This window comes from Arachis ipaensis, chromosome B5, assembly GCF_059453495.1.
Source record: "Arachis ipaensis isolate K30076 ecotype BB chromosome B5, ASM5945349v1, whole genome shotgun sequence".
NCBI lineage: Eukaryota > Viridiplantae > Streptophyta > Magnoliopsida > Fabales > Fabaceae > Arachis > Arachis ipaensis.
In genome coordinates this window covers 26851369-26995547 of record NC_142440.1, presented here as the reverse complement: position 1 = coordinate 26995547, position 144179 = coordinate 26851369, and the positions used below count along the sequence as shown (strand labels likewise).

General features: G+C 35.1%; 3 protein-coding genes, 1 non-coding gene and 1 pseudogene across 7 annotated transcripts; 2 read left to right on the top strand and 3 right to left on the bottom strand.

Annotated features, from left to right (window-relative positions):
* Positions 1-3422: 3422 nt before the first annotated feature.
* Positions 3423-7191, top strand: LOC148563671 (uncharacterized; annotated as a pseudogene).
* Positions 7192-56547: 49356 nt separating this feature from the next.
* Positions 56548-58964, bottom strand: LOC107640404 (uncharacterized). Its single transcript, XM_088486896.1, has 7 exons — positions 58593-58964; positions 58149-58328; positions 57832-57913; positions 57524-57601; positions 57320-57477; positions 57007-57117; positions 56548-56865 (listed from the first exon to the last, which is right to left on the bottom strand). Exons 1-7 carry the CDS (start codon positions 58962-58964, stop codon positions 56548-56550), a joined length of 1299 nt encoding a protein of 432 aa, XP_088343022.1.
* Positions 58965-70673: 11709 nt separating this feature from the next.
* LOC107643383 (Serine/threonine-protein kinase WNK (With No Lysine)-like protein) lies at positions 70674-72800 on the top strand. 3 transcript variants are annotated; one of them, XM_088487909.1, is made up of 8 exons: positions 70674-70998; positions 71080-71130; positions 71232-71299; positions 71390-71447; positions 71529-71634; positions 71727-71768; positions 71866-71922; positions 72002-72800. In XM_088487909.1, exons 1-8 carry the CDS (start codon positions 70859-70861, stop codon positions 72602-72604), a joined length of 1125 nt encoding a protein of 374 aa, XP_088344035.1. In that variant the 5' UTR covers positions 70674-70858; the 3' UTR covers positions 72605-72800. The 3 variants fall into 3 exon arrangements, with proteins under 3 accessions (XP_088344035.1, XP_088344034.1, XP_016202499.1); XM_088487908.1 differs by having other exon boundaries at positions 71080-71140; positions 71232-71447; XM_016347013.3 differs by having other exon boundaries at positions 70675-70998; positions 71232-71447.
* Positions 72801-80133: 7333 nt separating this feature from the next.
* On the bottom strand, positions 80134-88113 carry LOC107643382 (Threonyl-tRNA synthetase). Of its 2 annotated transcripts, XM_088488669.1 has the most exons (20): positions 87609-88113; positions 87442-87501; positions 87017-87106; positions 86629-86703; positions 86355-86483; positions 86157-86246; positions 85759-85847; positions 85575-85671; positions 85410-85496; positions 85037-85121; positions 84689-84783; positions 84014-84046; positions 83844-83930; positions 83065-83157; positions 82706-82798; positions 82402-82623; positions 82009-82080; positions 81461-81532; positions 80255-80369; positions 80134-80192 (listed from the first exon to the last, which is right to left on the bottom strand). In XM_088488669.1, exons 1-19 carry the CDS (start codon positions 88080-88082, stop codon positions 80274-80276), a joined length of 2139 nt encoding a protein of 712 aa, XP_088344795.1. In that variant the 5' UTR covers positions 88083-88113; the 3' UTR covers positions 80134-80192; positions 80255-80273. The 2 variants fall into 2 exon arrangements, with proteins under 2 accessions (XP_088344795.1, XP_016202498.2); XM_016347012.3 differs by having other exon boundaries at positions 80134-80369.
* A 16384-nt stretch (positions 88114-104497) lies between these two features.
* On the bottom strand, positions 104498-104604 carry LOC148563670 (small nucleolar RNA R71). The gene has a single exon (XR_015885559.1). It is a non-coding gene; the product is annotated as a small nucleolar RNA R71 (small nucleolar RNA).
* Between the last annotated feature and the right edge of the window lie 39575 nt (positions 104605-144179).

Genomic DNA, 144179 nt, shown 5'->3' with positions numbered 1-144179 from the left:
AATGCTTGAACAGTGCATATGTCTTTTGAATTTGTTGTTTAAGACTGTTAAATATGTTGGCTCTTGAAAGAATGATGAACATGAGACATGTTATTGATAATCTGAAAAATAAAAAAAAAATGATTCTTGAAGCAAGAAAAAGCAGCAAAGAACAAAGCTTGCAGGAAAAAAAAAAAAGCAAGCAGAAAAAGCCAGTAACCCTTAAAACCAAAAGGCAAGGGCAAATAAAAGGGACCCCAAGGCTTTGAGCATCAGTGGATAGGAGGGCCTAAAGGAATAAAATCCTGGTCTAAGCGGCTAAACCAAGCTGTCCCTAACCATGTGCTTGTGGCGTGAAGGTGTCAAGTGAAAACTTGAGACTGAGCGGTTAAAGTCAAGGTCCAAAGCAAAAAGAAGAGTGTGCTTAAGAACTCTGGACACCTCTAATTAGGGACTTTAGCAAAGCTGAGTCACAATCTGAAAAGGTTCACCCAATTATGTGTCTGTGGCATTTATGTATCCGGTGGTAATACTAGAAAACAAAGTGCTTAGGGCCATGGCCAAGACTCATAAAGAAGCTGTGTTCAAGAATCATCACATTGAACTAAGAGAATCAATAACACTATCTGAATTCTGAGTTCCTATAGATGCCAATCACTCTGAGCTTCAATGGATAAAGTGAGATGCCCAAACTGTTCAGAAGTAAAAAGCTACTAGTCCCGCTCATCTAATTAGGATCTGAGCTTCAATCAAAAACTCTGAGATATTATTGCTTCTCAACCTATTAGTCTTCTATTTTATTTGTCTGGTTGCTTGAGGACAAGCAACAGTTTAAGTTTGGTGTTGTGATGAGCGGATATTTTATACGCTTTTTGGGGATAATTTCATATAGTTTTGAGTATGTTTTAGTTAGTTTTTAGTCTATTTTTATTAGTTTTTAGGAAAAATTCATATTTTTGGACTTTACTATGAGTTGTGTGTTTTTCTGTAATTTCAGGTATTTTTCTGGCTGAAATTGAAGGAGCTGAGCAAAAATCTGATTCAGGCTGAAAAAGGACTGCTGATGCTGTTGGATTCTGACCTCCCTGCACTCAAAGTGGATTTTCTAGAGCTACAGAACTTGAAATGGCGTGCTTCTAATTGCGTTGGAAAGTAGACATCCAGGGCTTTCCAGCAATATATAATAGTCCATATTTTGCACAAGAATAGATGACGTAAACTGGCGTTCAACGCCAGTCCTCTGCCCAATTCTGGCGTCCAGCGCCAGAAAAGGATCAAAAACTGGAGTTGAACGCCCAAACTGGCACAAAAACTGGCGTTCAACTCCACAAATGGCCTCTGCACGTGAATTGCTTAAGTCTCAATTCCCAGCACACACCAAGTGGGCCCCAGCACACAGAAGTGGGCCCCAGAAGTGAATTTCTGCATCATCCATCATAGTTTATCCAATTTTTGTAAACCTAGGCTACTAGTTTAGTATTTAAACAACTTTTAGAGACTTATTTTGTATCTCATGACATTTCAGATCTAAACTTTGTATTCTCTGACGGCATGAGTCTCTAAACCCCATTGTTGGGGGTGAGGAGCTCTGCTGTGTCTCGATGAATTAATGCAAGTATTTCTGTTTTCCATTCAAACACGCTTGTTCCTATCTAAGATGTTCATTCGCGCTTAACTAGGATGAAGGTGATGATCTGTGACATTCATCACCTTCTTCAAACCACGAACGTGTGCCTGACAACCACCTCCGTTCTATATCCGATTGAATAAGTATCTCTTAGATTCCTTAATCAGAATCTCCGTGGTATAAGCTAGAACTGATGGCGGCATTCATGAGAATCCGGAAAGTCTAAACCTTGTCTGTGGTATTCCGAGTAGGATTCAAGGATTGAATGACTGTGACGAGCTTCAAACTCCTGAAGGCTGGGCGTTAGTGACAGATGCAAAAGGATAGTAAATCCTATTCCAACCGGATCGAGAACCAACCGGTGATTAGCCGTGCTGTGACAGAGCGCGTGAGCGTAGTTTTCACTGGAATGATGGAAGGTAGCCATTGACAACGGTGATCCACCAACACACAGCTTGCCATAGGAGGACGTGCGTGCGTGAATCAGAAGACAGAGGAAAGCAGAGATTCAGAAGACAAAGCATCTCCAAAACTCCAACATATTCTCCATTACTGCACAACAAGTAACCTTTAATTTATGCTCTCTTGGTTATTCACAATTCAACTGATAAACATAATTGACTTCCTGACTAAGATTTACAAGATAACCATAGATTGCTTCAAACCAACAATCTCCGTGGGATTCGACCCTTACTCACGTGAGGTATTACTTGGACGACCCAGTGCACTTGCTGGTTAGTGGTACGCGTTGTGAAAAGTTTGATTCACAATTCGTGCACCAATGGTCCTTAATGTGTTTGGAGCTATTAAACACCCTAATGATTCTGAGAGGTGTATGAGAGTTGATGTTGTTAAACTACCGGTTCAAGAGGTGCTAGAAACTAAGTTACTTGATGATGGTCTGGATCCTCTCTCTGAGGATGATTTGCTTGAGATTGATGATTCACCACCTCAGAAGGACATGATGAGCACGCCTAATATGGAGGGAGAAGTCCTTAAGCTTGAACTAAAGCCCTTGCCTCCTTCTTTGAAATGTGTTCCTAGGTAAAAATCATTCATATCCAGTGATTATTAGCTCTTCCTTGAAGCCTGGGGAGGAAGAGGTGCTTCTCACAGTGCTCAAGAGTCATAAAATGGCTCTTGGATGGATCATTGGTGATTTAAAGGGGATTAGTCCAACCAAGTGTATGCACAAGATCCTTTTTAACGATGATGCTAAACCAGTTGTGCAACCACAAAGGAGGCTAAATCCAACCATGAAAGAGGTGGTCCAAAAAATGAGGGATGACAGCCCTTGGGTGAGTCCTGTGTAGGTAGTTCCCAAGAAAGGAGGGATGATAGTGATCAAGAATGAAAAGAATGAGCTAATTCCCACAAGAACTGTCACAGGATGGCAAATGTGTATAGATTACATAAGGCTCAACACTGCTACACAGAAGAATCACTTCTCCTTGCCTTTCATTGATCAGATGCTTGAGAGGTTAGCTGGTCATGCTTTTTATTGTTTTCTAGATGGATATTCTGGATATAACCAAATTGCAATGGACCCTCAAGATCAAGAAAAGATGGCATTCACATGTCCTTTTGGAGTATTTGCTTATCGGAGAATGCCATTTGGACTCTGTAATGCCCAGCAACTTTTCAGAGGTGTATGCTTTCAATTTTTTCTGATATGGTTGAAATGTTTATTGAGATATTTATGGATGATTTTTCTATTTTTGGTAATTCTTTTGAATCCTGCCTTAAGCATTTATCTCTGGTCTTGAAACGGTGCCAAGAATCAAACCTTGTTTTAAATTGGGAGAAATGTCATTTTATGGTTATAGAAGGTATTGTTCTTGGCCAGCGGATTTCAAGAAAGGGAATTGAGTTTGATAGAGCAAAGGTGGAGGTGATTGAAACATTGCCACCACCAACCAATGTTAAGGCAGTCAGGAGTTTCTTGGGTCATGCTGGATTTTACAGAAGATTCATAAAGGATTTTTCTAAAATTGCTAAACCTCTGAGCAACCTATTGGTTGCTGATGTTCCTTTTATCTTTGATACTGACTGTCTGCATGCCTTTGAAACTTTGAAAGCAAACTTTACCTCTACTCCCATCATAGCTCTTCCTGACTGGGATTTACCATTTGAATTAATGTGATGCTAGTGACTATGCTATAGGAGCTATTTTAGGATAGAGACAAGGCAAGTTTATGCACGTCATTTACTATGCTAGTTGCGTCTTAAATGATGCTTAAAAGAATTACACAACTACAGAAAAAGAATTATTAGTTGTTATGTATGCTGTTGATAAGTTTAGGTCCTATTTAATTGGTTCTAAGGTTATTGTTTATACTGATCATGCTGCTTTGAAGTACCTTCTAACCAAACAGGACACTAACCAAGATTAATCAGATGGGTGCTGCTCCTTCAGGAGTTTGATATTGAGATCAAGGACAGGAAGGGATCAGAAAATCAAGTGGTTGACTATCTTTCTAGAATTGAACCTGAAAAAGGAATGCAATCACCCACAGTTGTGACTATAACACTCCCGGATGAGCAAATTTTTTGTCATTCAGCAGGCTCCATGGTTTGCGGATATTACAAATTACAAAGCCATGAGGTTCATCCCCAAGGAGTATAGTAAACAACAAATTAAGAAGCTGCTGACTAATGCAAAGTACTACTTTTAGGAGGATCCTTATCTTTTTAAAAGATGCTCATATGGTATAATCTGGACGTGTGCCTTAGATGAGGAGACACAGCAGATTCGTTTGTATTGTCATGGCTCTGATTATGGAGGCCACTTTGATGGTGAAAGGGCAGCTACAAAAGTTCTTCAGAGCGATTTTTACTGGCTGACTCTCTTCCGGAACTCAAGAGTATTTGTGAAGAACTATGACAAATGTCTGAGAACTAAGAATCTTTCTGCCAACCATGAGATTCCACAGCAGGGAATTCTTGAGATTGAGTTATTTGATGTGTGGGGTATTGACTTCATGAGACCTTTCCCACCCTCATACTCCAACACTTATATCTTAGTGGCAGTTGATTATGTGTCCAAATGGGTGGAAGCTGTGGCTTTGCCCACCAATGATGCCAAGGTGGTGATGAGCTTTCTCCAGAGATATATTTTCAGCCGGTTTAGTGTCCCAAAGACACTCATTGGTGATGGAGGAAGTCACTTCTACAACCAACAGCTGGACTCACTTCTGCAGAGATATGGAGTCCGTCATAAAGTGGCAACCCCTTATCTCCCTCAGACAAGTGGACGGATTGAGGTCTCTAATAGAGAACTCAAGAGGATTCTAGAGAAGACCGTCAGTATCTCAAGAAAGGATTGGTCTAGGAAGCTTGATGACGCTCTCTGGGCATACCGGACAACATACAAGACTCCTATTGGCATATCCTCTTATCAGTTAGTCTATGGTAAAGCCTGTCACTTGCTAATTGAGTTGGAGCATAGATCATACTGGGAAATAAAGTTTCTGAACTTTGATGCCCAAGCTGCAGGAATAAGCGGATGCTTCAGCTAAATGAGCTTGATGAATTCAGATACTCTACCTATGAGAATGTCAAGCTCTATAAAGAGAGAACCAAGATATGGCATGACAAGAAGATTGCCATAAGAGTCTTTGAGCTAGGTCAGGGAGTGCTATTATTCAATTCAAGGCTCAAACTCTTTCTTGGGAAGCTGAAATCCCGGTGGTCAGGACCATTTGTGGTAACTAGAGCATCACCGTATGGTCATATGGAAATTCAGGAAGAGAGTTCTAACAGAAGGTTTATAGTGAATGGTCAGAGGTTGAAGCACTACCTTGGAAGCGAGATTGATCACCAAAGGTCAACTCATCTACTGAACTAGCAGAACTAACCGTCAAGCTAATGACGGTAAAGAAGCGCTTGTCGGGAGGCAACCCGATGTTTTCGTATCCTTAAGTTTGATTTTTACTTTGATTTTTTTTAATTATTTAGTTTTGTTTGAGTTTCTACTGTTTTTCCTTTGTTTTATGTGTATTTTGATCATGCAGAGTGATTAGAATAGAAACAGGTGCATTAAGACAGAGTTTCAGACACCCTAGAGGAAGTTGTTGCGGACAAGGTGGCGCCTAACTTCACTCCTTGAAGTTAGGCGCCAGTCATGCGTGCCATTTGGAGTTAGCTACTGGAGGCTTGGCGCCTAACTTCACCTCCTTGAAGTTAGGCGCCACACAAGGCGTTCTTGGAGGATTGGTTGCTGCCAGGTCTCCACCTAGGCGCCAAAAAAAAATTTTTTTTGAGGTTGCACTTAACTTGAGTTTTCTCAAGTTAGGCGCCAGGTGTAAATTACAAGCAACGTTAGGCACTGGAATCCTCAGGTTAGGTGCCAGAAAGGGTGTTCACACGAAGTTAGGCGCCAGCTTCACTTGTATTTTTTTTCTGTTCATTGTAATGGCACCAAAACCATTGAGTCCTCAAAGAAGCAGAAAGGCAAAGAGCCAGCCACCAGTTCTTATAATGCAGAGAGGTTCCGCTCCAAGCTCCATGAGGAACACTTTTATAAAAATACTTACAAGAAGACTGTAATTCCGGATGTGAAATTTGCACTGCAACCGGATGAATATCCAAAAATTCAATTTCAAATTCAGAGGAAAGGGTGGCAATTTCTGTGAAACCCACACACTGAGGTTGGACAATTAATGGTCCAAGAATTTTATGGAAATCTCTGGGTCACTTACAAGGATGTTGATGCGGTCAATGAAAAGAACTATCAGAGCTATGTGAGAGGAAAGGTTATTGATTTCAGTGAAAGAAACATCCGACGTGCCCTCCATCTGCTACCTCTTTATCATACATCTGCTTGTTACAGTGAGAGGATGCATAGAGATCAGCAACTGGACCAAGTACTTGAAGAAATATGCATTCTGAGTTCTCAGTGGAAAATAGGTGCAGAAGAGAAGCCAAACCAACTGAAGAGCACTGATCTTCTTCCTATAGCTAGGAGATGGTTAGACTTCATCCGAAGGTCTATCATGCCAACTTGTAACCGGTCCGAATGCACTGTGGACCGGGCGGTCATGATTCACTGTATCATGAAAGGAGATGTGGTCAAGGTAGATAACATTATTCCACAATAGATATATAACATTGCCTCTAATCCTCTTAAGAAGGCTAAACTTGGTTTTCCCTATCTGATTTACTGCCTATATTAAGCAGCAAAGGTAAAGGTGGATAATGACTTCCCTATTCCTGTTGAGAGGCCAATTACTAAGAAGACCATGGAGAGCCTTAGGGAACAGCATAGGGTCCCCAGAGAAGATCAAGTTGAGGAGGAAGCTCAATAGGACCATCCTCCATTACCTCAGCGACATTACTTCCCACTTCAGGAGTATTGGCAGCAGCTTACTTCCTCTATTGAGCATATGAGAATCACATAGGATAGCCACTGGCAGTAGTTCAATGCATCCATGGAGCAGATGAGGGTGACACAAGACAACCGCTGGGAATATCTCACCTCCACTCTTAATCAGATGAGGGCTGCTCAGGACTCTCAGCACCAGGAGATTTTCCAACTGAGATAGGACTTTGACCGTCTGAGAGGACCATATGGACCACAGCCATAGGAGAGAGATCCCCACCATGGAGACTGAGGTGGTTTAGTCTCTTTTTCACTTCCTATTTTATTCTGCTATTATTATGTTATGTTCCTGTTTTCTGCTATTTTGTCCTAGTGCCTGCATGATCTTTGGTTGTTTCAATTCCTAGGTTCTAGTTTAATTTTGCTATTCTGTTAATTCTGTTATTTGATTTTAGTTATAAAAAGTTGTCTCATGTACCGCTAACTGAGCTTGAATCCAAAAAAAAAAGAGAAGTGATGCATTGCATGGAAAATTGAGTTTATATTAAAGAGTAGTATTATTAACTTAAATATGGTGGTATTATCTGTGAGTATGAATACATGATATGAACAGTTCATATTCGAATTTGAATCAAAGGATGTTGATGCATAAGGAACAAGAATTTACAGAACTATTATAAATTCTCTAAAGTAAACAAAAGCTTAATCCTTGAAGCAAAAGAAACAGCAAAAGAAAAATAAAGAAAAGCAAGGTCCAAGGCTCTGAGCATCAATGACTATGAAGGTCAAATATGATTAAAATCTCAAAGACTTGTTTTCCTAGTTGATGAGCGGATAATTTTTACCCGTTTTGGTATTGTTTTTACATAGTTTTTAGTATGTTTTAGTTACTTTTTATTATGTTTTTATTAGTTTTTATGCAAAAATCACATTTCTGGACTTTACTATGAGTTTGTGTGTTTTTCTATGCTTTCAGGTATTTTCTGGCTAAAATTGAGGGACCTGAGCAAAATCTGATTCAGAGGCTGAGAAAGGACTGCAGATGCTGTTGGATTCTAACCCTCCTGCACTCAAAGTGGATTTTCTAGAGCTATAGTAGCCCAATTGGCGTGCTCTCAATTAGGGGTGTTCAAAACCGATCCAAACCAAACAAAACCGATCAACCGAGCCAAAAAAACCGAAAACCGAATAAACTGAAAACCGAAAAAACCGAAAAAAAAATTTTTGCTGTTTTTTGCGGTTCGGTTCGGTTTTCGGTTTTGTTAGTGAAAACCCTAACCAAACCGAACCGAACCAGTTTATCTAAAAACCCTAATATAAATAAGTGAAACCCTCTTCCCCTTAGATGACCTAGCCGCCATTCACCGTATAAAGCCCCTATTCCCTAACTCTCTCCACTCCCCATTCTCCACACTCTCTTCCCACCGTTCACAAAGTCGCCGTCCTCTCAGCCCCTGGAATCGCGGACAGCACCTTCGCGGCGGCCCTTCCTCGTCGCGGTTCCATCTTCTTGGTGCGGTCCTCCCTCAGTCCCTCCCTTCCTCGACGTGGCTCTTTTTCTCCCTCTGTTCGTCGTCTTCAATGCACTGCAGCCACCGTCTCCTCTACGCCGTGTCTCTCTAGCCTCCTTGCACCAGGAGCTTTTGTCTTCCTCCACGCACTGGAGCCACCGTCTCCTCCACACACAAGCAGGCGCCGTCGTCGTCCATGACATTGCCTCCAAGTTAGGTATTCAATTTCTGTTTTTATTATTCTGTTGGTAATTTTATTTTGTTGTGCTTCTGCCTTTGTTTTTCTATAATTCTGTGTTTACATTTTTTATTTTTAATTCTATTTTATGATTCTGTTAGTGATTTTGCTTTTTGTGCTTCTGCATCTATTTTTCTATGATTTTATTTTGATTGCTCCTTCTTTTGTTTTTCTATGATTTTGTTTTTACAGGTGATCTTTAATTCTGTTTTTGTGATTTTGTGAATTACGTAATTATGCAGTTTGTTGCTCACTTGCTCACTGCGTCTTGCTCAGTGCTCACAGCTTCACCACCACCTCTGCCTCTGGTCTGCCTATGTTCCGCCGTTGTCAATGATTTTAATACATGTTTTGATTTTTGATGGATGAAATTGCTATGGGTTGAATTCTGTTAATGTAAAATTAGGATTAAGTTTAGGGTTTGAATTCTGTAATTGATAAATTTGGATCGAGTTAGATTCTAGGGTTTGTGAAATTGAGGCTAGGGTTTGTGAAATTGGGACATTTGTATCTTATAATGAATTTAGGGTTTGCTCTCTGTTAAATGTAGTTTTTTCTTATTTTTTTGTTTATTTAAAATATTTTTGAATAATTAAAAAAACCGAATAAACCGAACCAAACCAAACCGATTTTAATTGGTTTGGTTTGGTTCGGTTCGGATGGTCTCAGTAAAAAAACCGAACCAAACCGAACTGCAGATTTAATAAACGATCGGATTGGATGGCTTTTTCCTAAATAACCGAACCAAACCGCACCACGAACACCCCTACTCTCAATTTCGTTGGAAAGTAGACATCTTGGGCTTTCCAAAAATGTATAATAATCCATACTTTGCTCGAGATTTGATGGCCCAAACTGGCGTCCAAACGCCAGCCAGAGACCCTTTTCTGGTGTAAAATGCCAGAACTGGCACCAGAACTGGAGTTAAACGCCCAAACTGGCATCCGAGCTGGCGTTTAACTCAAGAGAATGCCTATACACGTGTAAAGCTCAATGCTCAGCCCAAGCACACACCAAGTGGGCCCCGGAAGTGGATTTCTGCCCTATCTGCACTTAGTTACTTATTTTCTGTAATCCCTAGTAACTAGTTTAGTATAAATAGCACTTTTTACTATTGTATTCAGGGAATCAATTACTTTTGAGACCTATTATCATCTCTTTTCACTTTTATGTTACATTTGGGAGGCTGGCCACACGGCCATGCCTAGACCTTTTTCTCTTATGTATTTTCTACGGTGGAGTTTCTACAGCTCATAGATTAAGGTGCGGAGCTCTGCTGTTCTTCATGAATTAATGCAAGTACTATTGTTTCTCTTTCAATTCACGCTTACTTCTTCTCCAAGATATACTCTTGTACTTAATTCAATTAAGTCAGAATGAAGGGGTGACCCGTGACAATCACCCACTATCTTCGTTACTCGCTTAGCCAAGATCCGCGTGCCTGACAACCACAAGCGGTCTACGTGATGTTCAACGTAGTCATTGGACGACAGCCGGAGTATAATCTCTTGGGTCTCTAATCCATGGACCGAGTCCGTGAGATTAGAACCTTCGTGGTAGAGGCTAGAACCAATTGGCAGCATTCCTGAGATTCGGAAAGTCTAAACCTTGTCTGTGGTATTCTGAGTAGGATCTGGGAAAGGATGACTGTGACGAGCTTCAAACTCGCGAATGTTGGGTGCAGTGACAGTGTGCAAAAGGAAAGAGAGATCCTATTCCGACGCTAGTGAGAACCGACAGAAGATTAGCCATACAGTAGCTGTACCTGGTATTTTTCATCCGAGAGGATCATACAGCTTGCCATGCAAGGGAGCACGCATGACTGGAAGAAGACAATAGGAAAGCAGAGGTTCAGAAGCAACAAAGAATCTACAAACGCTTATCTGAAATTCCCACCAATGAATTACATAAGTATCTTTATTTTATTTTACGTTTTATTTATCATTCAATTATCAAAAACTCATAACCATTTAAATCCGCCTGGCTAAGATCTACATGATGACCATAGCTTGCTTCAAGCCGACAATCTCCGTGGGATCGACCCTTACTCACGTAAGGTTTTATTACTTGGACGACCCAGTGCACTTGCTGGTTAGTTGTATCGGAGTTGTGAAAAGTGTGATCACAATTCTGTGCACCAAGTTTTTGGCGCCGTTGCCGGGGATTGTTCGAGTTTGGACAACTGACGGTTCATCTTGTTGCTTAGATTGGGTAATTTTATTTTATGTTTAAGTTTTTTATTTTTATTTTCGAAAAACAAAAAAAATTTAGTTTTCAAAAAATTCATAAAAATTTTTAAGAATGAATTCTAGAGCTTCTTGAGATATGTTGAAGCCTGGTTGGCTGTTAAGCCATGTCTAATCTTTTGGACCGAGGCTTTAGACTTTCCATTGTAGAACGGACATGTCTGTATTTGTTATGCTAAAGCTTGGCTGGCCATTTGGCCATGTCTAATTCTTTTGGACCGAAACTTTAGACAAACATTGCACGAATCCTGGAATTCTTATTAAAAATTTTGAATTTCTTTATTTTCTTTTTCCAAAATAATTTTGAAAAATATACAAAAAAATTAATAAAATAATAAAAATCAAAAAAATTTTGTGTTTCTTGTTTAAGTCTTGTGTCAAATTTTAAGTATGGTATCAACTGCATGTTTTTAATTTTTCTTAGATTTTCAAAAATTCATCATGTGTTCTTTCTTGATCCTCAAGTTGTTCTTGATAATTTTCTTTGTTTAATCTTGTGATTTTCTTGTTTTGTGTTTTTTGTTATTTTTCATATGCATTTTCGAGTTCATAGTGTCTAAACATTAAAAAAATTTCTAAGTTTGGTGTCTTGCATGTGTTTCTTTTCTTAAAAAAAATTTCAGAAATATGTTCTTGATGTTCATCATGATCTTCAAAGTGTTCTTGGTGTTCATCTTGACATTCAAAGTGTTCTTGCATGCATTAGTTGTTTTGATCTTAAATTCTTATGTCTTGTGTCATTTTGTTATTTTTCTCTTTCTTCATTAATTCAAAAAAATTAAAAATAATATCTTTTCCTTATTCTTCTCATAAATTTCGAAATTTTGGGTTGACTTAGTCAAAAATTTTTAAAATTTAGTTGTTTCTTATTAGTCAAGTCAAAATTTCAATTTAAAAACTTTATCTTTTCAAATCATTTTCAAAAATCAAATCTTTTTCATTTTTCTTCTTAATATTTTCGAATTTCTTAAATAAATTTTCAAAATATTTTTCTTATTTTTATTTCACATTTTCGAAAATTTTACTAACAATTAATATTTTGATTCAAAAATTTCAAGTTGTTACTTTCCTATTAAGAAAGGTTCAATCTTTAAATTCTAGAATCATATCTTTTAGTTTCTTGTTAGTCAAGTCATCAACTTTAATTTTAAAAATCAAATCTTTTTAAATTTCTTTTTCAAATCTTTTTCAAAATAAATTTCAATCATATCTTTTTCAAAATTTAATTTTAAAATCTTTTTCTAACTTCTTATCTTCTCAAAATTTATTTTCAAATCTTTTTCAATTAACCACTTGACTTGTTTGTTTTAATTTTAAAAAGTTTACTATTTCTTATCTTTTTCAAAACCACCTAATTACTTTTCCACTTCTAATTTTTGAAAACAACTAACCACTTTTTCAAAAAAAAATTTAGTTAACTAATTATTTTAAATTCTACTTTTATTTTATTTCTTTTCTTAAATTTTGAATTCTAACTTAATTAATTAAATAAAAATAAAAATATTTTTCTTCTCCCTCTTTTTAAAATTCGAATACTCTCTCTCATCTCTTTCTATTTATTTAATTATTTACTAACACTTCTCTTCTACTCATAATTCGAACCCTCTCCCTCTCTCTGTGTTCGAATTCCTCTTATTCTCTCTCTACCTCATTCTTCTATTCTTCTATTCTTATACTCACATAAAGGAATCTCTATACTGTGACATAGAGGATTTCTCTTCTTTTCTGTTCTCTTTTTTTTTCATATGAGCAGAAATAGGGATAAAGTCATTCTTGTTGAAGCTGATCCTGAACCTGAAAGGACTCTGAAGAGGAAGCTAAGAGAAGCTAAAGCACAATACTCTGGAGAGAACCTTACAGAAATTTTTAAAAAAGAAGTAGATATGGCAGCCAAACCCAACAACAATGGTGGAGATGCAAGGAAGGTGCTTGGTGACTTTACTACACCAACTTCCGACTTCTATGGAAGAAGCATCTCAATTCCTGCAATTGGAGCAAACAACTTTGAGCTTAAGCCTCAATTAGTTTCTCTAATGTAACAGAATTGCAAGTTTCATGGACTTCCATTGGAAGATCCTCATCAGTTCTTAGCTGAATTCTTGCAAATCTGTGACACTGTTAAGACCAATGGGGTTAATCCCGAGGTCTACAGACTTATGCTTTTCCCCTTTGCTGTAAGAGACAGAGCTAAGATATGGTTGGACTCACAAACTAAAGAAAGCCTGAACTCTTGGAAAAAGTTGATCAATGCTTTCTTGGCAAAATTCTTTCCACCTCAAAAGTTGAGCAAGCTTAGAGTGGAAGTCCAAACCTTCAGACAGAAGGAAGGTGAATCCCTCTATGAAGCTTGAGAAAGATACAAGCAATTGATTAGAAGGTGTCCTTCTGAAATGCTTTCAGAATGGAGCATCTTATGTATATTCTATGATGGTCTGTCTGAATTGTCCAAGATGTCATTGGACCACTCTGCTGGTGGATCTCTTCATCTGAAGAAAACACCTTCAGAAGCCCAAGAACTCATTAAAATGGTTGCAAATAACCAGTTCATGTATACTTCTGAAAGAAATCCTGTGAATAATGGGATGACTCAGAAGAAAGGAGTTCTTGAGATTGATACTCTGAATGCCATATTAGCTCAGAATAAAATATTGACTCAGTAAGTCAATATGATTTCTCAGAATCTGACTAGAATGCAAGCTGCATCCGGTAGTACTAAAGAAGCTTCCTCTGAAGAAGAAGCTTATGACCCTGAGAATCCTGGAATGGAAGAAGTGAATTATATGGGAGAATCCTATGGAAACACTGATGAGAGAAACTTTTGCGTGGTCTAGAAATTTACGGATAAATCCTCGTTGCAAGTATAGTTTCTAAACCTTCAAAAGTCCTTTCATACAAACGTTTTGGTTGTCACAAGTAACAAACCCCTAAATAAATTGATAACCGAAGTATTCAAACCTCGGGTCGTCTTCTCAAGGAACTACAGGGAAGTATGTTCTTATTATTGGTTATGGAGATTGTAAATTGGGGTTTTGAGAATGAAGAGCGAATAGTCTAATTAGCAAATAAAGTAAATGAAGAACAAGTAATTTAAATGGCAAGTAAAATAAATAAATGACTGTAAATAAACTTTTGGCAAGGTATGAGAAATTAGAGGTCCTATCCTAGCTATCCTTATCAATGATGATGAGAATTGAATCTTAATTCCACTTTGTTAACCTTTACTAAGATAAAGGAAGGTCAAGGGATTAATTGGTTTGATCTTCGAATCCTATTTATTTCCTAAGAAAAGATTGAGATTATTGAAGTTCAGTTTAATTAACAAATATAATAATTATCATTCATGTTTGAGTTTGATAACTCCTGAGTTACTGATTTCTTAACCAAGACCAAAAGGAGAAAAGTAAATCTACTTGAATAAAAATGCCTTCAGATGGGAATAACAATAATGTAAATAAGAGAAAGCAATATTAAACTGAAATACCTCAAATAACATTAATTCAAAGATGTAATCTGTAACATGGAAGAATTCATAAGCCAAATAGGCAACATAACTAATATAAGCATTAAAGTATCTGAAAGTAAGAGATAAATATAAAGTAAAAGAACATTGAAACCTGGGATTGAGAGTCACTCCTAAAACTAAGAGAAATCCTAAATCCTAATCCTAAGAGAGAGGAGAGAATCTCCCTCTCAAAACTAAATCTAAATCATGAAAACTAACTAAAGTTGAGACTCTCCCTGAATGGGTGCATTTCCCCACTTCATAACCTCTGGTCTATGCCTTCCGGACTTGGATTTGGGCCAAAAAGGGCTTCAAAATTCGCTATGGGCGTTTTCTGCAATTTCTGGTGCGTGGCCTCTGTCACGCGTCCGTGTGGGTCACGCGGTCGCATCATTCAGAGTTTTCCTTGTCACGCGGTCGCATCAGTCATGCGACCGCCTCATATGTGTTCTGCTTAAGGCGCGCGGTCGCGTCAGTCATGCGGCCGCGTCGCTGCTTCTTCACGCTTGGCATGCGTCCGCGTCGCCCATGCGATCGCGTGGATGCCAGTTTCTTCACAAACTCCGTTTTATGCTTTCCTTCCATTTTTGTATGTTTCCTTTCCATCCTTTAAGTCATTCCTGCCTTAGAAGATCTGAAACTACTCAACACACTAATCACGGCATCGAATGGAAGTAAAGGTAATTAAAATAATTAATTTTAAAGCATAGGAAACATGTTTTTCACATACATCACATAATAAGGAAGGGAAAGTAAAACCATGCAAATAATATGAATAAGTGGGTGAAGGATTGAATAAATCACTCAGATTAAGTACAAAATATATCATAAAATATGGGTTTATCAAATACCTATAATCCTTCATGGAGAAATTATCCAAATTTCTCATGGAAGGATCAACAGAAGCCTCAACAAGGCTTTAATAATAATAATGGTGGGAGAAATAGGTTTGGCAATAGCAAGCCTTTTCCATCATCTTCTGAGCAACAGACAGAGAATTCTAAGCAGAGCCTCTCTGACTTAGCAACCATAGTCTCTGATCTATCTAAGACCACTCTCAGTTTCATGACAGAAACAAGGTCCTCCATCAGAAATTTGGAAGCACAAGTGGGTCAGCTGTGTAAAAGAGTTACTGAAATCCCTCCTAGTACTCTCCCAAGCAATACAGAAGAGAATCCAAAGAGAGAGTGCAAGGCCATCAATATAACCAAAGTGGCCGAACCTATAGAGGAGGAAGAGGCAGTGATTTCCAGTGAGGAAAACCTTGCTGGATGTCCACTAACCATTAAGGAGTTCCCTATTGAGGAACCAAAGGAATTTGAGGCTCATACAGAGACCATAGAGATTCGACTGAACTTACTGTTGCCATTTATGAGCTCTGATGAGTATTCTTCCTCTGAAGAAGATGAAGATATTGTTGAAGAGCAAGTTACTCAGTATCTAGGAGCAATCATGAAGCTGAATGCCAAGTTATTTGGTAATGAGACTTGGGAGGATGAACCTCCATTGCTCATCAATGAACTGAATGCCTTGGTTCAGCAGAAATTACCTCAGAAGAAATCGGATCCCGGAAAGTTCTTAATACCTTGTACCATAGGCACCATGACCTTTAAGAAGGCTTTGTGTGACCTGGGGTCAGGAATAAACCTCATGCCACTCTTTGTAATAGAGAAACTAGGGATCTTTGAGGTACTAGCTGTAAGAATCTCACTAGAGATGGCAGACAAATCAATGAAACAGGCTTATGGACTTGTAGAGGATGTCTTAGTGAAGGTTGAAGGCCTGTGCATCCCTGCTGACTTCATAATCCTAGACACTGGGAAGGATGAGGATGAATCCATTATCCTTGGAAGACCCTTCCTGGCCACAGCAAGGGCTGTGATTGATGTGGACAGAGGAGAGTTAGTCCTTCAATTGAATAAGGACTACCTTGTCTTTAAGGCTCAAGGATCTTCTTCTGTAACCATGGAGAGGAAGAATGAAAAAATTCTCTCAATACAGAGTAAAGCAGAGCCCCTACATTCAAACTCTAAGTTTGGTGTTGGGAGGCCACCATTAAGCTCTGAGTCTCTGTGAAGCTCTCTAAGAGCTCAATGTCAAGCTATTGACATTAAAGAAGCGCTTATTGGGAGGCAACCCAATGTTATTTAATTATATTTAATTATGGACATTTGTTTTCCATTGCCATGTTATGTTTTCTTTAGGTAGATGATCATGTGGAGTCACAAAAACAGCTGCAGAATTAAAGCGGAATCAAAAACAGCATCAAAAAATAGCACACCCTGGAGGACAGGCTTACTGGTGTTTAAACGCCAGTAAGGATAGCAGAATGGGCGTTTAACGCCCAGTCTGGCAGCATTCTGGGCGTTAAACACCAGAATTGGCAGACAGACTGGCATTTAATGCTAGAAAATGGTGTCTGGTGTCTGGCTGACGTTAAACGCCAAAATTGGCAGATAGAATGGCGTTTAACGCCAGAAAAGGGTGTCTGGTCGGCATTAAACGCCAGAAAGGGGCATTAGCCTGGTGTTTAACGCCAGAAAAGGTAGTAGAGATGGCGTTAAACGCCAGAAATGGCACACAGAGGGCGTTTAAACGCCAGAAAGGTGCAGGGACTAGAATTCCTTGACACCTCAGGATCTGTGGACCCCACAGGATCCTCACTACCCCAACTCACTCTCTCTCCTCTTCACACCTTTCCATAACACTCTTCCCCAAATACCCTTGACCAATCACATTAATACCTCTTCCCCATAATCTCTTCACCACTCACATCCATCCACTTTTCCCCAAAAACCCATCATAAAACCCCACCTACCTCACCATTCAAATTCAAAACATTTCCCTTCCAAACCCAACCCCTTCTTACATGAATTACCTCTCTCTCTTACCCTATAAATACCCCTCCTTACCACCTTCAATTTCACACATCATAAACACTTAAACCCCCATTGGCCGAATCCAAAACACCCTTCTATCCCCTCTATTTCTTCTTCTTCTCCTTCTTTCTTTCTTCTTTTGCTCGAGGACGAGCAAACCTTTTAAGTTTGGTGTGGGAAAAAGCTCTGCTTTTTTTTTCCATAACCATTAATGGCACCTAAGGCCGGAGAAATCTCTAGAAAGAGGAAAGGAAAGGCAATTGCTTCCACCTCCGAGTTATGGGAGATGGAAAGATTCATCTCAAAGGTCCATCAAGACCACTTCAATGAAGTTATGGCCAAGAAAAGGGTGATTTCCGAAGTCCCCTTCATGCTCAAAAAGAGTAAATATCCGAAAATTCGACGTGAGGTTCGAATAAGAGGTTGGGAAGCTCTCACCAACCCCATCCAACAAGTCAAAATCTTAATGGTTCAAGAGTTCTATGCTAATGCATGGATCACTAATAACCATGATCAAAGTGTGAACCCGAACCCAAAGAATTGGCTCACAATGGTTCGGGGGAAATACTTAGATTTCAGTCCGAAAACCATGAGGTTGGCATTCAACTTACCAATGATGCAAGGAGATCCTCATCCTTTCACCAGAAGGGTCAACTTTGATCAAAGGTTAGACCAAGTCCTCATGGACATCTGTGTGGAAAGAGCTTAATGGAAGAGAGACTCAAAAGGCAAGCCGGTTCAATTGAGAAGGCCTGACCTCAAACCCGTGGCTAGGGGATGGTTGGAGTTCATCCAACGCTCTATCATTCCTACTAGCAACCGGTCCGAAGTAACTGTGGGTCGGGCTATCATAATCCATAGTATCATGATTGGAGAGGAAGTAGAAGTTCATGAGATCATACCTCTAGAACTATACAAGGTGGCGGACAAGCCCTCCACTTTGGCAAGGTTAGCCTTTCCTCATCTCATCTGTAACCTATGCAATTCAGCTGGAATTGTCATAGAGGAAGACATCCTCATTGAAGAGGATAAGCCCATCACTAAAAAGAGGATAGAGCAAACAAGAGAGCCCACTCATGGACCTCAACAAGAGCATGAGGAAGTCCCTCATCAAGAAATCCCTGAGATGCCTCAAGGGATGCATTTCCCTCCACAAGGCTATTGGGAGCAACTCAACACCTCTTTAGGAGATTTGAGTTCTAACATGGAGCAACTAAGGATGGAGCACCAAAAGCACTCCATTATCCTCAATGAAATCAGAGAGGACCAAAAGGCCATGAGGGAGGAGCAACAAAGGCAAGGAAGAGATATTGAGGAGCTAAAGCACTCTATAGGATCTTCAAGAGGAAGAACTAGCCACCGTCACTAAGCTGGACCCGTTCTTTAATTTTCTTGTTCTTATTTTTCTATTTTTCGGTTTTTATGCTTTATGTTTTGTATATGTTTGTGTCTTTATTACATTATCATTAGTGTTTAGTGTCTATGTATTAAAGCTATGAATGTCCCATGAATCCTTCACCTTTCTTAAATGAAAAATGTTTTCTGAAAAAGAAAAATAAGTACATGAATTTCGAATTCTATCTTGAAAATAGTTTAATTATTTTGATGTGGTGGCAATACTTTTTGTTTTCTGAATGAATGCTTGAACAGTGCATATTTTTTATAGTGAAGTTTATGAATATTAAAATTGTTGGCTCTTGAAAGAATAATGAAAAAAGAGAAATGTTATTGATAATCTGAAAAATCATAAAATTGATTCTTGAAGCAAGAAAAAGCAGTGAAAAACACAAAGCTTGCGAAAAAAATGGCAAAAAAAAAAAGAAAAAAAAAAGAAAAAGCAAGCAGAAAAAGCCAATAACCCTTTAAACTAAAAGACAAGGGTAAAAAGGATCCAAGGCTTTGAGCATTAATGGATAGGAGGGCCCAAAGGAATAAAATCCTGGCCTAAGCGGCTAAATCAAGTTGTCCCTAACCATGTGCTTGTGGCGTGAAGGTGTCAAGTGAAGAGCTTGAGACTGAGCGGTTAAAGTCGTGGTCCAAAGCAAAAAGAGTGTGCTTAAGAACTCTGGGCACCTCTAACTGGGGACTCTAGCAAAGCTGAGTCACAATCTGAAAAGGTTCACCCAGTTATGTGTCTGTGGCATTTATGTATTCGGTGGTAATAGTGGAAAACAAAATGCTTAGGGTCACGGCCAAGACTCATAAAGTAGATGTGTTCAAGAATCAACATACTGAACTAAGAAAATCAATAACACTATCTGAATTCTGAGTTCGTATGGATACCAATCATTCTGAACTTCAAAGGATAAAGTGAGATGCCAAAACTGTTCAGAAGCAAAAAGCTACTAGCCCCGCTCATCTAATTGGAACTAATCTTCATTGATATTTCTCAAATTTATTGTATTTTCTCTTCTTTTTATCCTATTTTGTTTTTAGTTGCTTGGGGACAAGCAACAATTTAAGTTTGGTGTTGTGATGAGCGGATAATTTATACCCTTTTGGCATTGTTTTTACATAGTTTTTAGTATGTTTTAGTTACTTTTTATTATATTTTTATTAGTTTTTATGCAAAAATCACATTTCTGGACTTTACTATGAGTTTCTGTTTTTCTGTGATTTCAGGTATTTTCTGGCTAAAATTGAGGGACCTGAGCAAAAATCTGATTAAGAGGCTAAGAAAGGACTGCAGATGCTGTTGGATTTTGACCCTCCTACACTCGAAGTGAATTTTCTAGAGCTACAGAAGTCCAATTGGTGCGCTCTCAATTGCGTTAGAAAGTAGACATCTTGAGCTTTCCAAAAATGTATAATAGTTCATACTTTGCCTGAGATTTGATGGCCCAAACTTGCGTCCAAACGCCAGCCAGAGACCCTTTTCTGGCGTAAAACGGCAGAACTGGCACCAGAACTGGAGTTAAACGCCCAAACTGGCATCCAAGCTGGTGTTTAACTCAAGAGAAGGCTTACGAACGTGTAAAGCTCAATGCTCAGCCCAAGCACACACCAAGTGAGCCTCGGAAGTAGATTTCTGCACTATCTGTACTTAGTTACTTATTTTCTGTAATCCCTAGTAACTAGTTTAATATAAATAGCACTTTTTACTATTGTATTCAGGGAATCAATTACTTTTGAGACCTATTATCATCTCTTTTCACTTTTATGTTACATTTGGGAGGCTGACCACACGGCCATGCCTAGACCTTTTTCTCTTATGTATTTTCTACGGTGGAGTTTCTACACCTCAAAGATTAAGGTGCGGAGCTCTGCTGTTCTTCATGAATTAATGCAAGTACTATTGTTTCTCTTTCAATTCACGCTTACTTCTTCTCCAAGATATACTCTTGTACTTAATTCAGTTAAGTCAGAATGAAGGGGTGACCCGTGACAATCACCCACTATCTTCGTTACTCGCTTAGCCAAGATCCGCGTGCCTGACAACCACAAGCGGTCTACATGATGTTCAACGTAGTCTTTGGACGACAGCCGGAGTATAATCTCTTGGGTCTCTAATCCACGGACCGAGTTCGTGAGATTAGAACCTTCGTGGTAGAGACTAGAACCAATTGGCAGCATTCCTGAGATCCGGAAAGTCTAAACCTTGTCTGTGGTATTCCGAATAGGATCTGGGAAGGGATGATTGTGATGAGCTTCAAACTCGCAAATGTTGGGCGCAGTGACAGTGTGCAAAAGGATAGAGAGATCCTATTCCGACACTAGTGAGAACCGACAAATGATTAACCGTGCGGTAGCTGTACCTGGTCTTTTTCATCTGAGACGAGAAATCTGACAGTTGATTAGCCGCGAAGAAACTGTACCTGGTATTTTTCATCCGAGAGGATCATACAGCTTGCCATGGAAGGGATCACGCATGACTGGAAGAAGACAATAGGAAAGCAGAGGTTCAGAAGCAACAAAGTATCTCCAAACGCTTATCTGAAATTTCCACCAATGAATTACATAAGTATCTTTATTTTATTTTACGTTTTATTTATCTTTCAATTATGAAAAACTCATAACCATTTAAATCCGCCTGACTAAGATCTACAGGATGACCATAGCTTGCTTTAAGCCGACAATCTCCGTGGGATCGACCCTTACTCACGTAAGGTTTTATTACTTGGACGACCCAGTGCACTTGCTGATTAGTTGTATCGGAGTTGTGAAAAGTGTGATCACAATTCCGTGCACCACTAGTCATATGCTTGTGGTGTAAATGTGTCAAGTAATCCTTGAGACAGAGCACTAAGAGTTGAGATCAAGTACATTTAACAAAGTATGCCAAAGGTTTTGAGCACCACTGTCTGGGAGTAACTGAAAGAAAAATCAGAACTAAAAGAGAGTTCCCCAGTTAAGTGCATGTGGTATTTTTGTGTCAAGTGCAACTTGAGACAAAGAATTTAAAGTCACGGCTAGGCTCAAGGTGCAAAGCATTTAAGTGCTTGTGGTGTTTTTGGTGTTTTTGTGTTCTGCCCTTCTTACTTTTTACAATTCAAATTAAGAATTATTATGGATATTATATCCTGACTAAGAGTTACGAGATAACCATAGCTTTCTTCAAGCCAACAATCTCCGTGGGATCGACCCTTACTCACGTAAGGTATTACTTGGACGACCCAGTGCACTTGCTGGTTAGTTGTGTGAAGTTGTAAGAGAGTAATGTGAACATTAACATTACAATTTCGTGCACCACGTTTTTGGCGCCGTTGCCGGGGATTGTTCGAGTTTGGACAACTGACGGTTTATTTTGTTGCTTAGATTAGGAAAAATTTTTCTTCTTGGTTTAGAGTCTTTTATTATTGTTTTTGGGTTAAAATTTTAGAATCCTTATTTTCTCTTTCAAAAAAAAAATTTTTTTCGAAAATTATATTTTTATAATTGAGTTTTTCTGTTTGAGTTTAGTTTTATATTTTAAGTTTGGTGTCAATTGCATGTTTTTATATTTTTTCTTTTTTTTATTTTCGAAATTTGTGTTCTTTGTTCTTTCTTCATCTTCAAGTTGTTCTTGTTTATTTTTCTTGTTTGATCTTTAGTTTTTCTTGTTTTGTGATTTTTCTTGTTTTTCTTGTGCCTTTTCAAAACATTAGTTTTCAAAAAAAAAATATTTTTTTCATTCTTAGTTATTTAAAAATACTTCTTCAAAACAAGTGTTACATTCATAACTCAGTTGGCTAGAGCGTTAGTCTGTGTTCTTGGTAATTGGGTCAGAATCTTTTATATTCTTTTCAAAATCTTTTTTTTCAAAAATAATTTTTCTATTAAATCTTGCGCCAAACTTTAAGTTTGGTGTTTTCTTGTTGATTTTTCTTTGTTTTTCGAAAATTTTAGTTTGGTTTTCTAAAAATTTTAAGTTTGGTGTTCCTTCTTCATGTTCTTGTTGTTCTTGTGAGTCTTCAAGGCGTTCTTGAGTTTTCCTTGTGTCTTGATCTTAAAATTTTTAAGTTTGGTGTTCCTTGGTGTTTTTCCTCCAAAATTTTCGAAAACAAGGAGCATTAGATCTAAAAATTTTAGATCCTGTGTTATTTTATTATTTTTCTCTTTCCTCATTAAATTCAAAAATATCTTTTCTCTCTATTTTAAAGCAATTTTTCGAAATTCAATTTTAAAATTCAGATTTTTTTTATTTCAAAATTTAAAACCTTTTTCAAAAATCATCATATCCTTTTCAAAACTTCCTAACCATTTTCTCTCTCCTCATTTTTTTCGAAAATCCTCACCCATTTTTATTTATTTTATTTTAATTTATTTTATTTTCGAAATAAATAAATAAATAAAAATAAATTTTTTATTTTACATCATCTCCCTTTCTCCATCATGCATCTAAGTGGAAATGAACAGTCCAGAAGGACTCTGTGATCATATGCTAACCCCTCTACTGCTTCATATGGGAGTAGTATCTGCATACCCTCCATTGGAGTCAGTAGCTTTGAGTTGAATCCTCAGCTCATTATCATGGTGCAGCAAAGCAGTCAGTATTCCGGTCTTCCACAGGAAGAACCTACAGAGTTTCTGGCACAGTTTTTACAAATTGCTGACACAGTACATGATAAGAAAGTAGATTAGGATGTCTACAGATTATTACTGTTTCCATTTTCTGTAAAAGATCAAGCTAAGAGGTGGTTAAATAACCAACCTAAGGCTAGCATAAAGACATGAAAACAGCTGACAGAAAAATTCCTGAATCAATACTTTCCTCCAAAACGGATGACACAGCTAAGGCTGGACATCCAAGGCTTTAAACAAGGAGATAATGAATCTCTTTATGATTCCTGAGAGAGATACAGAGAGATGCTAAGAAAATGCCCCTCTGAAATATTTTCAGAGTGGGTTCAGTTAGACATCTTCTATTATGGGCTTACAGAAAGAGCTCAGATCTCTCTAGACTACTCAGCTGGTGGATCCATCCACATGAGAAAGACAATTGAAGAAGCTCAAGAGCTCATTGATACAGTTGCCAGAAATCAGCATCTGTACCTAAGCAATGACCCTTCCATGAAAGAAGAAGCTAAAACAGTAACTGCTGAACTCAGTCCTGTAGAACAAGCTACTAAATTTAATCAGCAATTGGATTTTCTAACAAAGCAGTTAGCCGAATTCAAGGATAAACTACAAGAGACAAGGATGGCTAATATAAATATGGAAGTACAATTAAAGCAAACAAAGCAGCAGCTGTCAAAATAAATAACAGAAGAATGCCAAGCAGTTCAATTAAGAAGTGGGAAAACATTAAATACCCCACCTCAAGGCAGCAGGAAGCCAAGAAATGAGCAAACCACCCAAAATCCATCTGAGGACAGTAAGAGCCCAGGGAAAAATAATTCTGCCGCTAAAATGCCAGAAATTGGGTGGAAGGCTGGCGCTGAACGCCCAGACCATGCTCAGGACTGGCGTTCAACGCCAGAAACAAGCAAGGAACTGGCGTTGAACGCCCAAAGGAAGCACAGTTCTGGCGTTCAGATGCCAGGAACAGATGAGGAGTTGGCGTCTAACGTCACTCCAGCTTCTAACTCTGGCACTCAATTGCCAGTGAGGGATCAGACACACACAAGTGCTGATAACAACCCCTCTAAAAAGGCTTCTCCAACCACCTCTGTAGGAAATAAACCTGCAGCAACTAAGGTTGAGGAATACAAAGCCAAAATACCTTATCCTCAAAAACTCCGCCAAGAGGAGCAGGATAAGCAATTTGCTCGCTTTGCAGATTATCTCAGGACTCTTGAAATAAAGATTCCATTTGCAGAGGCACTTGAGCAAATACCTTCCTATGCCAAGTTCATGAAAGAAATCTTGAGTCATAAGAAGGATTGGAGAGAAACTGAAAGAGTTTTCCTCACTGAAGAATGCAGTGCAGTCATTCTGAAAAGCTTTCCTGAAAAGCTTAAAGACCCTGGGAGCTTTCTGATACCATGCACATTAGAAGGTAATTGCACCAAGACAGCCTTATGTGATCTTGGGGCAAGCATCAACCTAATACCTGCATCCACCATCAGAAAGCTTGGTTTAACTGAAGAAGTTAAACCAACCCGGATATGTCTCCAACTTGCTGATGGCTCCATTAAATACCCATCAGGCGTGATTGAGGACATGATTGTCAGGGTTGAGCCATTTGCCTTTCCCACTGACTTTGTTGTGCTGGAAATGGAGGAGCACAAGAGTGCTACTCTCATTCTAGGAAGACCTTTCCTAGCAACTGGACAAACTCTCATTGATGTCCAACAGGGGGAAATAACCCTGAGAGTCAATGAGGATGAGTTTAAGTTGAATGCTGTCAATGCCATGCAGCATCTAGACACACCAAAAGATTGCATGAAAGTTGATCTCATTGACTCTCTGGTGGAGGAGATCAACATGGCTGAGAGTCTCGAATCAGAACTGGAAAACATTTTTAAAGATGTTCCGCCTGATCTAGAGGATTCAGAGGAATTGAAAGAGCCTCTGAAAATTCCTCAGGAAGAGGAAAAACCTCCTAAACCCGAGCTCAAACCATTACCACCATCCCTGAAATATGCATTTTTGGGAGAAGGTGATACTTTTTCAGTGATCATAAGCTCTGCTTTAAATCCACAGGAAGAGGAAGCACTAATTTAAGTGCTAAGGACACATAAGACAGCTCTTGGGTGGTCCATAGGTGACCTTAAGGGCATAAGCCCAGCTAGATGCATGCACAAGATCTTATTGGAGGACAATGCTAAGCCAGTGGTTCAACCACAGAGGCGGCTAAATCCAGCCATGAAGGAAGTGGTGCAGAAAGAGGTCACCAAATTACTGGAGGCTGGGATTATTTATCCTATTTCTGATAGCCCCTGGGTGAGCCCTGTTCAAGTAGTCCCTAAAAAGGGCGGCATGACAGTGGTTCATAATAAAAAAATGAACTGGTTCCTACAAGAACAGTTACAGGGTGGCGCATGTGTATTGATTACAGAAGGCTCAATACAGCCACCAGAAAGGATCACTTTCCTTTACCATTCATAGACCAGATGCTAGAGAGACTAGCAGGTCATGATTATTACTGCTTTTTGGATAGCTATTCAGGCTACAACCAAATTGCAGTAGATCCCCAGGATCAAGAGAAAACAGCATTCACATGTCCATCTGGAGTGTTTGCTTACAGAAGGATGCCATTTGGGCTGTGTAATGCGCCTGCAACCTTTCAGAGATGCATGCTCTCTATTTTCTCTGATATGGTGGAAAAATTTATGGAAGTCTTCATGGATGACTTGTCAGTATATGGAGACTCATTCAACTCCTGTCTTAATCACCTGACATTGGTTTTGAAAAGATGCCAAGAGACCAACCTGGTTTTAAACTGGGAAAAATGTCACTTTATGGTGACTGAAGGGATTGTTCTTGGGCATAAAATTTCAAACAAGGGAATAGAGGTGGATCAAGCTAAAATAGAGATAATTGAAAAATTACCACCACCTGCCAATGTTAAGGCAATCAGAAGCTTTCTGGGGCATGCAGGATTCTACAGGAGGTTTATAAAGGATTTTTCAAAAATTGCAAAACCTCTAAGCAACCTGCTAGCTGCTGACACGCCATTTGTGTTTGACACAGAGTACCTGCAGGCGTTTGAAACTCTGAAAGCTAAGCTGGTCACAGCACCAGTTATTTCTGCACCAGACTGGACATTACCATTCGAATTAATGTGTGATGCCAGTGATCACGCCATTGGTGCAGTACTGGGGCAGAGGCATGACAAGCTTCTGCATGTTATTTATTATGCTAGCCGTGTTTTAAATGACGCCTAGAAAAATTACACAACCACAGAAAAGGAATTGCTTGCAGTGGTTTATGCCATTGACAAGTTTAGATCATACTTGGTTGGATCCAAAGTGATTGTGTATACTGACCATGCTGCTCTTAAATATCTACTTACAAAGCAGGATTCAAAACCCAGACTTATAAGATGGGTATTGCTTCTGCAAGAGTTTGATATAGAAATAAGAGACAAAAAGGGGACAGAAAACCAAGTGGCTGATCATCTGTCCCGAATAGAACCAGTAGAAGGAGCGTCCTCTCCCTCTATTGAGATCTCTGAAACATTTCCGGATGAGCATTTGTTCGCCATTCAAGAAACACCATGGTTTGCAGACATTGCAAATTATAAAGCTGCAAGGTTCATACCCAAGGCGTACAGCAGGCAACAAAAGAAAAAATTAATTTCTGATGCAAAGTACTACTTATGGGATGAACCCTATCTCTTCAAGAGATGTGCAGACGGAATAATCCGTAGGTGTGTACCTAAAGAAGAAGTGCAGAGGATCTTATGGCACTGCCATGGATCACAATATGGAGGCCACTTCAGAGGTGAGTGAACAGCCACCAAGGTTCTCCAATGTGGCTTCTACCGGCCTACACTCTACAGAGATTCCCGAGAGTTTGTACGTAACTGTGACAGTTGCCAGAGAGCTGGTAATTTGCCTTACAGTTACGCCATGCCCCAACAAGGAATCTTGGAGATTGAGTTGTTTGATGTATGGGGTATTGATTTCATGGGACCTTTCCCACCATCATACTCAAACACTTATATTCTGGTGGCAGTCGACTATGTATCAAAATGGGTAGAGGCTATTGCCACACCCACCAATGATACTAAAACAGTGCTGAAATTCCTCCAGAAACATATCTTCAGCAGGTTTGGTGTCCCTAGAGTACTAATCAGTGATGGGGGCACTCACTTCTGCAACAAACAGCTCTACTCTGCCATGGTTCGGTATGGGATTCGCCACAAGGTGGCGACCCCATATCATCCACAGACAAATGGACAAGCTGAAGTTTCTAATAGAGAACTAAAAAGAATCCTGGAACGGACTGTAAGTACCCGTAGAAAGGATTGGACACGGAGCTTGGATGATGCTCTGTGGGCTTACGGAACAGCATTCAAGACCCCTATAGGGACCTCTCCATACCAACTTGTGTATGGTAAGGCATGTCACCTGCCCGTGGAACTGGAACATAAGGCCTACTGGACAATCAGATTCCTAAACTTTGATGCCAAATTAGCTGGAGAAAAAAGATTGCTCCAGCTGAATGAGCTAGAGGAATTCAGATTCACTGCTTTCGAAAATGCCAAGCTTTATAAAGAGAAATAAAAAAGGTGGCATGACAGAAAGCTGTCATCTAGAATCTTTGAACCAGGACAAAAGGTTCTGTTGTTTAACTCTAGGCTCAGGCTATTCCCCGGGAAACTAAAATCCCGGTGGAGGGGACCATATGTGATTACAAGTGTATCACCATATGGTTATGTGGAGCTTCAAGATATTGATTCTGATAAGAAATTCATTGCTAATGGACAGAGAATCAAGCACTATCTTGAAGGCAATGTTGAGCAAGAGTGCTCAAGGTTGAGGCTAGATTAAAAGCTCAGCAAGGTCCAGCTAAAGACAATAAAGAAGCGCTTGCTGGGAGGCAACCCAGCCATTGGCATCACTTTTTGTCATTTTTTATTTTATTTGTTTATATAAAGTTCACTGATACTAAGGTAAAGAATCAATTGTATAAGTTCACAGGGTTACAGAAGGATTTAGCACACAAAATAGAGAAAAAGAGCTCACTTGCAAGAAAACGCCAGTAAAATTCTGTTTTGGGCGTTCAACGCCCAAAAGAAGCATCCACTGGGCGTTGAACGCCAGTAAGGATAGCCATCTGGGCGTTAAACGCCAGAAAGAAGCATCTTCTGGGCATTGAACGCCAGAAAAAAGCTCCTTCTGGGCGTTTAACGCCAGAGTTACAGCGTCCTGGGCGTTCAGAAAAACGCCCAGTGACAAAGGAGTTCCTGGCGTTCAACGCCAGAAAGAAGCAGCAGCTGGGCGTTGAACGCCCAGGAGAAGCAGCAATTGGGCGTTGAACGCCCAAAACATGCAGCGTTTGGGCGTTCAAACGCCAGGATGGTGGGGAGGAGGTAATTTCGTTTTTACTTCATATTTTTCATTTTAATTTTAATTTTCATGTTTCAACTCATGATTTCTTGCATAAACATGTTACAAACCCTGATTTCTAAAATCCCTAATTTCTAAAAACCCCACTTTAAAAATATCAAATGTATCTTAATCCATAAGCACAAATCCTTTTTTTTTCAATCCAATTCAACTCTTTTTCAAATTTTCAAAACAAATCTATCTCTTTTCATTCTAAAATCTTTTCAACTAATCAATATCTTTTTTCAAATCTCCATTTTATCTTTTTCAAAATCCAAATTTATCTTTTTCAAATATCTTTCATATCTTTTTTAAATTATATCTTTTCTTATCATACTTATTTCATTTTAAAACATATCTTCTATCTTATCTTTCTCCTTATTTTCGAAAACCCACCCCCCTTCCCTTTTAAAAACACATTTGGCCTCCCTCCTCTCATCCACCATTCAACACTAGCTCTCCTTCTATCCCTCTCCTTTCTTTTCTTTTGCTTGAGGACAAGCAAACCTCTAAGTTTGGTGTGTTTATCCGTGATCACTAAACCATACCCACTAAGATCATGGCTCCTAAAGGAAAATAACCCACTCCAAGAGGCAAGAAAGAGAACGTTCCAAAACCACTTTGGAATCAAGGGAGGTTCTTAACCAAAGAACATTCAGACCATTACTACAAAATAATGGGTCTAAGATTAGTGATCCCGGAAGTCAAGTTCGATCTGAAAGAAGATGAATATCCGGAGATCCAAGAGCAGATTCGAAACAGGAATTGGGAAGTCCTAGCTAATCCTGAAACGAAAGTGGGAAGGAATATAGTTCAGGAATTCTATGCTAATCTGTGGCAAACAGACAGGCAAAGAATATCTGGAACTGCCCTCTATGACTATAGGACTGTGGTCAGAGGAAAGATTGTTCACATCCACCCTGACAAAATCAGGGAGATCTTTAAGCTACCTCAGCTGAAAGATGATCCAGACTCCTTCAATAGGAGAATGATGAGAACAAACAAGGGCCTGGATAAGATTCTAGAGGATATATGCATCCCTGGAGCCAAGTGGACCACCAGCACGAAGGGTGTCCCTAATCAACTCAAGAGAGAAGATCTCAAACCAGTCGCCAGAGGATGGCTGGACTTCATTGGGCGTTCTATATTGCCCACAAGCAACCGTTCTGAAGTTACTGTTAGAAGAGCAGTGATGATCCATTGCATTATGTTGGGAAAAGAAGTAGAAGTTCATCAACTAATCCCATCTGAATTTTACATACTTGCTAACAAGAACTCCAAGGATGCCAGGTTGGCTTATCCAAGCTTAATCTCTATGCTCTGCAAAGATGCTGGAGTAAAGATGGGAATAACAGAGTATATCTCAGTGGAGCAACCAATCACTAAAATCACAATGGAAAAACAACAAGTGCAGGATGATCCCATCAAGAGGAGGGCGCAAGAATTCCTACCAGAACTACCTCAATTTGAATACTGAGAACATCTTGAAGCATCTATTACTAAGTTGCAAGAAGCTATGGACCAAATAAGAGAAGAACAGCAAAATCAAAACAGCATGCTCTGCAAACTGCTCAGGGAACAAGAAGAGCAAGGGCGTGACTTTAAGGAACTGAAGCGTCAGAAGTTATCTCTCGAAGGACCAAGCACCCCACAGACTAAAGAGGCATCCACTTCCCAACTTCAAGGTTGTTCAGCTCTAATCTTAACCTTAACCCTGTGATAATTGTTCTTATTTAAGTTTTACCTTAGAAGTTATATAAATAGTAGTAATTAGTATTTATATTTTGATTTTATCTCCAATTAAGCTATAATTTATTTTTCTCATCATCATTAAACATGAATAAAATAGAATATTTTCTTTAGAATAAGAGGCAATATTTTTCGAGTTTTTAATAAGAAAAATTCTAATTATTTACATGTGGTGGCAATGCTTTCTGTCTTCTGAATGAATGCTTGAACAGTGCATATGTCTTTTGAATTTGATGTTTAAGACTGTTAAATATGTTGGCTCTTGAAAGAATGATGAACATGAGACATGTTATTGATAATCTGAAAAATCATAAAAATGATTCTTGAAGCAAGAAAAAGCAGTGAATACAAAAGCTTGCAGAAAAAAAATGGCGAAAAAAAATAGAGAAAGAAAAAGAAAAAGCAAGCAGAAAAAGCCAAAGCTCTTAAAACCAAAAGGCAAGAGCAAAAAGCCAATAGCCCTTAAAACCAAAAGGCAAGGGTAATAAAAAGGATCCAAGACTTTGAGCATCAGTGGATAGGAGGGCCTAAAGGAATAAAATCCTGGCCTAAGCGGCTAAACCAAGCTGTCCCTAACCATGTGCTTGTGGGGTGAAGGTGTCAAGTGAAAACTTGAGACTGAGCGGTTAAAGTCAAGGTCCAAAGCAAAAAGAAGAGTGTGCTTAAGAACTCTGGACACCTCTAATTGGGGACTTTAGCAAAGCTGAGTCACAATCTGAAAAGGTTCACCCATTTATGTGTCTGTGGCATTTATGTATCCGGTGGTAATACTGGAAAACAAAGTGCTTAGGGCCACGGCCAAGACTCATAAAGTAGCTGTGTTTAAGAATCATCATACTGAAATAGGAGAATCAATAACACTATCTGAATTCTAAGTTCCTATAGATGCCAATCACTCTGAGCTTCAATGGATAAAGTGAGGTGCCAAAACTGTTCGGAAGCAAAAAGCTACTAGTCCCGCTCATCTAATTAGAATCTGAGCCTCACTCAAAAACTCTGAGATATTATTGCTTCTTGACTTATTAGTAGTCTATTTTATTTATCTAGTTGCTTGGGGACAAGCAACAGTTTAAGTTTGGTGTTGTGATGAGCGGATATTTTATACGCTTTTTGGGGTTAATTTCATATAGTTTTTAGTATGTTTTAGTTAGTTTTTAGTTTATTTTCATTAGTTTCTAGGCAAAATTCATATTTCTGGACTTTACTATGAGTTTGTGTGTTTTTCTGTAATTTCAGGTATTTTCTGGCTGAAATTGAGGGAGCTGAGCAAAAATCTGATTCAGGCTGAAAAAGGACTGCTGATGCTGTTGGATCCTGACCTCTCTGCACTTGGAATGGAATTTCTGGAGCTACAAAAGTCCAATTGACGCGCTTCTAATTGCGTTGGAAAGTAGACATCCAGGGCTTTCCATCAATATATAATAGTCCATACTTTACTCAAGGATAGATGACGTAAACTGGCATTCAACGCCAGTTCCATGTTGCAGTCTGGCGTCCAGCGCTAGAAACACGTTACAAGTTGGAGTTCAACACCAGAAACAGGTTACAGCCTGGCGTTGAACGCCCAAAACAGCCCAGGCACGTGAGAAGCTTTAGTCTCAACCCCAGCACACACCAAGTGGGCCCCAGAAGTGGATGTTTGCACTATCTATCATACTTTACTCATTTTCTGTAAACCTAGGTTACTAGTTTAGTATTTAAACAACTTTTAGAGATTTATTTTGCATCTCATGACATTTTAGATCTAAACTTTGTACTCTTTGACCGCATGAGTCTCTAAACTCCATTGTTGGGGGTGAGGAGCTCTGCTGTGTCTCGATGAATTAATGCAAGTATTTCTGTTTTCTATTCAAACATGCGTGTTCCTATCTAAGATATCCATTCGCACTTCAACATGAATGTGATGAACGTGACAATCATCATCATTCCCCCACGAATGCGTGCCTGACAACCACTTCCGTTCACCGTAGAATGAATGAATATCTCTTGGATCTCTTAATCAGAATCTTCGTGGTATAAGCTAGATTGATGGTAGCATTCAAGAGAATCTGAAAAGTCTAAACCTTGTCTGTGGTATTCCGAGTAGGATTCAAGGATTGAATGACTGTGACGAGCTTCAAACTCGTGAGTGCTGGGCGTAGTGACAGACGCAAAAGGATAGTAAATCCCATTCCGGTACGATTGAGAACCTGCAGATGATTAGCCGTGCGGTGACAGCGCACCTGGACCCTTTTCACTAGAAGGATGGATGGTAGCCATTGACAACGGTGATCCACCAACACACAGCTTGCCATAGGAGGACGTGCGTGCGTGAATTAGGAAACAGAGGAAAGCAGAATTTCAGAAGACAAAGTATCTCCAAAACTCCAACATATTCTCCATTATTGCATACAAGTATAATTTGTGTTCTGCCCTTCTTACTTTTTACAATTCAAATTAAAATTATTATTGATATTATATCCTGACTAAGAGTTACGAGATAACCATAGCTTGCTTCAAGCCAACAATCTCCGTGGGATCGACCCTTACTCACGTAAGGTATTACTTGGATGACCCAGTGCACTTGCTGGTTAGTTGTGCGAAGTTGTAAGAGAGTAATGTGAACATTAACATTACAATTTCGTGCACCACAAACCCTTTTTCGTTTCCTCTTCCATTACCTTTTCTTCTTTGTCCTGGAAATCCTCAACCAGAACCACGATTGCAAGAATTAAATGTTTGAGTAAAGTTTGATGGGATAATATTTGAATTAGATTTTTGAAATTTATCTATCATATCTTGATGGCCAAGAAGGAAGGATTCCACTTCAACAAGAGAAATGAATTCAGATTTGGACATTACAAAGGATAGAAACAATGCATAATCTTCATTAAGGCCTTCAGCTATTCCTTCAATATGTTCATCCACCGAAAGAATATGGCCCAAATTAGGTGCATCCACTATCACTACAAGAAAAATGATGAGTACCATCAAATTTAGTATTGCAGAGTAGCAGTGAATTTACTGTCAGATTTACCGGTGGTAACCACGTCAAATTCGTAAAGTTTTTTAATTACCAACAGATTCTATTTTCTAACGGTAAATCCGCCGCTAATTTTTGGAGCAAAAATAAATTAAATTGGAGTGTCTTTTACTATCGAGTTTACTATCATTAATCCGACGGTAACTCAATTTAGTGAAACGATGAGTTTCGGTTACCCGCAATGGTTTACCATCGGAAAATTTTGACGGTAAATCCGACGGTAAAAGTGGTGTAAATTCAAATCACGAACCCATTCCTCCTCATTCGAACCCTCACTACCATCACCACCATCCTCCCTCTTTTTCTCGTGTTCCAGCTGCCGTCACTGTCCTCTACCGCTGCCGCTGAGACCACCGCCGTCGCCACCCCCTCTCCGTCGCCGTGAACCGCCACCGTCGATGCCTCCTTCTTCTCCTTCTTCCCATCCCTCTCAGTGCCATCGCGGTCCTTTCCTCCTTTTCCTTTCGCCCTTCTCAGCCCAGAGCCTCCAGCTCGCCCTCTCTTCTCTGAGCTAGGACCAAGCAGAACAAGGCAACTGTAGTCCAGCTCCCTACTCCGGCGGCTCACGACCGCCACCTCTAGCGCCGGCAACAACATAGTGTCGTCGCCTTCCTCCCTCCTTCTTCGTTGCTTTCTGCAGCCTGCATTGAAGGTTTTTCTACTGAACTCTGTTTTTTTTTTCATATCCTGTTAGTTTGTTTTCACTCATTAATTAGATTGGTTTTATTAGTTTAGTTAGTTTAATTTTTTGTTTTAGTAGATTTAGATGGTTAGGATAGTTTAGTTTAGATTTATAAGTTCTGAACTGTTGCTGAAAGTGTCTAAAACTATTCTGAGTTTACTGATTAAATTAATAGAAAAATTATTGCTAAGTTTATTTGGTTAATTATTTGATTGTGCTTATTCATTGTGTTAATTGCTGTTTTGTTGTTTTTCTATTTTGAATAAATTAGACTGTTGTCTAATAAATTTATGATCAATGCTGTTGACTTTTTTTTTTGGTGTCATTGATGTTGAATTTTATGAATTGGTGTTACACATATTACTTGTTGATGCTAAATTATGTTGTTTGTGACTTTGCATGCCAAATGTTTGTAAATATGCCTCAAAAACTTTTTATTGAAAATTTTGGTCAATCCCTTAAAAGCATTGATTGTTCTCCTCTTGTTTTGACTATTTGCATTGATTTGTTTTTCTATTGACCGACATTTTTGAATTTTGAATGTTTGAGGTTTCTTACCTAATATTGCAAGTTTGATACACTTTACCCTGTAGAATTTGATTTGTTTAATTTTAGTTTAATTTAGTTTAGGTTTGATTAGAATTACAATTTTAATTTTTAATCAGTTTCAAAGTTATTTCAGTTTAGTTTTCTAATCTTAATAGATTTAGGTTGATTAAGTTAGGTTAGATTCAATACACATTAGGTTTTGAATTTTTGAAGCGTTTGGAATTGTCTAATTGTGTTAATTGCTATGTTGTTGACTGTTTTGCTAAGAAATTGTTGCTGAGATTATTTGATAATTTGATATTTGCAGACACATCGACAGGTAGAGGTGCTGCGGATTAGGCTGCTGGTCGTGGTCGTAGTCATGGTCAGGGTAGAGGGAGGGTTTTTTCTGGTACCCCCGAGACTTCTGGCTCCTCTCCCTCTGCTCTGACCACCCCGGTGGCACCACAGGTTGCAGTTTGAGTGGACCAGTCATTCATCATAGTCCTTAACCCTAACTACATACCTCCGTCTATGGCGACACCGCCGCCTCCTACCGCTTAGCAGCCCGCATCCACGTTGATGCCATCTCCAGCAACGGATGCCGCGGCCCCGGAGTCCAGCCACGGCAATGAGGCAGCAATTGATTCCCCACCACCACCTCCCATCGTATGGTTGAAGATTTGGCCTGATGGTGGCACGGGGTAACTATCAAGTTGAGTCTCATATATTTCTTGTTTATGGTTATCGTTGAAAGTTCCTGAAAATTAATTCTAGTTTAACGGATTTAGGTTTGAATGCTGGTTAGTGTTTTTAAATTTCAATGATTATAATTAACTTTGTTATTGAAAGTTCCTAATAATTGATTCCTGTATAGTGGATTTAGGTTGATTTGGTTGCTTGTTTAGTGTTTCCTATTTCAATGATTATGGTCGTTGCTGAAAGTTCCTAAAAATCGATTCTTGTTTAGTGGATTTAGGTTGATTTGGTTTCCTGGTTAGTGTTTTTAAGTTTCAATAATTACGATTAACTTTGCTGCTAAAAGTTCCTGATAATTAATTCCTATCTAGTATATTTAGGTTGATTTGGTTGCCATTTTAGTGTTTCCTGTTTCAATAATTATTGTTGTTGCTGAAAGTTCCTGAAAATTGATTCCTATTTAGTGAATTTAGGTTGATTTGGTTGCCTAGTTAGTGTTTTAAAGTTTCAATAATTATGATTAACTTTGTTCCTGAAATTTCCTGATAATTGATTCCTGTTTAGTGAATTATGGTTGATTTGGTTGCCGGTTAGTGTTTTCTGTTTCAATGATTATGGTTGTTGTTAAAAGTTTCTGAAAATTAATTTCTATTTAGTAGATTTAGGTTGATTTGGTTTTCTAGTTAGTGTTTTTAAGTTTCAATGATTATCATTAACTTTGTTGCTGAAAGTTCCTGCTAATTGATTTCTGTCTAGTGGATTTAGGTTGATTTGGTTGCCGGTTTAGTGTTACTTGTTTCAATGATTATGGTTGTTGCTGAAAGTTCCTGAAAATTAATTTATGTTTAGTGTATTTAGGTTGATTTGGTTGCCTATGTAGTGTTTCCTGTTTCAATGATCATGGTTGTTGCTGAAAGTTCTTGAAAATTGATTCTCATCTAGTCAAAATCGTTGGATCGTAAGGCGATGTTGGTAGAGACATTCAAGCACACCCACATGTTGAAGGAGAACAAAGAGACATTTGTTGATCAGCGATTTCAGAACCATTATGTGAGTAAACATGCATCTGATTATCTTCTGCTATAAAATTATTAGAAATTAACTATATATCTGTCATATTAATCACAATAACTTGTATTAATTACACAGGAATCTTACACACAAAGACTAGAGGCCACGACTCAGCAGTATCAGTAAGGTGGGGAGGACGCCGCCGATGGCTTTGCAGCTTTAGTCGTCGATCCCGTGCGGTTTGACGCGAGACTGCCTTAGTGCCGTACAAAAACCGCGTCTACGGGATGGGGTTGTTTTCGCCAGCAGCCTCCGCACCTCTACGTTGAGGTTGTCGTCAGGCTCCGCCACCAGTCGAGCCATCGAGCCCGAGGAAGGCGTAAATTTGAGGCTGTAGGTGCAGGAGCTCCAACGCAGCCTTCAGTAGCAGGCTTAGGAGCTTAACGATTATGAAGAGAGGTATCAGGAGATCTTCAATTGCGTGACATCTACGGATGAGCCCAGGCTGGAGTGGAGGGAGTCGCTGGAGCGAATACAACGTATGGAGGCCCAGATGGAAGTGCACCAGGCCCAGATGCGCACCCTTAGCATCGACCTTGCTGCTGGTAGTACCACTACTAGTGACAGCGGTCCTGCTGGTGGCATACGAACATCACTGCCTTCTGCGCCGACGAATCAGGGCCATGAGATCGACGACGACTACTTGGATCTGTAGTTATCATTTTTTTTGTTTTACTGTTTTATTGTATTTATTTAATGTACTTGACTTTTAATTTATTTGAATGTTGTATTATTTATTTTAAATAAAAGTTTTATTATTTATGAATAGACCACTAATTGTGTGAAAAAAAATTAATTTTAAACTTAAAATTGACCATTTATTTTAAATTTAAAAAAATTAAAAATTTGACATTATCGTCGAAATTACCGTAAAAATAATTCGATGGTAATAGTGCACGAAACAACATTTTTTTGCGCCAATAATACTATTGGAAGAATCCACCGGTAACCAATTAGTTTTTCGAGCCAATAATCCGTCACAAAACATTCGACGGTAATTACTGTTGGACGAAAAATTTCAAAGGTAAATATTTATCGGCAATGTTTATACCATCCGATTGTTCCAACAGTAATTAAATTAGTGTTGAATTTTATTCGCTTTTTTAACGATAAATCCGACGGTATTCAATGTTTTTCTTGTTGTATATCTTTTGAATTTTCTTAAGATAATCTTCTGTAGATAGCCCTTCTTTCTTGATTGATTTCAATTAAGTCCTAAGTTGTTTAATCTGAATCTTTGAAGCTTTGCAATGTGTTATTGAATCCGATCCTGTACCTGGTATGCAAAAACACAGTCTAACATTTTGTTTTGAAAAGAAAGTTCCATGAATGTGAGCAACCATGTCATCAACGATTGGTATTTTAGCTTTCATTCTTTGAATTTCCCTAATTTTGTACCAGGTGCTCTCTCTGCTTCAGTTAAGAATTGTGGAAAAAAATTTTCTGGAATTTGATGATCTTGTAAACCGTTGGTCCCAATCGTGTGCAGTGTCAAGTTTTGCCATGTACGAAAATTATTTTTGTCAAGCTTGTCAAGAATTATTGGAGAAAAAAAGATTTTTTGTTGGTGGTGGTGCTGCTGGTCGAAATAGGAATGATATATGTCATGGATCCAGTCTTAACTCATGGTGCTACATTAAAATTCCAACAGCAAGAGTTCTTCAGAATTAAAAATGAGAGTGTGTATATTATTATCTAATATGTAATTCTCCTTTTTTTAATGAAAAAGTCTTGAGCTAGCAATGTATTTAGATAACCTCTCACACTCTCTCTCATAGCAATTAACTATAACAGAATGCTAAATGAGAAAAAATATCTAACTACTATTAGCAGAATCTGTTTTGCTATTTTTATTTATTTTTTCATTATTTTTCTCAAAAAAAAAAAAGACGATTATGTCTCTAAGATGTTTTAATTACGATGTACTAATAAACAAACAAATTAACACATGCAGGGTATTATTATTATATTCTGAGTCTCTAAATCGGTGCACACTTTTTCCCCTCCGAATTCAAAAACTAAATAATTATTATATTATATATAGTCTTTTAGCCTCTTTCAGAACGATTGGAAAGAACTATTTACGTAATAGTATTGCTATATAGTACGCATTCGCATGCATCATCATCTAAACCATAGTTTCAGAGCTGTAAGTAATCAAAAAGTCCATACATGCATTAAAATTTCTACCTATTTTTCTAAACCGCTGATGAAAGGTATGGCCAAAACATGATTAAAATTCATCAGTTGAAATTAAAAAAAGATCCAGGATTTTCAATTACGGTTGTGCTGTGATGTAGAAAATGTAAATAAAACGTGTGTAATAAAAGTCGTGAATGTTTACTACTGAAAACTATAATATAAAAATTGCAAATGAGATTACAGTTGTTGACTACGATTTATCTAAAACATTGTCAAGATAAAAATTGAGGTTATTATAATGTCTACGTTTAGAAAAAACCCTCAATTTTATAATCTTACATTTATGGATTTTATTTTATTTTTTGAAGAACGACAATCACTTTCATGGTTGAGTACTTATTATAATAACAGCTGTAAATGTTTGTGGTCAACCCTATAGCTATATAGGCCATAGCTATAGCAGCATCTTCAGAGAAGTCCAGTTAGATGTGAACCAAGAGTGTTGAGTTTGTTAATTAACTACATGTCAACGAAGTTTTTTTTTTTTTTTTTCAATTAAACTAAGGTGCAACCCTATGTTATATGGATGTTCCTATTGCAAGAAGGTTACTACATACTACAATTAAACCTTCACTTCCTTGACATCAATAAATGTTCAGGGATGAAAATAGAAAGTAACGGACAGGTATTTTATTTAGAAGAATGTTAGGAAATTACACTTTTAGCGTAAAAAAAGAGTAAGAGAGAGAATGATTAGTGTTAATTTAAAAATAAGACAAAAATAAAAAAAAAAATTATTCACATAGAATTTTTTTTTATTTATCATTCAAAATTTATACTAAATATTTTGTCTATGTATATCTGTTTGATTTCGCTCTAAATATGATATATTTTATCTTTTAATAACATTTTTTATGTCTGACATATAATCTATGACTTATAAAAATAAAATACAAAATACTAAAAATATCATGCAAGTTTTAAGTATAATTGAAATCATTACATTACAAATTTGAAATAATGTTAAATTAGTGTAGCAAAGTGGAAGATAGTTTAAAGTATGAGATAGGAGTAGAGATATAGATATGGATGTTGTGATGAATGATTGATGATTATTGAGTGGTAGCTAGGTAGGTAGGTAGCTAAGCTAGTGAGTAGTTGTTATAATTATAAGACTGTGGAATGGAAAGGTATAGTTGAGAGATAGAGTAGTATAAATGTACGTACGTAGATAGGGCCATATACATAATTTGATGGTACATAAACTTGGAAGGAATGGTACATACAGAAGAAGACGAGAGAATTGAAGAGAAGTGGTGCTTTTATAGTTGGTCCCCCCGGTCTATGAACAGTTGAAAGAAATGGAATAGGAAAATATATAGAGCAGAGCAGGGTAGTACTGTAATAGTGTGATAGTGTGTGAGTGAATTGAATTTAAGATCTCAAACCAGATTGCCAAAAAATCTGCTCTTTGCACTGTTCTTTGTCTGCCCCAACAAAGCAAAAGAAAATGGACATCATCATCATCATCATTCAAACTCACCTCACATATATCTAACATCAGATCCACTACTTTGGAATATGCGCGCCATCTTAATTTGCTTCAACATCTTTCTCTAAATCATTCTTTCTATTATTACACTATATCAAATCATTCACTTTATCTATCACAATTTCTCCTAACAATCAATTTCATTCTACTGCTTTTAATTATTCATATTAGAAATGAACTTAATTCAGCCTGAAAAATTAGTTTGTCGTCATAAAGCAAGTAAACAGTACTTCACATTTCTAAATTCTTTAAATATTTTCTCTTATGTGAAACTTGTAATATACTTTTTTACGTCCAAGAATAATTATGTGAAGCATGAACATTTTATAGATCAACCATATTAGTTATACATATACCAAATTAGTCATTAGATAGAATATACATACATTAGAATATAAAATATACCTTAAAAATGAATTAAATTATATATGTATTATATATAAATAATATAGTGACTAATTTTAATAGATAAATAATATTTTTGTTTTGAGAAATGCTATTTGTACATTAAAATTAGCCACTAAAATTAGCCACCAATATATTTGTGTATAAATACATGTGTGGTTTAATTTATTTTCAATATATATTTATATTCTAGCATGTATTTTATACTTATGACTGACTTTAGTGACTAATTTTAGTATACATGTAGCATAACTTTTTTTTATTTTTATAGATAGATAGTTTAATTTGAATTATATAAATTTTGATACAATCATATTATATGTATATTAAAATTAGCTACCAATTTAAAAATATATATTAAAATATAAATATAAATTAAAAATAAATAAATTAAACTATATATATATATAAATATATTAATAACTGATTTTAGTAATTGATTTTTATGTATAAATAATATTTTTAATTTTAATATCATATTAAAATCAAAATTAAACGGACTTAAGTCAAAGTTTAAAAACTAACTGATAGGATTGCGTTGAGAAATGGATTATACTTAACTTTTTTGAAGAGAATTGTAAGTTGTAATAATTGAGAATGATTAGGAGTAAGAATTATTTGTGATAGGAGAGTGATGATGATTAGGTTTAGGTAAAGCAGTGGAATTGTTGGTGGAACAAAAACACTCAACACAAACCCGAGTTTGGTGGATAGGCTGCAGGGCTGTGCGTATTCTGCCTTGCCAATTGCATTATGGCACGTGACACGTGTTCATAACACCACGTGCAACTCACATGCCAGAGTGGGCCTCCCACCCCCGGGACACTGCTCAAATTTCTTTCTTTCTGAATTACTGCTGCCACTCGTACTACTTTCTTTCTTTCTTTCTTTCAGAAAACAAAACAATCAAAGTACATCACAATATTACATCTTCTTAATTTCTTCACACTTGCTCTCTCTCTTTCTATTGCTACCAAGTACTCACTCATCTCACCTTCTGCTTTATTATTGGTCACGTTAATAATCTAGAATTTTCAATAATATGATTTAATTAACGACTAAAAACTGGGAGGGCTTAGAGAGAGGACAGTGACCCTTCATGGCCTCTCTTTCTTTTTGCACCTTCAACTTCAATCACTGCTGCACTATATAACATATTCATTTTTAGAATAAATTAGGTCTACTTAATTTTTAATATAATACCAGACCTAGTTATTCAATTTCACATTCCGAGTTCTTATCTAATTTTAAACACACGTGAAGAATGTATCTAGTCTTACATTGTATAAAACTAAAAATTGAATAGCTTTTATAAAAATAAGACAATCCTTAATTATCTTTTAAAATTAGTTTTAATTCCACCGGATTTCTAATAAGTCGCATTTATCATATCAAATAATAAAATGATAAATGCATATGAAATAAGATGACAGAAGAAAAAGGAAAGAAAAGGAATAGTACAATAAGGGACATCTTATCTTTGATGGTGGCCTAATGTTGTGTTCCCATCCCTGGATACCACCCTATTTACTATCAATTACGTTCATTTTCAACTCTACCAATTCTACGAGGTGAATAAATATTATTATTTTAAATTAATATTTAATTAATAATAATTTATACTTATATTTATAAAAATTTATACATATTAAATATATAATTTATATCTATATTTACTAAAATTTACATACATAAATTAACACAGTTTGTATCTATATTTATTAAAATTATTTATACATATAAATAAATAAAATTTATTTGTTTAAAGACAATTTGATATTTATATTGACTAATTAATTGCGAATCAAAATTATTAAAATCTACTGCCATCCAAAACTTTCTGTTATTATTATCATGTAATAGTCAATTGTTCAGATATAATTATTTATATTTTAATATATTAGTTTAAACTTTTGAAATAAATAATATTATAACAATAGTATATTAATTATTTTTTCATACTTAGTAGTTGTCAATGGTACCTACATTATTATTATTATTATTATTATTATTATTATTATTATTATTATTATTATTATTATTATTATCCTTCAGAAGAATTATGTTTTTAATTAAATACAAATTCATGATATAGTGATGGAGATTGAAGTTGTTAAGCTTAATATATATTATAATTTGGTGATGTATTGTCAGTTCCATTCTCTCAATCGAGTAGAACTTAATTTTGATTCTGCTAGCTTTTTATTCTAACTGTCCTTCTATATTGGTGGATGGTTTAGAAGGGTACTATATATCTCCTCAAATCGTTAAAATAATTTGCTGTATGATGTGTTGTTGCTTGAAATTTTGTGTTGTACACTCTGTACGTGTAGAGGTGTAGCGACCTCACTAAGCAACTTGCATTATTCCAGTTTCCAATAATTGAAGAGAATAGATATCGATAGAGATGGATGATGTTACTTTTCTTTTATATCTCTTTTTGTTTGCCAACTGATCAATACAACAATACTGCTGTCCATAACCCTACTACTGCACAATACCAGAACTCAATCTCATCCAAAACCTTAAAGCCGAATAATTTTGGGTTAAAAAAAATTACTCCATATATCTACATCTATTTTAAATAACTTAATAAGGGGCTTCCAGAGATAAAATTATTTATATGTCTTTTTTTATTCATCTAAATTTTTTAGAAAAATAATATCATGACATAATATCAGAATTTTTATAATTTAAAATTATATTTTAGAATTCAAATTTTATTAAAAAAAATTCAAAACTTTTATGTCATGTAATTATTTTTTTCAAAAGTTTAAATTAAAAAGAGAATAAAAATATTTTATAAAAAAATCACACAAACTCAAAAGATGTTACGTATATGACATAAAATAAATCCTCTCATAAATTTTTTATATAAGTCTTTTTTTTTCTATTTTTTAAACCTTCGATCGGTTTAAAATTAAAAAGAAAATAGTTACATTACATAAAAATTTTGAAAATTTTTTTAATAGACAAATTAAAAATCAAAGATAAAAAATTGGATCCATGTTCTATAGCCATGGAATAATGTAGTGATGTCTTGCACGAGGTTTCATTTATTTCATGCTATTATTATTTTTCTTTAAAATAATGTGGTGGTTTGCACAAATTTTTGTAACACTACTGAGTACTGATGTTCACCTACCAATGCATTATAGTTTCCCAAAGGGGGGCCCCATTATTGGGGGATTATTGTCAGGGGAAGCTGTGGGCCCACATTTGGTTTTGGGCCCTGGCCCACCTACTTTGTAGCCCAATTACATATGCATCTCAAAATTCTCTATTCTGAAGGGTGTACACACAATTATAAAAACCCCGTAGGATTTTGAGACATGTACCATGTTTTATCACGTAAATGTCAACACAAGTCCCCATCATCATCATCAACATCATCATCATCATACATTATTATTCATTGATGGACCTGATGCATTTTTGTATATATTTAACTACACGGAGGAACAAGGTTTTTCTTTTTCTTTTTTTTTTTCTTTTTTTTTTTTCAGGAAGAAATCATGTTAATAAATAATATCCACCCTATATTCAAAATCCTCGGTTACTTTATATTTATATTATATATGTTTGTTTATGGCCATACCCCCATGTGCCATCCATCCTGTAAAGTTTTTTTTTTTTCGTTGTTTAATTTATTTGGTTAAAAGCAAAAACAAGATGTAATAAGTGCTATTGTTTGACATGAAATGACATCATCTTCTATACCCTTTTATGTGAAAACAATATTATTATTATGTTCATTTACAAAATAGAACATATATACCTTTCTTACAAATATGGTACTTTTTCACCCATCCAAAGAAAATTATATTAATTAGGAGGCCAGGTTTCATATTTTTGTTAGTGTATTTAAATCTCTAATAGGTGGTCTTTAATTTAACTAATATTTTGTAGTAATGAGTAATGAAGTTTACATGTGCACATATACATATATTAGACTAATAGGTAGCGTTTGGGAGAGAGATAAAGACTGAGAGATTGAGATTGAGAGACATAAATTGAAATAAGTTTTAATATTGTGTTTGGTGTAAAGTGGGAGACAGATATTGAAATAAAAATGAAACTCTAATTTAATTTACACAAAAGATAAAGTTAGAATTAATTAATTGAAATAGAAGCATTTTAAGTATAAAATGTTATTAAAGTTTCTGTCTCTGTCCTAAAAAATTTCAGTCTTCTGTATCTCTACTTTTTGAAAGTACTAAAATTTTAAAGACAAAGACTCAAAATTTTAGTACCAGTCTCTAAACTAATAATATAATACTAAGTTTCAAGCTCTCAATCTCTATTTTAGTATCTCAACACAAACGCTATCATATACTACTCATGAAACGTTACTTACAAAATTCTGAAAATTTTTTAATCGATAGTTTCGAGTTTTACAATAATTAAATTAAGTTAATTTTTCTCGAGCAAGAACACCTAAATTTTTTTTTAATCTTAAATACTAAATTTAAAATTTTAAATCTTAAACTTTAAATTTAAATTTTAAATTATAAATTATAAATCCTAAAAATATTTGTTAATAAAAAAGTTAATTAAAATTGACTAAGCTACTTAAAAATGAGATTCCAATACCTCTTCTTAACGTAAATATTAATCTTTACATATATCCATAGTAGTATAAAAGTTGAGATATATGCTATTATTTAGACAAAAGATAATTTTCTTTTAGATAATGAATCATAACAATACATGATTGAACACTGAACAGTGGATAAAAATTACAGCCATCATCACTAACCAGGCAAGCTTGTAATATTTACATGGAAATATGTGTAACTATCACTCTCAATTTGAATCCACAGAAGCACCATGCACCCTCGTAGTTAGAGAAGAAAGAAGAGTAGTAGGTCCTTTTTATACAAATAAATAAATAAATAAAAGGTGGCACTTTATTTATATATATATATCAAATGTCCCAATCTCTTAGGTGCCCCCACATATCTCAGTCATGTATGTTGTCCTCAACCAAAGGCATCACCTAGATGCCTATTCCATCTCTCTATCATTGTAAGTCATTTTCAGTTCCCTGTTTGATAAAGAAGCTATCATCATCCCCCCCAACCCCACAATCCCTTCAAATTAAAGACTTTCAATCATATTCCTTTTTACTTGGACTTCATCACTATCAAATCATTAATAACATATAAACTAGTTCTCAACTTTGCTTCATATGACCAATTATTGCCACCTCAATTACTAATTAGCTTTCTCCTACTTTAACTTAGTGAGCTTCATGCTGTTTATTATTTATTATCATCAAGTTAGCTAGGCTTTTTTTTTTTAATTCGAACTTTATATAAAAAAAAATTATTAGCTCAAGAGACAACCACAAATCTTAAATTAACAATCAATTTAGATTGGTTGAGTATATATTTACTCAACTACTTAAACAAGTGTTAAAATTCGAATCTTGTCCAATAATAAATATTTAAATAGAATTTATATGCGTAATGTATTAATTTTTGACTTGCTAAATTAAAAAATATATACCAAGAGGAATCAATCAATTCAATAAAAAAAAAAATATCATATGACAAGTTAAAAAAGAGAAGAATTTATTAATTAGCATGAGATGCTACTTAACCTCTATATCTTGAGCATGCTGTTTTTTTCAAACCTCAAACCTAAATAGTCATGCTTCCACATTACTATTATTATTATATAAGAAGAAAAAAATCTTGTGAGGGAAGAGACAGAAGACAATTATGGTTGAGAAGTAGTGAATTATTTGAAAGAAGACTAGGTGGCAGCATATGTTTCATGAGGATGGAGCAGCTAAACGTGTTTTAGTTAAAGGTTAAAATTACAGCCTAGAAGTGGACCTGCCCTACTTATAATCCAACTCCTTCTGTCTTAGTTGTCCAACAAATGGGACAATCATGCCTCTTACAAACTCCTTCTCTATGCTTACCATTATATTATCAACTCTTTTCTTAATTACACCTAATGCCAATTTATATTTCATCATATTACTTTAAAACATATCTATCATATTTTACTATTACTATTATATTATCCTCCTTATCTTAATTACAAGAACCATATCTATAATCCATAAGAGCATATATATATATATATATATATATATATATATATATATATATATATATATATATCTAAAAGGACTTTTATTATCATCATGATCTATATATCTCTTTAGCTTTGACTAATATATATGCTTGATCAAAATGTGTATCTTTTCTTATTAAAAGATAATAAAATTGTCTAGTAAAATCATTTCTTCTAAAAATTTAAACTGATAAAAAAAAAACACATGAATAGTTATGTCTCTAATATACTGTGTTACTATTATATTGGTTTTGGTCTAATTGAGTGACAAGTTATAGAACTGAAGTCCCATGTTGAAGCATAACCCTCCATATTGGACATACGTGTATATAATATGTACTATAATTATTGCTTTTTTTTTTTTCTTCTTTTCTTTTCTTTTATCCCCCCCTCCTTTTTTTTTTTTTACTCTTTTAACAAAGAGAGCCATGATGATAAGTATTTCTACAAGGTTGAAAAGTTTGGGAAATTGATAACAGTGATAGTAACATGAAGGGATTAATGTATGTGTAGGTATTGGGGTCTTACACTTACCCCCTTTTTACTATAGTGGGTAGGTATATAAGCTTTTCTTCACCAAGATTGTGACTTGCAATCCGATGCTTCACGTGATTCTTTGTATGTTTTCATCATTGGAAAAAAAATATACCATTGTCGCAGACCTTTTCATTGCATTTGACCATCTTATTATTAGTAGTATTTTCCCTCCTCCTCATTACACTCATTGGATTTTGCCAATTTATTCCTTTAGCTACTTTGTTGTAATTAATGTTATATCATGCACTATTATTACTCTTAATTTTCTATTATCAAAATAACATTTTATGCTAGTTATTCTATTGAATTAGACCACATCCTCTCCAAATTCTTCGAATACTTAGGTTGTATTTGGAATGAAAACATAATGAGACAAGATATTAGCACAAAGATACTGAAAAAAAATATCAGTGTTTTTTTCTTTTGAGATGCATAATGAAATTATGTATTTTAGTTTTATCATAATTTTTTTTATCTCATCAATACAATCAAATATATTGTACTTTATCATTTACATGTATTTTGTGTTCATGTCTCGTAATCAGTTAAAAAATTTGCATATTAAAATTAAAAAATTATCTACATATAAAATTCAGTTGATCAATTGACTCGGATTAAATATTAAAAAAAAAATTATATGTATATTGAAGATCTTACCCCAATTTCAAAAGCTTGAAAACTAAATCGATCTAAAGATTTAACCACGAACAATTCAACTGGATATCTATTAAAATCAAGTTAATCAACAAATTTTTTGCCTTTTTTATTACATAAATTCAAAAGATAATTGCAACAAACACATACATAGATTTAATACATTTTCTTTTCAATATTTAAAATATAAATTAAAAAATCCCAAATCACAAAAAAAATATCAAAACCAAATCTAAAAAACAATCCTAAAATCTTAAATGATTCAAACTGTATTTTATGATTATATGTGTTACGTATTTGTTATAATGTATAAATGGAAATTTAAAAGCCATATATATAACTATTTATAGAATATGCGTTTAACTTTCTCATATTACAATTAATATAAATGGAAATAATTCAGAAAAATGGTTATATGTTATTACATGCAATTTTTTTAAAAATAAAAAATGATAAAAATGATTGAATCAAATATAATTATATTAAACGTGGCAATATATAATTACAGATTTATATACTTTATATATTGGTATCATGTTTAAATTAAATTCTTAGAATAATAAACCTAGTAAAAAAAAAAGGGGGCATCATCATCTATATAAACCTATCATTCAATTCATTTCAAAACGTGCCTATATAATACATACAATAAGCATTTGTTTGAATAATAGTAATATATGTTTTCAAGTGTATGTAAATGTAAACAATGAAATTAATGAAACCAATAAACAAAAAATAACAATGGCTTTTATGAGTGAAGGTGCCCTACACTTAAGACTTTGCATATTGTGATCCATTGAAATTCGTGGCATCCAGCTTCACAATTGTGATGCTTTCCACTTCATGTTTACAGCTTTCCACCACCAACATTATTATTTGCTTCCTCTAACTAACTGCAACAAATAAAACTAAGACAAAAATAAAAGCAAGCATGCATTATTTGTGTTCTTAGTTCTAACATTCATACTCCACCTAACACCAAAATAATTGATAGGTTCAACTTTTAAGCTACAACATCAATGGTGAATATATCCCCTTGGAAAATGAAATTAAATCGCACGAGCATAGGGACATGGAATTATATTGATGACCAGAAGAACACTCTAATTTAATTTTTTTCGGCCTATATAGAGATGGAAATTAAATGTTTTGTACTTATTTATATATATATATATATATATATATATATATAGGTGAATGCTACCCAACCTCCTCTAAAATAACACATATATATATATATATATATATATATATATATATATATAATAATCAAAACCTAATTAATCAAACGTATCCCTTAACACATTAAGAGAATTATAAATTTCAAAGCCTAAGAATATAATATTGTAGGGGTTTTTTTTATTTTTTTATAGGATCTTTTTTTTCCTTTTTTTTTTAGTTTAATATACTTTATACATATTTAGCGGCTATAAATATCATCTTTCGTAAGATAATATTTTTAGATGGATCGTCCCCTTATCTATAAAAACAATTACACACACGCACACTTAATTTTGTATTTTGTGTTTCTACTTTTATTTCTTTTAGGGTTGACCATTCTTAAATTCATATATCATGGGTTATATACATATATATAGAATTGAAAATTTGATATAGAAATTAGGTAGATAGAATTTTTAAATACAGTTGCTAGTTATGTATTCCATCTATTTTAATTTAATTGTTACATTTTATTTATAAGATATTAAAAATTAATGTATTTAAAAATATTTATATATTATTTTTTAAAGCATATCATAATAATCGAGTAATGTTATATGATCAAATAAATAATAACAAAGTTCCAAAAAAGAGTAAGTCCATCTTTTTTTATTATTGTTTTTTTTTTCAAGTATTTTTTTCGTTTTCGTTTTGATCTTCTTCTTCCAGTGTCATCTTTTTCTTCTTTTATTTTTTTTCTTTTTTATTCTCTTTTTCAAATATTCTTTTACTATTAGAAACAAACTAGTTATCATCAGATTTAGCATGACATTATCCAATGATAACCAATAAAATTCATTTTTGACAATTTATTACTGTTGAATTATATTTTTTTTGACAATAAAGACGATGTAAAATTATATCATAATATATTTAAACACACTAAATTTATTGTTAAAAAAAATTGACGGTAATGCGTTTATTTGAAATTTATTGTATGTTTCATTAAAGGGAAAGAGTTCACCTTATTATTAGAAAAATTTGATGATAAATCCTCAATAACGTTGATCTCCTAAATTCGAGATTGTCTTCCCCCTCCCCCCAATTACGTATCCAATTGAAACCCTTCTCTTTTCTTTAACCACTCTCCCTTCTAGCCCCCTCATTTTAGCTCTGCCGCTATTAATGGATAATAAAGTATAGATACAATATTCTTTGAGTATTCTCATGTATATTACTAGGATAGAAAGTTATGTATTTTAATTTATTAGGATCATAAATTATGCCTTTTAAGATAGAAAAAATTTAATATAGTTTTATATCAAAAGATGTATATATATGTGTTCATGACTAATAAAAAAATAGGTTGAAACAACTTATTTTCTACATGGTATCAGAGCGACTCTAATACTGACAAACACAAAAAGAACCTAGACTGCATAATCATGGCAGCAAAACCAGAAAAGAATTATGCAAATGAATCAGAGACTTCAGACAAAAAATTAAGAAAACTTATTCGCCATATGACATCAATGCGATTGAAAACCCAGAAAATATAATCACGCAAGTGCAGTCGCGTGGAGAAAATTACGAGGAATTGGCTAGAACAGTGAAAATATCGCTTCGAGTTCGAAAAATATATTTATATATTATTTTTTAAAGCATATCATAATAATTGAGTAATGTTATATGATCAAATAAATAATAACAAAGTTCCAAAAAAGAGTAAGTCCATCTTTTTTTTATTATTGTTTTTTTTTCAAGTGTTCTTGTCACTTTCGTTTTGATCTCCTTTTTCCAGTATTATCTTTTTCTCTTCTTATTTTTTTTATTCTCTTTTTCAAATATTCTTTTACTACTAGAAACATGCTAGTTATCATCAGATTTAGTGTGACATTATCCGATGGTAATCAATAAAATTTATTTTTGGCAATTTATTACTGTTAAATTATATTTTTTGACGATAAAGACAATGCAAAAGTATCAGATGATACATTTAAATGATGCTAAATTTATTGTTAGAAAAATTGACGGTAATGCGTTTATTTGAAACGTACTGTATGTTTCATTTAAAAGAGGTCACCTTGTTATTAAAAAAATTCGATGATAAATCTCTCAATAACGTTGACCTCCTAAATTCAAGTTCGTCTTCCCCCCTCTCCCTAATTACGTACCCAATTGAAACCATTCTCTTCTCTTTAACCACCCTCCATTCTAGCCCCCCTCATTCTAGCTCTGCTGCTATTATGAAGCACTGTCGCTGCCCATTCAAACATGTCCTAACACTCTCTCTATTAAGTTTATGACAGAATGAATGATGGAAGCGATGAATAGAAGAGAATTAAGAAGAAGATGATGAAATTGAGAGAATAACATTGTGTTTCTCATCTCAAAAAATTCTAACAGTAGTATGCTAACACATATGTGTCATTGTGAAGGACACTACTACTATATATATTAACAAGTAACTACCTACTAACTGACTTCCCTCTCTTGTAACAGAAATAACATAATTTGACTCTGGACGCTAAGCCCTAGTTTACGTTGGGCATTGGGCTCTGGATTTTGTTGAGCGCCAGGTGCCGGTTCGTAGGCGTTGGATGCCTGCCTTGTTTTCTCAGCCCCCCTCAAACTCAAGGGAGCTCTTGGAGTGACCTTCCGTTGAGTTTTTGTTTGAATCTATCAAATGCCATAGAAGATAGAGGTTTGGGATAGATATCTGCCACCTGATCTTGTCCCGAAATATGCATAACATGAAGTTTCTTTTGAATAACTCCATCCCTCACAAAATAAAGATTAAGTTCAAAGTGTTTTGTGCGATGATGCATGATTAGATTGGCAGAAATTTGGACTACACTAGCATTATCACAATAAATAACTGGAGTTGTAGCAAGAGGAATTTGAAGCTCATAAAGAAAATTTTCAAGCCATATAATTTCAGAAGATGCATCATCTATGCTTCAAAATTTTGCTTCTGCACTTGAACGGCTTACAGAATGCTATTTTCTACTGGACCAACCAACCAAATTGCTTCCAAAATACACATAGTAACCTAATATAGAACGCTTATAATCTACATTTGACCTCCAATCCTAATCTGTAAAAGCAAAAATTCTAAAGTCAGTAGTATAGGATGAAAAATAATTTCTTGATTTATAGTACCTACAAGGTATCGAAGTATTCATTTCATAGACTTCGAATGGAAAACCAAGGGATTATGCATGAATTGACTAACTTTGTCAACAACAAAAAAATTTTCTGGTTGGGTGAGTGTACAATACTGTAAGTACCAACAATTGATCTATAGTGAGTATGATCATGAAAAGATTTAGCACCATATTGAGATAGTTTCTTAGTGGAGATCATGGCAGTGAGAACTAGTTTTGCTTCTTGCATACCAGTTCGAAAAAGAAGATGTTTAATGTATTTTGTTTGGCAAAGATGATAAGCTCTAGAATTGAATTCAAAAGCCTCTATACCTAAGAAATAATTAAAAGTACCAAGATATTTTAGAGTAAAAATGCTATGTAATTGAGACATTAAAGATTGTATAGCAAAAGAATCACTCCCTACAACAAGAATGTCATCAACATACATTAAAATGTAGATAGAATAATGTGTAATTTTTAGAAAAAACAAGGAGGGATCAGACCTAGTGCTTTTAAATCTAAATTGAGAGAGGGTAGATGCTAAAGTGACATACCAAGCTCGAGGAGCCTGTTTGAAGCCATAAATTGCTTTGTGCAATTTGCAAACCTGCGAAGAGTCATTAGAAACAAATTCTGGAGGTTGAGTCATGTAAATAGTTTCATTTAATTTTCCATTTAAAAATGCATTGTTAAAGTCATATCGTTGAATTTGTCAATTTAAAGAGATTGCAATGGGTCAAAATAAATTGTAGAAAAATTGATCACTGATCTAAATACCTCAGTGAAATCTACCCATTCCACCTGATGATTACCTAATACTACCAACCTGGCCTTATACCTTTTTACCTTATTAGATGGAGATCTCTTGATAGCATACACCCACTTTGAGCCAAGAATAATGTTGTTTAGTGGTGGATGAACTAAGCTCCATGTCTGTGTTTTGTGTAATGCCTCTATTCAGCAATCATAGCATCTTTCCAATGAGGTAATTGAATGGCTATCTTAATAGAAGAATGAATGGTTTGAAGAAAATGTGGATCAGGAGTAGAGGTAATGGAAGAGTGAAAATGCTCTGGGTTTAGAGGAACTAGACTTGGATCTGGTAATCATAGGATGAGTATTATTAGTTGCTAATGTGGGTTGTGAAAGGGGTAACTGAATCTCAATTGCTGAAATAAGAATGGAGGTTGATGGAGGGTGCTGGGAGCCGATAGAAGATGGAGGTGAAACAGCAGAGGGAGAAGATTGTGTAGTTGATGAGGTATCTGGAGTTGTAGTAGAGTAGTATGTAAAGAAATTCAAAGATAGTCAACAATAATAGTAGGGACATGATTAGTAATAGAAGGAGGAGGAGTAATAACAAAAATAGATAAATGTGTGTGATGAAATGTGATTGGTCAAGAATGATATGATGGGATGCTCTTATATCAAGGAACCAAGAATTTTCAGAGATACTAGGAGTAGTGGCCATGTATGATCTTGGATTATGAAAGTTGGATAGTGGTGGATAGATGAAAAACTAGCCGAATTTGTAGAAGAGTTGGATTGAGTTGGAAATTGTTAATCAAATTTGTGGAAGCATGTGATTGCAATGTGTCCAAACCTTCCACAAACCTGACATTGAGGTCTGGAACCAAAAGAATTTCCAAACCTTCCACCTCGGGCAAATCCTCTTCTAGCTCCTCTACCTCTTCTACCTTAAAGACCTCTAGCAAAGCCTCTTCCAATATTTGCTTGTGTGAAATTTGACTAGATTAAACCATATTCTATTCTTTTAAATATCTCTATCATGCCTTTATGATCAAGAAGAAGAGATTCAACTTCTAAGAGTGTAAGATAATCAGATGTTGACAATACAGATGACAAAAATAATGCATACACTTCTGTTAAACTTTTTGAAATTGCATCAATGTGTTCTTCTACCGTCAGCACATGACCTGATGCAGCCAAAGAATCTACCACATATTGAATTTGCTTAAGATATTTAATAGCTTAGTATCCTACTTTCTTGATAGTCTTTAGTTTGGATTTAAGCTTTTGATTTGAATTTTGGAGGGTTGTGACAAAAATTCTTAAATTTTTTGCCAAACCTGGGACTCAAACTTGCATCTCAGCATCTAATCTTTGACTGAAACATCCATAGATGAAAGTAACCATGTCATTAAGTAATGATATTTGATCTTTCATTCTTTATATATTGAAGATCCTGTATTTACTTTCTTTTCTACTTCTGTACTAAATCTTGGAGGAACCTTTTCTTATACCAGATGATCTTCAAGAGAATTTGCATCAATTATATGAAGGGCCAATTGTTGCCATTTCGATAGAATTTCTTGTCAAGTTTGTCAAGAATGGGTAAAGGGTGAAAGGGTTTGTTGGTTGATGTTTTGGTAGAGACAAGAATAATTTCAGCCATAGATCAACCTAGACTCTAGATACCATATTATGTTTATGACAGAATGAATGATGGAAGAGATGAATAGAAGAAAATTAGGAAGAAGATGAATGAAATTGAGAGAATGTCATTGTGTTTCTCATCTCAAAAAACTCTAACAGTAGTATGCTAACATTTGTCTGTCATTGTGAAGGACACTACGTTTATATATATACATTGATAAGTAACTACCTACCAATTGACTTTTCCTCTCTTATAACAAACATAACAGAATTTGACGTTGAGCGCAAGTGCCAGTTGATGTTGGGCGTCAGGCATCGAATTTTATTGGGGGCTAGGTGCCAATTAGCAGGCGTTGGGTGCCAAAAATTTTTGCTTTTTTTCTAATGTGTTCAAAAGTAAAGTTAGTTTACCATGAGCTCATGGCCTGCATAGGACAGACATGCATCATACGTGTTTGCGTATATTTTTCTGTGATTGTGTGTGTGTGCTTCTTAACTTGTGATTTCTCTATATTCTGTAGTTTCTTATGACTGTGCATGTGTGCTTTCTGATTTATTTCTCCCTATATCTTTGGTTTGTTAAAAGTTATTTGTAATTCAGAGTTTGTTGTTGTTGGCTAAGTATAATTAAGAATAAAATGAACTTAACTTCTAACCCCCGACCCTATTAAAAACTCCCCAGTTCTTACTCCCTATTTCCACCCCTTTCAGCTACAAGTACGAAAGCTTATTGTGAAGTTACAGAAGCATAGAAGAATTTTTTTGCGAGTTGAGTTATTGTTAGAATTTATTTTTTCCTTGCCTTATTAGTTAAAGTTTTATTCAAAGGGGTAGGTTTTATAAATGGTTTTGTATGTAATACTATAATGTATTATTAATCTTAAGTATGTGAATATGTGTTGTTTATTTTTGTTGGAAAAGTTTTAAATTTTTAGTAAAACCATCGATAGATTTACGCGTAAAGGCTCATACCTTATTATTTAATATATGAGGGTCGTCGTAATACCCACACTATCAGAGTGGCGCACCCAGAAGCGTGACATTCTAATAGTAAGAGTGTTACATTGGGGGCCTGCCTTGTCTTCTTACTCCCAATTCAGCCCCTCATCCTCCACTGTCGCGTAACCAATTGCATGCATCCTTCCCCACTACTATGTGGCATCCTTCCTCCGTCTTCACCAATAATATATCTCCTATTTACTCCCTCCTTTGTTCCAAGTTTTCTTTAAGTTTTATTTTCCAAACTTTAACCTCCAAATTTTCTCCCAGTAGGATGGGCAAGACTTGGGAGGATGATGTAAATAATTGCATTACCCCATAGTCTCTTTCGTCTTTAAGATTTATAATTGTTGATACTTTATTTATTTCATATAATTTATATTGACACCTTATTATCTTAATATAAAATAGTACTTAATTTATGATTTTTTTTTAATAATAATCTTTGTTAGATGTTGATCACAAGATTCAAAATATAAAGAACTAATGAATGGATCAGTGCATTGCACAAGAATGATTACATAATTTAAAGACAAAAAAAAATCAGCTTATTTCCGTACGAAAAATATAACTATACATTAACACAAATACTAAAAATAGATACCATCTATTCTATACGAAAAAGAAGGAATACCTCCATAGCATCAGATTCATGAAAAAACATCAAACCCCATCAATTTCGTTAAAATCAAAACAACTTAAAAGGTAATAGACCATACACTAACCTATGATTAGTCGCTCTTTAAGAAACATTATTAAATACTTCCCTGAAAAGAACATTTACAGTACTACTGTGTGGCATTTTTCTGTTGTTTTGAATTAATACTCTAAGTCCTTTCCTTGATTTGACCTTGATAGAGCAACATAAAGTTGACCATGTGAAAAAACCAACTTTAGCAAAAACAATCCCATTAAACTCGAAGTCTGTCCTTGTGATTTATTAATAGTTATAACAAAAGACACGATCACTCGAAACTGCCTCCTTTGGAATCTAAAAGGGAGTGTCATTATTGGGAATCATATAAATCCATAGAATAAGGACCACTTTACCATCTTTGTCTCCAGTAAGTGTAATACACTCAATAACATGTATTCTTAGTCGACAAATCTGTAATCTAATTTTGTTACATAAACCCTCTGACTGGTCAATATTCCTCAACAACATAACGGAGACACCTTCCTTTAGAATTAACTGGTGGGGTGGTAATCCCGAACAATTAATAGCGTTCAATATATCGGGTGGCATAGTGTCTAACTGAGCCTCCATGTTACCCTCCTCAACGCACAACGAATCAAAACTAAGATATACCTTCTAATCACCAGTTATCTAACACATTATACTATTATTGGCTTCATTCGTAGCCTCCAATGTTGGAGCAAGTATTGAGCGCTCCGCAAAGTAATCCTTTTTGTTTAAATTTGTATGGAGGTCGGGGTATACAAATTGTACCAACTCATCAAAAGGCTTCTCTGTGTCATCAATTAGCAAATCATTAGGGATTAAAACTTCTAACTCACCATCTGTATTATCACTAGCTAACCCATCGCTAATTTGAATAAGCTACTCCGCAAACAACTTAGTTTCATTGATGTCACAACAACCCTCAGTGGAAGATAGATGCATGTTCCTAGTGAGCTTCAAAATGTTACAATATTGCCATAGGTATGATGAGTTAATTGATGATTGAACTATATCTTGGCGTGAACCCATGGGATAACTGGAAGAATTTTTCTAATGTCACCCCCTAACACAACACAACTACCTTTTTTCCAAAAGGCATATCAGGCTTGTATGACAAATCAAATCTAAGAATATCCTTCAATGACTTATCAAGAGCTTCATAGTCATACTTATTCAACATTGGAGTCTCATTCCATATAATCAGCTTGGCTCTAGAAACCAACATAGCAAGATAAGAACCTTGTTTTATGTTGCATATAGAGTTTTGATTAATGTTGAGTGAGACCTGTAGAGTGTGCAGTACGACCATTTGGTAGTAATAGTGACGCAATACCACTCGATACAACATTCAACACAATTTTGCCTTCACAACACAAAGAGGCAGATAGTTTTGCCATAAAAAATTTTTGCCGGTATTACCATAATCATAAATGAAGAAACCCCCCCCCCCCAACTGTATGTTTATTGCATAGAGAATTCTATCATGTGCATCTCTTTGTTCATGTGTCATAGATTGTAAACCATGGTTTAGTTTATGGCGTAATAAGACAGTATCAAAATTTAACTCATCCATTATCAAACAATCATCCATACCATTTATGGTTTCCAATGAAGGATACAGAAGGGTGCAAAATTCACTGAGAGATTTACCATTGTCTTGTAACTTTTGCTCCATCTTAAACAAAGTTAATTCTCAAATTTGTCATCAGACAGTTGCAAATCTATAAATGGTAAAACATAAATTGAAATTAGTAAAAAACAAAGCACTTGTCTAAAAGCCAGAATATAAAGCAACTAAAATGTCTACTAAGTAATAACAAAAATTGTAAATAACTACCTTCAGAACAGTGAATCCTTCTCTATATGTATAGAATATCTTTGAATAATTGTTCATAACATGATTGCCATACCACTTCAGGCCGGGAAAGATTGTTAAAGATAAGTAAAATGACAAAAAGATTACGAACATAGTTACCGGATGCCCAAGTGCTTGCTTCCATAATAGCGTCAATGAATTCCTTATCATCTTGCAGAAGATCCAAAGCATAATATGCATCCTGAAAAGTATCGTACACAACACCTTCAACCATCTGTAGGTCAACAAAACTCATACAACATTTTTGTATGTTAAGTAATAGCCTTAAGTAATAATCTTCTCCATTTCCTTGAGGGACGTGAGTTAACCAACCAATAGAAAATAATTATAAGCGTGGAAGCCACATCGATACATCATCTTTCCATACAAATTTGTTAGGAAACTCACTGTAAGTCAATGACCTTGCAAACGAATATGACTTATTCGTCAGAAACCATGCTAAAAGTTTGCTCAACTTACATTAAGATCAATTAATAACATCCTTGATGGTTTCATCATCTCTAAATATAATGGGGTGCTCCTTAGGTAGGTGAAATGGTAACCTGATGACTGAAGGTTCCTTAACTTGAATGTCATATCCAAATAGTCTCCAAGTTGACTCACATGCAAATGTATGCCGACAATCATAGTAGTTTTGAATATCATCAACTACTTGTTCATTACCCTCATCAGAAACCTGATAAAAAGAAGCAGTTACTCTATCATTCCTCTTATGAACATATTTAAAAAGATACTTTATTGCAGAAGTTTGGCAGGTATGCTCCACATTAATATGACAACTATATTGTAGTAGCAAATAAGGATTATTCGGAACAATGAATGAATTATCAATAACAGCATTCCTCTTCATTATCGTGTGACTATTGTCAGGCCTCTTGTATTTTGGAAAACCAGCTTCATCTATCACAATCCTTCATTTAAGGGGTTTAGGAAAGAATTTTGAACGACGACCATTTATCATGCACGTACTATTTTTGTTGTGTCTACCGCAAGGATCGTGCACCATGAATTTTTCAACTACTGAAAATAATTTTGGATTTCGAAACATGTCAGGTATTTCAGCAGATATAAACTTCTCTAAATCAGATAGGGATTTGGGTTTGTCCAAAGGGTCCATGAATAACAATATGCAAGCATGAGGTAGTCCTCTCTTTTGAAATTCCACGGTACAAACAACTGTAGAGTTAAGAAAAATTTTATTTTATTTGATAGTTATTATTTATTAAAAATATGTTACAAGGGAGTATAAAAACTTACATCCAACAATTCTGCCAAATGGCCTACCCACCTTAAAATCACTTATTAAATTGTTAAGCTTTAGTTCGAAAATTCTGGTTATTATATCAGAACGATCCTGTGGTGACAACCCTGTACCACGTAATAACCTTTTAACCTTGTCCTATTCAGGATTGGAAGTAATCGTAATAAAGAAGCAAGGATATCCAGCATACTTGCATATAGCAAATGCATCCTTGTAATTATGGAACATGTACGTTGGACCGCCAGTAAATGTGCTTGGCAAAATAATAAGCTGTCCAGTAGCAACAGCAGCAGCTTCTCCACTAACAAAGGTCTCATGGAGTACCTTGTACTTTTCAACCCTTAACTTTGGCTGGTTAAATCTATAATAACTCAAACATTCACCCTCAACCATAGTGTAAGCATTCACTAAGAACTGTTGGAACAACCTACCAAAATGTAGCAAAATAGGAGACTTATTGGATCTAATCTGCAAGCAATACGAAAAGAATTCCCTCATGCTGATGGTCTTCCTCTTCTTGGTCCTATCAAAATCATACTGTAAAGAAGTTTGTATACCAATTCTGTATCCATCCTCAACATACAAAGATAGTAAAGGATACTGAAGTGCAAGATATTGAGGATGAATAACATCAATCCTTTTTAGCTGATTAGACCGTGACTTGATGATTATATCCCGATCAAGAACGGACTCATCAATATCACCAACTATAATGACAGCAACTTCAGATGTTGTCAGTAAGTTATACCTTCTACCATCAGTATCTCTTCTTTTGATTAACTTTAATCTTATATTAGGAGGAATCATATCCATAAATCGATCTCTAGCATAACGAAACATTCTAGCCAAGGGATTGTGATTGTCAAGTATATTTTTTAATTTGTCTACAATTTCTTTCTCAAGAGGGAAACTTGATTCCACTTATCTGCATAAAAAAGTTAATATAGTAAAAAAAAAAAAATGTACCATATATAAAGATAATTTGTTAATATGTTACAGATATTATTATAAGGTACCATGGACATGACAGAAACACACAATACCTCACAGTGTTAATGCGATCATCAACCTTGTTATATATAAAACTGTGCAAATCTGGGCTCGATGGTTGATACCAGAAAGTAAACTACCGATTGAATGATAATTTTGACCACTAAGAAGGAATGTTGGGGTGCAGAACCACTGTTAATATTGTTGTTTATTCTACCAGCCGTTGAAGTGAACGAAAACATTCAATTAAACTATCGGATATTTTTCTAAAGTATTGTGATTTATCATCATCCAAAAAGTGCAGGTTTTGTAGAGTCTCTAGTGCTACTTTTAAAAAAGGTAGCTCAACTTTGCCATCCATGCAACAAAGACTAAAGTGTGGAACTGCATGACCATCCGTGTGGGATAACCTCTCTTTATCCCACATTTTAGCATTACAAAATACACAAACATGTATAGGATCACCAACATCCCAATATTCTAACACACAAATGGGAGAAAAAAAATATAACAAATACAAAGTAATAATAATCAAGTTTAAAATAAAAATAAATTAAACAGTACAAAAAGGAACCACAATGAATAAGCTACCTTCTTCAGAAAAAAAATTCCAATAACTTGTTACTCAGCATTTAGTTGTTGGTTTGTAAAAGTCCCTACAGGAGGAGCTCAGGTTGGAGCTGGAGCATATTTGGTGGATGCGAAAATGGTATACTATGAGCAAATGTGTGCCTGTGACAGCAACGCTGCTGGAGGGGGCTCCTCTTTCTCTACACATGAGCTAGCTAGGACAGGCACTGAAATTACTACCTAGATCGCCGCCTCAGCAGGACTAGAGGATGACAACGACGATGATTATCGAGATCCGTAATCATTTAGGACTTTATTTTGATTTGTTTGACAACATTTTATTCCTTTGTATTTTTATTCTATATACTTGATATTTCACATTATATATACATCATTGTTTTTAGATAAATTATTACTTAATTTTTATTAATTGGAATTTGACTATTAATTGTTGAATATTGTGGTCTATTAGGTTTAGAAAAAATAAAAAATAAAAAATTAATGCTATCGTAAAACTTACTATCGAAGAAATCCGACAGTAATAACATTTATTCAATTTAATAAAAAATGCCATCATCAGTAAATCGAACAGTAATATGACGCGAAATCATAATGTGTGATGCCAAAGTTTTCGTTGGAAATTATCCGACAATAACTAAAGATTTTCGTCACTTTTAGATTAAAATTCATTACTAATTTCGTTGCAAATTATCGTTGAAACAAAAAATTTGACAATAAATAATTATCGGCGAGGAGGTTACCGTTAGATAATATTTAATGATAATAAATTTATCGGTGAATTTTATTCATTATTTTGTCAACAAATCTGATTATACTAAGCAAATTTCTTAAAGTGATATATACGAATTGTATTGATCAGATTTTACTTTCTACTAGATAATTTGAACTTATAGGTATATATCTAGATTGTATTATCTAACTCACATCATTATTATTATTATTATTATTATTATTATTATTATTATTATTATTATTATTATTATTATTATATATCTAAATGGTACTTACGCTGAGTAGTATTGTGAGTTTTGGATGTGTTATTTGCAATTTAGATGAGAATAAGTTGAATAGGAGAACTTCTAACTTAGTTGTTGATTATACGGTCAAAATAGTTATCTCGAAAGTAGTAGATCAAGGGACATTTGATCTGGTGAAAACTACACTTGCATTCCTTCATTGATGTGATGGGGGAGAATTGGAATGGAATCCAAGACTTTGCCTCTAGCTAGTATTGGATCATCTTACCTTCTAATTCCTCACTCCACAAATGAAATTCTTTCTCAGTCCAAAGTAAAAAACGATTCTCCAACTGATGATTTTTAAGTTTCGGATGTAGTACAATATGTGAAATAATTTCGGTTTTAGAATGAATTTTGTTATTTTTTATTAGTTTATTTAGATATGCAGCCAATTAAATTATTTTTTCTTTCGTTTCTTTTCTCTCTTTTTTTTCTTTCTTCTATTTTTAGTCAAAAAAAAGAAAAAATTTGAACGTATAGTTTGAAATGAGATATATAAATAATTATTCAAAACAAAATGTATAGTACATTTTTTTTTTGGTGTGTAATAAGTAAGTTGGTAACGATTTAACATGTCTAGCTGAAACCATTATTATTGTTGATATTTATGCCTATATTTTATTTATGTTTTATGCTCCTCCCATCAATCTTTTCCGAGAGGCAGCCCAAATCTTTTATATTCCGCTTTATATAGTTTTGAAGTGCTTTCCACTACTTTTAATGTAAAGAGAGTGATGAGCTACTCTTCTGTTTTTTGCATGAGCAGTTCAGAAAGGAACTCACGGTTTTCAGATAAATAGTAACAAAGGGTCAATTTATACCGTTTGAGGGAGACAAACACTTGAGCCACAAAAATCAATAAGTGAAAGCCTTTCTTCATTTCTGAAAAAGCATTGCAACATTTTCCATTTTCTTTTCAATCGTATACTACTTGTTTTTTTCGTTAACTTTCCTTATTATCATCACTAATTTCATTATCTTTCTCTTTCTTCACTAACTCTATTATTCCTTCCTAATGCTTTTATTGTTTCTTGTTAATAATTAACGATTCAATAGTTTGGCTTCACTATCTTGGCTGCTCTGCCTACTCTTATAACTTTATAGACCACCAAAATTATTAACCATAATTGATAACTTAAGTTTCGTTTTATATTTGTTTATTTTGGTATGCATAATAACCTAAGTTTTATTCTTACTTTTTTTTTTTCTATATATGACTTTTTTAAATGGGCATCTTTACCCTTTTTTTTCTTTTTTAATTAATCTTCTATGTGATGATAATTTTAAATATTCTCTAATAAATATCTTCTTGTTTTTCTTTGAATTATAAATTGACTTGTGTATTTTTTAAAAGTTTATACTAGTTAAAAAGGATTGGACATGAGAAAAAATAAGCTAATATGAAAGGATAAGGATGTATCGGTGAATCAGAGTGTGGGAGAAAACAATGCAATGAACTTTTTTCTTTATGTGGGGTTAAAAAAGAAAAAGAAGAAGTTGCTTTTAGGAGATGAAGATGACATAAATTAGGAACTAAATAAAAGGTTTTTCTTTTTAATAAAAAAAAATTATCAGAGTAAAGGTTAAACATAAAACTCTTTAGTAGTTATGACATTAAATAAAAGACTCATATGCTTGAACTAATTATCTTATACTTTTTTGAATTTTTGGAGTTAAGTCCTATTTTAATCTTTAAGATTTGTAAATTACACTGATTTAATTTTTGAGATTTTAATTGATATAATTTAATCATCCAAATTTTAAAAAGTGCACCATATAATTTCTCGTAAATTTTTCGTCAACGGAACTTAATGTCATTAGTGACGTGACTTCATTTTTACCACACTAGACCTAGCCAAAACAACGCCGTACGTGTTCTAGTGTTAAAAAAAGACTGAAACGATATCGTTTGAGGATTTTACCATACTAAAACGTTACATCCATTTAGTTTTTTATCACTTCATCCAAACAAAAAAAATTCTCTTTCATGAATCAAATGAAGTAAGGATTAATGAATATTGAGTTTTTGTGATCATGTTTTGCTTATTACGAACTATACATACGCGTGCATGGAGGTTGAGAACGGATTTAAGAATTCCACAACTGCTCATAGAGGTTAGTGACGAAGAAAATTTTTTTCGTAATTTTTTTGGTAATGTATATATGTTAATGGATAATCCTTGTTTGCTTTGTTCACTTTGATTTTGATTTTTTTCCCCCCCTAAATTTTCCATTTATGCTCTGTTTTTTATACTTGATGCATGGGATATTTTATAGGAAGTTTATGGTTGGTCTAATGATAGGTAGAACTTTTTTTTTTGCATTGTCTGTTTAAGATTCTGAAATTATTGTGAATATACTAGAAATTATGTGTGTGAAGGTTTCTGGGTTAATTAATGTTATGCTAATGGTGCATACAAACTTTAAATGACACAAATGGAGGTATTGATGGACATAATATTCCATCATGGAGAAAAATTTTAGAAAGATGAGAAGATCATATTGAAAACAATGTTGTTTGGTTTATGTTATAAAAGGAAAATTTTCTGGTTTAAGTTATAAAAGGGAAAAAAGATCAAATTAGTGCTATTAAACTTTTTATCCAGGTTAGTTAGCCATTAACATATCTAGAATGATAAGGGTTTGGTTAAGTCATGTTACTAATGGCATTGAGTTTCGATGATGAAAAATTTAAAAGGGACTAATGTGGTGTATTTTTTAAAAGTTAGATGACTAAATTATAGCCATTGAAATTTAGGGATTAAATCAGTACAATTCGCGAATTTTATAGACTAAAGTGGAGCTTAACTTTGTTTTTTTTTTTTTTTATATATAATTTAAAGAAAAATGCTATTAATTTATAACAACAACAACAACTATTGAGAAATAAAGAGGCTGTACTTTTTTTATAGAATCTTTTAACTTGATAGGTTAAGAAATTTTTTACATCTATTTAAACAAACGAGTGAGTTAACTATTGGACCAACTCGTTGATTGAAGAGAATGTATTTTTGATTACTATATACTCTTTTTATCCATGGTAATCAATGTTAAATAGAGTTTAACAAAATTAAACTACTATATAATAAGTAATGTAATTTGTAAAAAGATCTTAGCTCAGCTACTTGAAGAAGAAAAGAATAGAACACAGCGAGAAGGAAGCAAGAGAATCAAACTGGAATGATCTTTAGAGAATATTCATAGTATGGAATGTGAATACATGAATTGAATGTAAATTAGAAGACTATACATTGAGCTGCATATATACACAACAGAACCTTGGCCAAGACTCTAACTAAACAGACTTGAACCAAGCACAACTAACTAACTACTTTTTATTATGCAATACTAATTCATGATCCTTTGTACCTTGCAAATACCTTAATATTCTTTTTACAGCTTTTCAATGTGCTAATAAAAGATTGTGTATGAATTGACTAACTTTTGAACTGCAAAACTCAAATCAAGTCTGGTTATAATGACATACTACAAAGTTCCTACTATAGACCTAAAAAGCTTTGGATCTTTAAATCTTTCTAAGCCAATGAAAAAAAACTACAAAGAAAATATCATAGGTGTAAGCATGACATACACTAGCTTCTTTCATGCCAAGTTTATAAGGTAAATATGTAATATATTTAGTTTGAGAGAGGTGAAGTGGTCCATATATACTTGTGTCTTAAGACTTCAATTCCTAAAAAATATGATAGAGACCCCAAATCCTTTTAAAGTAAAAATATTTGTGAAGTTTATTTATCATATTGTTAATCTCAGTGTGAGTTACTACTAGTGAATCTCTACACAATACCTTGTTGAGCAAGAAACTGAGTAAAAGTATTGGAAATATACTCACCATCATTGTTCGATTGAAACTCTTGATGTTTATGATTAGTGAGTTTTTTAATGTAGGCTTCAAATTGAAGAAAAACAGTAATTAAAATTTTGAGATTTAGAATGAAGAAAAAATAAATAGGTATAGCGAGTATAAACATCAATAAAAATAACATATTATTTGAAGCCAAGATGTGATGTATGTAGGATGCAGGTGATGCCAATCTTTTTTCTATATATATAATTATGATTTTTAATTTTTGTTTGTTTAAAAAAATATTTAGCTCATTTGAATTTTTTTTAACAAAACATGGTTAACTTAACTAACAGGTTATCTTTTTAAATATCAATAATAAAATAAAGAATTATAATTTATCTAATTAATAAAGAATTATAAGGAGCATTTAAGAATGATGAGTAAATATAATATTTTTAAGGGAAAACAAATATAAAATACTAGTAAAATTAATTTTACTGAAAGAAAGAAACCAATGATAATGTTGGGAAATGTGAGAAAGTTAATAGTATATTTTGAAAGAATATAAAGATGGAGTTAGTTAAAGGGGATAAGAAAATTGAAGAGTTCAAGAAAACGCTGAAATTTAGATAAATAATAAACACACATAACATAACATCATCACGGATAGCCAATTAGGGTATCCTATATAGGAAGCCAAGAAAACTGAAGAGAGTGAGGTTTTTGTGTCTGCTTCTTCCAAGACAAAACTAGGAGGGGTCCGGCATGGAATCTAACCCTAGCCATTAACTAATAACTATAACCTTTAATATTAATTATAAAAGTATGTACCAAACATTCCAAAACAATATTCTAATTACATGCTCATCTTTTTCTCCCATCCCTAGTGATTTTCTTTCTCCATAACACATTGGTGGTGCATTTAGTTTGAGGTGGTGGAAAGATCTTTGCCTGCTTATAACTATGCATTACTAGATACCATGTCTTTTGTTGTCTGCTAATTAATAACTTAATGCTTCTAATGGGGACACATTACACACTAATACCTTCATTAATTACTACTATTAATTACTATTGCTTTCACTTTCTCCCCCTTCCATTTCATATTGCCAAAATGGGGCCTTTCTTTATTTTATTTTATATATAAAATGAACGATGATGCACACATATATATATATATGAGTAATAATTTTTATTTGTTAAAAATGTTATTAATAATTTAGGAATATGAAATGGGGACATAGATGGACATTGGGAAGGATGGGAGAGCAGAGATTCCACTTCCTTTAATTGAAGAAAGGGATGGGGCATCCTTTCAGTTTATTCAACACCTGTTCCTTGACCACTCAATACCATCATTTCTCCATTCCCATTCTTCCTATTTTAAATTTCTAAAAATAAAATGGTTTTTGTATATACAACACTTTCCCTTTTGCTTACATCACTCTTTTTCAGACACTGTCCCCAAGATTAACCCTCTTCCTAACTCTCCCTCCTGCCATATCGTACATCTTCATCATGCATTATTATTATTATAAGTAAATGTTAGAGGACACTTCTTAACTCTATCTATAATCACATAACCCCACTTCTTTAATTTAATTTCGGAGACACACATGCATACATACATACACTACATACTACTCTTGTGTTGTACAGGAACAATCCGTTTAGGAAATCAAATCATCATCGACATATACCACTGCCTACGTGTCACTCTCATACAAATGCTTCCTCCTCTCTTCTTATTACCTCATCTATCTATTTTTACCTAACACTTTCTTTGGGATTAGAAAAATACGAAAAAAAATATGAAAAAAGAAAATAAATAAAAATTTAAATTTTTGGTTGTTTGAATAAAGAAGAAAAATAGAATAGAAAAACAAATGATGTGGAATCCATTAAAATATTTTTTTTAAAAGATGAGATGAAAATAAATAAAAAATGTATAATAAATATAAAATTATTAATTTATCATTTGATCAATTAAAAAAAATAAAAGATATAAGGATATTGATATAATTTTTTTCGCATTTTTTTCATTTAAATAATTTTTTTTTAATTTTTTTTATTCAAACAACACATAAAATAATCCATTTTTTATTTTTTTATTTTTTTATTTTCTTTCTTCTCATTTTTTTTTCTATTATCTATCTAAACAAAGTGTTAATGTATCTCATTTTTCTTAACAGATTTAACTTTTCAGAGAATTATATTATAATACCAAAATATCTAGAATTTAATTCTTATTAAACTCAAAAAAACTTTTTCATAAAAAATATTAAAATAATGATTTATATATTTCTTTTTCATAACTTAAATCGTTGAGAAAACTACCATGATGACATCAGGACTGCCTATTATGGCAAATGATGATGTCATAATAATATAGTTAATTAGTGAGTGAGTGAAACTAATTAATTAATTAATGAATATTAATATATAAATGTGGATGGTGGTGGTGGTCAAAGGATGGTGGTATGTGAAGCTTTTTGTGGTGTGTGTCAGAGGGGAAATGAAAATGAAAGGTAATTGAGTTCCCTCCTTTTGGTCATTATGTAAACTTGCAGATGCATGTTTTGAGTGCAGAGATTTATTATATCAATATGCAAGTGGCTGCAATGCAATGCAGGTAGAGATAGAGATACAGATTTTCTATCTCTATGTCTATGTCTATATATATCTTCAAATTTTTTTTTTAAGTTTCTAGATTGTGTCGTTGAATTTTTCCTTTTCTGCACTTATTCATCCTCATCATCATTATTTCAGTTGTTTTGGAATATATAATAATGTTCTTCAGTCGCTTATTTGCCTAATTATTACACTACATGTTAATGTTCTCAAATATATATAAGTGAAACTAATTTGCAATACTGATATATACTAAACATCAATTAAAAATCAGTTATTATAAAAATATATGTATTATTTAATTTATTTTTAATTTATATTTTATATTTTAACATATATTTTATATGTACGATAAATTTGACTGTTAATTTTGGTATATAAAAAATATGATTATTTTTAATTAAAAATGTTATTTACATATTAAAATTAATCATAATATATTTATATAATTTAACTTATTTTTTATGTGTATTTTATTTTGATAACTGAGTTTAATGACTGATTTTAGTAACATTTAATATCGTTGAGTTTTAATACATATCATAAAATGGAAATTTGATGTGTCTTTATTGCCCTAAACTAAACTATTGGTTCAATTTAATTTATGAAAGCACAAATATACACTAATAATATTATATAGCAGAAAAGAAAAACAAAGGGGACAAATTAAAGAAAAGAAAAAGAAAAAGAAAAAGAAAGAGAATGATCAGTAGTGTCTTCTTTAGCAATGCAGCAACAAGGCTTAAGGAGGGAGGAACTGTATAGCTTTATACCTTCCTGCAAGGTCTCTTTAAAATCATCCAACATTTTAATTTAAGTGAATAAGTTTGGATAATAATATATAAAGATTATAATTAAGAATACTAATGTATATTCTGACACCTTGCAGCATGTGCAAAAAATAAACTATATCTATATATATGACACTTCTTATAACAAGTATAGTCACAAATTCAATTTCCCTACCTAATATCAACAAAAATTCCCATCAACTTTCAGTGCTGTATGTGACAAAATTTTACACACCTTGTGGCATCACCAATGCCACTAATTTTAACACAAAAATAAAATTGTACAACAAAATTTATTTTCACTATTTAAGTATTTGTTAATTAGTTTAGCTACCATATTAATTAAACTACTAGATATCACAACTCAAATTAATTAATATATAAAGATGCTAGTCGCCACTGGCTACTGTGTTGGAACAGTATATTCAAACAGTCATATGATGATATTTCGCTTTCACCTTAAGGATATGCTGGTACCACTCCATTATATCTTGTTTCTCATCTAGCATATAATAATAACCAAACAAAATTAAAATAGCATTAAAATAAAATTAAAAAAAAAAAAAGAACTCTTGTATATTATTTATGTGTACTAGCTAGTGAAAGCTAAGTTAATTATAAGGTGACAAAATTTATGAGATGTTGTGTTATAGTGTGTGTTCTGGTTGAGGCTGAATAAATGGTTGTGGTTTAAGAAGTTCTCATCATCATCTCATGGTACTGGATATAGCTTAATACCTAAGAAGCTTGTCAGAAAAAAAAAAACACAGAACGGTAAGCAATAATGGGAAAAGAAATCAAATAATTAAATAATTTTGACGAGAGATGTTATAATAATAAGATGGTGGTGCTGTAGGAGCATTGGGGTTCAGGAAAAATCTAGGAAGATATAAATCATATATCAGCAAAGACATGGAGCTACGTAACTCTATAAATAAAATAAAAAAATATTATGTATGCATAAAAAATTAGTTATTAAATTATTTATTATATATTATTTTAATATAAATTATATTATGTATATATTAAAATTAATTATTAAGTTATTAGTCATTAATATAAAATATATATTAGAATATAAATATATATTAAATTATACATATATTTATATATAAATATATTTTTATTTTAATATATGATTAATTTAATAGTGAATTTTTTATATATACATAATAGGATAGATAAAATAAATTATGTGATGTTTTGCAATTGCATCAAGTATATATAATAAGATATTTAAAAGTTCTGTTAATTATATATATTATTAAAAATTGAGAAAAGCTTTTTCTAGTTTTGGCATTTGGTGGTGATAGATGATTCATGAATTTGGGTAAGGTTTGGTTGTTTTCAAATATTGAAAAATAATAAAAATGAGTAGGGAAAAGGAGTTGGTATAGGGGGGCCCCCCAACAATACAAATTTAGGGTAAATAAATTGAGAACTATATGGTTCATTCAATTCACCTCCCTCACTTCACTTAATTATATATATATAGATATGAATAAATAAATGTGAGATTTTTTCACTTTTCCATGTTGGTGGGCTAAGCTTATTATATAAAGAAGATGTATGTATGTAGTAGTTCCCCCCATTACTACTACTACTACTATTGATTAAGAGATTTGATTTGATTTAATTTGATATATCATATATATGATGGAAGAACATCTAACTCCATTGGCGGTTACACATCTTCTTCAACACACTCTTAGAAGCTTGTGCATCCATGACAATTCTCAGTGGGTCTATGCTGTTTTCTGGAGGATCCTCCCCAGAAACTACCCTCCACCAAAGTAAGAGGATCACAGATTTTACTTTTCATTCTGCTTTTAATTCATTATTATTTTACTTAATTAATTTAATTTGTTGTATAGGTGGGAGGGTCAAGGGGCTTATGATAGATCAAGAGGAAACAGAAGGAACTGGTAAATTAAGGTTTACATATATGTATTTCGTTGAATATAATTCATGATTATTAAAAATAATCATAATAATAATTATTATTATTATTATGATATATTATTAGGATATTGGTGTGGGAAGATGGATTCTGCAACTTTGCAGCGTCAGCAGCAGCACCTGAAATAAACTCTGGTGATTGTCCTAATAATAATAATAATAATAATAATGGTTCTTCTTCTTCTTCTTCTGTTTATGGTAACTGTGAGTTCCAACCCTACCAAGGCCTGCAACCAGAGCTGTTCTTCAAGATGTCACATGAGATCTATAACTATGGTGAAGGGTATGTATGTGTTATGTTATGTGATTATCAGTAGTACAATTATTAATTATTATTGTGATGGGTGGAATTGAATAAGTGCAGGTTGATAGGGAAAGTTGCTGCAGATCACAGTCACAAATGGATATACAAAGAGCCTAATGAACAAGAAATCAACTTCTTGTCAGCGTGGCATAATTCAGCTGATTCAGTTAATACTACTACTCATTAATTAATTCATCAATAATCTTGCCCTTAATTACAATTTCATTATTTCATGCTTAATTATATTGTTAATTACAGCATCCTAGGACTTGGGAAGCACAGTTCCAATCTGGAATAAAGGTAGCTTAGTATTATATATGATGATTATGATAAGAAAACAATAAACATTGATATTCATGTGTCTACATCATAGGATCTTCATTGTTTGTTGATGCAGACCATAGCTCTGATTGCTGTGAGAGAAGGTGTTGTTCAATTGGGAGCAGTTCACAAGGTTCTGTCTCTACTCTATAAATATGATTTGAAATAATTAGAGTGTGTAATTGTAGTTAATTAGTGATTAATGAATTAAGGTGATTGAGGACTTGAGCTATGTGGTTCTACTGAGGAAGAAATTCAGCTACATAGAAAGCATACCAGGAGTTCTTCTACCACACCCTTCATCTTCTGCATACCCTTACAAAGTTGAAGGAGTAGTAGGATATGGTAACATCCCAGAACATGTTAATCATCATCATCATCATTGGCATCATCATTTCCAAGGAACAGTTATCCCTCCACCAACACCAGCAACAACAGCTGAACTCTTCTATGATCATCATTTCAACAATGGCAACAGCACCATGGCATTGAAGATTACCCCATCAATGAGTAGCCTTGAGGCACTTCTCTCTAAGCTTCCTTCAGTGGTTCCCCCACAATCACAACAAGAACAAAGGGCGTTGGAGTTGATGGGGATTCAGAAAGTTGTAGCAAAAGAGGAGCTTGATAATGATGAGGTTTATAGGCCTGAGCTTGATGTTGGTGAGAGTAGCAGTTCCATGCATCAAGCCTATCATCATCATCATCAACAACAACACCATTTCCATCATCATAATAATAACAATAATAATAACAATAATAATAATAATAATATAACTAGTAGTGGAGCCAATAATAATAATAATGCATTCTGATATAATATATATGGTGATGAGTGTTATTAGCTAGTGGAATATGAAAAATACTAGTCCTAACCTATAATATAATGTAGTGAGAGTATGATATATGATGATGAGTTTTTAATTAGCTCAAATGTTACTAGGTTTTGTTATTGTTGATGATGATGGTAATAATAATAATAATAATAATAATAAATAATGATTATTAGATTACTGAGTGTTCTAGATGCTTCTACATTAATATGTATATGATTGAAGTACTAAGAAGAAACTCTCATTTCATTTCATTTCATTTTTCATGCATGCGTGTGCACTTCATTCTGAACCTGCTCTCATTATGATGTCAGTATATCTGTGCGTGTGTGTGAGGGATAATAGCATTTAGTCACACACCGAATCTTGCAACCAATTAATTAATGTACCTTAAAAGATCAACGCCTAAAAGGATGTAATTAAGCGTCACAGCTAGGTTAACTAATTAATTATATATACGATATATATGTCAACGTGCTTAATTGATTAATTTAAGTCCATCAAAACAGGAAGATAACATGCATGCTCTAACTCCTATATTAGTTATTGTAGTTATATATCAATGTATATGGCTCAGGATTTAGCATATGTTGATTTAGGGATATATATATATATATATATATAACGGTAGCTAACTAAGAGAGGATGAAGGAGGAAGAAAGATTCTCTTGTAAAACTATTGCATAGCTGTATCATGTATCAGTACTATACATATATGTACTCACATATGCACTGCAGGTAATATTAAAAAGACAAAAAGTATCATATAACATAATATTCATAGTGACAATTTTTTCATCTTTTCTTAAAGGTGTCGAGTTTAAATCTCACTCCTAATTTAAAAAAAATATAATATTTATAATTTTATATATATAATATCTATAATTATATATTTATTACATTTAAAATTATATAATTTTTTTAACAATAATTAATAAATATTAAATAAAATAAATTTAAATTATTTAACCTAATTTTTTATTATTTTTCAAATATTATTAATGCATGTCTATCAAATATATACATAAATATATAAAAATTAATTTTTAAATTAGTTAATATTAATTATTCTTTAATTTTAAATATTTTTTAAAAATTAAAATTTAGAGTTAAGAATTTATAATTTAAAATCTAAAAGTTAAGATATACAAAATAATTTTTTACAAAGTTAACTAATGTTAATTGAAAATTGTAATATCTGACATTACTCATATAAAAAATAATATTTACATAATTTTTTGTATATAATATTAAATTTTAAATTTTTTCACTTTTATATGAATTATTTTTAATATTAAAAATTAAAATATAGTACATGTAACACTCTTTTTGGTACTGTGTGTATATATATACACTATATAGTGAAAACTATTTATGCTATTGTTGTACAGGTGAAAATGTTACAGTGGGCTGAAAATAATGTGGTTGGCGAGGACAAGGGATGTACGTAGTAGCTAGCTAATTTTATTTGCCGTTTAATTATTGCACGCTAAATATGCTTTCAATCATTTTTTTATTGTGATTATCATTTTTTTAATATTCTAAATTCATATATTTGGAATTTGGATGAAAAAATTATATCCAAATAAATTATATATTAATTTAAAAATATATTTAAAAAAATAACAATGAAAATGAGAAACAAAAATTACTTGAAGGAGCAATAATATATTTACAAATGGATTACAATAGCAGCAGTGTGCAGGCACGACAGGAGCTGCATGCATTCAACGTTTTGTCCAAATTAAGAGAGTAAAATTGGGTTCACTTGTGTTGCTGTAATTCGTACAGATTTTACCCAAAACTGTCAATGTTGGATTCATCATTGTACTCTAAATATTTATGTGGCCTTTTTCTAAATTATTAATTTTAATTTTAATGAGGGCAAATGTGTGTTTGTCTATATATAGTTTTATTTTAATTTGTTGGGAATAATATACCATTTTTCCTTGAGAAAATATCTTTCACAGAAAAATAAAATAGACACAATCACAACACAAGAATTTAACGTGAAAACTCCAATTACGGAAGAAAAAAACCACGGCCTTTGTCTAATGACAACCAGGGAATATCACTATGTGAAAATTGTTACAACACATAGACTTCTTTCTCTCTAACACCGGCACCCCAGTACACCCACACTCTCAAAGCAAATATTTAACTACACCTCACAACACTTTCTAATCAAAGAGTATAGAGGAAAAGAAAAGTCAGATACAAGCTTTAAGTGTTTCTGACTGGTGCAAAAAATATGGAGAACTTAGCCTCATATTTATAGCCTAGGCCACCCACTCCATTTGCTATCCTAAGCAATGTGGGACTAATTCAACTAAATCCTAACAATCTCCACCTTAATTGAAATAGTCACACATCTTCAGCTACCATAGTCAACACCGACAATTCTTTGCTGCCATTGTCTATACCGACAATCATAGTTCAGAGAACTATCATACTCCACCATGAAAGTATACTCACTTGGAATTAGACCACTCCAAGCATTTCGCCTTGGTACAGATCAAAACCTTGCTGAAAATTTATGGTGCAACTTCCAAATTGGCTTTTCCTGGAAGTTCTTCAACCATCGACATAACTCCGCCACACACCTTGCATCTCAACGCCAACCAATACCCGTGTGCAATTGTGGACCCGATTGCCACAACTTATCCTTATCCATAGCAGTGCGGCAATACCATGAGGATACTTCTTGTCTTCTAGAGAACATAATCTTCTCTCATAGAGAGAGTAATATTGCAAGTATCAGATTGAGAGCCTTTTTCTGAAACCGCATTACCTGGACAATTTCTCTTTACATGCCCATACTTTTCACATTTCCAGCATGTTACACTCCTTCCACGATTTCCGATCCTTTTCCATAATTGTCACTTCTAGCTACAAGCGCCAAATCTGATGAAGTGCTACCCTCATTTTTCATTCTTCTTTCTTCAGCAATGAGCTTACTGGCAACTTCTTCAAAATTCAGAGTTTCATTCCCATACATTAAAACAGGTTTGATATACTCATAGGAAGAAGGAAGAGACAATATGAGCCTCAGTGCCTTATCTTCATCATCAATTTTCACTCCAATTGCCTCTAATTCAGAGACAATACCATTGATAGCACTAAGATGGTTGGAGATTCTCACACTGTGATCCATGCGTAGATTATGGAACTGCTCCTTCAATAACAACCGATTTGAGATGCCATTTGCCTGATACAACCCTTCGAGTTTATTCCAAAGTTTCTTGGCTGTTTTCATTCCTTGCACATTTGCAAGAACATTCTTAGCCAAACACAGGCGAATAGCACTTGCAGCTCTCAAATCTAGTTCCTCCCATTCTTCATCCTTCATACCAAAGATCTTCTCCTTCAACGCCTTGTGCAAACCTGATTGTATCAACACATCCTTGACTTGTATTTGCCACAAGCCAAAATTGATTCTTCCATCAAATTTCTCTATTTCAAGCTTCACAGCACTTGAATATCCTGACATTGTTGCAACCGTATACTGGAATAGTATAACTCAACCGTAGACCGTGCACTAGGAAGGGTCCCTAGAAAAGAGAGGTAGGTCACAATGGACACACTTAAATACCAAGTCTTTCCTTAGCCAGAACCTTTTCGAACTGCACTCTCACAGTGTCACACTGCCTTCCAGCAACAACAACAGCAACCAAAAATCAACCTCAAGTTACAGGACAAAATTCTTTTCTGATGTGGAAGGTCAGACTAAGTTGCAACCACAGAGCATACTAAGAATAAATCCCACCAAACCGAAGCTCTGATACCACATGTTGGGAATAATACACCATTCCCCCTTGAGAAAATACCTTTCACAGAGAAATAAAATAGACACAATCACAACACAAGAATTTAACGTGGAAACTCCAATTACTGGAGAAAAAAACTACGGCCGTTGTCTAATGGCAACCAGGGAATATCACTATGTGAAAATTGTTATAACACATAGACTTCTTTCTCTCTAACACCGGCACCCCAGTACACCCACACTCTCAAAGCAAATATTTAACTACACCTCACAACACTTTCTAATCAAAGAGTATAGAGGAAAAGAAAAGTCAGATACAAGCTTTAAGTGTTTCCGACTGGTGCAAAAAACATGGAGAACTTAGCCTCATATTTATAGCTTAGGCCACCCACTCCATTTGCTATCCTAAGCAATGTGAGACTAATTCAACCAAATTCTAACACTTTTTATGAAAGATGTATTCACACATAGTCATTATATTATAATATAATATAAGAACTCTCATTGAAAATAGCAGCATGCCTGTATTTTTTTTCCCCTCTTTTTTGAAATTTTCGTATTACTAAAACATTACATGTATACATACCTATATAATTAGTCACTTCAATTAATTTTAAATTCGATAATTACCGGGCCGGATTTTTAGCTTTCATTCATTATTTTTTTTAGGGGTAAGCACAGATCGGTTTGGTTTGAGTTTATGGTAAAATTAAAACCGAACATATCAAAATATAATTGGTTTGGTTTGGTTTGAATTTGTATTTTTTTATACATGTATCTGAACCAAACCAAACTGATTAAGAATGAATTGGTTCGGTTTGGGTAATTGGGTATCCGATGACTTTGAAATTCATTAAAAAAAAACAAATTTTTATCTTAAAAATTCAACAAGTACAATAAACATGTAATATCAATAGAAATAATCCAAACATGTTAAACACCAAATACATTAAAAACTAAACTCATTAAAATTCAAACATATTAATAATGAATAATTTTTGTCTAATGAAAAAGTCATATATATATTTTTTATTTTTTTATTTAATTAATATATGATCGGATTCGCGGGTTGGTTCGGATTCCACAACCCCAGAACCGATACCCGAACCAATTACTAACAAAGACCATCGATTTGGTTCGGATTAAACCTGATTACCCGTTAGTTCTAGAACCAATTTAATTGGTTCGATTCGGGTTCGGACAGGTAATCGGGTACCCGCTATCCGTGCACATCCCTAATTTTTCTTCAAACTTTGCATGATAAAGGCAGAAAATTAAACTTATTTTAAAAACGGTAATACTCAAGAGACACAAAAACAGTCCAAATTTATCTTATTTAACAATTAATTGTAATGAGAATTAATAAATACTAAATATAATAAATTTGAACTATTTTGATTAATTCTTTTTTGTCTCTCAAATATTATTGTTTTAAATATTTGATATGAGATTTTGTGCTAAATAATGTCAAGCCAAACATAATGCGTATGAAGTTGCACTACTAAGTTTCTTATATCATCTTTCAAACATGAGAATACCAAAAGCGGTTGAATATAACAAAATTTATGAACTTTAAAACGTGTAAGTTGAAGTAACGTTTTTTTTCATTCTTAGTTTAGTGATATCCATTTAATCCATGTGAAAAATAATGTGCAAAATCCAAAAACCACTTTTCATATAGTAGGTTAAAGTTTGAAGCTTGAAAAATATTTATTCCATCAGTTTTAAAGTAACTCATTATGTGTGACATGAAAATGCTAAATAAGGATTTAATATCATTATCGTTGAAACATCTTTGGAACATCGCATGCATGCTCTAAATTTTGATTTCAGTACCTACACCGAAGATTAACAAAAGTTTTAAGTTTCTAAATAATGTTAGATTTTACTGGTAGCTTGTTGTCATCTACACCTAACAGAATTTGGGATATTATAGTACATGAGTCCTAACAGAGAATCTCTCAACAGGAATAACTATATTCATAAGTTTTCAACTCAGACCAACTCACATTGATGTTATTAATATAATCTTAACACGTCATTTTTGACATTTTTCAACTAGGAAATGATCATTTTGGGAAATAGAAATTTAGGAAAAATAATATTCAAATATCCTTATCCTGATCAAAATTATTAGATGTTTATTATCCCTGGTACCTGAATGGTTATTCTGGATAGTATTTTGAATGGTTATTTTGGATAGTATTTTTTGGGTGTATTGTGTTTGAGAAATTAGTAGTATTTTATCCTAGATGTTCATTTTTTAATTCATATTGGACCAAATAAATAACCCATTGTACACATTGTACAAATACTCTATTGGCTCCCTAACAGGATTCAAACTTTAATTATCTCCATGTTTACTCTCACTAATCATGACCTCTATAGTGGGTACTCGATCCATTAAATATTACTCCTGCTAGATATTAGAGAATTAAATACATGTAATGCAGAAAAATATTTAAAATAAGGGAAAAAAGTTCTTGAAATCTATCATTCCGGGTAAACAATAATAAAAGGCCATTTATCTATAGGATTGCGTATCTTACCATGTTAAATGCACATTAATGAGATTGACTTTCTCGTATGAGGTTGAGGACCTAAACTAACATTATCCTCATTGGGAATTTGGGATGCATATCTTTGAAATATGAGTAGTAGTTAATTTCCCTCACTTTCGTTTTTCCACCTGTCTCACCATTGTTGTCACTTTCCTCTCTCCTTGATTTTCTTCCTTCCACCTATTCTCTTTCTCTCCATCTATGGACTTGGCAACTACAATGGAACCGCTACCAAATCTAGGAGCATTAGCTGTGGTAGGTGAGGTGGTACAGTGCGATGGGTGCAACAGGTGGTAGTGTTCCGGGGGAAGGGTTGTGGCCAGTGGTTAGCGTCAAGGGTTTAGGGTGGTTATAGTGTGGAGATAAAAAGGATGGTGGCAATGGATGAGAATGATAGCGGTTGGTTTTTGATTAGAAGAGGATGGACAAAAGTGGTGGTTCACATTGTTTAAAGTTGGGAATTGGGATAATCCATAGTTGGAATAAAATTTTAAAAAAAAAAAAAAGACTTAACTAACATGTGCCCTTTAGAACACAAGATAGATACAAAACATATTCATCAAATTTTTTTTTTTATACTTTTAATAAAACCTTTTTCAATTTATAATCTTAATATATTCTTTTAAAATACAAGATAGATAAACTAAAAAAACAAAAAAATAGACCAACTATTAACTATAAAAAAAAGTTAATATAATAAATTTGAATTAAATATTAGATAGTTTCAAAACTTTGCAAACCACAGAAAATATATACCTAAGTATAAGTAACCTATATAGATTTGAATGCTGATCCATCAAGCATGAAGTGGATAACGTATGAGAATGGATCTTAATTTTTTTTAACAATTAAAAGAATAACATATGATCTCTCATCATTAATTTTATAAGTAGAACAAAAAAAAACATAAACGAAAAAACAATTAATGATTAAAAATCATACTTTACTCTTTCAAATTTTTTTTTAACAATTAAGAAAATCCATTCCCAATATGGTATGCGTGGTCAGATTATACTATTGTATTGACTTAAAAATCAGTTTACCATGAAAAAAATTCAAACGAGAAAAAAATAAAATTAAATAATAAAAATGATTGTTCCCCCAAAACCAAATACCAAATCAGGTCTGGCATGTAGTCTAGACTCTAGCAGTCAATACACGGATCTATCAGCGCGTTACAAGTATAAACAAAATTCACATTATGTTAGCAATAACAATTAGGAAAAACAGTGGGCATCCATAGCTAAAATCATACTACATTGTTAGGTTGAGAATATAAATGACAAAAATAATATTTTTTGCAACAACAGCTTTCACAAAAGTTTCAACGGAAATTTTTTGCATCTTCACTGAACCGTTCGAGCAGGCCCTCAATACTCATAGTGGTAAGGTCCGCCTTATCTCTTACCCGCACGCTCACCTGGAAAAGTAAGGTTTTAGGTTTTCCACAAGGAAGTTAATAGATTGAAGGAAAGATAGCAACACACAATCCGGAGCCTATTTTATATAAACCGGAAAAAATGAAAGAAATAAGGTAAGGTTTGGTTGGAAGAAAAAAATTTGGTAAGGAAGTTCAGGGATCGAATTTAAGAGAGTTCATACACGAAATTTTTCACCCCATTTTTACCGCCCTGCAAACATACCTTAAGGAAAATTGCTTTTTGATAGAAAACCCTTAACTGAAAGAGTAATCCAACAAAATTGAAATCTAGCACAAGCATCTTAGTGTTGTCATGTATTTTTGCATGACTTAAGTATCTAACAATTGGCCAAACTAAACGTCTAACCATTCAGGCTCGACCGTTATCTCGCAAGTCCTAAAGCATCTCTTCCTTACTTTCCTCCCTAATGCTAATCAAGGAAACTATGTCTGTATATTCTAAAGAGATTAAATCCTGACCATGTTTTTGTGAAGACATAAATTTCTAAGCAAAATTAAGTACTTATAGGGCTTTTACCACTGAAAAAAGAGTGACATAAGTCAAGTACCCTGTGTTCCAACAACAAAAAAACTATATATAAGTATTTAATTTTGGTTAAAAAATATGTGTCCATGCAATGAATGGTTAGGGACCTTTTATCCCTTTTATACAAGATTGTACATTTTCTTTGGATAGCATACTACCGGGACACATTTAATTCACCTCCAAGAACATGCATAATCACTAATTTCAATTTATAATATTTTAAAAGTTGTATATATAAATCTAAAATTAGTGGTGCATGTTCCTGAAGCACAAAATATATGTTCTCAGGGAGCATGCAATAATTTCTCGCAATTAGAAGGATTAATAGGAGGATCTAGATTTTAATCGTTGTCTCGCTACAATTAGCCAATTTGTAAAGACTTCAGCTAAAATTAGGCTCAACAACAGCATTGGGTAAAAACACAATGAAATGCATATGAAGACACCTTAGTCGGGTTCTGGGAACGTAGCTAGAAGATTGGCTAAGAGTAAAACTTGAATTAGACTAGCAATTTATTTATCACAAAGCGTAAATAAGAAGCACCTGTCCAGTTTCAGCTTCCTGCTCTCCAACAACCAAGATGTAGTTGTACTGTGCTAGCTGAGCCTCTCGCACCTGCAGCTTGGCATAACTTTCAATTAAGACATTTATTTGGCTAAGAGATTAGTCATAACAAAGTTAGAACAAATTAAATAGAAGTAAAAGTTTACTTTTCATTTAATACGATTGGCCTCCCATTAAAAATTCAGAACATATAGATGTATTTGCAAGATTAAAGAAGTGTAAACATACCACACAAAGATACCAATAACATTAAATACGCCCAGCTTACATATAGATGTATTTGGCTAAGCTTTCAGGTCAATGGGGAAAAATTAATACTAAGTACTAAGAATTGAAAACTTGGTTTCTCAATATGTTGTACACGATAATTTTTATAAAAGGAATTCATGTTGAACACAATAAAACTTAGCTGTAAACATTTCATCGCGCAGTAGATCAAATTCAAAACAATGTTAGCATTATTGTCATATCAAATGAATGAAACATTGGACTATAGCCAAAGTATCAATTCAGGATGATTTCGTCACCTTCTTTTGAATCTTCCTATCTGTTAAATCAACATCAACATGAAACCCTTTGCTGTAGATTTCATCATTCACCTATCAAATGGCAGCACGAGAAAATGTTATCTAATAAATGAACAACTTGTTTTACAAGCCATAAATTACAAGTGTCCCAATAAAAAGTAAGAATAATGCAAAGCTAACTAATTGATTCAATTTTAACCATATGCAGAGAAGCTCGCAGTATTTAAGAAAACATGAAGATCATCAATGTTGTAATAGCTTTATATATTACTAACATAGGATGCCACAGAATTATAATTCCCAATAGTGTTATCCCATGATATATCCAGTACACATCATCCCACTCATTTTATGTGATAAATTTACAACAAATAGAACCTAGAAGTAATGTACCTTCTCTGCATAAGCTTGTGATTTCTCTGACACAGGGCAAACAATTGCTTGACGAGGACTTAGCCAGAAGGGCCATTTACCCTTGTAGTGCTCTAAAAGTATGGCAAACATGCGCTCAACAGATCCTAGAATGGCCCTGTGTATCATGACAGGCCTCTCAATCTTGGCTTCATCCTCAGCCGAGTATTCCAACTTAAAACGATCAGGTAGTTGGAAATCAAGCTGCAAGCAAACACAGCAAACTACCAGTTAAGTTATCCAAAGCTTACTCAGGTGAGAATGTAAATCAAGTTACGGTATAAACCTGCAAAGTTGCACACTGAAATTTCCTACTCAATGCATCAGATACATTGATATCAATCTTTGGTCCATAGAATGCACCATCCCCTTCATTCAGCTGCAAGGAATTATTCAGATATAAGCACAAAGATCACGGTTTACAAGTGAATGACAGATTCTATAGTCAAGAAAAATAAAATGTAGCAGGTAAACATGTAATCACAATCATATTCATCAACTTTTATACAATAGGAACTGCTGATTGCCCATTCTGAATCAATTGTAATCAGAATTATAGCCATACCATATGATCAAAGCAACATTATGAACTTAATAATAGAAATTAAAGACTTCTTGAAATCATAAAAATGATGATATAATTACCTGCCAAGGCTTCCCAAATTCATCCAGAGCTTCCTTAAGGGCACTTTCAGCTTTCTCCCATGTTGCTTTTTCTCCTAAGGAATTCTCAGGCCTCTACTCAAGTATTCAACACACGCAGAGGATGATAAACAGAGAAATAATAAGATAGATGTTACCATTTGCAGAAAGAACAACAGTACAGATTAACAAAACTTCTTTGCTTGGATGAGAACCAGAAAACTAAGAAAGGAAAACAAAGTTTGTAAAAGGAATTCACATGAGAACCAGTGCTGCAAGGAATTTAATCATGAAGCCCAACATAAAGTTACTAGCAAATTGCCAACTTCATTGGTTTTATAAAATCCCATATAACATTCAATTGGAAATTTGGAATCACATCCAGAAACCCAACTATTGACCGGAAAAGTGCAACATAGATAAAGCATCTTTGGCAGGTAGAAAACATGCCATCAAGGTAGAAAAATACATGGGGTTTGAACCTAATGATGTTTCCAATGAAGCTTTAACACTATCAGGAAATATGGAGGTCGTTCATCTGAGATTTTGTATATTTTTAATCTTGATTACATAAAACTTATCAACAAGAAAGAACGAAAGAAGAAGAATCACCATTAAAATTTAAAATTATAATTTTATCTTGCCAGAATTAATGGAGTTCTATAAACCAAACCTACTGGTGTATAGGCAAATGCAGATAAGATACTATCAACAGCCTGAATAGGTTTTTTGAAAACATCAAAAGAGGCATGTAAGCACATTAAGAACAATAAAGAGCATACCGTTGAAAGCTTGAGATCGTATGTGAAACCAAATATTTCATAGACATAATCGATGAACTTCAAGGCTTCTCTAACTTCATCCTTTATCTGTAAATTGAATCATATTAATAATTCCACCCTCAACTCAAAAGAGAAAAATTTCTTGTTCACAAATTTGAAGATCAACTCACCTGAGACTCCCTGCAAAAAATATGTGCATCATCCTGTGCAATATTTTAAGGAAATGCTGTTAACAAGATAGGACCTCAAACAGAGCAGAAATCAGAACTAAAAACACTGTAATTGATCTAGATAACTAATTTGCAATGTTACTAGAGCTGCAATTATTACATAATTGGAAAAACCATCAGCTGCCTTGCTGCAACAAATTTTCATGATGTTTTTACAACTATGACTATATGAACATTAATATGAGTCCAAGTGTCTGAAGGGAATTTCAAAACCCCTAATAACTGGTTTGTTTCAGAAACCTAATGTCTCCAACTCAAGGGACCTTACTATGCTTCTGCACTAAATGTAAACTAAAATATAAAATAAAAAACAAAAATAAAAATTGCAACTCAAACATGTACTTCAAATCTCTTGTAAGGAATTTCCATACTTGGAATTTGCAGTGCATATGCCTATAAATTGAAAGGATCTTCTGTGAATCACAAGAATCTATGCCTACCTCGACATTATTTGGAATAGAAAGAAAAGAAAGACAGCAACTAAACTTTATTTGGAAATAATTAAGTTTAAAATACAAAAATAAATAAAGCAATGTTTTAAAAGAGCGAGTTAAATCCCTTGTATCAACTTTGCATTTAATGTCTCTGGTTTTAGCAGCTGGGGGAAGAACATACCTGCTGAAATCTCCTAACACGCGTCAATCCACTCAAAGCACCACTAGCCTCATTTCTATGCAAGACCCCAAAATCAGCCATGCGAAGAGGAAGTTCTGCAGAACCATTAAATAATTGTGAGATGAAATTACACATATAAGATTTTAACTTAGTTCTTCATTATGTCCACTTTGAACATTGTAGACTCAACCATGTACCAATTTGTCTATTATATATCAGATCACAAAAACATACTTTCTTTATTATCCTAAATTCAATGTTAAAATCTTGAATACCCCAGCCACACCAAGTAAGCATATATAGGAGATGCTACCTAAGGACATAAATGTCAAAATAATTGGTACTTACCCCTGTACGAGCGAACTCTTTGCTTGAAGGCCAAGCAGTGCCCTGGGCAATTCATTGGTTTCAGCCCAAATTCGTGCTTTTCAATCTAGAACAGATCAAACATGATATAGTTTGGATAGATAGCTTGATTGCTTACAAAAATACATGCATGATTCAAAGCACAGAAGGTACTGTGAATACCAATAATACTAAAAAGATACTATGTAAACTCATTTATTAGTTTCATACCTACAGATCAACAATAATTTAAAAAGTAAAATAAAATAAAATAAGCAGCTGAGAAATGAGTAACCGGATACATCAAAACAAAAAAAATATCATAGGCAGACAGACGAGTCCTCCAACACACAGTCTTGCACACATAAAAATATACCTCCAAGGTAAACATGTTCTCTTTATAATTTGCAGCATGACCAGATTGCTCCCAGAGATCCATGTTAAATACATTTGGAGATATGACCTGATGATTGAAAGTATTAAGTGTTTGAATAAAAAATCACTTTTCTCCATATCAAGAAACTTTACGCCAATGTTTAACCTCTCGATATCGCCTGACTCTGTATTGACTCCGTATGAAATCTATCAATTTGTTGTATACTAGTGCACCATGTGGAAGGAAAAACCAGCTTCCTGGGCTGGCATAAAAAAAGATGAATTGTGATGCATCAGAAAACGAGGCTTACTAAGAGCTGCAAAAAGACAGTAAGTACACCCTTTTATACCTCCATTCATGATGAAAAATAAGCTCCTGTTTCACTCCCAAAATCCTGTGATCATACTTTTTAGCCTCCTCCAGCCTAAGCAAATATTCCTGGAACAGAATTATAATTTCAAGATATAAATAATTTCAAGATATAAAATCATAACATCAAGATTGGTAATAGATAATCTATATTCTTTTTTATTCGTCGGATTACTGGCAGGCAATATTTTACTTCTGTAGCAGTACACATAATTTCAAACATCAAATGAGCATCTAGAATAGCAGGCCATTAGCAGCTATTAGTTGGTTATTCAGTAATATTTCACAAGGTATGGAAACTGATCATTCAATCTGTCACAGCTCAGTTTACAGCTGGATATTCTATTCCAAAGAAATTAGCAAAGAAATGAAGATCACCTTTAAACTCTTCTGATCAGGATAAGATATGCCATAAACTCTTTGTAAAGTATCCCGATCTTTGTTCCCCCTCCAATATGCTGAAGAAGCCTAGAATTGCAAAACCACCAATAACAAAACTACTTGTGATTAACACATGTCTCCAAATAAATCAAACTTTGTCAAACACATATCCATAAACAAAATTTAAATAAATACCTTCAAACAGGCAATTGCCTTAACAAAGGAAGTATTGGGTATATGTGGTCCACGACACAGATCTACTAGTGGACCACATCTGTATACTGTGATAGTTTTATCAGCAGGCAAATCATTGATAATTTCAACCTGATGACAATAGCAAGAACATAGCATAAGCAACAGATTGTGATATCATAGGCTACAGAAGAAACAAATAGGCAATGTGTTGTTCAGATCAATATGATAATGTGGTGCAAAAGATAACAGAGCTACTACACACTGCTATGCTTGCCTTGAACTTATTATCTGAAAACATCTCAAGTGCTTGATCACGTGTTACTTCAATGCGCTCAAAAGGTTGTTTCTCCTGTAAGCATAATGCTCATCAACCATCATATATATTAAGGGAACTACAAACTTATCATACTGAGCAATAACACTCAAAAAAATCCGAAAACTTTGCATTAGCAATTTAGCATACTGGGCAGAGTACAAATATTCTCAAAGCCACAGAAATTTTGAAATACCTTCAATACATTATTACAAAAATTGTCAAGCTAATAGATAACAATCTAACAATCTAACAACTATTGGCTATTGATTACAAACACACACAGTAACAAGAAACAACTCTATAAATATGCACACATAAACACACAGAAAAGAAGGATGAGAAATACCCCAGCTGCCTTCAACGCCCCAGCCTCAATTTGCTTGAAATGATCATCATTCAATCCCAAGTCACCATAAAACGCATCATAATAGAAACCCTGCAACAACATCCACATTCTCATCCATACTATTTATATTGCAACAAAATAATAAAACCAGAGAAATGATCTATCCTCCTAAGTATGCATCTACTTACTAAATAGAGCGAGTTGAAGATGATTGCTGTTTAAGATTTCAAGGCATTGGAAGTATCTACCTTTTTTACTCTATTTAGTATGCAGGAACATGTTTCCGAGTTTTTTGACGATGCTATATCATTACTCAGTGTAACAACACAAACAGCATGATTGGCAATAATGAAATTTCTCTCGAGAAAACTACATATTTTGAATCCTAAACCAAGTTAAATCCAAAGTAGAAAGAAACAATTCACCTCTCCTCTTGTAGTACAAGGCCCAATGCAGAGCTTGCATCCGTACTCCATCTCAAGCGACTGCAAAGAGAAAACCACCGTCATTTTCACCATCAACTCCAAAATCAAACAGAATAATAAAGAAATAAAATCGAAAAACGTTCCGAATTGAAGAAAACGGTTAGTACCTGGCCAAGAATGTGAGCGCTAGAATGCCAGAACGTATCGCGGCCTTCGTCGTCTTCGAACTTGTAGATCCTGAGTTCGCAATCCTGCTCGAGAGGCCTGGCCATGTCCCATAGCACACCATTGACCCTCGCGATGAGTGCGTTGTTGGCGAGGTTCTTAGAAATCTCTTTCGCCACATCGAACGGCGTTGTTTGCCACTTGGAGGCGTCCTTGACCGTGCCGTCGGGAAGTGTGACCTTGATTGGATCCGGCGACAGTGAGAGGCGCTGGGTTTTCTGCTCGGCCTGGATGGACTCGAACATCTTGATACGCTTCGGAATGGCGGCGTTCAAGTACGCCTCGTCCTTGGGGTGGGGCACCATGGCGGTTACGGTGGAGTAAAAGAAACGTTTACGGCGGAGATTGTGGAGGGGAGAGAGTGGGGAAGAGGAGCTAGTAGCGTAGCGGCGGAGCTGGATTAGAGAGCATAGCATCGCATAGGGTGTGTGTTGGGGTTTATGGATTTTATATTTAATTTTTTATTTTATATTAATTTTCTCATTTATTTATTTTTCAATACCTGCAGTCAGAACTCTTGTTAGTGAGGTTTAGGGTTTTTTTTTTTTTACTAGTTTAGGGTTTTTATTTACGTTTATCAAATTTACAACGGAGACTTTATACCCTTTTTTCTTTTTAATTATCTTCTTGAATCATTTTAATTTTTTTAATTAGGTCTTTATTGGGATAAAAATATTTGAGTTAATAAAATATTTTAATTTTTAATTAAAGATACAGTAAGTAATTAGTAAATTTATCTATCTATTCTATTTATTCTATATCTATTTTATCTATCTATTTTATTATATAAAAATTAGATTTTTATACTTAATGATAAAGTTGATGTAGCATACTTTTGAAAGTATTTTTTGATTTATTTTTTTAATTTATTAAATATAATTTACTACGATAAATTAATTATATCAACTAATTAATTTGATTAGATATTTAAATATCACACAATTTATTATAATTTATATCAATTTATTTTAGTAGTATTTTTTAATTTATTTTTTTTAATATTCTGGTAGTATTTTTTAATTTATTTCTTTTAATTTATTAAATCAAATTAATTATAATAATTATGTGTATTAATTAATTAATTTGATTAATTTATTAGTCATTAAAATAATAAATTTATGAATAAAATAGGCAATTGAGATATTTTCAATTAATAATCATATCAAATCATATCAAATCATATCTATTGAGTCAAATTCAAATCATGTGAATTAAGGACCAAACGAAAATAAAATGATTTTTTACTTATTCAAATTGAATATAATAAATATAAATTAATTTTGTTAGATAATCATGATCTTATGGTCTTTTATATATAGATGGTCAAACAAGTTTATAAGAGTATCTCTAATGCTTGGTATTAATTTTATTTTATTTTAAGTTTCACAAGATGCCATATAAATATTTGTGGACTATATATCATAAGACTTGATTTGAAATTTAATGTAAAATTTATCACTCATTCACTCCAAATACTTGGTTTTATTTCAATCTAAATTTTAAATTATTTTTTATTATTTTAAATAAATTTAATTAAATTGTGAAAATTTAAATAAAATAAAAATATAAAATTACAAAATTAATAATTATATACCATATAGGGGTGAACGCGCATCGGTTATGGCCAAAATTTTTATTTGATCCACACTAAAATCATCGGATCGGATCCAATATTCGTAATTTTTAAATACTCCAATATTCCCCGAGACGCGGGGATCCCTGCGGGGACTGCCCCAAATGGGGATCCGATTGTGGGGAATCTTTTCCGCGGGATGGGGATGGGGGACAAAATTTCCCAGAAGGACCCAAGCGGGGATCCTCGCCCCGTCCCCGCTATTCTCCGAAATTTATGAATTCCCTGAATTATCCTTAATAGTTTATTTTTTTATATATGTTTTTTAGTCATTTCTCACACAAACATATATATAGAAACCCAAAACTCCTAATCTTTATTTGCATAACACTTTTTCAATTCAGAGATCTCTAAGGTTGTCCATACTCTATCCAACCTCTCTGCAGCCACCCCCTCGTCACCCTTCTCACCGCATCGTCACACCTCACCGTGTCATCACCCTTACTGTGTTATAATTTCTATTGCAGCGTTCCTTTTCTTAACTCTGCCGTCGTGTCCATTCTCCTCTCTGTTGCCGCGTCTCCCACCTCATCCACTGTTTTGTCTTTTGGCTCGTCGTTGTGTCCCCCCATTGCGTTATTTCGAAAGAAGTCACCATCGTGTCATTTAGACTTTTTGTATAAAATCTTGCAGTTTTTTTATAAGATAGATACTTGCAGCTCTATTCATATGGAAATTAATAATTAGTTAGAACTATTATGTAGATGGGGAATGGGGTTCCCGCGGGAAATGGGCCCCGTAGAGAATGGGGATGAGGAACAATATTCCCCCACGGCGGGGAATGGGGCGGAGATGGGGAGCAAATATGAGGGCGGAGATGGGGAGCAGGAAGGCATCCCCCGCCCCGTCCTGTCCCATTAACATCCCTACTCCTGATACCAGTATTATGTCAAAAATGGTATCCAACGCAAATTTTAATTTTAAATCAGTTCATTTACTGTAGGATCAAAATTGATACCTAAAATTGATCCCATTAGAATTGCTCTAAGAATCATCATTTTTTATTCCTCTTGTTATTTCAACTCTTCTTCTCTTATTTTCTTTATGTATAATTTCTTTTATATATAAATGTACTCAAAATGAGAAGGTATAGATGAATATGTCATTGTTATTTATTTGACGAATACCATAGCCTAGAAATGACTCAATTTAAGCATTCTACTACTGTCAATGGAAGTTAGATCTGTAGAAATTAGGGTAACCAATGTAACTTTTATAGTATTCGATAGAAGAATATTTGTTAAAATGAATATACCCATGGTAATAAATTTTCTTTGTCAATTTGTTATCTTTTACCTAATAAACAACATTCATGTTGAATATATTATTTTCATCAGAAGTCATACATAATTGATTGATAATTTTATGTAAAAATACTCCTGTGGTGACTAAACACGGTATTATTAACTCACTAAAATTAATTCTCCTATGATGATCTCAATGTATAACACTATCGGATAGAAACTTATTAGATTATATTTGTTTCTAACGAGGTGAGCGAGCTTTTCGACCTAATCACAGTTAGAGTTGAGGAAGATCAAAAAAATACTAATAATACAAATACTGTTTATTTTTAATATCCAATAATAATAATAATATATAAATTAAAACTAGGGTAAAAAACCTTAATAAGCCAAGTCAAGAATCATGTAACGTAAATACGCCAAAGTGAAAATCATTTCAGCAATAAGCCAAATCATATTTTTATATAATTCGAACCATGCTGGTTCGAATTCTATTTCTACATAATTCGAACCAGCTTGGTTCGAATTATACACAAACACATGCATACACGTAATTCGAACCAGCTTGGTTCGAATTACACACAAACACACGCACACACATAATTCGAACCAGCTTGGTTCGAATTACACACAGTAATTCATGGTATAATTCGAATTATGCTGTTAAAAAATTAATAATTTATTTAAAAAAATTTATTAAAAAAATTAATAATTAAAAAATTAAAAAAATATATATTTTTATTTCATACGTTAAAAAAAGCTAACAAAATATTTAATTACGAGACTTCTTTAAAATGTTAATGAGCTATCAATTCGAATTTCATACAATACTTTTCTGTCCATTTTTAATAGTTCATGAATATTTTTTAATAAATTTTTTTAAATTATAGTACAAAAAATATTTTATCCTATGCAAAACAATTTTAAAAAAATGGCTTAAAAAATGTTAGGAGTACTATACAAATTTGTAATGTTATAATAACTTAGGTAAATACATGCATGTACTCAAATTTTAAATAAAATACTCTACATAGTCAATAATAATTTAGAAATGAAAGAAAATATTTTATTCCATACAAAATAATTAAAAAATATATTTTATTCTATACAAAATAATTTTAAAAAATAGCTTAAAAGATGTTATGAGTACTATAAAAGTTTGTAATATTCTAGTGATTTAGGTAAATACATGATAAAAATATTTTTTCTTTAGTTTCTAAATTATTAGTGACTACGTGGAGTATTTCTTTAATGTCCTAAGTCATTAGGACATTACAAATTTTTATAGTACTTCTAACATCTTTTAAGCCATTTTTTAAATTATTTTGCATAGAATACAATATTTTTTTGTGGTATAATTTAAATAAATTTATTAAAAAATATTCATGAGCTATCAAAAATGGGCAGAAGAGTATTGTATAGAATTCAAATTGCTCACCATATCATTTGAATCAGAGTAATTCAAACTTCCCTATGCGTAATTCGAATCATGTAATATCTCACCATATAATTTAAATAATTTTATTAAAAAATTATCATGAATATTTTTTAATAAATTTAATTAAATTATACCACAAAAAATATTTTATTCTATGCAAAATAATTTAAAAAATAGCTTAAAAGATGTTAGAAGTACTATAAAAATTTGTAATATCCTAATGACTTAGGATATTAAAGAAATACTCCACATAGTCACTAATAATTTAGAAATTAAAAAAAATATTTTTATCATGTATTTACCTAAATCACTAGAATATTACAAACTTTTATAGTACTCATAACATCTTTTAAGCCATTTTTAAAAATTATTTTGTATAGAATAAAATATATTTTTAATTATTTTGTATGGAATAAAATATTTTCTTTCATTTCTAAATTATTATTGACTATGTAGAGTATTTTATTTAAAATTTGAGTACATGCATGTATTTACTTAAGTTATTATAACATTACAAATTTTTATAGTACTCCTAACATTTTTTAAGCCATTTTTTTTAAATTGTTTTGTATAGGATAAAATATTTTTTGTACTATAATTTAAAAAAAATTATTAAAAAAATTTATTAAAAAATATTCATGAACTATTAAAAATGGACAGAAAAGTATTGTATGGAATTCGAATTGATAGCTCATTAATATTTTAAAGAAGTCTCGTAATTAAATATTTTGTTAGCTTTTTTTAACGTATGAAATAAAAATAGGGTAAAGTATATTTTTTGTCCCTGAAGTTTGGCAAAAGTTTTAAAAATACCCTTAAGTTTTATTTTGTTCCAAAAGTTTTTGATTTGTATCAAATATACCCCTGACGGTTAAATTTTCAAAAAATTTAAGACCAATCTAACAATAATGCATGAAAATGATGTTTAATTTGCTTGTATTGAGGGTTGTTCTTATGAAATTGTTGTTGAATTGGTCTTAAATTTTTTGAAAAATTAGCCGCCAAGGGTATATTTGATGCAAATCGAAAACTTTTAGGACAAAATTGAAACAAAATAAAACTTAGGGGTATTTTTGAAACTTTTGTCAAACTTAAGGGACAAAAAGTATATTTTACCCAATAAAAATATATATTTTTTTAATTTTTTAATTATTAATTTTTTTAATAAATTTTTTAAATAAATTATTAATTTTTTAACAGCATAATTCGAATTATACCATGAATTACTGTGTGTAATTCGAACCAAGCTGGTTCGAATTAGTGTGTGCGTGTGTTTGTGTGTAATTCGAACCAAGCTGGTTCGAATTACGTGTATGCATGTGTTTGTGTATAATTCGAACCAAGCTGGTTCGAATTATGTAGAAATGGAATTCGAACCAGCATGGTTCGAATTATATAAAAATATGATTTGGCTTATTGCTGAAACGATTTTCGCTTTGGCGTATTTACGTTACATGATTCTTGACTTGGCTTATTAAGGTTTTTTACCCTTAAAACTAATATTGTTATGTACAAAATAATAAAACGTATATTATACTTGAATAACGGGAATTTTTTCTTACAAATCACATTAAATACATTATTTTAATTTGTTTACATATAATTTTAAGTTCTCATTTGCTATTAATACTCCTCATGTCTTTAATTTTGAAATGTTATTTTTCATAATGAATATATTATGAATTGTGTTGAATTATATTTAATTGATTATTTTATGATTATTATATTATGACGATTTTTGTTAATTTTTTTAAAAAAAATTAAAGAATATCTATAGATAACTATGGGTATCTGCATTCCTAAGAAGATAATTAAATAGGGACTTGCAACAAAGATAGAGAAAGGACAAAGAATTTTTTTTAATACAGGAGTAAAGGACGGGAAAAAAATCCGCTGCACTCATATGAATATACATTACCATCTCTGACTAACAACAGAAATTCAATTTGAGCCAAATTGAGATGAAACACATAGATTTCATCTGTATTGAATCCTAAGATAAGAAACTTAATTCGGATTTCGAATTTGAGTAATGGACCTAAATTAATCTTACTCACTTGAGTTAATATTTTTAGTCATTGTTGTAACAAATATTATATTATTAAATATTAATACATTTAGTATATTAAAGTTGGATATGCTTACAAGAGATTTTTTAATCAAACTAAAAAAAATTAATTATATTTTTTATTTTTTAATCTTAAATATTGTTTACTAATGTAATGAAAATGTGAACAACAACAACAACAACAACAACAACAACAACAACAACAACAACAACAACAACAACAACAACAACAATAATAATAATAATAATAATAATTCACATAATTAAAATAGATCATTCTAATATATTCATGATACTACATATATCAAGGATTATTATATATGATAAATTATTTTTTTATTTTTAATAAAGTTAATTTATGTATAAATCAACTAATTTTTATAACATATGATTTATTACATCATTTTTCTCCTCTTAATATGGGTAAATTTAATAAATTTAAATATTATCTAAGACAATAAGTATAATAGTATAAATACCTATTTATTTATTAGTGTTATAAAATATATAAATAGTTTAAATATATTTTTTTGGGTAGAAAAACAATAATAAAGATTATTAATTAAGTTAACTATATAATAAAAAAAATTATGAATATGTTTTCAAATAATAATAAAAAAATAAGATCACTATTTTCATATACTACAATGTTTATAAAAAAGTTGGATAATAAATCAATCTACAATAAATTATACATTAATCATGTCAAAAAAATAAATAAATTATACATTAGATATTATTATTTGCGTGTGTGTATATATATATAATCGATTATTAAGTTATAATTAATTTCTAACCCAATTTTTGTGAATTGAAATTTAAATGATTGAAATTATTAAATTGTCAGAATAATAAAAACTACAACTACTCAATTCAAGTGCACCGGCAAGTGCATCGGGTTATACCAAGTAACAAACTCACGGTGAGTGAGTGTCGATCCCACGAGGATTAATTGATTAAGCAAACAATGGTTGATTGATTATTCTAGTTAGACGATTTAATTTCGAATGATGGACAAAGATATAAACTGAAATTTAAATGACTTAAAATAAATGAAAGTAATAAAATAACAAAAAAATAAATGACATGAATATAAATAACTTGGAATTTGAATTACTGGAATGTAAAGTGCAAGAATATAAATACCGAAAATATAAATTGCAAGAATTAAGAATGGGAAGAACATTGGGATCAAGAGATGTTGCATTCTCAGAATCAATAATTTTCATTTTCTCTTCAATCATGCAATCATTGATCTCTTGACAAATCATAAGTGATTAAATTCTAATGTCTTGGTAATTTAATCTCTCTTAACTTGATTAATTGCCAATGTCTTAATCTAATTACTCATGAGAAGAGATGAAAATTGGTCTCTGATTTAGAGCCACACAATTTCATGAATCAAGTTATGGGTTGATTACATGTCACATATCAATCCCAAACTCAAATTTACCAAACTGGGAGAAAGATCTTCAAACTCAATTCTATAACCCTTCTCTCAAGTTTTCATAGAATTCAAGTTGGATTCAAATTCTCCCTCAAGACATTTGAATCTTTGGATTGAAGAACAAAGATTTTTTTTAAAGAAGTAAATAAAAGAAAAATTGAAGATGAAGAATCAAACAAATTAAACTATTGAATTGTAACAGAGCTCTCTCTCCCAATAAAGAGAGTTAAGAACTCATAACCAAAGAAATACAAAATGGGTAAGGAAGAAGATGGAAGAGGTGAAGGGAGAAAGAGGGTCTGAAGACCTCCTTCCCAATGATGTTTTTGTGTAGTGACCCTACCTCTATTTACAACCTATTACAAAATGCAAATTCAAATGAAATTCAAATTATATTAAATTCAAGAAAATTGATATGAATTCCATGGTCTCGATCTACTCTTCTGATTCTTGGAGAATTGAAGAATGAATGAGAAAAAATTGAAGCCTGGAAGGTTGGATGTGGAATAGCACACATTGCTTCTCAAAAACTAACTCAAATTGGCCTCTGCTTGCTTTTCGTGGCACGACTCATTGAAATCGGCCCAAAATTGAACACTTAAAGCACTAGCATGGCACGCTATGTCATTCCCATGGCATGCCAAAGCTATTTGAATTGTAGTTGGCCCAAATTATGAAGGATTGAAGCATTAGCGTGGTACGTTCGAGTCATAGCGTGGGACGGCAATCCAGACTTCAACAATCTTTGGCCCAAGATGTGAAAGTGTGTGACAGGCGTGGCACGGATGAGGAATGGCGTGGGATGCCAATGAAGTTCCTCAATAGACAACCACTTCTTCAATCAACCAATTTGGCGTGGTACATTGAGCTCACGTGGGACGCCACCACGTCTTCAATAACTTTAGCCCAAAATATAAAAGATTGGCGTGGGACACTACCAATTGGCGTGGAACGCTGATGCTTCCTTCCTTGAGTTGCATGAAGGCCATGTACATATAATCCCAGGCGTGGTGCACTAACGTTAATAACGCATGCTTCATATGGCTTCATTAATTCAATGAATGCTCTGTTCCTTGCTTCATTATCGTCGCCTTCCTCCCTCCATTTTTGTTGCTTTCTGTACCCTGCATTCCAGGTTCAATATTTGAACTTTTTGTTTTTTTTTTCAAATCCTGTTAATTAGTTTTAGTTCATTAGATTGGTTTAATTAGTTTAGTTAGTTCAATTTTTTGTTTTAATGGATTTAGGTGGTTAGGATAGTTTGGTTTAGATTTATAGGTTCTAAATTATTGTTGAAAATGTCTGGAACTATTATGAGTTTGTTGATTGAATTAATGGAGAAATTGTTGCTGGATTTATTTGGTTAATTGTTTGATTCTGCTCATTCACTGTGTTAATTGTTGTTTTGTTGTTTTTGCTATTTTGAATTAATTACATTGTTTGGTTAGTTGTTGTTTTTCCATTGACCGACGTTTTTGAATTTTAAATGTTTAAGGTTTCTTACCTAATATTGCAAGTTTGATACACTTTACCTTATGGAATTTGATTTGTTTAATTTAGTTTAGGTTTGATTAGAATTACAATTTTAATTTTCAATCAGTTTGGGAAGTTAATTTAGTTTAGTTTTTTTTTAATTAGTGGATTTAGAGGTTTATTAAGTTATGTTAGACTCAATACATTAGGTTTTGCTGAGAAAAACGCTGCTGATTGTTTGATAATTTGATATTTGCAGACATTTCGACAAGCAGAGGTGCTGCGGATCAGGCTGCTGGTCGTGGTCGTAACCGTGGTCGGGATAGAGGGAGGATTTCTTCCGGTAACCTCGGGACTTCTTGATCCTCTCCCTCTATTCCGACTACGCAAGTGACAGCACAGGTCGCGGGTTTAGCGGACCAGCCATTCATCATGGTCCCTAACCAGAACTACGTACCTCCATCTATGGCGACGACGCCGCCTCCTACTGATTAGTAGCCTGCATCCACGGCGACACCGCCTCCAGGGACAAATGCCGTGGTCCAAGAGTCAAGCTACGGAAGTGAGGCAACAATTGATTTCCCTCCACCACCTCCTATCGTATGGTTGCACATTTGGCCTGATGGTGGCATGGGGTAAGTATCACGTTCAGTCTCATGTATTTCCTGTTTAGTTGCTTGTTATTGTTTTAAGTTTCTATGATCATGATTCCTATTTAGTGAATTTAGGTTGATTTAAGTTTCAAACCTTTTTAACTAGTTTATATCTTCTATATTGCTTAACTAATTTCAAAGTTTCTTTGGTGCAGTTGCACTTTATATGGGCCCCTGAGTATGATCTTGCCATCAGGAAGATATTTGACCATAGAATGGATCGACAGCTCCAGTAGATGCTGGATGTTGTTCGTTAGGGATTGGACCAACGGACGCAGTAGCTCCGACCGGACATAAAGAAGGCTTTATTTGTTCATTAGAAGACCGAAAAGGGGTTTCGGCAACAGCGTCTCAACAACAGAGCTAACAAGGCCTCGGCCAAGTCATCCAAGTATATTGGCAGCTCAGCGATCTTCATGAAAATGAAGGTCAGACTGGTATGTAAAGTGACTTTAATTTTGTTAGCAACTTAGTTATATTCTTCTGCATATCAATACTAGGCATCCTAATCATATTGTTTCAATGAAACATGTGTAGTCGAAGTCGTTGGATCACGAGACGACGTTGGCAAAAATATTCAAGTACACCCACACGCTGAAGGAGAACAAAGAGACATTTGCTAATTAGCGGTCTCAGGACCATTATGTGAGTAAACATACATCTGATTATCTACTGCTATAAAATTATTAGAGTTTAACTATAAATCTATCAGTGTACTAATCACAATAACTTGTGTTAAGTATACAGGAGTCCTACACATAAAGACTAGAGACCACGAGTCAGCAGTCTCAACAAGATGGGGAGGACGTTGTCGATGGATCTGCAGCTGTAGCTGTTGATCTTGATGCAGTTTGGCACGAGGCCGCCTCAGCATCGTACAAGAACCGTGTATACGGGATCGAGTCATTCTTCACCAGCAGCCTCCGCACATCCATGTTGAGACCGTCATCAGGCTCCGCCACCAGTCGAGTTCAAGGAAGGTGTGGATTTGTGGGCGCTGGTGCAGGAACTCCAACACAGCCTTCAGCAACAGGCTCAGGTATAAAAAAATCTTCACCTGTGTGACATCTTCTGATGAGCTCAGGCTGGAGTTACGGGAGTCGGTGGAGCGGATGCAGCGTATGGAGGCTCAAATAGAGGTGTACCAGGCTCAGATGCACGCCGCTGGCATCGACCTTGTTGGTGGCAGCACCGCTGCTGATGGCAGCGATCCTGCTGTAGGCCAGGTAGCAACGGTCTTGTTGATGGCATATGGACATCACTGCCTTCTGCACCACCGACTCAAAGGCCACGGGACCAACAACGACGACGACTACCTAGATCTGTAGTTATTTGTTTTCCGTTTCATTATTTTCATTGTACGTTTTTTTTATGTAGTTGACTTTTAATATATTTGAATAGTGTATTATTTATTTTAATTAAATAATAGTTTTTCATTTTTTATGAATGGACCACTATTTTTGTGAAAAAAATTTAATTTAAAATTAAAATTGACCATTTAGCTATATGCTTGTGGTGTAGCCATGTCAAGGAGAGGTTTGGGTAATTAGATCCGAGGGGTGCTTTATCACCCGGTAACTTGGGCCAATGGTGTGCAAAATTAGAACTTGCACAACTGAAATGACAAGTACACCGGGTCGTCTAAGTAATACCTCAGGTGAGTGAGGGTCGATCCCACAAGGATTGTCGGATTAAGCAAGTAATGGTTATCTTGCAGGACTTAGTCAGGCGAATAGAAAAGATGGTTGTTGTGGTAAACGCGTAAAATGCAATAGTAAAGAAAGAGTTACTGAATGGTGTAGAAACAATGATAGGAAATTAGTTAAGGTCTCGGAGATGCTTGTTCTTCCGGATTAATGCTTCTTTCTGACTACTCTAATGATGGATGATTCATTCAATGACAAGGCTATAAGTGATTAAAGTTTGGGGCTAATGGTCATTAATCTCCTCTGATCCACATCAAAAGCCAGTGCTAATGGTCATTCAATCTAAACGAGGGTGAAGCTCACGCAATGCAATCTTTGGTGATCCTACTCAAAACGCCACAGACAAGGTCAGATCTTCCGAATCGGAGAATGATGCTCAGTTTTCTAGCCTTAACCACAGAGACCTCAATTACCCATGACTAACGAGATTTTATGTCACTTATTTCAATTAGCCCAGATAACTTGTTGGAAGCTGTGATGTATTCTCAAGCTGCAGCTCATACAATCTGGCTAAGGCGTTGCAAGAGCTCATGTAGAATGAGAGGTCATACTCTCGTTCCACCCCAAATTTATAAAGATGAAGAACGACAATACATCATAGAATGAAATCAAACATATATTAAAGTAGAGAAGTAATAACATTAATCCATAAGAATGAGCAGAGCTCCTATCCTTAACTTAGGAGGTTTAGTTGCTTATACTTTACAGAAAAATGTGTGATAAGTCTAGAGTTGCTGAAGATCCCCAAACATGAGTGATCTTCTTCTATTTATACTAATTTAATAATTAGAAATTACAAAAATGAGATAAACTAGACTAAAGGTGCAAAAATCCACTTTCTGGGCCCACTTGGTGAGTGTTTTGGCTGAGCTTGGTGTCTAACTTGAGTGAATGGATGTTGAACGCCCACTAGGGGGTGCTTTAGTGCGTCCTTGCTCCCTCTTGGGCGTACTGGCGTTCAACGCTGGCCTTGGCCCTTCTACAAGCCCTTCTTGGGTGTTGAACGCCAGAAAGGTGGTAAGTTGGGTGTTCAACGCCCGTTTTGGGCAGTCATTTTCAAAGAAAATTATAGACTATTATATATTGATAAAAAGCGGGTTTAATCTTTTTGAATGCTGTAATTTTTATTTGGCTAATTTTTTTTTCTGGGCGCGAACATGATTTTGGGTTTAAACTCCCATTCACCAGAAGCAACGAATTGTAGCTTTTGCATTTAGCTTATGCGTTCACTTCATAAATTAAAAAATTAATTGATATTCTACCAATTTTATCATTCAATCTAATCTACAACAAAAAATACCAAAAACAATTATTAGAGTTCTTGAATTTTTTTTCATAATTATGCTTTACAAACAAATATTTTTTTAATATTATTATTAGTACTCTTTGTTAAGTTTTAATTTTTATCAATTTTTTATTTTTTTATTAATAGTATGGATATTTTTGTTTAAAATTTTTTTATGTTCACTTATATATATCATTGGATTTTTTTAAAAGAATTTTTAGTATTCATTGTTCATGTCTTTTTTTTAATTATTTTTATTAATATGTATTTTTTTATAGAATTTTATTTTTTTATTTGACTTTGTATATTTTTTATTATGTATTCTTAAATTAGTATATACTTTATTTATTATTATTAATTTTTTAATATAAATTTTATTAAAAATATATAATTAAATACAAAAAGAGTACTAAAGAAGAGTACTAACAAATTATAACAAAAGAGTACTAATTTTCAGTACATAAATCTAAATTCTTTTCAAAAGTAATTATAGTAAAAAAGTGTTAAAATAATATAGATTTGAATGATATAAATTTATGTCCTTTTTAGTAATTTTTGTCTAAAAGTAATTTTAAATAATGTAATCCAAACAACATTTATTTTATTATAATCCATTTTGATACAAAATTACCAAACATAAATCATGTTAACACCAACTCACTTCTTATCAAAATCAAGTTTGTAAAATCAATTTTATACAAAATCTCATTTACAAACTCTAATCCAAACACACACATACTCGTTGGAATGCACGGAGGTCAGGATTTGACAGCATCTGCAGTCCTTTCTTTGCCTCTGAATCAGACTTTGCCAAAACTTGCCAAATTCACCCAAAAATTACCTAAAATCATAAGAAAAATAAAAAAGCTCAAAGTAGCATCCAAAAAAGTGATTTTTACACTAAAACCTACTAAAAACTTGATAAAATAGACTCAAAAACACTAAGAAAATAGTACCAAAAATGGTATAAAATATCCACTCATCAGCCAACTAGTTCGGGATTATCGTTTGAAAACCCACTATCAAGAGCTACCTTGAGACGGAACACTTAGAGTTAATGATTGAAAACTTCTCTTTGTTATAAATGAAGAATTCAATGATCAATCAAATCCTAAAAGAAGGATCTCATAACATCATTTGAGCCTTAACTCTCGAAGATTCTTTACTCCACGAGTTTCAAGATTCATTAAGAAAGAAGAGAATCCAGTTACAATCACAAGGTTAGTAAACCCCACTATCATCAAGGACATGAACTTAAAAGAGATTCAACTCTTCTTCATTAAAACTAATTCCTTTCTTTTCTTTTCCTTTCTTTTTGCTTGAGGAAAAGCAAAGTTTTAAGTTGGTGTTGTGATGTGTTCGCATCTTTTGTTATTTTTCTTGCTTTTAATTCTTGTTTTCTAGGTTTAATTATAGTTTCAACTTCTAATCTCATTAATTTTAGTTATCTCTTACTACTAAGGTGTTTGCTAAGTGTTTTCAAGGAAATACGATTAAAAGAAAGGTAAATCAAGTAGAAAAAGAAGGTAAATCAAGAGGCAAGACATTGCATAAAGAATCAAGAGCCATACACCCAAGATTAAGCCATACAGGAGACAAGAGAGAATGAGGCATGACACACTCTGGAGAGCCAAATAGTGCGTGCCACGCCACAAACCATGAAGCACTAGCGTGCCACGCCTAGGAAGGGGCGTTCCATGCCCTGGACCAAATTTGCACTGGCATCCCACGCCCTGGGGAGCAATGCAGGGGCGTGTCATGCCCTATCCAAGATAAACAAGGCGTGCCACAAGACATGGAGGGCATGTCATGCATGAAGGCAAGCAAGACCCCTTGAGCAACTCCAAACTAGGCGTGCCATGTGGCAGTAGGGCGTGCCACTCCCTAGCTTAGCTCAAGAGGGTGTGCCACGCAGTGAAGAGGGTGTGCCATGCCTTGGCCCAGACAAAGAGGGCATGCCACGTTAAACAAGGGCGTGCCACGCCTGTCCAAAATGCTTATCCCAATTTTGCTTCCAATGTTGTATTCTTCAAGGCCCGGCTTCAAATATTTGATTTCAAATTGAAGATTGAAACATATTCTATAGTTAATTAGTTTTGAATTTGATTTAGTTATGTTTTGAATTCTGTGATTTGAATTAATTAGAGATTATCTTAATTATTCTGATTAAAATAAGGTTAGGTTTTAAGATTTAAATTAGAGAAAACCTAGGCATAATAAATGAATTACATTCACAGCCATAACCTAGTTCTTCCGTAACACTTTCATATTTGATTTTGCACCTAGCATGAGTCACTAAACTTTTGTCAAAGGGTTAGGAACTCTATTCATGTTTTAATGGTTAATCAATCTAAGTTTTCTTTTGTTTTAAAGCTTTGCATTAATCTGTTTCATGATTGAGTATTTCGTTCTTTATCACTAAAGGATTAGTAGCATCGACAAGTGTATTAATCCCATTTTCGATTTATTTACTTATTCGACAGAACTGATTTTCAAATCGTGCTTGAAAACTCTTTCACGTGACTTTTTAAATCAACTAGACATAGTGGTTTTCTAAGTGTGCGACACAATACATAATTTTTTATTACCCTAGTTTTGAATACGTGACATATAAATCGGATTAGGACAACTTTTGAAAATTGTTTTTTCTCATTGAGAAATTGAATCGGATTTTTGAAATTAACCTCTTTGATTAGTTGATCGACCAAGACATTGGCGGTTGGTTGATTAAAGAAAACTGAGGAGTCGAGACATTGGAAATCGGTTACTTTAGATTCGTCGTGAATAGAGATTTGCAAGCTTTAGATCGAGACATTGCCACCTCTGAAGCATTTAATTTGCAACACTCCAGCATTCAAATATTCTAGGGTTTTCAACATTCCTCAATCCAGGTTCTATTGATCTAATTAGTGATTTAATTAGATATTTGCATGCTCAGTCTTTTAATCCTCATGGAAATGATATCCACTCACCATGGTATTATTTGAACGATTCGGTACACTTGCTGTTATCCATGAGTTTTACTTTTTGCTCATCAAGTTTTTGGCGCTGTTGTCGGGGATTAATTGAGATTGATATCATACTTTGGATTGAATTGCTAAATTAGATCCTGTTTATTTTGTTTTCATTCTAGTTTTATTTCCTTTCATTATTAGGGTTTCTGTTTGAGTTTTATTCCCTTTTGTCATTAGGGTTTTATTTTATTCCTTCTTTTTATTCATGCATAGTGCTTCCAATTTAATTTTGGTGTGCTCCTTTATCTTAGTAATTCTATCTCTTATTGTTTTAAATTTGTTTCTTTCCACTAGTGCCCTGATTTGTCTTCATTTTGTGCATGCAAGGGATTAATAATTCTAAAGAGCTCATTCAATACGATTCTGAAGTTGAAGGGAGTGAGAACTCGGAAGAATCCCTTTAATACGATCCTGAAATTGAATTGACTATATTTCGATTGAGAAAGCAAGAAAGAGCCAGGAAAGAAAAGGAGAAGAAGATGGCTAAAGGACAAAATAATGCAAGGAGAACTGTTGGAGATTTTACCACTCCCACCACTAATAGTTGCGATAGCAGCATAGTGAGGCCGGCGGTTGAGGCCAATAACTTTGAGTTGAAGCCGTTTCTTATTCAATTGGCACAGTAAGACCAATTCAGTGGCAATCTACAAGAGGACCCAAATGTGCACATATCCAATTTTCTGCAAATTTGTGACACAGTTAAGAGCAATAAAATTTCTCCTAAAACTATAAGATTGAGATTATTCCCATTCTCTTTAAGGGACAAAGCCAAAACAGTGGCTAAAATCTCAACCCTTGGGAAGTATAACAACTTGGGATGATATGGTAAATAAGTTCTTGACCAAGTACTTTTCCCCTCAAAAGCTAGCAAGATTGAGGAATGATATTCACACATTCACTCAAAAAGAGGGAGAGTTACTTTATGAGGCATGGAAAAGATATAAAGAGATGTTGAGAAAATGCCCTCGTCATGCTTTTCCTGAATGGTTGTAACTCCAAACATTCTATGATTCTTGCACCGAAAGACACCCGAAGATGTGTTGTAGTTGATTGGCTAATAACCACTACATGTATGGAATGAGAGAATAATGAGGAAGGGAGTTATGGAGCTAGACACACTAGATGCTCTCTTGGCATAGAACAAAGCCATGTCCCAATAATTTAATTCACTCACTAAACAAATGGGTAACATGTAAGTCTCAACCGTGAGGACACAAGCCACAACATGCAACTTATGTGGAGGAGCTCATCAAGATGAAAATTGTGATTTATTTAAAGAGGATCGACCCTCTTGGGAGCAAGTGAATTATATGAAAAATTTTTCAAGAAATCTACAAAATGACCCATTCTCAAAGACATACAATCCAGGTTAGAGGAACCATCTAAACTTTGGGTGGAAAAATTAAAGGCAGAGAAATTTCAATAGTTCATATCAACAAAGATCATCTTCAACACAACCACAAAGTTTTTAGAAGCCTCCTTTTGATAACACCTCAGACAATTTTTCAAAGAATTCATGCAACAAACCAAGGAGTTCATAATGGAGACAAGGGCTAATTTCAAGAATCAAGAGACCTCTATAAAGAACCTGAAAATGCAAGTTGGTCAAATTGCCAAACAATTGGCAGAGAAGCCTCCACACTCCTTTCCTAGTGACACAATTTCAAATCCTAGAGAAAAGTGCAATGTTATCAATCTGAGAAGTGACAAAGTGGTTGGCCAAGAGGCAATAACAAATAAGGCAGAAGAAGAACCATCAGAGTAGGAAAATAAGCAAATAGAAGAGATCCACACTCCACTACCTCAAGCTCCAAGGGAAGTCACAAGGGAGAGAACGTATGCACCTAGAATTCCCTTCTCACAAAGATTACAAAAGGAGACTCAAAAACAACAATACTCAAAGTTTTTGAAAATCTTCAAGAAGTTGCAAATTAATATTCCATTTGTTGAGGCTTTAGAACAAATGCCTATATATGTAAAATTCATAAAGGAGTTGCTAACCAAGAAAAGGACCCTCAAGAAAGATGAATCTGTGATCCTCAATAAGAAATGCAGTGCTATTATTCAAAGGAAGTGCCTCAGAAATTGAAGGACTCAGGTAGTTTTTAAATCTCATGCACTATTAGAGACATCACCATTAGAAAAGTATTATGTGACCTATGAGCAAGCATCAACTTTATGCCACTGTCCATGATGAAGAAGATGCAAATAGAGGAAGTCAAACCCACAAGAATCTCCTTTCAACTAGCTGACAAATCAATAAAGTTCTCTCATGGAGTGGTGAAAAACTTGCTAGTTAAAGTAGGAGATTTTATATTCCCTATAAATTTTGTGGTTCTTGACATGGAGAAAAGTGATGATGTTTTATTATTCTAGGAAAGCCTTTCCTAGCCACTGGACATGCACTCATAGATGTTCAAAAGGGAGAATTGACATTAAGAGTCCATGGTGAGCAATTGAGCTTCAATTTCTTTAAGACCATGCAACATCCCAGTGAGATAGAGAATTGTATACAAATTGATCTAATTGATGTCTTAGTGGAAGAAACCATTGAAGAAGGGCTACTCTTTGACACTCTTGAAGACCATCAACCTCTAGTGCTAGGAGCTAATGAAGAAACAGTAGAGGAAAAGGCCATTGTTGGACAATTGTGGAAAGAAGTTGCATGCTTCTCCCAAAAAGATGGAAAAATATTCCATGACTCTTGGAAGAGACACAAGGAGGTCCTTGAGAGAAATCCACAATATGACATGCCCAAGGAGATCTTAATCTTATACTTTTATGATAGGATCTCTAGAGACTACAAAGCAGTGCTTGATGGATGGGCTAGAGGCTCAATAAAAAAATAAACAATAGAAAAAGCTTGGACATTGATAGAAGAGTTGGCAGCATGTATCAAAAAGAGAATTGACATGAAGATGAAGGATGCATGCATTAACACGGATGGTACTGAAGTGCGTTGTGAAGTTCCTCAAGTCCCCATTCCCCAACCTAGGGGGAAGCAACGTCAAGCTAATGACGATAAAAGAGTGCTTGTTGGGAGGCAACCCAATGTTGGTTAGTCTTTTCTTTTCTCTTTCTATTTTGTTTTTCAATTCTTGCATTATTCTTCCTCCCTATCCTCCTCTACATGCATTGTCACCTTAATCATCATGTTTATTTTTCCGCATCTTTTTTATTTTCTTATTCGTTAAAGTATCACATTTCAAAATATAATAATAAAAATTAAAAAATAAAAATTTTTCTAAAATATTTGTTCATGCATCCAATCACCTAACGCCACAAATATTTAGCGTTCTATGTTCTCCCATGCTCTTCACTACTTGATAACATGATTGAACTCTAAATTTGGTGTTCACTAATCTATACACGGCCAAACTCTAAGTTTGGTGTTGCAACTAAGACCAAAAATGAATATAAAGAGGGCAACAAGGGTAGAGAATGAAGGAAGTAATTTAGAGTATGGTGGTTAGTATTTCTTTCTTTAAGTTTCCATCTCGTCATTCTTGTGATGTGTTTGCATCTTTAGTATTTTTTCCCAGAATTTCATTCAATAAACTAAGAATTATTGCAAGATAAGCAATAATTTCATGGTTAATTGAGCAATACTTTGAGTTAGTGTGCATTCATTGATTATAGGAGAATTTGGAGAGAATTGGCAAGGATTAAAGAAAAAGAAGAGGCTATGAATCACTATGAGCAAGAAACACAAAGAAGGGAGGCTATCCAGAGAGTTCTTTGGATCAAACAGAGAGCTCCCAGGATACCAATTGATGAGAAAAGCTTAGCCGTACAATGTGAGAAAGCAAGCGTGCCACGCCAAACCAACTGTGCTCTCCCCAAGGGCATTAGATCCTCTCAAGTGGGACGTAAGAACAAGGGCGTGGCACTTGAAGGTCAAAACAGAAAGCAAAGTTGTTAAAATTATGCACAGTCGTCCAATGTGGGAGCATAGCCATCCAACGCCAAAATGGAAGTCATACGTACGCATCTCCCATGCGTACGCACAAGTCATGAAGATTGCTAGGTTGTCCATACGCATCCCTATGTGTATGCGCAAGTTACAAAGATTTGCCAAATCATGCGTACGCATGACACCTAGTTCGTGTCCCACGTGAGAATTCAGTCGCGGAATGCCTGAATCAAAACAGGGAGCATTTGAAGGCAAATTTGCATAGCCGTGGGATGTGAAAAATTTGGTGTGGCACGTGAGGACTTAAATAAAAGCTATCCAACCCAAATTGAAGGCCACATGTTGTACGCATGAGGAGCATGTCCCACGCACCAATTCGGTCACCTCCCAGGGGCCTTAAATCACCCACTAAGTCCTCCAATTCTTCAATAATTAATTGATTTACTCAAGGCTCAACTTAAGCCCACTAATCACATCATTAATTGAGGATTGCAAGGAGAAAAGATCCAGAGCTTGGCTGGAGGAAAACATTTATGAATGAGATTTAATTTTATTTTGATTTTGATTTAGTTTAAGTTTTTTGAATTTTAGGTTTTCTTTTTGGTTTGTATTTAAAGGGGAGAATTCACAGCCGGCCTTTCTTCTTTGGCACTTTTACTTTTCATAATTTAAGGATAGAGGAATCACCCTAACTTTGGGTGGAGAGAGTAACCCCAAAAGCCCCAGCTGAATTTCAATAACAACTCTCAGGGCGGTTTCAATCGAAATAAGTTCAATAATTTCAACAACCATTAATTTCAAGCCTCTCAACCACAGCAGGCATCTACTCAATCCCAGAGCCACTTTGACTTGGCTTCAGTAGTTGCTGAGCTCTCCAAGAGTACTCATAGTTTTATACAGGAGACTAGAGCTTCACTTAGAAACTTGGAGATGCAAGTAGGACAGTTGAGTAAGAAGATACCTGAGAGGCCACCTAACACTCTCCCTAGTGATATAGTTACTAACCTAAGAGAAGAGTGTAAGACCCTCTGAATGGCTAAAGAATCCATACTGAAGAAGGAAGTGCAAGTTGCTAAGGGGTCAAAAGAGAAAGAAGCTTCAGAAAAGGCTGAAGTTACACTGTCACATGCCCCACCTAGGGCATTTATACAGTGGTCCTGACTAAGGAGTGCAATGCACTAATTCAGAGTAAGCTACTAAAGAAGATGTCAGATCCAGGGAGCTTTCAAATTCCTTGCACTATTGAGAATATCACTTTTGACAAAGCCCTTTGTGATCTTGGCTCAAGTATCAATCTAATGTCCTTATCTGTGATGAAGAAGATGCAAATTCAAGAGGCACAGCCTACAAGGATAGCACTACATATGGCAGATAAGTCTCTAAGGTAGGCACATGGGCTGGTGGAGAATGTCTTAGTCAAGGTTAGAGAGCTTTTCCTCCCTGCCGATTTTATGACACTTGATATGGGAGAGGATGTAAATGATTCTATCATCCTAGGAAGACCATTCTTAGCCATGGAAAGAGCTCTGATTGATGTTGAGAAAGGAGAATTGGTTCTGAGGATGCATGAGGACTACTTGGTATTCAAGGTTTTTAGACCTTCAGCACTCTCTAGAGAAGGAGGTACCTGCATGCAGAATTCATTACTTAAGCCTCCTCCTTTGGTGGGAACCAATACAATTCTCCCTGACATCAAACTTAAGTGTGGTGTTAGGCATTCATCACCCACCAAGGAGGGATGAAGTCCCAAGAAAAAGGTACCCAAGGGCTGGAGGAACAAGAAGATTCCCACTGAAGACTTCTCACCTGGGATGAAAGTGGTATTCATTAGAAGCCCAGTCCTACCTCATACAGTGAACAGGATCCTGTCTCTTGAGCATATTGAGTTGATCTATGATAGCGTACAAAAGAAGTTCACAGTGAGGAGTGAGGACCTGAGCCCCCATGACCTTCCTCCTTAGAGGAGCTGACCGTCAAGCTAGTGATGATAAAGAAACGCTTGTTGGGAGGCAACCCAACCAAGAGTATACTTTAGTTTTCTTTGTTTAGTTTGAAGTTTCATTTATTTTTCATTGTTTTTCATAGTTTTTCCTTGGTTTAATTTTGTTTGTAATTATGCACAATGCTTAGAATAAGGATAGGAGAACTCAGAAGGAAGAATAGAACACCTTGAAAAAAGGTTGATTCGAAGTGCTTGGGTGCTAAACACCAGATGGGCGTTTAGCGCCAAAATGGAGCATTAAACGCCAGGAGGGCATTTAATGCCCAGAACGGACAGGCAGAGGCTGACATTAAATGCTAGGTGAGCTTTTAACGCCCACAAAGGGCACTATTTTAAAGCTTTGTCACCCCTCTTAGGGAGCTAGATGCTAGCTGGGCATTTAGCGCCAATGACTCGCCCAAAAAAAAAAAGTAAGTGCCATTACTGGCTGGCGTTTAGCGCCAGCAACCCAGTTTCAAATATGAAGGTAGGGATTTAACCAACGGTTACATTCCCAACCCCCACCCACTTTGACCATTCAACCCACTCCTTCTCTCTCCCCCTTAGCCACTCTTCCATCCACATTCATCCACCCCATTTTCCAAAATTACCTCCCATCAACATATCAAATCCCATTAACCTTTCACCTCACCCCCCCCACTCCACCCACTCACAACTCATCATTCTCATCAATCTCTCTTTCCCATTAACCAAATTCAAATTTCATATCCCTCCCACCCTTATCCCCTATAATCGAACCCTATCCCCCCCACCTCTATAAATACCCACTTCTTCAACTCTTTTCACCACACCTCCAATTCCCATCTTCCTTCCCACTTTTTCTTTCCTTACATACACTATCCTCCTTCCCTTTCTTTTACCACTCCAATGCCATACCTCCACCCTCTCTTCTTCACCTATTTCTTTTATTTTCTTTGCTTCCCTTTTACAACATTCCCGTCTTCAATATCTTTTCTATTCTCTCTAATTTTACTTTGCTCAGAGACGAGCAAAACTTTTAAGTTTGGTGTTGGGCACTCCACTTTTTTCTCATTTTTCATTATCTCTATGGCACTCAAAACTGGTGAATCCTCTTCAAGGAAGAGGAAAGAGAAGGCCACTGCCTCCGGTCCTTATGACTTCACTCGGTTCCTCTCAAAGACCCATGAGGATCACTTCTATGAAGTTGTGAACAAGAAGAAAGTGATCCCCGAGGTCCATTTTGAGCTTCAACTAGAGAAGTACCTGGAAATTCGGGAGCAGATTCTGAGACGGGGTTGGAAAGTTTTGACCAACCTTGTGATCGAGGTGGGCATACTTATGGTCAGGGAGTTCTACGCCAACGCTTGGGTGACTTTCAAGCATGAACATAGCGTGAACCCAGACCCGAAGAACTAGCGCACTGCAGTCTGAGTGGCGATCATGGAGTTTAGTCCTGATAGTGTGAGGGAGATACTTCATCTGCCACCATCCAGAGACGACCCTCATTCTTACACTCAGAGGGTCAACACTGACCAGAGGCTGTACCAGATCCTCACAGACATATGCCTTTTCGGAGCACAGTAGACGAGGGACGCCAGAGGTCAGGCATACCAACTGTGTAGGCATAACCTGAAGCCGGTTACTAGAGGATGGTTGGAGTTCATTTAGCACTCCATCATCCCTACAAGCAACCAGTTCGAGGTTACCATTGACCGAGCCGTGATGATACACTGCATCATGCTCGGTAATGAGGTGGAGGTGCATTAGGTGATCCCTCAGGAGTTGTACCGCATAGCGACGAAGGCCTCCACCTCTGCTAGATTGGCCTTCCCTCACCTCATCTTCTGCCTGTGTGAGGCAGCCCGAGTTCGGATGGATGGAGATACCCCTATTGAGGTCGATAGACCTATCACTAGGAGGGTCATGGAGCATGCTCAGGAGCATGGACATGAACCACCACAGGAGCCAGTTCCACCTCATCAATAGGAGATTCCAGAGATGTCTCAGGAATTCTATTTCCCTTCCTGTAACTACTGGGACCAGTTGACCACATCTATTGGGGAGCTGACATCTTCTGTGAATCAGCTGAGGATTGAGCACTAGGACCACTCAGCCCTCCTCCATCATGGAGGAGCAGCTGAGGTAGAGGTGCGACAATGAGCTAAAGCGCCAGAGAGGATTCCCAGGAGGGAGCAGAAGCCACCATGACTGAGGTGGTTGAGTTTCATTATCTCTTGCTTTATCTTACTTTTTATTTTTTAATATTCTTATCTTATTCCATGTTTTCTATTTAAAATTTTTGCATGATCACTAGTAGTACTTTATTGTTTTCTAGTTTAGTTATTTATTTTGTTATTTTATTCATATTTTGAAAGATATCTCATGTATTGCTCACTGAGCTTGAAAAATCAAAAGAAAAAGAAAAGAAATAGTAAAATGCATGAGGCTTGAGTTATATATTAGGAGTCTGTCTAGTTACTTTGATGTGGTGATATTGTCTTTTATTCTGGATGCATGAATAAACAATACATATTTGATATTGAAGTTAAGAATATTGGTCCTTGAGGTACATGAACCTAGAGAAATATTGTGGATCTTCTAAAGTAAGTGAGACATTGATCCTTGAAGCAAAACCAACAGCAAAAAGAAAAAGAAAATAAAAAGAAGGGTCCAAGGCTCTGAGCATCAATAGTTAGGAGGGTCAAATTGATCAAAAAGCTCAAAAGAGTTGTTTTCCTAACCATATGCTTGTGGTATGAATGTGTCAAGTAATCTTTGAGACAGAGCACTAAGAGTCGTAACCAAGTGCAATTACAGAGTATGCCAAAGGTTCTGAGCACCACTGTTTGAGAAAAATAAAAAGAAAAATTAGAACTCAAAGAGTTCCCCAGTTAAGTGCTTGTGGTGTTGCTGTATCAAGTTAAACTTGAAGACAAAATACTTAGAGTCACGGCTAGGCTCAAGGTGCAAGGCACCAAGAAAAAGATAAGAAAAAGCTGTGTTCAAGGATCAATTAGAGCTTCATGAGAAAGAGAGTCCATAATGTCATCCGGGTTCTAGTGCTGAGTGACATCAATATTTCTGAGTTTCAAAGGATAGTGAGATGCCAAATCTATTTAGAATTAGAGTGTCATTAGCCTTACTCTGTGCTTAGACAGGAGCTTAAATGAACACTTAAGCCTTAGACGATTTTCTCCTCTTTTCTCAGTCCTATATTGTTTTAGATGCTTGAGGACAGGCAGCAGTTCAAGTTTGGTTTTGTGATGTGTGAGCATCTTGTACATTTTTCCCCTGGTTTTCTAGTTATTTTAGTTAGAATTTATTAAGTTTTGTTATATTTTAGGGCAAAAATCCTCTTTGGATGCTACTTTGAGTGTTTTAGTGTTTTTATTTATTTCAGGTGAAATTTAGAGTAATTTTGCAGAGTTTGATGTTAAAAGGAGAAGAATTGGAGCTACCTCTCTGGGTGCTGGCATTTAGCGCCAGCAACTCAGCACAAAACAGGGAGCTTTCTGCCTCTTTGGGCACGAAACGCCCAACTGGCGTTTAGCGCTAGGCAATCCAAATTTGAAGCCCATCAAGAGAACATCTTCAAGTGAATTTAGCTTTTATTAATTATCTTATCTTTTATTTTGTAATTTTTATTTACAAACAATATCTTTTAGTTTTAGGATTTATATTCTTATTTTCAAATCAAATTAGGTTAGATATAAAAGGGAAAAGATTCACCCTTCAGGGGGATCTTCTCTCTTCCGCACCTTCACACTTTTCAGAAACCTTGTTTTTTCTATAAGTCATGAGCGACTAAACCTCCTTGGTTAAGGTTAGGAGCACTGTTTATTTTTATGGATTAAGACTATTACTTTTCTATTTTAATTAATGTATTGATTCAGTTTCAAAAATTACTTTCATTCTTCATTTTATGAATCTGGGTAGAACGAAAGTATGACCCTTATTCTATATGCGTTCTTGTGACCCTTGGAAGAGGACCTCAACTGAACAACAACTTGAAAGTAAATTCCTCCTAAATTGCTAATTACTTGAACTAATCGGGATACGTGACATATAATCCTCTTAGCTTTGGGTAATTAGGGTTTTTGTGGCCATAAACTATATTTGAACTTAACCCTCTAATCAGAATCAAGTGACCAAGACATTGGCAGTTGATGAAGGTTAGAGGAAACTAAATCACTAAGACATTAGGGTTTAGTCAATTACAGTTTGCCATGAAATGAATCTTGCATGATTAAAATAGTTGGTAAGAAAACTCAATCCGAAAAAGTAAATATCTCCGATACCTTAACTGTTTTCTCTCATTGATTTCTCACTAATTCTCTTATTTGCTTTCTTTATTCCTGAATTACTATTGAATGCAATTTCAAATCACAAACCAACTTTTCTACCTGCCTAACTATACCAATCAGCTGACCATTGTTGCTCAGTCCATCAATCCTCGTGGGATCGACCATCACTCACCTGAGGTATTACTTGGACGACTTGGTGCACTTGCCAGTTCAGTTGTAGATATTCTCAAAATCCGCACCAATATACAATGAAAAAATTATTCCACAAAGTTCCTCAAATTATGGCGAGAGTGGACAAACTTACCAAGCATTGAATGCAAACCCTCACATCTTGACGTCGTCCAAAATCCAAAGAAAAAGTGGCCACAAATGTGAGCCATTGAGAGAAAAATGTGGGCAAACATTCCTAGATTCTCCTCCACAAATGATTCCAACTATTGAAGACAAGACATCACATCACCACCTATTAGCTTTCTTTGTTTGTCTATCTGATTGTACATGTTTTTCTTAAAAAATGATCCATTTTGAAAATTTGCCCGCAGTGTACATGTAAGGACCGAAAACTATTAGCCGATTAATTAATATAAAATAATAAATTAATTGCCCAGAATAGGTTAAAAAATTTAGAATGTTAATTTGAAAACTTAAATGTGAGATTTGGATTCGATGAATTTTTCGAGTGAAAAAATGTAATTTTCTGCGAAAAATTGTGTAAAAATGCGTACTAATAATTTAGCTGGCAGTACCAGCTTATGTCTGTCTGGTACTGTGTGAGAGTAATAAAAACGGTAGAAAAATTTAGGAAAATATTTAGAATTGAAAACCGGGCACTAATTCTAAAGATTTTGACCCAAAATTGGGCCAAACAGACCAAAAATACTAACGGATTAGACCGAACCCAAATTGGGCCCAAGCCCAACACATAAATATTCTAAAAATGAACCCAATCAGCTCATAACTCCACAAACATATAACCTAGTAGATGAGATTGAGAGTGAAAGGAGAGAAGAGAACACTATTCACTCTTCTCTTCAATTGCACATAACTTGAGCTATGGTGTTCCGATTCACGTCTCGTTTACAGCTACGTGAAGCTCTCACCGAGTCCATCAGTTTTAGCTAGGCATTGCTGGTAAGAATTTGAATTTCACACTCTATTCTTTAGCCCTAACAAAATTTCGAAATTTAGGTTTGGGTTTTAAGTAGATTTTTGTGATTTGGTTGTTTAGGTTCCAACCAATAGTAGAGAATTGTTGGGTTTTATCCCATTGGCTGCGAAAAAGTTAAACTTCCTCTTAACCCTTGTGGTTTAGTATGTTTGTGAACCCTAGTTGCTCATTGTGGTATAATAATTATGTATAGCTTGGAATTTGTGATTATTGGAGCTTTTGGATTGTGGTTGGTGGCTTATTGAACTTAGAAACTTTGTGGAAGCTTGTTGGAATCAAATTTTGGTGTTCTGTGCGTATTGGAAATCGGTCAAGGTATGATTTCAGTTTTCTTTGTGTAATATGTAATGTTTCATGAAACTTAGGCTAGTGGACCTTAGGATAGGATTGAATTGGTTGTTGATAATTATTGAATTGATGATGTATGTTGTTGATCATTAATGTTGAAGATGAAATTAGATGAACATTAATATTAATGAGGATTGGTAATGATATATGATGAATGATGTTTATGAAAAGTTGAATTGTGCAAATTTGTTAATATTGAAATCTTGATTTGGAAATCTTTGATTTTGTTGAACTATGGGGAAAAGAGATGGAAAATTGAGTGAAATAGATGTGAAAATGATTGAAGTGTAATAGAATAGTAAATTGTAGTGTGTGGTAGTGCTTGGTGATAATTTTGAGTAGGTTTAAGTTTGGTTTGGTTTGAAGTTTTGGAAAACCAGAGAATTATGTCAAATTTTGGAAAACTATGTTTTTGATGAACTTTGACGAGGCATAACTTGACCTCCGGACCCTCATTTTAGATAAAACTTGATTTAAATGAAAGTTGGGTCCAAGAGCTTTAAGATGTTTAGAGAACGGATCGAAAAATGTTTTAAAACGAAAAAGTTATGCGCGTTTGAAATTCGGTATGAAAATCTGAATTTTGCAGCTTTTGAAGATTTTTTAAGTCTATCAGGGCATGCGTACGTGGAACAGTGCACGCGACATAGAAGTTGGTCACTGCCAAGTGATCTCGCTTACGCGGGCACTGCATGCGTACGCGAGCAAGTCATTTTATAGGTATGCGTACACAAGTGTAGCATGCATACGCGATATGTGCATTTTAACACCCATGCGTACGCTGACAGAGGCTTGCGTAAGTGAGACTCCTGTTTTGCTGAAAACTTGTTTTTCTTCACTTGAAAGGTTCCTCTAGCTTTCTAAACTTCTTTAACTTATATTTAAGACTTATAAATAATGATTAGGCCTTGAGGCTATTGAGGATGAGTTAAATGACTTAAGATTAGATATTTTTGTTATGAGTTTAGAAGATAGAGACTTAGGTTTTTGAAGTTCTGCAGATGGACTAGCTGGGTGAATTGGCCGAGTACTATATTGGTGGTGAAGTTGAGAACTTGAGAGTTGATGATGGTTAAGAGAAACATGGAACCTGGAAAAAGTTAAATAAACTTTTGCTATGAGCAGTGATCACTGAGAATTATTATTATATACTACTCATATACTGATATTGATGAGTTGCTATGCGCCTGGCAAGGACGGTGGTTAATCTCGCTTACGTTGAGATATGAGGTCTGAGACTAAATATCCCGCTCGCATCCTTTCGAGTCACAAGAGTGTGCTGGGACTATATCCCTTGGACAGTGAGCCGGGCACTATATACCTGGGGGTACCCATTTTTATTCGTGACCGAAAGGCGACATCCCAAGGGGATGTTTCGGGTTAGCAGTTGATTCGACAATGTGATATCACAGCCAATAGGACAGACATTCATCATGTGCATCTTCTATTTGTTTGTTTGCTTTGCCTAATTGTGTCTTTTGCCTAAATGTATAACATGCTTACTTGCTTCTTGAATTACTTGTTGTATATGTATATTACCCGTGTATTACTTGTTTGCGATTATTTGTGTTTTCTACTGGGATTGAAGAGGCTCAGTAGGCAGTGGCAATGGGATCCCTTGGAGTTTAGGTTGGCGAAGGCTGTGGGACAGTGATGCGTGAGCATCTTTCCTATCTTTTCCTTGTGAATTTGTATTTGAATTGTTAAGTTTAATCAAGATTTAAATACTTTTTAGCTACTATGAATGCTACTTTGAGTTGTGTATAATTCTATTTATTTCAGATAGCATTTAGATGGATTTAACGGAGTTTTATAGAAGAAGAAGAAGAAAGTGGATGATGCTATCAACCCTGACCTCCTTGCACTCTAACGAACATAACTTCAACTATAAAGGTCCAATTGACGTAATTTCAGTGGAATTGGAAAGCTAACTTCCATAGCTTTCCAACGATATATAATAGTATATCCTTTTTTTTCGTTTTGTTCGGCCACATTGGTGCCTAACTTGGGATTTCCCAAGTTAGGCGCCGGAGGAAGACAAGCACGCATAATCCATTCGGCCACATTGGCGCCTAACTTGGGAAGGGATTGCATTGCAATTTTGTGCTACATCATCCACGCCTAACTTCAAATTCATGAAGTTAGGCGCCAGTTCGAAGGGAAGCAATAGTCCCCAAGCATTCAAGGATTGTTCGAAGATATTATTTATTTCTTTTGATTAAAAATTTATTTTAATTACAAATAGAAAAAGATATTATTTAGTTTTAGAAAATATATTTTACATTAATTAGGATTAGATATAAAAGGAAAAAGATTCAGCCTTTTGGGCTCCTCTCTTCTCTCTTACCGCATTTCGCACTTTACAGTTTTTTAGAACCCTAGTTTTCTCTCTGAGCCATGAGCAACTAAACCTCCACTGTTAAGGTTAGGAGCTCTGTTTATTGTGTGGATTGATACTATTACTCTTCTATTTTAATTTCTGTTTTGATTTCAAATTCAAGAATTTGTTTTCGTTCTTCATCTTATGAATCTGGGTGGAACGGAAGTATGACCCTTATTCTAATTGAGTTCTTGTAAACCTTGGAAAAGCAATTTACTTGAACAACAACTTGAAAATAATTTTTCCTAAATTTCTAATTATCTGGACTTAACGGGATACGTGACATATAATCCTCTTATATTTAGATAATTAGGATTTTTGTGGCACATCAACTAGTTTTGAACTTAACCCTCTAATCGGAATCAAGTGACCAAGGATTTGACGATTGATGAAGGTTAGAGGAGACTAAAAAGGTCTAAGGAATTAGGGTTTAGTCACATATAGTTTGCCATGAATTGAATCTTGCATGATTAAAGTAGTTGGTAAGAAAAGTTAATCCGGAAAATAAACATCTCTAAAATCTTAACTGTTTTACTCATATATTTCACAACCTGTTTACTGCTAGCTTTCTGATTTTTTGAATTTACTGTCTAATACGATTGAGACCCAAACACTCTTTTCTTCTTGTCTAACTAAGTAAATTATTCAATCATTGTTGCTTAGTCCATCAATTCTCGTGGGATTGACCCTCACTCACCTGTGGTATTACTTGGTACGACCCGGTGCACTTGCCGGTTAGTTTGTGGACTTTAAATTCTGCACCAAGTTTTTGGCGTCATTGTCGGGGATTGACTGTGATTGACAACTACCAGTTATTTGATTGCTTAGATTAGGCGTTTTTTCTTGATTTATTTCTTTAAAATTTTTAAGGGTAAAGTATACTTTTTGTCCCTGAAATTTGACAAAAGTTTCAAAAATACCCCTAAGTTTTATTTTGTTTCAATTTTGTCCTAGAAGTTTTCGATTTGCATCAAATATACCCTTAACAGCTAATTTTTCAAAAAATTTAAGGCCAATTCAATAACAATTTCATAAGAACAACCCTCAACACAAGCAAATCAAGCATAATTTTCATGCATTATTGTTAGATTGGTCTTAAATTTTTTGAAAATTTAGCCATTAGGTGTATATTTGATGCAAATCGAAAACTTCTGGGGTAAAATTAAAACAAAATAAAACTTAGGGATATTTTTGAAATTTTTGTCAAACTTCAGGGACAAAAAATATACTTTACCCAATTTTTAATTTAACCTAATTTAATTTTTCTTAATTTTTGAAATTAAGTTTGGTGTTGCCTCAGTTATTTGATTACTTCAATTAGATACTTTTTCTTTTTCAATTAGTTTTCTTTTATTAATAAATTCTATTTTTATTTTCTTTTTCTTTTACCTTCAGTTTTGTCCCCCCTCCCCTGTTTTCCTTTTTTTTCTTTTTATTTTATTATTTAGTTTTAATTTTATTTTTTCTTAAAAAAAATTAAAACTTTCGTTCTTCTTTTTTTTCAATAATTCAATTTATTCTTTTTATTTTATTTTTATTTTATTTTTGTTTTCCTTTATATTTTATTTTATTTTCATTTTTTATTTTATTTTTCTTTATTTTATTTCTTTTGAATATATATATATATATATATATATATATATATATATATATATATATTTTAAAAAAATGAAAATAAAATTCTTTCTATTATTTTCTCTTTGCGTTTCTGTTTACCACATGGTGCGTTTAATTCTGTTTGATGTTTTGTGCTAAGAAAAAATAATAGAGAGAGATCACATGGGTTACTACTCACACCCAATGAGTGATTCATATTATTGTGGATGGAAGAACTACCTGAGTTTTGGTTGAAAAAGTCAAGACCAAAGAAATTTCAGCTCCATGTTCCATCTATCAAGAACCACCATCTCCATATTCATACCAAGAACTACCACCTCTCTATCTATATCAAGAACCATCATCTTTTTACTCATATCAAGAGCCACCATCTCCCTATTCATACTAAGAACCATCCCTTTTTTACTCCATATCAAGAACCATCATCTCCTTTTTATTCATATCAAGAGCCATCAGCTCTTGAGCTTGTCATGAAAGAATGCATACATGACATAAGGATGGGTTTCAAAAATATAGAGAAATATGTGGAGTTGATTATCAAGCCCCAGGAAGAGGAACAAGAAAATTCCTTTCCAAGAGATACAATGCAAGATCCTATGGAAGAAAGTGAGAAAATCAATCAAAGGAATTCATACTCCAGTGAATTAGAGAACTCTTCACCCTCACACATGGAAGAATAGAAAGATGCAAAAACAAAGCAGGAAGATGTACAAACAAAAGAGGAAGATACACAAACAAAGGAGGAAGCCATGCACACTCCATGCTTGCACATTCCAATAATTCCGGAGGAAGCCATACAAGTCCCTTTAATTTTATGCATGCAAACTCCTGAGAAGAAAAATCTAAATGCACTGTGATAAATGGATTTTTGCTAGTAAAGAATTCACAATAAATTCTCGTTGCAAGTATAGTTTCTAAACCAACAAGAATCCTTTCATACAAAAGTTTTGGTTGTCACTTAAGCAAACCCAATAAAAATAAACCGAAGTATTTAAACCTCGAGTTGTCTCTCAAGGAATTGCAGGGAGGTGTAGTTATTATTGGTTATGGAATTGTATCTTTTTTGGGGTTTTTGTAAAGGTTGAACAAGAAAAGTAAATTGCAAGAATAAAGCTATTAGCTAATAAAACTCCTGGCAAGGTATGAGAATTAGAAGTCCTATCCTAGTTATTCTTATCAATTGTGACATCAATTGTTCATTGCTTCCACTTAGTCAACCTCTAACTATGAAGGTAAGTCAAGTGGATAAATCAATTTGATTCCTCAGGTCCTAGTCAACTCCTATAGAAAGACTAGAGTTATTGGAATTCAAATCAACTAGCAAACATAACAATTATTAATCAACAAGAGAGTTTGATAACTCAAGAGTCTCCAATTACTCAACCAAGGTTAAGAATATGAAAATCTAACTTAAATTGAAAGCATCAATAACATAAATTGAAGAAAGCAATCATAAATCTGAAATACCTCAAATTACATTAAATAGAAAATCAAATTAAAACATGAGAATTCATAAACCAAATAGCAACATAAAGTAATCAATAGGGGAAATAGATAAACTAGAATGCTAAGACAAATAAAAGTAGAAGAGAAACTAGATTAAAGGAACATTGAACCTGGAATTGAGAAGAAATAAACCTAAAACTAAGAGAAATCCTAAAACCTAGAGAAAGAAGAGAGCCTCTTTCTCTAGAAACTACATCTAAAACCTAAATTGTCAATTATCAGAAGTGTCTGATGTCTCTGCTTGTCCCCTGGCTTTAGTCTGTGTTTCTGGGCCGAAAACTGGATCCAAACTCAGCCCAAAATTGCCCCCAGCATTTTCTGTGTTTTCTGCACGTGGCGCATGTCACGCGTACGCGTTAGTCACACGTACGCGTCGTTTGGCGAACTTCCTTATCACGCGTACGCGTCAGGCACGCGCACGCGTCACCGTGCAAAACTCCAATTCACGCGCACGCGTGAGCCATGCGTGCGCGTTGCTCCTCGCTGGTTGTCTTCTTTATTTCTTGTGCTCCTTCCATTTTTGCAAGCTTCCTTTCCATCCTTTAAGCCATTCCTGCCCTATAAAACCTGAAAACACTTAACACACAAATCACGGCATCGAATGGTATGAAAGGACATTAAAAATATACAATTTAAAGGCTTAGGAAGCAAGTTTTCAATCATAGAACAGAATCAGGAAGGAATCGTAAAATCATGCAAATTATGTGAATAAATGTGAGTTTAGTGGATAAAAAATCCACTCAATTAAGTACAAAATATATCACGAAATAGTGGTGCATCACACTGCCCACATTTGAATTGAAATCTTCTCCCCCAACACTTGAATATGCTTTCCTTGGTCCTAATGAATCAGAGAGTTGTATGGAAGTTGCTTTTTGGTGGGTATTATTTTTCTCCTCATGTCCACTAAAGTAATTTTTTTTAACTAACTGGAAGAAGAGGAAGAAAAAGCAACAATCAACCGTCAAGCTGGTAACGTTAAAGAAACGCTTGTTAGGAGGCAACCCAACTACTAGTATCCTTGGTTTTGCAGTCACTTCGGTTTTAATTTTATAGTTATTTTGATTTTAGCATTATAGTTATTTTAATTCTGGTTTTAAATTACTTTATCTCAATTTTTTTTGAAATTTTCTTATTTTACATGTGTTTTGGTCATGTAGAGTGATTAGAACAGGAACAGGAGCAAATAAAAAGAAATTTTTGACACCCTGGAGTTTTTCTTTACTTGGGGACAAGCAAACTTTTAAGTTTGGTGTTGTAGAGTGTACTCTCTATTTACCTTATCATACCATGGGGAGATGAATGTTCTTCAAGGAGAAGCACAGCCGGAGGAATGAGATGGCCACCAGCATAACTAAGGTGGTTGAGTTTCTTTCATTCTATTTCTCCTTTCATTCTTAATTTATTGTCTTTTGTTTTCTGTTGCTTTGATTGCCTGCATGATCTTTAGTACTTTCAGTTCTTAGATTTAGTTTCATTCTGTTATTTGCTTTTAGTTTAAAAAAATTTGTCTCATGTACCGGTCACTGAGCTTGAATCTAAAAAGAAAAGAAAAGAAGTGATATATTGCATGAGAAATTGAGTTTATATTTAAGAGTAGTCTTATTTACTTAATTGTGGTGGTATTATTTGTGATTTTGAATGCATGATATGAACAATGCATAGTTGAATTTGAATCAAAGGATGTTGGTGCATAAGGAATAGGAATTTAGAGAACTATTATGAATTCTCTGAATTAAACAAAAGCTTAATCCTTGAAGCAAAAGAAACAGTAAAAATAAAATAAAGAAAAGCAAGATCCAAGGCTCTGAGCATCAATGGCTAGGAAGGTCAAATATGATTAAAATCTCAAAGAGTTATTTTCCTAGCCATATACTTGTGATGTGAATGTGTCAAGTAACCTTTGAGACAGAGCACTAAGAGTCGAGATCAAGTGCATTTAACAGAGTATGCCAAAAGCTTTGAGCACCACTGTCTAGGAGTAACTGAAAGAAGAATCTGAACTAAAAGAGAGTTCCCCAGTCAAGTGCTTGTGGTGTTTTTTGTCAAGTAAAGCTTGAGACAAAACATTTAAATTCACGGCTAGGCTCAAGGTACAAAGCATCAAAGAATAGAAAATGAAAGAAAAATGATGTGTTCAAGGATTAATCTGAAGTAAAAAGGCCAGAGAATTCATAGTATTTTTTGGATTCTAATTCCAAATGACAGTGACAATCCTCAGATTCAAAGGATAATGCGATGCTAAAAATATTCGGAGTTTCAGTGTTATAAACTCCACTTTGAGATAGACAGGAGCTTAATTGAGTACTCACTTCTCATGCAAAATTCACATCCTAAGTTTATATTAGTTTTGGTTGCTTGAGGACAAGCAACAATTCAAGTTTGGTGTTGTGATGTGTGAGCATCTTTCCTATCTTTTCCTAGTAAATTTGCATTTGAATTATTAAGTTTAACCAAGATTTGGATACTTTTTAGCCACTATGAATGCTACTTTGAGTTATGTGCAATTTTGTTTATTTCAGGTAACATTCGGATGGATTTAACGGAGTTTTATAGAAGAAGAGGAAGAAAGTGGATGATACTGTCACCCCTGACCTCCTTGCACTCTAACGGACATGACTTGAGCTATAGAGATTCAATTGATGTGATTATAGCAGCATTGGAAATTTAACTTTCAGAGTTTTCTAACGATATATAATAGTATACTCTTTTCCTCCATTTTGTTCGGCCACATTGGCGCCTAACTTGGGATTTCCGAAGTTAGGCGCCAGAAGAAGGGCTTGCATTGCAATTTTGTGCTGCATCATCCACGCCTAACTTCAAATTCATGAAGTTAGGCACCAGTTCGAAGGGAAGCAATGGTCCCAACGCATTCAAGGATTGTTCGAAGATATTATTTATTTCTTTTTATTAAAACTTTATTTTAATTACAAATAAGAAAATATATTATTTAGTTTTAGAAAATATATTTTACATTAATTAGGATTAGATATAAAAGGGAAAAGATTCAGCCCTTCGTACTTCTCTCTTCTCTCTTACCGCATTCCGCACTTTACAGTTTTTCAGAACCCTAGTTTTCTCTCTGAGCCATGAGCAACTAAACCTCCACTGTTAAGTTTAGGAGCTCTGTTTATTGTATGGATTGATACTATTACTCTTCTATTTTAATTACTGTTTTGATTTCAATTTCAAGAATTTGTTTTCGTTCTTCATCTTATGAATCTGGGTGGAACGGAAGTATGACCCTTATTCTAATTGAGTTCTTTCAAACCTTGGAAAAGCAATTTACTTGAACAACAGCTTGAAAACAATTTCTCCTAAACTTCTAATTATCTGGACTTAATGGGATACGTGACATATAATCCTCTTATATTTGGATAATTAGGGTTTTTATGGCACATAACCTAGTTTTGAACTTAACCCTCTAATTGGAATCAAGTGACCAAGGAATTGGCGATTGATGAAGGTTAGAGAAGACTAAAAAGGTCTAAGGAATTAGGGTTTAGTCACATATAGTTTGCTATGAATTGAATTTTGCATGATTAAAGTAGTTGGTAAGAAAAGTTAATCCAAAAAATAAACATATTTGAAACCATAACTGTTTTACTCATATATTTCACAACCCATTTACTGCTTGCTTTCTGATTTTCTGAATTTACTGTCTAATGCAATTGAGACCCAAACACTTTTTTCTGCTTGTCTAACTAAGTAAATCATTCAATCATTGTTTCTTAGTCTATCAATCCTCGTGGGATTGACCCTCACTCACCTGAGGTATTACTTGGTACGACCCAGTGCACTTGCCGGTGTTTCTGTTAGCTTAGAATTCCCTAAGATAGATGACCTCTTTAAAGATTTTATTAAAGTTGTTGTTAAGTTTGAATCTTATGTTCAATGTGAAGTTCTAGGATTGCCTTTGCCATTCCAGAACCTTATATCTCATATATTGGGCACTGTTACCATATTGAGAACCTCCGATTCTCATACCATATGTTGTTGTTATTTTTCAGATGCAAGTCACAACCCACCTCGGTGAGTTTGCGAGATGGTGACAGAGCGGAGGATCACTTGTTATCTTTTGTACATTTTGGATTGTTTTGATGTAGATTCTCTCACTTTTGTTATTATACCTTGTTGCCTTAGAGTTTTAACTTGAGAGACAGGATGCATATATTTTAACCTTTCAAAAACTCTGTTATGTCTGTATTAACTAGTTGGTCTAAACTCCACGGGATTCAGCTAGCATTCTTTTGGCTATATATATATATATATATATATATATATATATATATATATATATATATATATATATATATATATATATATATATATACCTTATGATCTTGTATTTTATCATGTTGTATCCTATGCCTTTACGCTTGTAGTTGATCGTGTGAACGCTTCGCGCTTTTGTATTTCTATTTTGACCTTATTTCTTCATCAGGCTTTTAGCATTATTATTTCCTTCTGTATACATTATTATATGAGCTTTAGAACTGTCGTGACACTTTGTTATCCTTCGCTTTACGGCTAGAGGTAAGGCTTAGGTTGATAGGATATTACATTTAGTGGTATCGGAGTGGTTCATCCTCGTGAGCTTGAGGGATGGACCGATTGTGCTTCATTGTATACTCTGGGTTATTTTTCTTTCGTGCTATTTAGATTATCTATTTGATATGCATAACATGCTTGTTTGTGAGTGCCTTTTTGGGATAATTGAAGCACTAGACTTGAGATATTGAGACTGATCACCTTGATATCGATTATTTGGTATAGACAGAACCCTGAATGGCTACTCGCAGAAGTGGTCAATCACATACACGAAGAGATAACGAGGATAACCAACCGGCCGATAACCATGCCGAGTTCATGGCAGCGATGGCTAATTTATCAAATTCTATGCAAGCGAGCACTGCTGCAACTGCGCAAGCCATGGAGCGGTTAGGATAACCAACCGGTAATGGGAATAGTGAAGGGAATGGAAATAACTTGGGAGGAGCTCTGATGACCTTAGCTTCATTTCTCAAAGTTAACCTGCCAACTTTCAAAGGAACAAAAAACCCTACTAAAGCGTACAACTGGTTCCAAGCCATGGAGCGCGCACTACACACTCAGCATGTCCCGAATAACCAATTCGTAGAGTTTGCGGCCTATCAACTAAGGGGGGAAGTGCAACATTGGTGGCAGGGAGAATGCCAACTTCAGAATGCGGATATTTCTTAGGATATTTTTCAGACGACTTTCTATAAGAAATATTTTCCGGAATCAGTAAAGGAAGCTAGAGAGTTGGAGCTAATGTAGCTGAAGCAAGGCTTATTGTCTGTAACTGAGTATACCAGTAGATTTGAGAAACTTTGTAGGTTCTCAAGGGTATGTCAAGGAGTCTCTAAGTCCTACGAGGGTTGAAAATGCATAAAGTATCAAGGAGGTCTTAGGAAAAATATCATTATTGCTATGGCTCTGTTAGAAATTCGGATATTTTCTAAATTAGTGAACAAGACACGGGTTGTGGAGGATTGTGCTAAGAAGGTGGCGTTATCAAGGGACACTCGGGGAGGCAACAACAATAGAGGCCATGGGAAATACTTTTAGCCTAGGGGCCATAACTTCAAGAGAGGTGGGCACGCACTTCAACACCCTCAAGGTCAAGGAAACTTTAGAAGGCCCACTTAAGATCAGTACCCCCAGGCGAGAGGATTTCTCTAGATTTAATTTGTGACCATTGTGGATATTTTCATCCTTATGATTCGTGCAAGCTGGGTATAGGTGGTTGCTTCATTTGTGGATTACTGGGTCACATGGCAAGGGATTGCACTCATAGAAGGAATCTGAATGTAGGTCAGAACCAACAACAAGGTCAAGTGTTTGCTGTGAACGCCAATGATATAGCTAAGTCGGATCCTTTGATGATAGGTAAATGTTTAATTAGTGACAAAGAGTTGATTGTATTATATGACACTGGAGCTTCACATTCGTTCATTGCATTTGATAAGGCTGCTGAATTAGGGTTAAAAATCTCAAACTTAGCTTTTGATTTGCACGTGCTTACGCTGTCTCAAAACATTGTGACTAGATTAGGCTGTAGGCAAATACCTTTCAAGATAGAGGATAGATTTTTTGTGCATGATTTAATCTGTTTGTCTTAGAGATAATTTTGGGGCTTGATTGGTTGTTAAAGAACCGAGTGTTGTTGGATTGCTTTGAGCAATCAATTCGGTTTTTGTTGAAAGGAGAAAGAGGAGTGTAAGACCCAGAACTTTTGAAAAGTCTTATTATGAATTAATTTCAAATTATATATTTATCTACAGTTGAATTTCAGAAATCATGTTATTAAAGATTATTAAAGTAAATTTTCAAATGATTGAATTTGAAATAAATTAAGATCCTTATTCAATTTTATAATTATTGAGTTATTTCCTATATTTAAATTATAACGTTAGTAGTTATGAAATAATGAGAATTTTAGATGATTTAATTCAAATAATTAATATTTTTATAATTTGATACTTTAAGTTTTAGAAATAAAGGAAATTAATCTTATTATCTTATAATTTCGACTAAAGTATTTGATTTTAAATTAAATAGTATTTTAGTATGACAAATGATATTTTAAAGTAATTTTTAAGGATTTTAATTAGAATTCAAATTAATATTTTATATCTCAATTTTATTAATTTACTACTCCACCCTCCAATTTTACCAAATTACCTACATTAGCCATAAAACCCCCAATTTCCACCTTTTTCCCAAAATTAAACCCTAACCCTAATTTTTCCCACTCACACTCTTCCTCACTCAACACCCACAACATAATCAGCAGCAGCTGCTGCCCTCTACCCTAGACACACACACGCAGAGGCAAAAAGAAAAAAGAAAGAAAGAAAACAAACAAAGAAAGAGAAGGGGAAAGCAAAATCAGGGAAGAGGAAGGACGGCGCCGGCGGGCATCACTGTCGCCGTGCCGTCGTGTTGCCGTTCAAGGAGAGGAAGCCACGAACCATAGCCACGTGACGGAGGAGAGAGCGCGCACAGGGGAGGAAGGAGTCGCCTAGCTCGCTGCCACCGCGCTGCTCGAGACTGTCGCACCGCCGTCGCGAGGATGAGGGGAGACCGCCGCTGCCGCCCGTGAAGCCACCTCCGTTGTGAATCAGAGCTGAGGCGAGAGAGAGGGCTGCGAAGGAGGGAATCGCGCCCCCCAGTTGCCACCTGTGTTGCCAGATCCGTCGCGCTTTGTTGCCACGAGGTCGCTGCCGTCGCTGCTTTGAAGGGAGCCTCAGTTTCGCCATCAAGCTGTGTCGGAGGGGGAGCACCGCCGCCGTGCCTCCATCGTCACCGAAGACGCTAGTTGTTGCTGCTACTTGTGAGAGTGGAGTGTGTGAAGTAGTGCTGTGACTAGGGTTGTTTCTGCCACCATTGGAGTCCCGCTGTCGTTGATGCCATGGCCGCTGCACTTCTGGCCGCTAGAAACAGTTCTGTGACTTCCGGGACCACCGCCAAAGCTTCTGGCCACTTCTTCCACCCGGAACCTACTGCCGTCGCCGGAAAACTCTGCTGGTAAGGGTTTTTGAGTTGATTTTCATTCGTTTAAGATTCCGAAAAACTTTATCGTCTCTGTATGTTGGTTACAGTCACCATCGCCGGAGTCCGGTCGCCGCTGCCGCTTGAGGTGGCTACCGGGGCCGCTGCCAAGCTGGTTCAGATCCCGTCACTGTTTCGTTTCGCTAGTTCAGTAAGTATTTCTGTTTTGAAAGCCCCGCGTTAGTGTTATGCATGTGTATTAAAGCCTTTACGATGTTAATGTTCTTAGGATTTAGTAACCGAGGTTATTTATTGTGACTTAGAGCTGTTTATGCTGCTGCGAAAATGTGTGGGGCTGTGCTTTGAAGCTGCCGTTGATTTTGGGTCGAGACGAAAAAAACTCTGTGAGGTGTTTGGGCTATAATTTTGCATATTGAGGTAGGGGCCTTTTCAGAAAAAGCATATTTTATATACTAGAATTATTATATATGGATATTATGTGGTAAAATTGTAGCCTTGAGTGATTGTATAAGTCTTATGTGATGTTGGTTGTCTTGGATGAATATGAATACTTGTGTGACTGGATTATTATTCGATTTTGTAAAGTAGACTATTATTGAAGTGCTTCTTTAAAATTGTTTCTTAAAAAGTTATTGAAATCAAGTTTAATCTATTGTAAAGGAATTGAGTCCGAATTTGTTTTCTTGAAAGATGAGAATGATATGAATTTTCAGAATTGGTCTGATTTGAAATTGATTTGGTTTTGAACCCGTAGAAGGGGTTGTGGAATGCTTTGGTTGGGACCCGGAAAGGGTGGCAAAATCCAAGTTTTAGAGGAGGTGCTACCGAAATTTATATAAAAACCTTAGACTTTGTTTGAAAAATTATTTAGAAAGGCTTGGGATTTGAAAAATTGTCTTATTTGATTTATTAAGAAAATAGTTATGTTTTCGAGTTTCATTTATTTGAGAAAACTATATGTCTTGAGTTCAATTTACTTAGAAAGGAATTACTTTACCATTTTGAATCACTGAAGAAAACTTCTATGTTCTAATATTAATTTTTAATATAAAAAGGGCTTATGCTTTTAGTTAGACTTAAGGATTTCGTTCAGAGGAGCTTTTAGTGATTCTGAAGGAAATTGGATTCTTGATTGAATAATTGTGTTTGTGACATTTTGGAAGAAGTCAGAGAATTGGTTTTAAGGAGGAACCTGAAAGTGGTTTTGATTTAAATGAATCGGTTCCGTTTCAAGTGAATTGGCTTTGGATTGGGTTGGGACTTGTGACTTTATATGATCCGGTTTTATAATAAACTCTGTTTTTATTTACTTAAACCAAGAATCTATGATTTTAAGAGTTTCAATGAATTTTTAAGAAATTGAGATAGGTTGTCCTTCCCTAAAGTCTTGAGACTCTGCTGAGAAATTTCTATTACCAATTCAATTTTGGGATGATTGATTTTTGGAGCTTTCATAAGAGATTTTTAATTTGGCCTAGTTGCCGAATTGTTTGGAAGTTTTAGAAGGATATTGTGGAAATGTAGCTTGTTTTGAAAGAGAAAATTTCTTTTGAGAAAGATGGCTGACAAACCCCAATTTGACGGTTTGTTTTGCATTGAATTTAGAACATGTTGATAACCTTTTGCCACATTTAGCCCAAGAATTAGCATGGTTTTGTTATCTCTTCCATGATTGTGCTTAAGTGTAAAAACATGCTTTTTAAGCCTTATTTTGGTGAATTCTAGTTTCTGTTTGATCCCATAAGATGCCTTGATGTGTTTGCTAGTAACCTCAGGTTGAAATAGGCTAGGCATGGATCAAAGGAGGCAAGGAAGGAAGCATACAAGTGGAGAGAAGCATAAAAAGTCAAAGAAGCAAAGTCAGCCATGCACGCGCATGCGCACAAGGCGCTCGCGCGCACATTGCAGAATCGACCAGGGACGCGCACGCGTACCATGCGCGCACGCGCCGATGATGGCACATGACCTCATTAATGCAACACGTGCCTGGCGATTTGAGAGGTTTTCTGAACCCATTTTGGCGCCAAATTGCTAAGGGAAAGGAATAAAAGGATGAAGGATTAAGGAGAAGGCATGACTATCACTTAGGACTTTTCATACTTAGATGTTAGTTACCAATTAGCTTAGTAGTTAGTTTCTAGATAGAGAAGCTCTCTCTTCTCTCTAGGATTAGGATTAGGTTTAGGTTAATCTCTCTTCTTAGATCTAGGTTTAACTCATGCTTTGATTCACTTTTCATTCACCAATTCTTAATCTTCTCCTCTTCCTCTTTCTAGATGTATGCTTTAATAATTGTAATTCTTCATTTTGTTTTGGATATATTGTTGTTCCTTGGTTTTCTTTCAATAATGCAATTTGAGGTAATTCATGATAATTGTGATTTCCTTGATTGTTGTTGTTAATTCTTTACATTCAATTGTAGTTAGAATTCATTCTTGTTGTGATTGACTATACTTTTCTTTTGTGCCTTCCAAGTGTTTGATGAAATGCTTGGTTGGATTTTAGAGTAGGTTTTGTTCCTCTTGGCCTAGGTAGAGTAATTAGTGACTCTTGAGTTATCTAATTCCTTTGTTGATTGATAATTAGAAGTTGCTAATTGATTTGAATGCCTCTAAAGCTAGTCATTCCTTTAGGAGTTGATTAGGACTTGAGAAATCAAATTGATTCATCCACTTGACTTTCCTCCACTATAGTGGTTAACTAAGTGGTAGCAATGAATAATTTGAGATCACAATTGAGGAAGATAACTAGGATGGGACTTCTAGTTCTCATATCTAGCCGAGAGCCTTTTTTTAGTTGTTAGTTTATTTTCTTTGCCATTTATATTTCTTGTCTAAAATCTCAAAACCCCAAACATACTCCATAACCAATAACAAGACACTTTATTGCAAGTCCTAGGGAGAACGACCCGAGGTCCAATACTTCGGTTTATAGATTTTAGGGGTTTGTACTTGTGACAAACAAATTTTTGCACGAAAGGATTATTGTTGTTTTAGAGATTATACTTCAACGAGATTTCATTTGTGAAATTCTAAACCGTCAAAAATCCAATCGTCAAAATGGCGCCGTTGCCGGGGATGTGCAATGGTGTTATGTTATTGGTTATTGTACATATGTGAATATTGTGAATAGGTTTATCTTTTGTTGTTTCTTTATTTTTGTTAGTTTTATTTTGTTCTCTCATTATGAATTCTCACCACTTTGGCTTTGAGTTTGGTTCTAAGTGTGTTGTAGGAAATGTGGACTTTAATGGCAACATGTACCATGGACGGAACCAACAAAGATGGGAAGAGCCTCAAGGAATTGATCACTCCTATTGGCAACAACCTCCGGATACTTATAGGTATAATTTCCATCCTAATGCATGCCAACTTAGCGGCTATGATGATTCTTTTTGTGACACTCAACAACCACCATCATATGCCTATGAATCTCATCCTCAACATGAACCTCAACCATTCTCACAAGCCTTTCATCACCAAGCACCACCCCATGACCCATATCCATCATATAACCAATCATCCATACCATATTTTTATGGCCATTATGAGCAAGAACATCTAGAATCACCACAACCATATCAAGATTACTCCCAAGAACCACCTCAATACTCATCATCTCCATACCTTTACCAAGAAGAACCACCTTCCTACCATGAACCCTCTCTCCAAAATAATGAACCTTCCTATTCACCCCAAGCCCCAATAGACGATCATCTCACTTTGTTACTCCAAGGACAAGAAGCCATGAAGCGGGATACACTTGAGTTTGTGACCAATTTGACCAAGGTGGTGCACACTTTAGCCCATCAATGCTTGAATACTCAAGGTACTTCCGTGACCACATGTGAAAAGTCAAAAGAAGAGCAAAGTATGAAGGTGAAATTGGAAAATTCGGTGAAGAAAGAGGAGTCAAATTTTGTATTGGAGCAACTAGAGGAAACTATAATCATTGAAGAAAGGGGAGAAGTGGTTGAAGATTTAGGAGATGTTGAAAGTCCAAGGGAATGTAGCCTCATGGGGCACTCTTCCAAGGAGCTTGATATTGAAGTTGAAGAAGGTGCGCAACCCCCAAGGCATATCATCGTTGGAGACTTGGAAGAGGCTTATCAAGAGATGGATTCAATCATGGATGCATTTCTCTCTACAATGGAATCCTCTCCCATTGGACATGGAGTTGAAAGTATAAAAGAGTGTGCACAACCTCCCATACCCTTGGTGAGCAATGAGAAAGAGAGCTACCAAGAGGAAAACGTTGACATGGTGTATATCGAAATTGAAGAATATGAAGAGGTTGACCAAGAAATGGATTTATTCATCAATGAATTCCTATCCAAAATTGAACCACCTCCCATTAGGCAAGAAATCAAAGTTCTTGAAGACAACACCAAGTCATATGATAAAAAGGGAAAGGTTGAAATCAAGGAAGCTCGCAAAGAGGTGGAAACAACTAAAGAAGAGCACAAGGAAGTAGACCTTGCATTATCTAAGTGTGGGGAGGCCTCCCTTCCCGAGTCACCATCCAACACAACATTCAAGTGGGTAAAATTCTTATCCATAAGCTTTACCTTCTCGCTTGAATATGGTTTGATTGAAACGGATGGACAACTTAGAGCTCTTTGTGGAATTAAAAGCAAGAATGAGTTGTGTAGTGGTTGCAAGTTAGGAATTAGGCTCATTAAGGTCAAGGTTTCAAGGCATAGGAACGATGATTGGAAGAATACCACTTTGCATGGGTCTCCAAGGAAGGCCTGGTATATTAAAGAGAATTCCATATGCCTACCACCCGGAAGGAAAAAGTATGAGAATCAAATTGAAGACGGGTGCGAAGATAAGATATGGGACCCCGGCTCGCTGAATGAAGACCAACTGTGGGGACTCATATATTGGGTAGAACCTCACCCAAGCTTGGTGGAAATGGTTGGAAATTCTGTCAACCAATTGAGAAGCAAGGATCCTTGGAGATTCAAGGATGAGTACAAACATAAGCCACCATGACAATAAGTATCTCAAAATGTCCAACTTAAGGACTTAAACTAAAAGTGCTAGGTGGGAGACACCCCACCATGGTAAACTCTTTCCATTCCCCTTTAAATTTGCCTAATAAGTGATTTGAGTTACCATTGTAGGTAGATGTTTCATACAAATTTGTTTGTACAATTTAATTGTTAGCTTAGTCACATGCATGTTGTGTTTAGTAGTAGATGAATAATATCAAAAATTGCATTTTTTGTGAATTCTATGATGGTTGAGTGAATAAGAGTTGTGAACACTAAGGAGAGCCCCAGCAAAAAAAAAAAAAAAAGGAGGGGCGCAGACGCGCACTACGTGCGGGCGCGCCAACTATTAGATCCTGGAAGTTCACGCGCACGCGCATCTGCCGCGTCCGCGCCGATTTGCTGCTGCAAATGCTTGGGCCAAATTCCAGAGAGTTAAGCCATTTCTGGGCTAGCTCTAGGCCCCAGGCCCAACCCCATCTGCGCGAGCGCACGCATCGCGCCAGCGCGCCATTTCACAAATTCGTCGACGTACGCGGACGCGCACTTGCCGCGCGCGCGTCGTTGCGCGGTGCCACCAAACTAGGCTATGGACCAGAGAGTTGGGCGTGCCTCAAGCCCATTCTAAGCCTAAGGCCCAATCTCATGTACGCGTGCGCGCACTGTACGCTCACGCGTAGATCTCCATTCCCCTCAATGCACGCGGACGCGTACTTGCCGCGTGCGCGCAAATCTAGTGGCGTGACTTCCAGGCCATTCTCCAGAGAGTTAGGCCTGAGTTGGGCCAACTCTAAGCCCCTGGCCCAACTCCATGCACGCGTGCGCGCACGGTACGCGCACGCGTCCTTCCCTCCTTTTGCTCATCCCCGCTTAAGCACGTTGTACGCGCACGCGTAGGGACCACATTTTATCAATGGGCGCGGACGCGCAAGGTGCGCGCACGCGCCAATTCAAAAATCGGGATAACCCTAGCTCGCGAGGCACACTGCGCAGTCGCGCAACCCATCCCTCCCAACCTCCATCTTCTTCTCCATCTGTCATCGCAGCAGCAGCACCGCCTCCACCGCCGCGCCATCTTCACCGCCGGTGACTCGCCCTCCCTCACCCTCAACCCCTCTTCCCTTCTCACCACTACCCATTCTCTCTCTCTCCCTCTCACTCCTCTCAACCACGCCGTGACCAATCCCTCCGCCGCCGCCCCGTCTTCACTGCCGGCGGCGCGCTTCCCCCTCTCTGCCCCCCTGCACATCCTCCTTTCCTTCTCCCCTCTCACCATCACCCCTCCCCCTCCCCTCAGTTTCTCATCCCTTCAGCCGAACCACCGCGCAACCCCCCTGCCATAATTGCCGCCACCCCTCTGTCATCACCGCCACCGTTGACAGCGGCGCAATTTGTGCTTCTGTGGCCCCCTGCTCCCGAATTCCCTTTCCATTCTTAGTCCCCTTCTGCTCCCAGGTTCCTGCTCCATTTCTGCTATCTCTGTTTCTATTTTCCCTTTTTATTTGTTCATTTATGTTAATTCCTAGAATTGCATGTTAGTTAGCATTGGAATGTTGTATGTTAGGATTAGTTAGAAATACTTGCGGTTAGGTAGCTAGGACTGGATAGAGGATTCTAGGCCTGATAAGTGCTCCGTATGTGCTTACTTGCTGTTTGTCTGTTTGAATGTTGTGTGCTGATTTTGGACTGCTTTTATGCACTTCTTGTTGCCTGAATGCTATACCATTGCTGCTGTGCTTAATTGATGCTGCTTTCTTACTGTTTGTGCTATTCTGCTATCCGGGAACGTCCAATTTTAAGCCGGAATGCTGCCCGATTTTCAAGAAAATTAGTTTCTTTTTTATCTTTATTTCAGTTTTGGGCAAATTTCCGTGTCCTTCTTGCCTTCCCGGATTGGCACAATCATCGTGAACATGAACTGAAATTTCTCGTTCAATTGAGCCTATATATCATCATATCACTAATCCATTTTTCTAACTCACTAATTTCTTTCACCATTTTACTTACACTCACTTTTAACCCTCTTTAACAATTCTTTCATGAATATGATGATATTAGTGCCTTTTGCATATGGGTGTTACCTTTAATGAGGATTACGGTTTTGGTTCAGTCACTTATGCTTACTTGTTCACTTTTGCATATTCAGTGCAACATCATGATTGCTCTTTGATAATGATATCCTGAACATGTCTTCTTTGTTACATGCTAAATGTTTTATATATTCTATCACATTTTTTCAGGATGTCGGATAAAGGCAAAGCCATAGCCACCGCCTCCAAGAAGAGAAAACACTCTACCCCCTCCATTCCTTCCATCTACAAGAACTATGCTAGGAATCCATTGCAGGACGAGGATAAAGAGAATCAGCAGTTACCTTCTACCAATCCTGGCAAATTCCCCAATCTCTACTGTGAGCTTCGGTTCTCTAGATATCGAACCACGAAGCTAAATATTGAGAAGAAGTTGCTCCTACCTAACGATGTGAGACGGCGCATTAATGGTCGGATCCTTGAGTTAGGAATTGACTTTGTTGACCGGGATTTGGGTGACATTAATATATCTTGGGTGAAGGAATTCTACTGCAACTTCTTCCGTCCGACCTTGGATTCAGTTCAGGTGAGGGGTAGAGAGATTCTGCTCACCGAGGCCGCCATTGGGGAGGCACTACATTGCCGGCACATTCCACATGACCAGTGTGCCCATCATCAGGCTGAGATAGCCATCCATACCATGACTTTTGACTATGAGGCACTTCGGCGCGTGATTGGGATACCGGAGGCTTCTTGGGTTATGGATGCGGGCAACACCAAGCCAAAGGGGATGTTGTTCACTCATTTGACTAGGGAGGCCAAGACTTGGCAGATGATCTTCGCCCATTACGTCCTGCCTACCACCCACTTTTCTGAGGTCCCCATGGAGATGCTTCTGCTGATCGGGTGTGTTATGGAAGGGAAGGATGTCTCCTTCCCTAGACTTATCCGACAGTGCATGTGGCGGGCGCATATTCGTGGCCTACTTCCGTTTCCTACACTGGTCACGAGTATGGCAGCCCTGGCTGATGTCCCGTGGTCTGATGATGATGTGCGACCACCACCAGCTGATGCCGATGACAGGGAGATTACTATCCCCTGGGGTGTTTGGGTGCACGAGAAGCCACCTGCTAGCCGCCGCTCTCGGGCTAGGGCTGCCATAGGGACACCTTCACCACCAGCCCCTGCAGCTGGCCCATCATCTTCTACAGCCGCAGCTCCTCCACCATCTACAGACCCTCCAGCAGCACCTGAGCCTACATATCTCCTGGTCCAGCGTCTCTTCCGGTTCTTAGAGCGAGAGCGACACCATGTCCGACGCCGTTTGGATCGGATGGACCAGGCCCTTATCTCTCTGGGCGCTGAGCTACCTCCGCTTCCCGATTCTCCGGCCTCCGATGAGCAGGATCATCAGGAGGAGGACGCGGAGGCACCAGCTCAGCAGGATGCCCCTGACACTACGGAGCCAGCACACATGGAGGCACCACCTCAGACACAGGAGACTCAGCCGGTCCCACAGCCACAGTCAGAGCCAGAGCCTATCGTTGTACCTCCCACTGATCCTCCGGTTTAGCATCGAGGACGATGCTTAATTTTAAGTGTGGGGAGGGCACTGGTAGCATTATTTGGGAACCGGTGAACTCTTTTTCGGCCTAGTTATCTCATTTTGCACATCCTTGTATATATTTTGATGCATTTGCATTTCTAGTTTGCTTTGGATACTTTTATTGCTTATTTTGGATTTTAGATATTTTGATACTTTTGGATATTTTGTAGATATTTTGGATGATAGATTCCATATTTTAGTTGGATTTTTCTTTATACATTTTTGCATATCTCCTTTTGTATATTCCCCTTTTAGTTGTGGTTGTGATTAGAAATCATGTTTTAAGTGAAACTTAGTCACCCCTTTTGCATAAAAAATTGGTTTTGGGCGAAAAAGAAAAGGGTAAACTAAGGAAAATTTTTGAATTTTTCAATCACAACAATGCTTAGTCAAACATTGAGGTTTTTTTCAAGAAGTTTAAATATAGGGCATTAACCCAATTGATTGAAAGAAAATTTTTTGAAACTTGCTTGAATTTCATACCTTGTGAAGCATGTATTGAATTGAGAACACAAGCTTGTGAGACTTGAGCCTATTGATGTGGTTACATTTTATAACCATTTATTTCCTATTCTTGTGTGAAATTGTTCTCTCCATGATTGTGATCCTTAATTTGCTTGATTCTATATATCTGTTTAATTCTTGTGTTTGTGCATTTATATGATTGAGGCCATTATTTCATTTGCCACTTACCCAAATAGCCAACCTTTTACTCTCCATTGTTAGCCAATTTTGAGCCTATGCTTAACCAACTCATTCTTATTTTAGCTCATTACAAGCCCAAGGCGGAAAACCAATGAAAAGTCCTTGTTTGGATCCTTGATTTAGGCTAGTGAGAGTGTTTTATTATTCAAAGTTGGTGAGGCTTGGGAACATTGGATGGGATAAAAAGGGGCAATACACTTTTATGTTTAGGAATTGGGCACATATTCATGTATTAATCAAATGTAGAGACCTTATGCATTGATGTTCTTGTATTTAGTTTGAAAAGAAAGAAAAAAAAAAAGAGAAAAAAATATATATATATAAAGGAAAAAAAATGATGATGAAAAGAAAAAAATAAAACGAAAGAAAAAAAAGAAGAGAGAAAAGCAATAAAGGGGACAAAATGCCCCAAGTGAAGCTCACTAAGAATCAATGCATAAGTATTGAGAAATGAAAAGAAAATGCATGAGTATGTAAGAAAAAGTGAAAAATGGGTAGTTAGACTAGCTCGCATTTGTATAGGTCATTAATTAGGTTAGGTGGGAAAGTCTATGCTAATCAAAGATTCAAATCCTAGTCCACTTGACCATAAATGATCCTACCTTGACCCTAACCCCATTACAACCTAAATGAAAGACCTCATTATGAATGTATGCACGCATTGAATAAGTGTTGATTGTTAGAAGAAAATCAAATTTTGGAAAACATGGTTAGAAGAGAATTGAGTGAATTAACCCTTAAACACTTGAGTGAATAGAGCGGATACACATCCGGTGAGGGTTCAAAAGTTCAATTACATGCATTCACCTATATTATCTATATTCTCGCAAGTTTGAACTCCTTTTAACAATTCAATACAATTGTGGTTTGGACTTAGTTCCTATGTGCCTAGCTCTTGTGCTTACACATGCTCTCTTGGGAATTGATTTGTTTGAACTAAGCATTTCCAATTTCTTTAGATAGTTGCATTTAGATAGGACTCATATAGTTTAATTGCATTCAATAAATGCCATACCCCTTAGTTCCAATCTTATTTTAGCATGAGGACATGCTAAGGCTTAAGTGTGGGGAGGTTGACAAACCCCAATTTGACGGTTTGTTTTGCATTGAATTTAGAACATGTTGATAACCTTTTGCCACATTTAGCCCAAGAATTAGCATGGTTTTGTTATCTCTTCCATGATTGTGCTTAAGTGTAAAAACATGCTTTTTAAGCCTTATTTTGGTGAATTCTAGTTTCTGTTTGATCCCATAAGATGCCTTGATGTGTTTGCTAGTAACCTCAGGTTGAAATAGGCTAGGCATGGATCAAAGGAGGCAAGGAAGGAAGCATACAAGTGGAGAGAAGCATAAAAAGTCAAAGAAGCAAAGTCAGCCATGCACGCGCATGCGCACAAGGCGCTCGCGCGCACATTGCAGAATCGACCAGGGACGCGCACGCGTACCATGCGCGCACGCGCCGATGATGGCACATGACCTCATTAATGCAACATGTGCCTGGCGATTTGAGAGGTTTTCTGAACCCATTTTGGCGCCAAATTGCTAAGGGAAAGGAATAAAAGGATGAAGGATTAAGGAGAAGGCATGACTATCACTTAGGACTTTTCATACTTAGATGTTAGTTACCAATTAGCTTAGTAGTTAGTTTCTAGATAGAGAAGCTCTCTCTTCTCTCTAGGATTAGGATTAGGTTTAGGTTAATCTCTCTTCTTAGATCTAGGTTTAACTCATGCTTTGATTCACTTTTCATTCACCAATTCTTAATCTTCTCCTCTTCCTCTTTCTAGATGTATGCTTTAATAATTGTAATTCTTCATTTTGTTTTGGATATATTGTTGTTCCTTGGTTTTCTTTCAATAATGCAATTTGAGGTAATTCATGATAATTGTGATTTCCTTGATTGTTGTTGTTAATTCTTTACATTCAATTGTAGTTAGAATTCATTCTTGTTGTGATTGACTATACTTTTCTTTTGTGCCTTCCAAGTGTTTGATGAAATGCTTGATTGGATTTTAGAGTAGGTTTTGTTCCTCTTGGCCTAGGTAGAGTAATTAGTGACTCTTGAGTTATCTAATTCCTTTGTTGATTGATAATTAGAAGTTGCTAATTGATTTGAATGCCTCTAAAGCTAGTCATTCCTTTAGGAGTTGATTAGGACTTGAGAAATCAAATTGATTCATCCACTTGACTTTCCTCCACTATAGTGGTTAACTAAGTGGTAGCAATGAATAATTTGAGATCACAATTGAGGAAGATAACTAGGATGGGACTTCTAGTTCTCATATCTAGCCGAGAGCCTTTTTTTAGTTGTTAGTTTATTTTCTTTGCCATTTATATTTCTTGTCTAAAATCTCAAAACCCCAAACATACTCCATAACCAATAACAAGACACTTTATTGCAAGTCCTAGGGAAAACGACCCGAGGTCCAATACTTCAGTTTATAGATTTTAGGGGTTTGTACTTGTGACAAACAAATTTTTGCACGAAAGGATTATTGTTGGTTTAGAGACTATACTTCAACGAGATTTCATTTGTGAAATTCTAAACCGTCAAAAATCCAATCGTCAATGGCTTATAAGCTAGAAGTGATTTGAGAATGCGGATTTTAAAGTTAAGACTGAGATGAATTGAATTTGATTTTCAAAGAAAAGTGCTTTGAGAAAAGTGATTTATGGATTGAATGATGATTTTATGGGTTTTATGATGTTGGATGGTGGAAGTGCTATTATGTTATGAGCTGAAATGGCTGTATATGATAATAAATTATGACTGTTTGTGGAATATGTTATGAGCCGGAATGGCTATATATAATAATGAATCATGGCTATTTGTGAAATATGTTATGAGCTAGGATGGCTATATATGATAATGAATTATGGCTGGTTGTGGAATATGTTATGAGCCGGATGGCTGAGCATGAATATGAATGGTTATTGAATTGATAAAGTGATTGTTGCACTTCTAATTATCTGAGATACGAGTTTTCCTGGGTAGAAACAGCTAGGGATGGCAAAATTCTCCGAGACGCGGGGATCCTACGAGGACTGCCCCAAATGGGGATCCGATTGTGGGGAATTTTCTCTGCGGGGATGGGGATGGGGGACAAAATTCCCCCGAAGCAGGCGCGGGGACCCGAGCGGGGATTCCCGCCCCGTCCCCGCTATTCCCCAAAATTTATGAATTCCCTGAATTATCCTTAATAATTTATTTCTCATATATATTTTTTAGTCATTTCTCACACACACACATATATATATATAGAAACGCAAAACTCCTAATCTTTATTTGCATAACATTCTTCAATTCAAAGATCCCTAACGTTGTCGATACTCCATCCAACCTCTCTGAAGCCACCCCTTCGCCACCCTTCTCACCGCATCGTCACACCTCACTATGCCATCACCCTTACCGCATCGTAATTTCTATTTGCGGCGTTCCTTTTCGTAATTCTACCATCGTATCCATTCTCTTCTCTGTTGCCGCGTCTCCTACCTCGTCCACTGCTTTGTCCTTTGGCTCGTCGTTGCGCCCCCCATTGTGTCATTTCGAAAGAAGTTACCATAGTGTCATTTAGACTTTTTGTATAAAATCTTGCAGTTTTTGTTTAAGATAGATACTTGCAGCTCTATTCATATGAAAATTAATAATTAGTTAGAATTATTATGTAGATGAGGAATGGGGTCCCCGCGGGAAATGGGGATGGGGAGCAATATTCTCCCATAGCAGGAAATGAGGACGGGGATAAGGAGCAAATCTGAGGATGGGGAGCAGGGAGGCATTCTGCACCTCCGCCCTGCCCCTTGACATCTCTAGAAGCAGTGGCTAGCCACCACGTGCTCCAGGTTGAGACTCGATACTCTGCTGACCCTATGTTATTAGTGTGGCCGGACACTGTGAAAGTCCCGGATGAGCTCACCCCCGTGAATATACACTAGTGAGGGTGTTGGATGTGAATTATGATTATGACTGTGAATAACTCAAGTTGAGGATGCACGAAAGAGGGACAGTCTAATGGTTAGCTACCAGGACTTGTCGGGTTGGCTTTATAACTGACAGATGAGACTCATCAGCCACTAGGACAGGCATTCATCATATGCATCTATGTGACATTGTTTGAGTGTGCATATTGTACTTGGTTTGACTTTGTGATTAATTGTAGTTAAGTGCTAATTGTTATACTTGAAGTAGTTGTTTGTTTACGCTTGAACCTTTCTACTTGTGTTTGTGACAGAGATTCTGTTGGACCGTGGTGATTGGTTGTTATTTGGACTGCTTGGGTCTAGGGCTGTGGTTGATCATGAGGTGTGCCGAAGGCCATGTTTGGTTGATGTTTATGGTTTAGAAAAGTATGAAAAACTAATCTGGTTCAGCATAGATAAATCTTTTGAAAGGCTTTTGAATTTTAAGAAATGAACAGTTCCTCTTTCAGAAAAGATTTCAGATTTTTCTTTTATGGTAACCCTTTGCTTTTGAAAAGATGCATAAGGCGGTTATTAATTACTGTAACGATCTTATCTCGCGTATCCTATTATAGTAATTCTGCAACCCTATAGTGAGAACCCTTTCGAGGATGATGTTCTCACTCCCCTTCAGGTCTTTTCTTTTTTAGGTTACGGACGACGAAGTTTGGAAGAGCTTATTTCTTTTCTGTTAGACGATATTTCTTTTTTGTTTTAGTATTTTTGTTCCCTCGCCTCTATCTTTATACATTCTATAAATGGGATAGGAATTGTATTAGCTAATGCTTGTAAAACTATTAATATGTTTCTTTGTGAGTTTTGTAAGTGGTATTATATGTATCGATGTATATTACTCATCGAAAAGTATTTTTGGAGCGGTTATACGATTTAAAGTTTTAAACAGGCTTATATTTTAGTACTAAATATTTTAAAAGTCGTCGTAACCCGAGCTTTCAGAGTGGCGCAGCCGGAAGCGTGACATTTTGATAGTTAGGGTGTTACAAGGAGTAATTGTAGCTGAGGGTTATTACCTGAACTCTGTAATAGTGAACTGTATTGGGGAAGAGTTTCGAGGTTATATACTCTTAGCTGCAAATGCGTTAGGTGATGAGTAGAGGTTGGATCAAATTTCTGTGGTTAGAAAATTTTCCAAAGTATTTCCAGAAGGCATTCCTGAATTCCCACCTCAAAGAGTAGAGATCGAATTTGTGATAAACTTGGTGTCGGGAACTGGACCAGTGTCGATTATGCCATATAGAATGGCTCCGATAGAGCTGGCTGAACTTAAAACTCAGTTGGAAGAGCTTCTAAACAAGAGGTTCATTCGACTAAGTGTATCTCCGTAGGGAGCACCAGTTTTATTGGTGAAAAAGAAAGATGGAAGAATGCGACTCTAGGTTGACTACCGACAGTTAAATAAAGTGACAGTGAAGAACAGTACTCATTGCCAAGAATCAATGACTTAATGGATCAGTTGCAAGGAGCTGGAGTGTTCTCAAAGATTGATTTAAGATCCGGTTACTATCAGATTAGGGTGAAGGAAGATGATATTTTGAAAACTGCATTTAAAACATGTTATGGTCACTATGAATATGTAGTGATGTCCTTTGGATTGAGAATGCGCCTCTGTGTTCATAGATTACATGAACAGAGTATTTCGTCCCTTTTTGGACAAGTTTATAGTGGTGTTCATAGATGACACTTTGGTTTATTCAAAGATGGCAAAGGAGCATGAGGAGCATCTGAGGATTGTGTTGCAAATCCTGAAGGAGTGGAATTTGTATGTAAAGTTGTTGAAGTGTAAATTATGGAAAGAAGACGTAAAGTTCTTAGGACATGTGGTGAGAAAAGAAGGAATAGCAGTGGATCCTTCAAAGGTTGAAGCAGTGATGGAATGGAAAAGAGCGACATCAGTGACTGAGGTTAGGAGCTTCTTGGGATTAGCCAAGTATTACAGAAGGTTCATCCATGGGTTTTCGCAAATCGCATTGTCGATGACTAAGTTGACTAGGAAAGAGACACTATTTGTGTGGACGTCCGAATGCGATAAAAGTTTTCAAACTTTGAAAGAGAAGTTAACTTCAGTACCAGTTTTAATTCTACCTAAACAACACAAACCATTTGACGTTTACTGCGACGCCTTGTTGAAAGGCTTGGGTTGTGTCTTAATGCAACACCGGAATGTGGTAGCTTATGCTTTGCGCCAACTAAGACCACATGAGGTGAATTACCCAACTCATGATTTGGAATTGGCGCGGTTGTGTTTGCTTTGAAGATTTAGAGGCACTACTTATATGGAGTGAGGTTTAGAGTCTTTTCTTATCACAAGAGTCTCAAGTATATCTTTGATTAGAAAGAGCTCAACATGCATCAGAGGAGGTGGATGGAGCTACTGAAGGATTAAAACTTTGAGTTAAGTTATTACCCCGAAAAGGCTAACGTTGTAGCGGATGTCTTAAGCAGAAAGTCTTAATTGTAGCTTGGATGAGGATTAAAGAAGAGGAGTTGGTGGATAAG

Excerpts from the sequence above, each read along its gene's own strand:
- LOC107643383 (XM_016347013.3), top strand. The coding sequence starts at position 70,859 with ATGATGGAAGAACATCTAACTCCATTGGCGGTTACACATCTTCTTCAA. Across the intron at positions 71,131-71,231 it reads AGAGGAAACAGAAGGAACTG|GATATTGGTGTGGGAAGATG; the intron begins GTAAATTAAGGT and ends ATATATTATTAG. Across the intron at positions 71,448-71,528 it reads ATCTATAACTATGGTGAAGG|GTTGATAGGGAAAGTTGCTG; the intron begins GTATGTATGTGT and ends GAATAAGTGCAG.
- LOC107643382 (XM_016347012.3), bottom strand. The coding sequence starts at position 88,082 with ATGCTATGCTCTCTAATCCAGCTCCGCCGCTACGCTACTAGCTCCTCT. Across the intron at positions 86,484-86,628 it reads TTTCAGATAATAAGTTCAAG|GTTGAAATTATCAATGATTT; the intron begins GCAAGCATAGCA and ends TATTGTCATCAG. Across the intron at positions 84,047-84,688 it reads GTGTTAGGAGATTTCAGCAG|GATGATGCACATATTTTTTG; the intron begins GTATGTTCTTCC and ends AATATTGCACAG.
- LOC107640404 (XM_088486896.1), bottom strand. The coding sequence starts at position 58,964 with ATGAAGAGGAATGCTGTTATTGATAATTCATTCATTGTTCCGAATAAT. Across the intron at positions 58,329-58,592 it reads ATGATGAAACCATCAAGGAT|ATGGTTGAAGGTGTTGTGTA; the intron begins GTTATTAATTGA and ends GTTGACCTACAG. Across the intron at positions 57,118-57,319 it reads ATATGCCTTTTGGAAAAAAG|CTTATTCAAATTAGCGATGG; the intron begins GTAGTTGTGTTG and ends TTTGCGGAGTAG.